The sequence below is a fragment of the Lytechinus variegatus genome, chromosome 1, assembly GCF_018143015.1.
Source record: "Lytechinus variegatus isolate NC3 chromosome 1, Lvar_3.0, whole genome shotgun sequence".
Classification (NCBI taxonomy): Eukaryota; Metazoa; Echinodermata; class Echinoidea; order Temnopleuroida; family Toxopneustidae; genus Lytechinus; species Lytechinus variegatus.
Window position 1 is genome coordinate 34,198,246 of NC_054740.1, and position 144,179 is coordinate 34,342,424.

At 35.3% G+C, this 144,179-nt stretch overlaps 1 protein-coding gene and 1 long non-coding RNA gene across 11 annotated transcripts; one reads left to right on the forward strand and one right to left on the reverse strand.

Moving 5' to 3' along the window:
* Positions 1-10,221: 10,221 nt before the first annotated feature.
* Positions 10,222-113,116, reverse strand: LOC121412155 (neurobeachin-like). Of its 10 annotated transcripts, none has more exons than XM_041605110.1 (40): positions 112,993-113,116; positions 108,465-108,565; positions 81,284-81,379; positions 70,906-71,024; positions 70,095-70,221; positions 67,264-67,383; positions 66,374-66,520; positions 64,965-65,162; positions 64,297-64,442; positions 63,301-63,409; positions 61,910-62,062; positions 61,197-61,365; positions 60,065-60,207; positions 59,445-59,477; positions 55,563-55,660; positions 54,581-54,673; positions 53,711-53,819; positions 52,604-52,685; positions 51,976-52,099; positions 51,260-51,452; positions 49,571-49,835; positions 49,014-49,186; positions 47,282-47,479; positions 46,311-46,411; positions 45,773-45,926; positions 44,981-45,022; positions 43,408-43,591; positions 43,063-43,133; positions 38,354-38,389; positions 32,027-32,134; positions 31,032-31,199; positions 30,483-30,702; positions 29,772-29,962; positions 27,574-27,943; positions 25,253-25,666; positions 24,362-24,597; positions 23,664-23,830; positions 22,518-22,639; positions 20,454-20,600; positions 10,222-10,525 (listed from the first exon to the last, which is right to left on the reverse strand). In XM_041605110.1, exons 1-40 carry the CDS (start codon positions 113,102-113,104, stop codon positions 10,338-10,340), a joined length of 6,027 nt encoding a protein of 2,008 aa, XP_041461044.1. In that variant the 5' UTR covers positions 113,105-113,116; the 3' UTR covers positions 10,222-10,337. The 10 variants fall into 10 exon arrangements, with proteins under 10 accessions (XP_041461044.1, XP_041461005.1, XP_041460998.1 ...); XM_041605071.1 differs by having other exon boundaries at positions 31,032-31,196; positions 42,973-43,133; XM_041605064.1 differs by having other exon boundaries at positions 42,973-43,133.
* A 15,908-nt stretch (positions 113,117-129,024) lies between these two features.
* Positions 129,025-135,778, forward strand: LOC121412224. The gene is made up of 5 exons (XR_005969577.1): positions 129,025-129,335; positions 130,613-130,787; positions 131,425-131,581; positions 133,311-133,436; positions 134,967-135,778. It is a non-coding gene; the product is annotated as an uncharacterized LOC121412224 (long non-coding RNA).
* The last annotated feature ends 8,401 nt before the right edge of the window (positions 135,779-144,179 follow it).

The following is a 144,179-nucleotide window of genomic DNA, read 5'->3' on the forward strand; positions in this document are numbered from 1 at the left end:
CTCGCTCGACGTGGGCAAAAGAGAGAACAAGAAAAAAAAAGTGATGGCTTCCACGCAAACTGCGCAGCATACCAATTACACCAAAGACATATGGTTTCATCAGCCATGTCAACATCCATCTTTGTCAAAAGAGCTTCATCATTTCACCTTTTCATATTTTTCATATTTCTTCCGTCCATGAACTCCTTCTAACAGTCGCAAATATGGATAATTACACGCTTAGTTCACGAATAGGTCATAAACCTTAGATATGATGAGCATCATTTTTCCGTTTTTTGGATTTTCATTGTTTCCATCCTGATAATCACAGAGGTTGATAAACTCTGCATTTCCTCTGGATTGCAGGAATGATTCTTTTTTTCACTTTGCTCATTTCGGAAATTATTAATGGCACTGGAATGCGTGGCTAAGCTATGGTTTTTAGTTTATATATAAAGTCCATAAATACATGTACATGTTTATTTAGCTACCAGTTTAGGAGGAAAAATAACATTCATCTCGACTCTATCTTTAGATTTTAGTAAAACAAGAGAGGGTGCTCTACATACTTGTATCAAATAGTTTCATTTCCATTCCACCTAAATATTGACTAGAATAGTAATGCTGACTTACAGAATAAAATTGGGCAATTATGAATTTTCAATGAATTGACTAATCGATCTATTAAAATAGCTCTGCTGCCTTTGGGCAATTTGACATAAGATGTGATCAAGATAAATAAATTAAAGCAATATCAGTCATATGTTTTATCTTGATGAATTTGTGGATGGCTTGATTGCAGCTTTAGTATGATAGGTGTGAATACTTATGAAATGTTTATATGTTAAGCTGATTAAAAATTCACATGAAAAATCACATTTAGTGTTTGTTTTCAAGAGACTCACAATTATTCAAAATACACCCCATGTTGCTCACCCCCCCCCTAAAAAAAAATGCACTTACTTCTATGGTCCTCTCCCATTCTCTAAAGTTAATAAAATAAGTACCCGCCCCCTCCTCTCTCTCCTTCTGTCACCACGGCACCCCCCCCCCCTCTTACTCTTTCTCTTTCTTTCTCTCTTGCACTCTTATCAATCTTCTCTCAGAGCAAATTCACAGACATATTTCCATACACCTACCTTAGAAGGGATCCAATCTTTGCACAGGCAGGTTGAGGGTGTCTTTGTTTCATCACAGCATACAGGTACCCCAGCCCAATACCCCCACTTACCTGACCCATCCCCATTTTGTGTAATTATTCATCTATAATCATATTTTCTTTTTATCCCATTAATGATAAATGAACATTCATTATTCCCCAAGAGATGATGTTTGAAGAGCTTAGAGATGACAGTTATGTGTAATATGACATTGAAATCTCAACCAAAATCCCAAATAGAAAAAAATGTTTTTAAATCTTATTCTGCATGGGCAATGCATAAAATAAACCTAAAGTTTTGCATTAAACAATCACATCAATATGTGAACATCTCCAGACAATGTATTCCTATGCTCCTTCAGTAAATTAACAATTTTTTATTCAAAATAAATCTTGTTTTATTTTAAAAGGACTGAAGCGCTTTTGTCTCAACATAATCATAAAAGTAAACCAGGACATTTTCAAAATGAAAATATTTCCATGATTTATCTCATTGTTTTTTTTCTTTCCCCTAATCAAACCCTCCCATTGAAATGGGCATGCTTTTATGTTGTGTGATACCGATACTCCCATCAGGGGGAAAAAGTAATTGGTATTCTGAGAAGGACTACTGCTCTTGAAACTAAGCCATGATCCATTTGACTTGCAAATGACACAGAGTGTCAACTTTGGTTTAGCCCCCTAGGGCCACTTGGAAGGCATCTTTTAACTGAAGCAGCTCTCCATCACACCCCCTTCATGTAAACCCATCCCCCCTCATCGCTGGGATGGTGTTTTGATGAAGAGGATGATGATGAGGAGAGGAAATCTTATCAGGATGGCAGGGAGCAGTCATCCCTCATCCTGGAAGGTATGGGATACGGAAAGGGGTGCATTCTTTGCACCTCTGGTAGAGGCGATCGATCTCCTTCACGATCCCCTCCATCTCCGTGTCATCCTTCCTTCTTAAAGTGTGATGCATGCCCTAAAGGATTTGATTGTGTGAATAGCGGTGAGTGTAGCCGGGTTGGAAGGAGAAGTGGGGTTGAACATTTGGATCACATCTTTTAAAAATAACAGGCACATTTTTTTTTATAATTACAGGCACAACTCCAATTTACTCATTGGAAATGGTCAAGTGCGACTATCGGGATCATTCAACCTCTTCTAAAATAAAGTGAAAGGGATAATATCTTAATAACTAATCCTCATAAGATATGTGTGATCTGCCACCAGTTTTGACACTACAGAATCCTTAAGTGGATCAATAACTACTTCAATGGTCGAGAATTCGACCCAACAAAGCGTCCTGTAATATAGAGGGCAAAAAATATAATTACAAAAAACCTTGTGAAAATTCGATACATGTGCTCCACAATTGGAATATCTACAATAGATTTTTTCCCCTTGAATGACTGAAAATGAAAATGGAAAAGGTAACCCCCCCCCTGACAAAAATCGAAGATGAAACTATTTAGCTGTACAGGACATAAACAAAGAAACATCTTTCATAATACATTATTTCATTTACAGTATTCAATTCTTAAGCTCATTCCCTCTTGCAGTTTATCCTATTCAAAGTAAATAAAGCCACACCTTCTACATGGAGATGATTTCCATTATTCAACTCCAAAATACCAGTCCATCTTGTGGGCGATGTTGTAACACCCTTACACCTCCACCAGGGGGATCTTTACTGGTTTCCAGAGGGGAAGAGAACGAGGTGTGAACGATAAGATGATGGAGTAGTGTCTCTCCTGCTTGCCTTTTAATGAGGGTTGTTGCTTTGAGCATCTGACACATCATCAGTGAAAGGGTTCGGCTGCAGTAATGGAAGATCATTCCGTTATCTATCACTTTCATTATCACTGGAATTTAAGAGTCTGTTTTTTTTCTCCCATCCTCATTCTTTCATTACAACCTCTTCCATATTTGATCGAATATGCTCTCTAATACTACTTCTCCTTCTCCCTTTCAATATCTCCACTCTATACAACATAAAATTTTCAAGCTAAACATGCCTTGCTTTTCCCCATCTTTCTCTTTTTTTCACTCACCCACAAGCTCTCCTCCCCTTCTTTCTTTTACCTCCCCTTATTTTTTTTACAATAAATGGAAAGTAGAACCTTGGGTCTGAAAATGCAGATAATTTCTGCAGCATTCAGTGGCTCTTGTTCACAACGTAAGTTCAGGTTCTGAAGTAAGGTCTGTACCAAAAATAAAGCTATTTAGGAGTTTAAAAAAAAACAGCATCAAAATGAGGTCTAATCATATCAAGTAACAAAATTATTAAAAGTGACAAATAATATGGTCTAAACAAGCCTATTAACTCTATGATCGTATTAACTTATGACACTTTCTTGATCCAGTTTGGCTCCAGTTACCACCTCTTAAAAGAACAATCTTTAGAGTGATACACATTGACAAGTTCAAATTGCTAAATAGGTTGACCCTGGCAGAAAGAAAATTGTCATCTTCTTGTCTGATATTGCCAATAAATTTACTTCCAGCATTAATGGAGACACAAAACCTTGCATCTGTCCTAGCTCATTCAAATTATATTGCAATGAGCCAGGAAATCCCAAACTTGTATAGATTGTTGCAGAATTTTATCAGAAATTAAAACTTGGATAAGAGACCTGTATGAGGTGAGGATTATGGATGAAAGAGAGTTGGGTGAACAAGGGTCTAATATGATCAAAGTGTTATTATTGATTACATTTATACATCTTATGAATATTGATCCCAAGAAACATTTCAATCAAAGCAATCAAACAGAATTTCATGTAGCTGAGAAAATAATCCTTGAACAAAATTTTACTCTATTAAAATCTGAACAAGGAAACTTAAACAGGATACAAAAATATTTTGTTTTCAAATCTATGAATGGGAGATTAAGACAGATTATATTGAAGAATGTAAACATGTGAAACAACATTTTAAGTCAAATGCAATATATACAGTGTAAAACCCTAAAAAAATCAAATTTCATTTGAACTTATTTCCTCAAATAGTACAATCCTTATTTCAAATGATAAGAATTTCATATTTTCATATATGCCTATCCAAAAATCCTTCTCTTGCACAAAAATGTCCCCCATATTATCTCCTGCATACCATTTCCATAATACCAAGAGCTGATTGGTCAATAGTTAGCTGTAAAACGGACATCCCTATCATCCCTGAGCGCCATCCCTGTGGGCTGTACTTCCTTAAGGAAAGCCGCATGCAGCTGGTGGCTTCTTCACAGTGAGAATATCCAATACACAGCTGATGGAAAGGACAGATGCAGTAGAAGAGGTGGAGGGCACAGAGAGGGGCAGTGGAAGAGAAAAAAAAGAGAGGCGGAGAACGGGGAAAGACTGGAAAGGGAAATAGAGTGACACAGAGAAAACTAATGGGGTTATCCCCTCCCCCCCTGAAAGATACAATTCAGCAGATTTGGGGGAAAATGGGTTGGAATATATAAATGGAAACACTATAATCATGTGACATGTATGTTAAGTATTAAACATTTATCTATGAATGGGCCATTACAATGGCAATTGTTAAATCTAAATCTTGAAAGTTAAATAAAACTTAACTTCCCATATTGCTTTCCTCACAAACTGGTATTACATCATGTAGATCTATCATGTAGATCTATCGAGTGACCTACACACAGGTTTCATTGTGAGATACCACAAGGTTACATCGAGGTAACTGACATCTTCGAATCTCCTACCCCACCCTGTCTTGAACCTGTTCTTCTGACTGTCCTCACATTGTCAGAAAGCTCACTGACTTTTGCAAATGCTATTACCACCTGTGTTTTCGTCTCATGATCGGTTGGGTTTTAAAAAAAGAACTGACCCTCTCCAAAAATAATAATTTTCTTTCAAAGGCAATATTTGGACATTATCCATTTCTCTTCATCAAAACTTTTAGCAGATGGCTGTCAGTGATAAGCATAAAAGTGAAATAATAAATGGACAACTGAATGCAAGCGGTACTATTAACGTGTTACTAAGAACTGATAGGTTGCAAATCTTAAAAGAAATTGGTGTTTTATACTCCCCCCCTCTTCCTAATCATATGTTGCAGACATATAGTGCTTTTTGAAATATCAAAGGAAAAAATAACTTTATCATGCTTACATAAGAAGATTTGGTTTCAATCTGTAATAAAAGCAATAATTTGAAATATTTTGCTTGTTATTAATATTAATCTAAGAAAGAACATAACTGCACATCAATGGACTGTATTATATGCGAATGTGTCTTCCTTTTCACTATAAGTTGCTTCTTAAAAATATGCTAAATGAAGCTCTCACTACCTTCACTATCCAGCTTTTTTTTCTTCTTCCTTCTCATTCCTTCTCCATCTCTCTAAAATATTGAGGACTTTATCTCTCACTCATTTCTCTCTCTCTGTCTCTGTCCACCTCTTCCTATTTTCTCCACACTCTTTTTGGTTGAATTCACCGCTCGGATCACAGCTGCAATCCCGATCGTTTCTGACAAGATCTCTTCTGCAGGCCCAGGCAAAAATTGAAAAAGTAGTTCAGCAAAATGTCAAATGAACAGCATGACAAGGGCCTGCAATTTATTGTGAATTCTGAGCTCCTCTACCCCCTACCCCCCCCCCCCTCCTGAAAAATCCTGAATATTCTGATTGGTACAGCATTTGAACTTGCAGCAATTGAGGGTGAAGGGAGGTGGTTCTGAATACATTATAGGCATGCCAGGGTGGGGTGGCATGGGGACAGAGACAGAGAGAGAGAGAGACACCCTAAAATTGAAGATAAACGAAGAAAAGGAGAGAGGGGGGGTGGTGGTAACAGCATCAAAGAAAGTCATGAAAATAAATGAAAGGGTGAAAAGTAACGGAATAAAAATGACTTCAAAATTAGAGAGATGGATGGGATGCCAACAGAGAGAGATAAAAATCTTGCATGAAATAATACTGTAATAATAAAAAGGTACAACACAGTTAGGATAAAAAAAAATATATACAAATAGGCAGATAGACATAAGATTACTTAAACGATATGTACTGAAACTGGAATATTAAATATTGAGATGCATGTGGTAATAAACTTTGAAAAAAAAATATTCTTAATAGAAATAAAACAATGATCGACAAGAAAAAGTAGACCAAAGACTACAAAGAAATATGAAAGACATTCTGTCAGACAACACAGGGGGGGGGACAAAACACTCAATTTGGTATTTCATGATTAATAGAATAGCTCTTCATACTCCATATGCTCAACAGCAGTGACAATTTGACTTCTCATTCCACCCACCCTAATGAAATGACAAACGTTCTATCTCTAATCTCCACCTTTCTTCCTTTTCCTGAACTTGAACTAAATAAAAAAAAAGTAACCCATCTCAACTTCATCGCAGTCACTCGTATATGAATGAAATATGGCTAAATTGATTTCATAAATGCAGAGTTGATCTTCCCTCTTCATAGCCTTATAAAATAACCGTCAATGGGCATTTGCCAGAGGAAATTACAACATAATCCCCTTCTCCAATCATCTGTAATTGACAGATTCACATATATTACAAATTTGTTTTATTTGTCAAAAGCATATTTTCTAAATTTTATATGTATCTCAGATTTTGGTCAATGACCCGCATATGATTTTATTGCAGATCTTTTGATCGAGATTCTTTTTTTTTTAGAAATTGTTAGAAAACAATTTTACAATCTTTTTCTACATTCTTCTCCATTCAATTTTCTTACCTATATGTTTAATGATTTTATTTTAGTTCATATTCATCATCTATTACTATATCATTATTGTCATTAATCTTATAACAATCACCAAAAACATTTTCATGATCACCCCGACCATGATCAATATTACCAGCAAATATCATCATTACTATCATTACCATTATTATCATCAATATCAACATCATGGTCATGTCACCATTTATCATAAATATCTTCTTTTTTAAAATATTGGTTAAGTTTTACCATTTAGAAATTAATCCATAATTCCATTGCAAAGACTTTCTGCATGATAAGGAACGTAACCATCTAATTGGTTTTAGTTGGACAGATAGATATGACAGCATCAGCATTGCTTCTGATAATTTTATCAGCTGCTCTATGCCATCAGTTCTCTTTAAAGTTAAAGTTCATTTTATTAGGTCAAGGTTGTCAAGTTATTAAAGACAAGACTAGTGTTACAAGTAAGCATTTTTTAATAAGATAAATGAACAATATGATTTCTTCTTCATAACATTTTAGGAAAAAGTGACACTCTGTTGTCACAAGCTTTAATTAACAATTATACAAATTCAAATATTTCCCTGATCATTAATAATTGTTTCAGAGATAAAAAAAATATATATCCTCAGAACCACCACCTTCCAAATTCCAGCAAACAATGCTAAGTCATGAATATGAAAAAAAAAATGCATTTTTAATACATGTATATTCTTGTTATCTGAAAAGCCTCAACTATTCAAATATATGGGATAATAATTTGTTTCTCCATGAAAAGTGAAAATGTTCTTTCTATATAGTTGTGTTTCCACAAAGACTGCACCCTGCCTTTAAAAGGATAGACAGAGGAGTGTAAGATAGATCAAATCAGCGAGTGTCATTCAAACACTTCACCTTGCAAAGGCTGTTATCTTGTAACTTCAGACTTCATCGCAATTCTCTGAAACTTCAGAGGTCATTCACATTAATAACTTCCTTCGCAATACAAAAAAAGTGAATTAAACAATATAATGAACAATAAAAAGAGAACGGCCTTGTATAAAGTACAAAAATTAAAGACTGTAACCAGAGCATACTAGAAGAATTTAATACCAAATCTGTATTCAACATAGGTGCCAATAAGCGATTACAACAGTGATATAATAGATACCCCACCCCCATAGAAAAAATCCTTTAGGTTAACTCCTCAAATCTATGCAACATTGCTGAGCAATAACTGCACCTAATAAATAAAAAGGACATGTTTCTGATTATACAATCTGTCCTAACTTCAATATTCATGAAAAATAAATCCAGGAATTAGCTCAACCATTAGCTCAAACACTAAAGACAACCATTCTCTAAAAGTTACATGGATCTATAAAAACCTATAGAATAAGATCTGCTTGTGTGAATGGCAACATAAGAGGTCTTCCATGCCTGCAATCAGCAGCAGCAGTAGCAGCTACCACCACCATAGCCTGTGGGTCTCATCTGCTGGAACGCATAGCTAATTATCAGATATATTGATGATGATAGCAAGAGATACTTGGAGGGACACTTAAAGGTGGTAACCTTGATTTCTATTCTTAGATCTACTTCCAAGGAGGTGGTTTCGTACACAGTTCAGGGTGTGTTACTAGTGGTCATAAAACAGATGCATTTGATCCGAAATGAAAGGAAATTGTATCTTTTAATAATCTTTCAATCCACATTTTGTCATCTCAAGGAGCTTCCAGCTCCTTGGTCATCTCATTCTCTTCCTCTCCAACTCCTCTCCTTTCTTGTCTCCTTGCTTAAAGCCTGGCTCTTCATATTCATATACCTCTGTCTATGTCCATCAATCTCTCGCTCTTTCTTTATCTCTGTCTATCTATCTCTCTCTTTCGTTCATTCTATTTTAAATTCTCTGAGTTTCTTTTTATCAATCTTCCTTTCTCTCCATATATTTCTCTCTTACCCTCTCTCTCTCCATAATGGCATATCATTCTTTTTATCTTATCCTCTCCCAGTCCATAACAGCAACAAGAACCATGCATGCCCTACAAATCTCAAATATACACAGCCATATTTCTATTAAACTTTCTTCTACAAAACTCTCTCCCTTTTATCTTTTTGTACTTTCTCATTGACATCCCTGGATGTATCTCCATACAATGTTTGCCAACGTCTACTCCCTTCCCCTTTATCAATTTATCACTGAATATTCCTGCTGTTGTTTTTTTTCTCTGATTCTGCCAACAACAACCAAACAGTAACCCTAAAGTTTTACAACAGTGCACAGACCGGGGTTAATGTGGAGCACAGGGAAATAGAAGGGTCAGGGATCACCAGGCAACTCCACCACCACCACCACTATACTACCAAAAAGGAAACCTTTGTCTACCAGCTGGTAAAATGGATGCAGTCATTTACCCCTGATGGAGCAAGATTTTGAATGTTTGATATCCTTTTAATGATGGTATGAGGGCGTTGCGGATAGTTCCTAAATGTCCCGGTCCCTGTGATCGATGGGATAGTAACCATCAGCTGCCACGAGGAGGATGTCTATGTTCATATGATTGCAAGTAGGAAATTTATCATGCCCCCGTAATCGGAAAACAGACCATTAACTTCTAAAGGTTCAATGTTCAAGTTTATTGTAAGCATCTGGATATTGAAATAAAATGACACAAGGTGTGGGGGTCAGTGTACTTGTGGAGTACGGCATCATACCTGATTGTTGTTCCCAAATTTGGAGATTTGCAAGAGCACATTGTCTGGAAGATGATTCACATACTTTAGTTAAACAAAAGAAAAAATAAACATTCCCTCTGAAAATAAAAAATACAACAACAACTTCCTGCTTCAATCTTTTACCTTTTTTGTGCTTTCATACCTCTCTAAGTTTCAAATTTCAATATTTACTATAATACATTTGAAAATTACGTATCAGTTCAAAATCAATAAGGAAAAGTGTTATCGTTAAACTACCTATCAGCTGCAAGTGATATGCTTTCTACAGGTAAGAAATATGCACAATGATTTTATACTTCACAAATAATCACATACAGACAGACACCAAAACTGATACACACACTGCATCACTGTTTCAAAAACTGTTACAAACATGTATTACACTGCTACCTAAGAAATACTCTACCCTTCTAGATACTGAGTAAATTCGATAGCACAGCCGCATATTTTCAGTGGAGCTGGAATATTTCCTGACATAAAATTGGAATAATATTTTTTTATTTTGAAAGGCTTTTCTCCTTGCAATCACTTATTTCTCCTGCTAAAGAACACTGCCACACTTTTGTAAATTTGTTTTTCTTTTTTATTTTTCCCCATTTCATTTATTCCCTTTCCCCTTCTTTCCTTATATCTTGAAAGTTTTGACTTTCCAATGTAAACATATCCCAGTCATTAAAAATCAAAAGCCTGAGCCATTTTTCTTGTTTTTCTGACGAATATGTTTTTTAATTTGAATACATTTTCTTGTTCAATAGTTTTACATCCACACTTTAAATTGTTATTCAGCACACCAACAAACATGGAGAATGCAATGAATTTTCTTTCCTACCTTTGGGTCAGCCTCCTTGAAGCTTGCATCATCTTCATCCACTTCAAAGTACATCTCAGCTGATGTGATGGACAGTGTTCCCTTGACAACAACGCATGGCGCAATCATCTGAGATGATGTTGTATAAACCACGGGACCTTCAAACAAAAACAGAGTTTGTTTACTAAATTTTATTTAATTTCTGTTTGATTGTCCTATTATGAAACGTTTTTATCCATTCACATATCAAACTGTTTGGTTATTTATTTCTTTTCATTTATTCATTCATTCATTTCTTTATCAAATCATATATTCATTTAGATATCAAGTTATTTAGATGGATGTCTCACTATTGATATTTGATTACTTATTCATTTATTTTTTTTGTTAGTTATTCAGTTTTCATTTTTAGAATCCATCTATTCTTTCCTCCTAATTGATATACAAACTTGTGATACTTTGTTGATCCCATTAATTTATCTGAATATCTAAACAAGACCAAATAGATATTCAGTTAGTCATGTTCCTCTATAGACAGTTTAAAATGTGAGTATGTAATATCCAATGATTACAAAAAAATGTAAATAGTTCTTCTAAAATCATTGATAAGAAATGGCTCCATATAAGAGGCACATTGCACAAATGCCTAGATAAAATGCTATTACACTCTTATTACATAAAGTTATGTCTATGTCATTAATACAATTTAAATGAAAGAGAGAAAAAATAGCCTATAAGATGCAATTAAATGACATTTTATTAGAAAAAAAGGGAAAAGGATCAGAGAAAAAACTACAAAAACTGATTATCTTTATACAATTTCAGAACCTTGAGTTTTGCCTCAATTGAACCAACGTTGAATCAAAGAAATGCATTAAAATGAATATTACTTTCAAATTATACTTGAATAGATTCTACACTGAATTTACACAGAAGTCAAATTTCATTATATTTGATATGAAGAAAATCACAATTCACTGAGGATATAACATATTACTTTTTCTTAAATGCATTAGATATGCATGTATGACGATGCTGTCTGCTTATTTAGATACCATTTCAGCATTTTTCCCCCTTCCAAAGAAACCCCAACACTTTCTTCAGTTTACTTCTTAGGCACCATTTCCCCACTTTTCTGTCCCAATTTCCTTCTAAACTTCCTACACATTGGACATATGCCCTAATTGTCACTTCCTCTGTGCTGAAATAGCCCACAATGACAACAGAACTTGAGATACAAAAAGCTGTAAAAGCATTTTCAATTATTTTGTTACAAACATTTTGTTCAGAAAAAACTAATTTGTATATCTTATAGGCACATACTTTCAAAGACATTTTTTATTATATGATATGGCAGAACCAGGCTCAATTCATTAAAATGCTACGATTTGACTGCCTTTTATCTTTATTTGATTTTTGTGATGCATTTAATCCTATACAGTGAATTTCTTTATTCCACTTTATATTCATTTTGTCATTTCAAAAACAATTTTTGAAGAAACAACAAAGAAGGTATAAGTAAAAAGAAAAAGTTTATAGTACTGTTGTGACTAATTGTCAAGATTAATAATTGTGATTTTTCTGACAACCACAAAAAAATAAAACTCAATTTTAATCAAACTTGTCATGTACACTGCAAAAACTCTGGTGTTGATTTAAGACCAGCCCGGAATCAATATATGTCCACACCAGAGAAGTGTTAAACAACACCAGTATCGTTTTGGTCTAACACCAGATAAGTGTTTATACAACACCAAGTAGTATTAAAACAGCATCGGTTTGATTCCAAACTGGTGTTGTTTCAATACTTCTCTGGTGTGGACATTCCGGGCTGGTGTTTTTGCAATGTACATACATATTCATCTGGACCCTGCAACATAAACATTAAAAGCTTATACCCTTTTCATAAACCTATCCTCCAATTAGCCGCCTAAGAGTAATGCGGATATTCAATAAAAATTGCGTTCCGAAACTCCGAAAATAAGCCGCATAATTTTTACGAGCGCCCGTCCTGAAAAAGGCGGATAATCGTCATGACAACTGGACACGCCCCCTCCGATGCGGTTGTGTTGGAAAATGGTGACCTTGTGACCGCACCATGGCAATTATCCGCATTATTTGGAAATGCGTTCATAAACTCAAAATCTTGTCCCGATGCTGCTATTATGCGGATAATAGCAGCATCAAAATAATGCGGATGACTCTTGTCCTCCTCAAATTTTATGACCAAATTATGCTGCTATTAGCCGCATAATTGGGTTTATGAAAGAGGTATAAGAGTACTATTAGTCTATGGCAGACCATAAGTTACATTCAATTGTATCACGAAATGGTTATGATCTCAGATTTTATCTTATTTTTAAAAATGGACGGCATTTCCCTGTGATTAAAGATAAGACCATCTGAAGAAAATTGAAGATGGGGAGGAAAAAGCCAGTTTTTACTACAGATTCAGAAAAAAAGTAACCCCCCCCAAAAAAAAAAAGTAGGGAATAAATAAACAAATAAATGAATATGAATAAATAAATAAAACAACAAAATAAAAATGAAATAAAATAAAAAGAGGCTAGGTGATTGCAGTAATTTCATCTTTGGAGAAGTAAATTACAAGAATATGCTACTAATCAAGAAGCCATAATATATTCATAGATCTAGTGAAATTAAAGCAGGTCAAGTGCTCTCGTTGATTGGATATTATAAATCCATTTTCTGACAAAATGCCAATTCCCTATCAGCTAGCCAAATCATCACTTGACCTCATGATGGAAATCGGTGATTAAGGATTAACGCCTATTTGCAACTGGGCTTTCCGTGATAAAGATGGGGAGGATAATAGTAGGATCCTCGCACATGCTCCGTAATGTCAAGACAAATTTAAGAAATCAAATTAGGGCCGTAGACATGGATACACAACAAGTTATTCAAAGTCAACCCGATTAACTTGGCGGCAGAATGGGCCATCTTTTGAAGAGCAGAATGCCAAAATTCTTTCTGACGGCGTGACGGATAAAAGCCTTTTCCATGTTCTTCCCTTGCATTTCATCATTTCAGCAACCCCCCAGGGGCAACTCTGTCACAAGCCCAAGTTCATGGGCATCCATTTCAATATCTGTTCAGTCTAATGTCCAGTTCTGACAGCCAAAAGATTATTCATCTGAAACTGATTACTGGTAAATATGTGGTCAAATTATCTGTCTTTGAATAAAGAGATAGGTGTGCAAGATAATCTGATCTTTACTCATGATTCCACTTGAATTTTTGTGTATATCTTTGAAGTGTAAAATATGTAGGCCCTCTTATTTTACCATGCATTACTATTCATCAAGATGAGCTAAAAATTCACATAATCTTAAGCATGTCTTTGGTATGCTACCGTCCACAAACAAGAATCTAAAACAAATCATAAAAATTACTTATTCAGCTATTCAGGTCTTTATGGTATGTACAAGAACAGGGTATTGTAGAAACTGGCAGAGGATTCCAAAAACCACTACCATTCCTCAATTTACACATACAAGATAGATTGGTAAATCAATTTAATAGCATTTGATGTGTTGCTAGATTGTGTAAGTTTTCAGTCTTCACACAGAAGGGCTCAACATGAATTCTTCTATTTTTCGCCTTTTCAAGACAAGTAATAAAAAAATATGAGCTATTGAAAATGGAGACCTTTAAGACCGTATAAAAGTAAACTTGGATTTATTTCAGTAGATTGTGACAAGTTGAAGGGACAACTCTCCCATGTATCCTTTAAGTAATGATATAAAATTTGTAATTTTCTCTTCTAATCATATTTTCTATTGTTATTAGTTATTAGTCACCATCAGGGGAAAAAGGTAGCATTATAATCATTTTCAGTATTGGACCAGATGGATTAAAAGTCCTTACCATACATCATAATGACTTCACTTTTCTGGCCAATTTGACCCCCCCCCCCCCCCCATTATAGTATTTTACAAATATTAACAATTTGCTCATTGATGGTCCATTATGTTAAATCTTTCACCTATTTCCTTCCTGTTTATTCTCTTTTACTTGTAAATCAACTTCCCATTTGGGCTGCAGTCTGTTTTAGGAATAAATCCATAACTGCATGATGATTGGATAATAAACTGTTGCCTGCCATTATAGTACAGCTTTTAAAAAGACAGAAATAATTCAATCTTTAAATTTTATCATTCTTCCCTCCTTTACAATTGTGGATCATTTCCGAATCATTCACAAACAAAATATTGTATCGATTTGTGAGAACAATATCAGTGACCACATTTTTGTTTTGTGTTGAGAAGGGGTGAATGCCAATCTTTTAAAAAAAAAACTCCATCTTTATTCTCAAGAGGGTAATCAAGTTGGAAACATTCCTGGCCAGTCTTCAAATTTGGCAGAAATTGAATGTGATTGTATCTGCCAGCATCTTTAATAGAAGGTGGGATGAGGGGATTAAAGTAATAAGGAAGTATTTGTACGTGTAATGGATACTTCTTCATAGAATATCAAATCAAATACATAGAAAAGTACACTGACCTATGGTATCTTCAAAATTTAAGTGTCATGTTAACTAAAACTATCTTTGCTCAAAGAAAAAAAAAACCTGTCAATTTTTATTTATTCTAAAGATTAAGATATGCACCACTCTTGCAGATTTCATGAAACTGGGATAAAATTTATATCCTATACGTAAGTACAAACATACATATATTTATTTCCTCCAAAATAGGTTAATACATCTGCACGGCCACAAAAACTCTAGTTTACAGAAAAATATTTGACAGTACTAAATTACTGCAAAGTTAATGTACATTTAAAGGGAACTTTTATACTATTAGTCATAAAGGATCTTCCTCATAGAAAGCAATGTAAAAAAATAGAAGTCAATCCTCATTTGTAATTAGTATAATGAAAGGGAAAATCTTAGTGACAAGTTTATTGCATTGTTGAACAAATGTACCTATCCTTATAATAATAATGAAAACAATAGATTTGCAGACCGCAGAAACTCTTCACTTAAGTATATATTCAACTGCCCTATATAAGACTCCTAAAAAGACAGTCCCATATAGGAAGAATCCATTCATCTCCCCAGGCTGCTGAAATCAATTAAGAAATCAAGCTTTTCCAAAAGAAAAAGATAACACTCCAGAATTCACAAAGGTAAATTAATTTGAACCGCAGATTATGTTGATTTCACAATATGATAGCACTTTTATTCATTGGACACTATGAATAAGGTCTTGGAATGTTAAAAATGAATAAAGTCTATTATGAATGTTTCTTTTATAGCCAAAAGCTACAATGTAATCCTTAAAAACATGGTTTCCTGCACTAGTGTGCAAGAAACTTCTGGGTTCTTAACTCTTCCAAGTTGTTTTACCATCAGATATTTCTTTTGAGGATGGCAAATAGCAATTTTATGGGATATAGTTAAGAATAGTGCAGTGTTCTAAGTTTGATTTTAAAACCTTTGTCTAACCAAACAAACTAGCATTAATCTAGCACCCTTTCATTACATTAAAGCACATTCATTATTGGACCTTTCCTTCAGTATATGCGCTAAAAGCACAATTTTACACAAAGTTTGCATAAGCCATGCTTTGAATTTGAACCAACCTTTTTAAATACTGCCTTTCTGCAAAATTTTGCTAAAGACTTCCTACAACTGATTTGTTTATTTCTACATCCTTATCTTATAAAAGGACAGAGCTACTATACACTACACATATGCAAGCAAACTGAAAAACATATAGGGTAACAATAGACAATAAAATATGAACAAACAAATTCATACAGTACCTTGAATAATGAATCAAGGATTTTGAAGAATAAAAAAAACATACAATTCAGTTTTCTTTTCATAGATACATCACGCTATAGTGAATAAAGTGTACAATTAAAAACTGATTAATATATCTATCAAAGTGAAAAATTACAAGCATTTATGTTGTTTGAACACTGTGTGCAAGAATACCTAGCTATAACATTGTGTAGGTACATTACATTCATGTATACAGAGTCATAGCACAAACTGAATGTAAGAACCTATCTAAAGCTTTGGCAAAAGTTCTGTGTTGTGAATTACCAGTACCATACATCAGAATATAGTTCTAAGATTCCGAAGTTAATATGTACATGTAGGGGCCGTTATATTCTGTCTATCAAATGAATCTTTTTTTTAAGTTGTATTCAACCACTAAACAGAATTTATTTTTTCCAAAGAAGACCTTCCCTCCTTCTAACAATAATATGAATAATACATTTATGTATATCAGAAAGCTATGTGCAAAGATTATATCCTGATTTTAGCGTCCTTTGGCAAGGCGTCAATCCACACTTTGCCACTCTCCACCCAGGTGTTAAATGGGTATCCGGTAGGATGCGAAAGCCTGTATGTCGTATGCCTAGCAATTGAGTCTTGGAACTCTTGTTGGAATGCTCCCCAGGGAGAGGAGAAGGTGCATACATTGTATGCGGGCATGCAAGGATCTGATGACCGGGGTAATAATATGTCTGTAAAGCGCTTAGAGATGTCGTTCCGATGTATTAAGCGCTATATAAATGTGGATTATAATTATTATTATTTTGTGCAATGATTTCTATTCACTCTCTTTTTGCCTCTGACGAAGAACGAAAGCTTAGGCCCCTTTTGACTCTCTAATTTACTCCATTGGCTCTCTTTTTTTAGATAAGCAGTTTTCAGCAGCTTCTTTTAGCCACTCTCTTTTTCCTATTCAATAGCAAAAATTAGTTTTTCTTTTCTTTTGCATGTTTTTCCCCTTTAACTGTATGAGTGTGAACTTTGATGTAAAAGTAAATTGCAAGATTTCATTGTACTGCCTATTTTACTTTTCCTTGTGATAGTTGTGATATTTAATACATTTTCTAATTAGCTAGTACTGTTCTACTTTTTTTGCATTCTTGATATCTTCTGGTCTGTTTTACTATGTCTTTTATTCAATAAGCCTAACTGAACTGAATTCAATTCAACTCAATGCCTGAAATGTGGTCTTCAACCAAAATGACTCCAAAATCCCTTTATATTTCAACATTTCAGCTGTTAATTTTACCAATAAATTTAATCTGACAATTCATTCGCACAAAGAAAATACCAGTATATATTCTTAAGATTAACCAAAACTGAATACGATATAGCTTTGAAAGACAATACTTTACATGAGGAAAGAAAACAGTAACAAATTCTTACAAAATTTGTATTCCATTGAAACAGAGATAAATATAGGCTGCAGCCATAATAATAGTTGAATATAATAAGAAAAACAATAAGGAAACTGCAACAACAGCGTTATCCAAATCCCCCTGCAGGACTCTATGAAAATATGATAATCCTTTTCATCCACCCCTTTGCCAACCAGTAAAGAATAATTTCTGAGTCCTAAGCATTACATTTCATACTTTCAATCCAATCATTTTAATTGTAATATATATTCTATAGTTTGGAAAAATCAATTCAGTTGAAAATTAAGAAGAAACTATTTTATTTCTTTTTGATGGGGCGAGGGGGGCTCATCCCACTGAAGTGACAAGATAAAACAAGACATCTCCACTTCCATCTTAACTTAGTTTGTTATCCACTGTCAACATGTATGAAAGTTTGATATTAAGCTCGTAGTGCTCAGTCTTATGTGGTGAGAAGAGTAGAAAGCCAGTTCCTCAGATAGAACACGGTGGGGTTTTTTTAGGTGTGAGTTTTCATTTTGCATTGTTACAATTATTATTTCCCCCATTATTATTTTTATTGACTCTTGTTTATTTTGTATTTACAGACTCTTGGCTTCGAGTCATATGATGCTGTTACACCTTAAGGTCATGTATCTGGCTCTTGAAATATGGGGAAAGAAATATAATGGATACACAAAAGCAGATAGGGTCCTGCAACAAAATGACAACAAAACGACTAAGCCATCATAAAGAAGTGCTCGACAGCCTCATCTTGAAAACAGCACAAGAAAACTAAGAGAAACTTTCCCACATGAAACTGTCAAAATATTCTTACTTATGGTTCATGGTGATAATTTTTTAAAGAGCACAATACTCTGTAAGCTCATAGAATGGAAATGAGAAATAAAACATGTCTGGTGTCACAATTTACATCGCAGAGATAAGAAAGAATAGTCTATGCCAAAGAATCAAGTAAATGAAAACAGTTTCCTGCAAAATTGTGATCTTACAGACCATAAGAGGGCAGGCATAGTTAACAGCAAATCATTTGCCATATCGAAAAGGCAAAGGTCCACAAACGCAAGCAATTATGTTGGATTATATAACACACATAAGGCTCGCAGTATGTAACACCACAGCAGGCTCCTGGGAACAATAGACAAATATAAGAATTCAAAATTCACATGGTAACATTAGATTTCAGAGTACAAATAAAATGGTATATAAAAAGCAAAATCTCCTTTACAGATGAAGTAAAGGAAGGAGAAACTAGTCTCCTACACAGACTCAGAATGAGAGCAGGTTGAGAAAACTGCATACATTTACACTCAGTATATAGCAATATAGTCTCAAGAATAGACTCAAAATGAAAGCAGATACTTAAACTCAAGAATAAATACTCAGACAAGCGTCTTAATCACACTTGGCAAGAAAGTAGATACTAATCTCTAGAACAACTTTAAATTGAAAGAAGACACAAGATATGTATACAATATACTCAGAGAGAAAGATATACATATGCTCTGAAAGAAAGCATAGACAAGTCTCAACAGCAGACTTGAAAATTCAGATAACAATGCTGTACAGACTCAAACTCAGCAAGAAAGAAGAGACAACTACAATCAACAGACTCAAAATCAAAGTGCGTATTGAAGGAGATTCCTTTCCAGCTGTAAACATCATGCTTATAGAGGGCGACAAACAGATGTCAATCCTTGAATTCACCTTCTGCCAATTTGATACTGGCCGAGGGCTTGCTATCATGCATGATGCCCAACAATGGAGGGCGCTCTGCTCGTGATGGTGATGCTGCGAGGTCAAAATGATGGTGTGCGGTAAACAAAAAATAAAGAAAATATATATTGGAAACCAGCAAACTTTCTTGATAATATTCCTAGATGGCACAGGGATTCATGCAGCTAATGCATATAGTTTGCTCAATTTGAATAATGCATTTGACTTTGTATATTTCAGGATTAGAGAAAATTATTTCTTTAAAAACAAAGCATTCTGATATATACATAATATAGATTTGTATGCTATGTATGGGAGTATAAAGAGTGACTTGATATTATTTTTATTGTAAACAATGTCAAATTAAAATGTATCTTGAGCTCCTTGACTTTGAATCCTATGTCATCAATATGAGGAAATATTCTAGCAAATGATGGCTGTCTGTAAATATGGATGGTTGAATTAAAATATCTTGTCAAGGAAAATGATTGATATCTTCATATTGAATACGTAACACCTAGATTATTCAAACACATGATTGATATTAAGAAAACATGTAGTTAATGCATGAGATTGCATGAAGAGGAATCAAAGATATCGGAACAGATGATAGACAAGAACCTAGAACATAAAATGATGATGTTGCTGTCCCAGAAAAGAGAGATTTTGAATAATCAAATGTGGTCTGGTGAATGAGAAATGATGAAAGTGGAATGGATGATAGAGTGAATTGAATACATGATGATGTGAATGGAATGTATGAAAGTGTGAATAGAACATAGTGTGAATGGTGAATGATATGTACAAATGTCTTAACAGGGACGTTTTAGTGTCAATAGAAAGGAAAATATGTGAATGGCGTGAAAGTCAGAGTGAATAGAATGGAAGAGAATGTGAAAGGGGTCATGGTTTTGAGAATGTTTATCAAATAAAAAAGAATCCACATTCAGGATTAAACAGTAAATACAGAAATTAATTAAAAGATGATTACACCATAAATGTGTTGCATGACCATGTGAAAATAATGAATCATACTGCAAAAAGAAATCTGAAACTAAGAGACTTGTGAAAAAAAATGGATAAGAGTTGAAATAGAAACGACAAAAAATGAAATTTAAAAGGAGTATGAGAGAGGAGAAATACTAAGTGTAATGTTAAGGTGGTTCGAACAGGACAAACCTTCAAGTTCATTCTCTAGTTCTGCATCTTCCTGTATACTAGTCTCATCTTCAGTAGTATCCTCAGAACCCTGTGAACCACGTTGTTTAGATGCTATCTGAGCATGGAGAGCTTGTTTGGCCTTCTCTACAACATCTTCAGGTTCTCCTGGAGGATGACAGATTCAAAGTGACATAGACCCCTGTTACATCTGAGAGATTCCCTACCTCGGGCCGGCCCGGGGCCTACCTCGGGTCGGAAAGAAATCAAATGTAAACATCCCAAACCTACCTCGGGCCACCTTTTAGCGAACCTACCCGAGACCACATCCAGAGGTAGTCTCGGGTAGGTATCGGGCCGGCCCCGGTCCACCGATTCGTAGATGTAAACGCACACAAGCTTTCGAACCTATCTCGGTCCGTTCGCCAGCTGTCAAATTACGTCATAGCGCGCGCTATCCCCTCCCCAGCCCCGTCGTTCTTCGAATGTTTTTGCGGCATGCGACATGTGAATTGTGATTGATAAAGTCTTTGATTTGAGTGAAAAGAAGCATTTTAAACGTATCCTTTTCAAGTCGATCATATCTTCAACGACTGCTGGGATCATCAGCATTCTTTCAGAATCTCGGGTAATTTCAATTAGCGGGCGCGAATTATTCGGAGCCTAGATCGAGAGCGCCTGAAAAGTGTCGGCAATCGGATGCCGCTCGAAACAGTACAGATAGGGCGAAAGGGGGCGAAAGGGGAGGGAATGAACACTGTGATGTAAACAGACCACATTTCGGACTCGGTCCGTTTGCGAAAGCTAATCCACCAATAATCCAGTCAAGGTTGCAAGTGGACTCGGTCGGGTCTCGGGTAGGAAACTTTCAGATGTAACAGGGGTCAAAGTGTTACAGACATACATGTACGGAATAGGATCAGCTGGGGTTTACTTAGTGCTTATTTACCCAGAATGCATCATTTTGATTATTTCATCACCTGGCTGACAAAGGAGCATGAACATTTATGGATACATCGACTAAATTCCTGTCGGTTAGGAAGAAAGGCAACGACTCTCTCACACAATTAACATTTTACAAAGCATGCGTTTGATCCAACGCCCTTTTGCCAGCCCCACAGGTATTGAAATCTGCAGTGCATATGCAACCTGACGCCCCTATTTCAGCCAAATGACGATGTAATCATTGAATATAAATCTAACTGAATAAATCGCACATCTGTAAACTTAATTCTTCACAACATTTCATACCACTTATATGATGCCGAGGGTATTTCATGAAGCTGTTCGTAAGTTAAGAGCGACTTTAAGAACGACTGGTGATCCTTTCCTACGTGTCAAATAATCACCCATGAACATTTAATGGTGAATATCATTTACTACAAGAAAGGATCACCAGTCGTTCTTAAAGTCACTCTTATCTCACGAACAGCTTTATGAAACGGCCCCCCAAGGAAAAACAGGATCACAGTTTGCAGTAAAAAAAATATAATTTTCTACTAAAGATTGAATAGATATTGTAATTTTGCAAAATTTAACGATACATATTCATACTTTTATCCAAAGACACACATGTATGTGTATCAAAATAATATAAAGTACATGAGCCTAATCAGAGGACCTTGAACACCACAGAGAACCATCCTGCTTTGGTTTTATCTATAAAAAAAGGAATAATAAATTGAGCTCTCTCTCTATTTCTATCTAGAACAGATTAATAATTACCAATAAGTCAGAATGAATTGGAACCCTATCACATTGAACTTGTTATTGGTAACAAATTATCAAATTCTGGCTACTTGTTCTATTCCAATTGAATCAAATTGAATTAGCCACTTTAGTGACTTATCACTTTTCATTTTTAAAAAGTTTTATGAAACACAGTTCTAGAAAACAGAAGTGTTTGTTTGCAAAATCATTGTTACTGAAACATAGATGATACAGAGAGACACTGAATAGCAAGCGGTAGATAAGAATGTTCAAATCTGTTCTGTATCAAGTATTCTGTACATGCTTGCTGCAAAGTGAGAACATTAGAGAACAATACACGAGTTTTAAAGAAAGATATATCCAAAGAAGTCATACCATGCTCAATGGCCGCTTTCAGCGTTGCTTCTGTGTGTGAGGAGCCGTAAGGATTGCGAACAAGACGACGATGACGCCTGGTATTATCCTCCCACATATCAAGACGGAAATACTCTCTTGGCCTGCCAAAATGGTAGAAACATGATTAATGCAAAAAAAAATATTTTTTGCCTCACTGCATTAATTATTTGTATACTTATCTCTGAGTAACAGTATTTCAAATAGATTGTTTTCCCTTATCTTCATATCAAATGTCTGTTGATACAATCTAATGGCAGTAAAAAGCTATTTTTCAAATTTTAAGGGGAAATCACCAAGTATTAATCACATGCACCTATTGTATGGGTTGCCAAAAATTAGACTAATACCCTTTTTACACAGACTAAAATTTCCTTAACCCCGTACTATAGGTGGGGCTAAATGGCAATTTAGCCCCACCTATAGTACGGGGTTAAGCTTAGCCCACTTTCTTTTTACACAGCATTTTTGCAAAGTGGGCTAACCCCACCTATAGTACGGGATTATTTGGCCCTGCAAAAAAGCAGGGTTATCCCACCAATTGCGGTGCTAAGAGCAATAGTACGGGGTTAAGATCGCATGTGTAAAACGAAAGTGGGCTAAGCTTAACCCCGTACTATAGGTGGGGCTAAATGGCAATTTGGCCCCACCTATAGTACGGGGTTAAGGAAATTGTAGCGTGTGTAAAAAGTGTACGAGTGAAGTACTTGTACTACGAATGATCGACAAAAACCACTAGTCCGGGGTTAGCGAGTTTCGTGTGTGAAAAGCAAGCATTCCTTATCGGGGGTTAGCAATAACAATTTGGCATGTGTGAAAAGGAAAAAAAATAGTACGGGGTTAAGGATAGTACGGGGTTAGCGATAGTCCGGGGTTAAGAAAATCCTGTGTAAAAAGGGTATAAGATTTTTAAAGAAATTACCACAATCATGAGTTTTCTTCGTGTTTCCCAGTGCTGCTCCATACTTGATAACAATAATGTTTGAAATAAAGTTTTAAGAACCACAAATGAAGTGAGATGAATCATAACTGGCAGGTGAGTAGCAACCCACCATTTATCATAGTGTGGTTTGCATCTCCCCAATCTCTTCCAAACCAATAGCAATGAAGATATCATTAGGATCTTACCCTTCAGCCAAGTTTCCCCATGCACCATGTTTGTTGGTGAGTATATTAAGGGTCTTCTGGATGAGTTGGCTGGCCAGGATATGATCCCGCCTCTTAGCGGCAGTGATCAGGTGATCACACATCTTCTCCTCCTCTCTACAGTCCATCGACGTCTGTGCACAAAGTGACTGAAAGAGGAAAAGAAAAAGGGTTCATGATCAATTTAGTTGGGTATTTTAAATGTCTGTTGCAATTGGTGTGCATTTACCTTTCCGCATCAACCGCTTCCGTCCAAATACGTTTTAAGGGAAGATCATATCTGGGAGTGGACAGGCAGAGTGACACTGTGACAATAGCAGAGGAACAAAAGGAATGACAAAAATTTGTCTGTCAGGTCATGCAGTGCACTTACGGTCTACTGAACTATGGGACAGACAGACAGACAGACATACACCTGCAAGGAAAAAAAAAACCCAGGGCCAGCAGTGACATAATGCATGTTTCAACTTCTGGCATCAATCAAAGGCAAGCACAGAAATCACACCATTCCTAATCCAACTGCCGCATTCTTTAAGAGCTTTCATCTTATTCAACATTCACTTTTGAATTCATTTGTAACTTAAGCCTCTTTGCGTTTCTCTGATAGTGGATCCACAGCATGTGCCCTCATTGCCCCTTGTTAGATACACCACTGGCTTTCTACTTGTTCTCATCCTCACCTCAAACTCTGCATGCTTCTGAACATCTTCAGCCCTGTGCCTACTGAGGATAAACTCTGCCTCATTAGCCACACGCAAGAGATGTTCCCTCGTCAGGCCGGAGTAAAGCCTGCCCTCGTTGACCAGCTCGATGAAAGCCAGGCCTGCATGTTTCTGGATAGAGTTCTGCCATTCCTGGGAGCACAGCATCATGACTAGCTCAATGACTGAGTTGGATGACTTCATCGTTATCAGACCTGGAAGAGAAGGGAAGCGGGTAGAACAAATTACTTGGACTCCACACCACATCAAGACTGCCAAAAAACCTAATACTGAAAAGATTTTTAATCAAAGCCAGCTGAATATATGATGATTATTACATGAGCAATATTAGAAAATATATATTCTTCGTGCAGCTTGCAATCCAACTGATGAATGACTTTTTAAATGAACAATCACTAAGTGAATGATTGGTTTACGTTTCGTAAACAGACGAGAGAGATCATGAAATTGATACACCATTGTTGCTGTTTAATCACACTGAGCAAGAACAGGTTAAATTGTGATCTTCAAAGAAGCAAACTCTATGTACTATAGACCTTCATCTATTTTATCTAAAAGTTTGTTTACCAATTTACTACAACCCCTGTAGTACCTATTAACATGCTTAAGTCAGCGATTGTCACCACTTGAGACCGACATACGTAAATCCCATACAGCTGCAATTTGGGGGCACGTTATTTGTTCATGTCATAGCCACCACAGAATTCAAGAGTACAGAAACAACAAACATCATAAAGGGCTTTAGTAGTAATTATATGCAGGAGGTACCTTTGGAACACTACTAACATCCCTCCCCTCCCCTGGCCTTGTAGAGTTAAACTTCTTTCCATTGCTCCATATGAGCCTTACCTTCAATCAGCAGCTCCTGACCATGGCTTCCAAGCAGCGTCTTGGAAAGGAAGGGTGCAAAGTCCAGGAAGATCTCTCGCAGGAGCGGGGCAGCTGTCTCCAAGGCCTTGGTCAACCTCTCCTCAACGGTTCCTTCCGATGCTCCGGCTACCAGCTTCTTCTCTGCTAAAGATGGAGTCATCACTCCTTCTGCCACGCCCGAAAGATCCAAGGGCGGTGGTCTGTAGAGACTAGACTTCTCCTGGACTTCTGCTGGTAGAGGGGTGTTGGTGTAGGGGACGGTAGGGGCGTCACCAGGTGGCACTGGGGCATCCGGATTGGCAGAAATAGTTCCAGGAATAGTTCCTTGGGCACCTGGTGGCTGTTCACCATTCTTGGTTCCCGTCCATGGCCAGGTGTGAATGGGGCGTTTTTCTAGTGTGGTGAGAATGAGACCATTAATACTTACATCTAAACACTGATTTATAATGTACAGCATAATCTGGAGACTTGATACTATGTCATGTGTCTTTTATACATGTATCTTGATAGTTATTGGCCCGAATTCACAAAGGTGGTATTGAAAACCAACGGTTGAATGCATGGTTTTTTTTGTTTTTTTTTTGTCAGTGTGCCAAATTGACGCCTGTTACCATGGTTAGATACGCTATTTTATTCATGAGTCCACTGTTTGAAGAGTGGACTCATGAATAAAATAGCGTGGATAACCATGGCAACAGGCGACAATTTGGTGTACTGTGACAGAAGCGCGCATCAGCATTGGACATTTTTTAATATACGCGGTAAAAATAAGCGTAATTTATACAGGAAATCTGTATAAACCATGGACTCAACCGTGGGTTTTCAAAACCATCTTTGTGAATTCAAGCCATTGTTATTGAGTCTGATATTTCACTCAGTTCAGTTACAGATTCATTGAAAGAGCACAACAAATACAATCATAATGAAAATAAATTAAATAAATCGTCGCACGCACCACGAACCCTCCTCTCTGCGCACTTCGATGCGAAAGTTAGTTTGGCAGAAAACGCATTTAAAGAAAAGCTTTTTTAAACCCAGCAATAATTGCACCTACAAGGAGAGCAAATTATTTACCGGCGTCTTCGTTTGATTGTTCAGATTCCAAAGTTTCATCCCGTATCTTTATATTTTCTTGAAGTTAATTATCTACGCTACAGTGGGCATCGTAACAGAGCGGACAGTTCGTGGTGAAATTGCGAGGTGCGATAGCGCACTGCATCTATTCCACGAACCGTCCTCTCTCTGTTACGATGCCCACTGTGGCGTAAATAATTAACTTCAAGAAAATATAAAGATACGGGATGAAACTTTGGAACCTGAAGTTTTGAAAGAAGACACCGGTAAATAATTTGCTCTCCTTGTAGGTGCATGTATTGCTGGTTTTAAAAAGCTTATCTTTAAATGCGTTTTCTGCAGAAGTAACTTTCGCATCAAAGTGCGAAGAGAGGACAGTTCTTGGTGCGTGCGACGAAATGCCATTCTAAACCTCTGTTGAAAAATGCATCCATCTGGAATTTAGGACTACATATTCAGCAGTCATTGACTCTCCATCCCAATATATTCATATGTTCTACATACAGAGTTTGAGAACATTGATCATATCAGAATTTACTGGAAGAACAAATGATCTTAACAGAAAACTATAAATCTGCATGATTTTTGCTATCATTATTCTTGTAATAAGAGAGATCTGCGTGAAAAAAATAATGATACAATCAAATCAAATGCAGCTAAATGTGTCACACACAAATTGGATACACGGCAAGGTAAGTGTCAACATAACACTAGAAAGATAAATGAACACCAAGGAAAATATTCAGGCTAAAATAATAATAATCATTCGGTTTGTTTTCAAAAATCACTGCAATGTTGTTTTAAAACACATAAATTTGCACATTTACAGAAAAGGACACGCTCAACATGACTAAATACAGATTGCCTTTGAGGGAAGTTTACAAAATGTGTGAATATATATAACAGAGAATTCATGAAATATAAATGCAAAATTTCCATCATTTTTCTTTATTAGACCATATCATTAGGAGACTCAGGTAATGCATTTATTAAAGCCAATACAGGATACAGAAACATTGTAAATGTATGTATGTATGTATATTCTGCCAACATCTCAAACACATTTAAAGTATTATCTAGAAGTGATAACAGGATTAGCTTACACTGCAGTGATAACATAGACTGAACAAACATTTGCATTCTAAGGCACAATTGAATATAATGTCAAAATAAATAAATAAATAAAAAAGGAGCAGGGGTTAGCAATCACACCTGCATGCACTCACCGTCCGACTCACCAACTTTCTCTGACGCCATGACGATCGATGATATCGACGATGTACCCTTCGGTGGAGGCATCGCTCCTTCAGCTCCGCCCTCCTCCGTCGACTCCCCATGTGCATCCACATCCTTTTTAATGGCAGTTGGTGAGGCGATATCCTTGGTGGGCGGAGTAGGAGCTTTGGACTCCTCCTCCTCGTCTCCTTCCAAGGAGCCATTCAAAGAGACTTCCTGCATCTCGTCTCCATCTTTGCCCGACATATCATCAGTGATGGTGGGGATGATGTCGCTGGTGGAGACGGTCTTCTTGTCGTCGATGCCATTCTCGATGGTGTCTTTCAACTTACCATCATCCTCATCATGGATCTCTTTTTCCTGTAAGGTAGACACAGGTTTGTTTTAAACTATTGAAAAGTCTTTATCTCAAAAAGCCCTGTGTGGTAGTGCCAAAAACACATGAAAAGAAAATGGGTCAATGCCTAATAAAAATTTGGTTTAACTAATAATAATAAACACAGCATTTATTATGCGCCATCTATCTAGTAAACTTTTCCGAAGCGCCTAGTGAAGAGGAGCAGCTTGGCGAGACAAGAATCTGACCAATGTCACAGAAGGTCAATAACATGCAGAACGGGAAAATCATCTTATAATGCAAACAAGATCAATTGAATATTTTGATTTTATTTCATTCCATCATTATCATCATCTTTCAGTATTTTTATATCATTCTCAAAATATTTTACATCAAAAATTCAACCATAGACCTTGGTGTCTAAGAGCAACAAGTGGAATGCCTCTGGCCGTCTCACCTGCATCACGCGGTTCAATATAGCAGCAGTGCTGACTTTGAATACTACTCTAACTCGCACAAGATGTTCAGTGATACATGGTTACTCTTATGTCCACTTTTTATGAACTAGACCAATAAACTTACAGAGATATGATGGTTATTCACCAAAAAACCCCAACATGGCCAAAGTTCATTGACCTTACATGACCTTTGACCATGATCATGTGACCTGAAACTCAAACAGGATATTCAGTGATACTTGATTACTCTTATGTACAAGTTTCATGAATCAGATCCATAAACTTTCAAAGTTATGATGGTAATTCAACAGATACACCCAATTTGGCCAAAGTTCATTGACCTTTGACCTTGGTCATGTGACCTGAAACGTGCACAGGATGTTCAGTGATACTTGATTACTCTAATGTCCAAGTTTAATGAACTAGCCCAATAAACTTCCAAAGTTATGATGGTAATTCAACAGATACCCCCGATTCGGCCAAAGTTCATTGACCCTAATGACCTTTGACCTTAATCATGAGACCTGAAACTTGCACAAAATTTTCAGTGATGCTTGATTACTATTATGTCCAAGTTTCATGAATCAGATCCATAAACTTTCAAAGTTATGATGGGAATTCAACAGATATCCTCAATTCGGCCAAAGTTCATTGACCCTAAATGACCTTTGACCTTGGTCATGTGACGTGAAACTCATGCAGGATGTTCAGTGATACTTGATTAACCTTATGTCCAAGTTTCATGAACTAGGTCCATATATTTTCGAAGTTATGATGACATTTCAAAAACTTAACCACAGGTTAAGATTTCGATGTTGATTCCTCCAACATGGTCTAAGTTCATTGACCCTAAATGACCTTTGACCTTGGTCATGTGACATGAAACTCTAATAGGATGTTCAGTAATACTTAATTAACCTTATGGCCAAGTTTCATGAACTAGGTCCATATACTTTCTAAGTTATGATGTCATTTCAAAAACTTAACCTCAGGTTAAGATTTGATGTTGACGCCGCCGCCGCCGTCGCCGCCGCCGTCGGAAAAGCGGCGCCTATAGTCTCACTTTGCTTCGCAGGTGAGACAAAAATTGCAATCTCTTAGACTGTATTTGTATTTGATTTTTTTTATAAATCAACTAACTAAATGGAATTCAATAAAAATAAATATTTTTTCAATTGATGGTTGTCCTTATACTGCCAGCCCTTCTTCATAAAATTTTGAGTAGTCTTAGAGTACTAAGTTAATACTCTTGAACAATATTCATATAGCATCATTTATCCATAAGGTATTTGGGGGTATTTTGCCCCCAATGTGTGAATCTATGACAAATTTGCACTCTGCTGAGCATACATGTATGATACCATTTCCATAGCTTATAACAAAATTAACTGACCTTATCTGTCTTCTCCTCCTCTTGCCCAGCACTGCTATCATCCTGAGACGGAGGATCTTCTCTCATCCTGTTATCCTCCTCCTCTTCCTCTTCCTCCTCTTCTCCTTCATCCTCCCCATCTTCTTGTTCCATCGCTCCCTCTTTCTCTGCTGGTACCCTGGTTGCCTCCTTATTATCCATTGTGGGAGCAACTGGTTGGAAACAAAGCGATATGTAATCATAGAGAGATAGGCAGAGAGAAAAGGTTACATAAAAGGAAAGAGATGGGGAAAGCAGGGATGCCAATTGGAATTGATCATGAAATGTCTGAAAATCATCTAGAATGAGCCATTTTATACAAAAAAAACATAATTTCTATGGCTGAAAATAAGTTTAAGGAGTCTGAATTTATATTCGAGTCTGAAAGTGGCATCCCTGGGAGAAAGTGAGAGAAAAACTATGTACAAAGGATAAGGAAATCATGAGCTTGCAATTGGCTGTGGCAAATTGACCATTCTATCGTAACTCTTAATAAAAGAAGTGCACGAAAAATTATCATTCTTAACAAACTCATGGTGTTTCCTTCGAACCTCAACTGATTTTGATGCTTTCAACCGTATTATCGGTGATGAAGATAACTTCTCAGGAAGAACTGTCTGAATTCCTTGAATAAGAGATTAAAATACATGTAACTTCTGAGGATCAAAAATTATCTTTCAAAGGGCAACATACCATTTTTCTTCAATGGCTCCTCTGCTACTTTATGAGCTCCATCCAGCTCCTGAGAGGCAGCTCCAAGAGGCTCCTTCCTGACTCCATGTGGATCCTGTTGGTTAATGGAGACCTGTGCTCCTGCAGGAGCACTTGTCTGAGCCACGTCTTCCTTTGATCCATTCTTTACTATTTGCTCTTGACTCCTGCCTTGAGCCGTCTGGGTGGCTCTATTGTCCATCTGAAGGAATTAGAAGTTGAAGATTTGTTTTACTAACATGAACTGCACATAAACATTCATTGAAGTTAGCAGTATGAAGAACATTGATGAATTAAACTTTAATTCATTGAATAGTAATGTATTGAATTTCGCAAAACCTAATTGACATATTCTTGTCATATAGACATGCATTACAGAGGTTGGTGCAAACAAGGGCAATACCTTCCATACAGTCTGCATGTCCATAGCATTATAGACCAAGACCTTCAATATCCAACTACACTGCAATCTTCAATCCGGGGAAGAAATGCATCAAAATATGTATGACAATAGGTTTGCGGTCAACTTACTTCTTGTTCGATGTCATGAGCAGAGACCTGAGACTTCTGGATGGAATTCTGTCTGGAGAGGGCTGGGGAGTTGTCTGAGTCTAAGATATCACGGTAACGGGCCACCATCAGGACCGAGATGAAGTAAACGATAGCCAGGGCCAGGAACTGGGCCTGCTTGCTCTCCTCCTGACCAAAATAGGACAATGGATTAATCAGGATCAAACTAAAATGGAGGACTGTATGACCATGTGCATGATGAAATTATTCTGACCATGATATGGCATTCTTTAATGATGAAATTTTTGAATAGTTAATATAATAGGAGCGATAACAAAACATATAGTGTGTTTGTAAGACTATGGTACATAATCCTAATCATCTTATTACTATCAGTGATACCAACACCATCATCATAAGCATTGTCATCATCTCTATCATGATTTACTATAATCATCATAATTACCATAATCAACATCATCATCATCATCACTACCACCACCACCATCACCATCATAATGACCAACATCATCATCATGATCATCACCATCATAATCATCATCATTCCATCAACAACATCATTACCATCATCACTATCACCATACACCACCACCATCACTATCATCATCACCATCACCAACATCATCATCATCATCATCATTCCATCAACACCACCACCAACATCATTACCATCATCATCACAACCACCACCACCATCATCATCGTCATCATCATCATCATCACTATCATCATCATCATTGTCATCATCATCATCACTATCATCATCATCATGATCACTATCATCATCATCATCATTGTCATCATCATCATCATCACTATCATCATCATCATCATTGTCATCGTCATCATCACTATCATCATCATCATTGTCATCATCATCATCACTATCATCATCATCATTGTCATCACTATCATCATCATCATTGTCATCACAACCATTTCAACCATCACCACCAACACCATCATTACAATACCAGAATCCCCATGATGCTTACCACATCTCTGTAGACGACTGCTCTAAGCCTATGGATGTCCATGTCTTGAAGCAGTCTCTCCAGGTCTCGGACAGGAGACATCGGACTTGCAAGATTCTCAACTATGTTCTATGAGGACAAAACAAAAAATGAGAAAAGGAATGTTTCAAACAACTGGTGTCAAAGAGTATTTTATTATTCAAAAAAATATTTCTCTGGACTTGCATTTCGATTGGGTTTGTACGTTTTAGATTTACTTATTTTAGAAACACAGATACTTTTAATCGGATAAAAAATTATTGATATTGCATAAAGACAGAGTAAATAAATGATGTGGTTATTTCTATTACTCTTTGCAATATTTCCTGGGGTTTATTTCAACTTCTTTTTTTCTAACTGACTTAATCATGAAATCAGAGATTTGTGTCATCATAAAAGACAAATGGCTGTATTCTCCATCCAGATTGAAATATATCAAAAGAAATAGCAATTATTTCCTACTCTTTCCTTCTTCATCACACAATTGTGATGTTATGTTTCTTAGCTTAATTAGGATGAAAGTACATCCCTCATCTATGTTTATTTACTCAAATTCTATACATCATGTACCCATATTCACTAAAATTTCACAAAATTTATTTCTCCCCTTTCACACAAAAATATCACCTGAACCCATGCTACGCATGTAATTTTCTTGACAGTGTGAATGACATCAAATTTGCATTTCACAAAACATACAAAATTGTATTAGTAGAAAAAAAGTGAATTTACAAAACTTTTTAAGCATTCAAATAAACCACTTCTTATTTCTCAATAGAGTTAAACAAACAATTTGTTAGTGCAGATCCATGCTGAAAATACCTCTTATTTGATCAGTAATTTGAATAATGTTAAAAGAAAATGGCCATAATTTCAATGCAACATTTTCAAGAATTTCAAAATGGGGAATAAATAAAATAGAAAGTCGATCAAAAATAAAAATAATAATATGCAGGCATTTTACAAATCTAAATCTGAGTATGTTTAATTCCAAACTAATCTCAGTCTAATTTCACGTCCAAATACACAGATTGTGTCCATGAGAATAGAGGGGTCTCTGTCTAATACCTATGGAAAATTAAAAAATGACTACACAATAAAAAAAGTAGGTAACAGGCAATTAATGTACCTCTTTAATCTCAACTTAAAACTAATCATACCAAATGCTGGAATGTTATGCAATAAGATCTAGAATGTCCATATTCCAAAAGAAAAAAAAAACAGTTGTAATTCATGCAAGAAAAAGAACCCATGCCAAAGAATGGGAAAATCCAGACAGACCAGTTTACATGGTATTGCTGTTGCATGCCACTCAGGGAATAAACTCTTATGCATCGTTCACACCTGATTCAACAAAACTGTTTACAACAAAGCTGTGTTTTACAATGCCATAATCAATGTCATAATGATCCCATTTATATGATATTATTCTCTGTATGCTTACTTTTACACAAAAATCATTGTACCGTGACCTTTAAAGACTTTGTTTGGTAGACATTTTTATTCTATCGTACCACATTTTTGATGACTCATATTGCAATCGATTTTGTGCACCAAACGTTGTCAAGTTTTGCTTCTGAACTTTGTTGCTTAGCCTTGCTGTGCCATGTGTGAACGAGCCATGAGCATTTCAAGAGGGTCACTGCAAACGCATTCAACACTCAAATGTATCTGTGATGGTCAGTTTTCACAGAGACATGAAATATTCACAAAAGATGCAAGTTTAAAACAATAAGGCAAGGTCCTACATCTGTAAGTAAGACTCCAGAATTATACTCTAGGTGGTTCAAGAACTATTGTGGATTCGAGGCCTACATGGTATCAAAAATCAATATGACAAGATGCATTATTCTGAAACTTCTCACAAAATATTTAAAACACAGTTGATGATGCTTCAAATATATATTATAAATGTTTAAATATATATTCATGTATATGTATATCTATAAATATATAATTATATATTTACATAAAAATACCCCACAAGTTTAATGAGTACACTCTTAATTCTCATAATGTTCCTTAATTTGAAATGGCAGAAACTATTTGATCAAATACATGGGCACGTAATAAGGAATTGGAATTCATATGAAAAATATGAAGATGCCAAAAAACTTGATGTTAGTAAGAACCCCGGTGGGGTCACTCAATATGACTTGGGGACCGCATGACCGTTACCAAAATCGCGGGAAAAGGGGTCAATTTCATGGAACGTCCGCGGACAGAACACTCCTCGAAGTAGTGAAAATAGGGGTGCTCACCGTCCTCGATCTGATGGAAATAGGGGTCAGGAAAAAGGAGAGAACGATTACGGGAAGTAAAATCCGTCGCCGAGTCACCAGCCGCAGAGGGCGCGCGCATCATGCTCTGTATCTTTATATGGACAACTGTACATTTATTTTTAGAAAGAATTCTACTTTTCTTATTTTTCAAGAAAAATAAAGTTCTTTTGGATTATTGTATCAGTATGACATGGCTCTTGGTCATCTTTAAGGACTAAGCACTCTGACGCCTGTGTTGCAATTTCCTCTAATGAGGAAAGGGTGTAAATGCCCTGTCCTTGAAATACGGTAAATAGGGGTAAATTTGCGAAATGGGCAAAAGTGTCCTTACAATCTTATAATTAGGGGTGTTTCAAGGTACCATTTTACCGCAATTTTGTCCTTGTTTTGCATGAAAATAGGGGGGTAAATTTCACAAAATGTCCTTGAAATTGACTGCAATAGGGGGTCACTTGCATTTGTGGTAACGGTCATACGTGTCCCCCTCTGCGGCTGAGTGACCCCACCGGGGTAAGAACCTAACACCAACTCACAACTAAAGCATATTTGCCAGTTCTGAAAGCCCAGAAATAATATAAAAAAATCATATTTAGATCATAAAATGTTGATATATAAAGTTTCCTTTCAAATTCTTTCACAGGCAGGTCTTTCAATACAGTGGGTGGACTAGGTCATCAAGCTTAATACTGTTCTCAGCAAATCATAGCAGTTTATAAGAGTCTTATCATTGTTCTCCTAGTGTGAATATTGATACAAAGTGCCAATGATAAACATAGACCCGCTTCCACAACTATGGTTACACTGATTTTATCTTTTCTTATGAATATTGGGTCCAAACTTGAGGCAATCCTAAAGCCACTTGGCCTAGTAGTCATTTTGTCTGACAATCAAAATGGTATAAATACCACTTTACTTTCTCCATTTCTCAAATATATTAGGCAAATGGATGATTGTAAAGAAAAAGGGATATAAGAACTCATGAGAAATTCATCATCAGCATTGTCTTGAGAATTTAAAAGAGCAAGCACGCCTGCTGAACATTTATGAGAGTGCAGTAAGAAGAAGCTCAAGTCTTTGACATTTTCAAAAAAAATTATTTGCGAAATTATTTCAGAGATTTTTCAGGAAAAGAATTCAGGACTTATGAGAAAGCATATTGAAGTATCTTCTGACAACTCTATCAAGAATCAACTAAGAATTCTCTTTAACCCTATCTAGGCCGGGGGGGGGGGGGCCTCGGCGGCCCCCCTTAATGATTCGCGGAATATTTTCGCCGCGCAAAATTTTTCTGACCACGCTGTTTGGTGACTTTTTACTTTCAAGTCCAGCGCAAGTTTTGAAACCAATTTTGGAATGCTTGGTATGCGGTTCCCAAATTATGCAACATTTTGTTGTGCATGTCAGACCAAAATTGCTAAAAAACATGATTTCGTGTACAAAGAAAATGCAAATTGTGTTTTCAACCAAAAATCATAAATGTAAGATTATTATCAGTTTTTGATAGTCTACATGGATTTGTTTTATGCTGCTTATGATATCAAAAGAGTTCCCTACATTGTTCATCAAAAAACAATTAAAAAAAAGAAATTGCAAAAAAAATATAACACATACAAGAAATTGATCTGATATCGCAATTTTTGTCACATAAATTTGCTAAGAATACCACAAAGATTTTCTATACCAAAAATTACAACATTTGGAGCTTTATATAGGGAGTTAGAGGAAAAAGTTAGCATAAATTAGCATAATCACTTAATAGTGATTTGCATGAAAAAAAATTCGGAATAATTTTGTAGATATGTCTAAGACAACCTGCGTGCCAATTTTAGGTGCAATCGATGGCCAAGATTTCAAGGGGGGACTGCGAGGCCCCCTCCCCCGGCAATACGATCTCCCAAAATACCCCGGACTAGATAGGGTTAAGCCTTCATTGACAGTATGAATATGAACAATGCTCTGGTATGTGCATGCTTTCATAAATATATTTGAATACATTATTCTCCTTACAGAAGTTTGGCAATTTAAAAATTCAAGGAAAGTGTAAAACAACAGTAGACTATACCATAACACCCCCTATTCAACAGTTTGAAATGCAATCTTTGCCTTTCTGAAAGTATTACACACTTAATCTTAGGCGGCCAATGATATCATTTCATATGAATCTTTGTTGAAGCAGGTGTTGAAGGGTATATATTTACTTTCCTGGGATATCACTTAAATTATTGCACTTTCACAGAGGTGGTCAGCATTTTCATCAAAGCTGATACATACATGTACATGAATGACGAAGTAAAGTTGTTCTAAAGACCAACAGAAATGAATACTACAGTTAGACAATCTTGGAGATTAATTATATAATGGAATGGAACAGAAGATATATCTCCACCTGTACGCACAATCACAATATTTAGTACATTAATCACTATGTCAAATATACAAAACCATATATTGAGACTGATTTGGGTAACATTTATGTGCAACTGTAGTATAAGTACATTGCCATGGTAGTTTATTTCTAATTACATTAACATTTTTAGATTCATAACTGTATTTTTACAGAGTAATTAGACAGCTTTTTATTCATCTTTTTTTAAACTATGAAATATATAAATATAAAACTAAACTCATTTTATTTTATAAAATATGAAGAAAAAAAAACTATTTTGAAGTTGATAGCCACGATAAAACTTAATATTAAGAGAAGCCTTTTGTTCACCATAACTCATTACCTTCTGGAACAAGTTAGTTCCTGTACAAAGCATATCCGCATTATCAAACTAAGCAATAAATGAGTCATGAACAAGAAAAGTAATGACTGAGGGGCAAGATGCAGGTCAGGTGTATAGCAAAAATACAAAACAAAAACAATGCAGTTTTTCTTCACAATTTAGAGGCCCCATCACCTTTTTTTTATAAGAAATGAAGAAAGTGGAATACTTTAAGCTGATAAAAAGTGTCATGCCTTTTAAATAATTTTTTTTTCAATAATCTTGACAGACAAATCTGCCAATTTCCACAGACATACTTGATGCAAAATATAGAGTTACATTTATACAGTGTAATTATAGAAATGAGATGGTGATTGTGAATGGCAGTGATGATCACTTTTTATATATAAAACAGTAAAATGATGAAAGCATGCAAAGTTTATTGGTGCATTGCATCAAAAAATATGCAAATATTGAGTATTGCCCACAGCTTAGGCCAACTCTGAACAACAAATTTACTGCTGTTCAATTTGTTCACACAAAAGGTATCCAAATTAAACATATCAAACCAGATATTTTATTAAAGTCAAAGCATGGTTGCATCAGTGACTTATTTAACCATGAGTAGCCAAATGTAACATATATCTGTGACACAAATAATGTACATTAAACTGGTCGGGGTTTTTATACTCAAACTATCGAAAACCTTCTGCCAATGATTTCAAATGAACCTATTTACCATGGAGAAGTTCAAACCTTGGGCCGGTAAACACATGGATCATATCATACAATAAAGATTTGTCACATTTAGCTATCCATAATTTTGCAACTGATTTGTCCATGTTTTAACTCCATACACCTTTGTAAGTACAAGAATGCTTACAAGCACTCGAGTCTTTCACAATCAAATCAAGATTTAAAGATCATTAATTTTATATATTTAGTCAGGAGACTGCTTTTCCTTCAAAATAATGTTTGAGGGGGTATTAAAAATGGTAAAAAAGGCATCACTTTGAGAGTGTAATCAGTTCAATAAAATAAAAAAAGATTCAAGAGACAAAATATTTAAGAGGGTTCACAGATTTACAAGATAGTACAAGTTATATGCGATCAAACCTGAACAATTATCAAAAACAGGTGATGTGGTGCAGATATGTGGAGGACACATTTTGAAAGTGGTTTGCCAGTTTCCCGAGGGGACATAAGGAAACAAGTAGATGAGAGCGTTCAGGTAGGTGGCACAATGAGAGATACATTTCTGCTTGAGTATATGCAGAGGAGCAGAATAAAAATCTATAAAGATAAATCATGCACTGTACCTTCATATAACCGGGGAGCCTGATATTAGTGGCGGCCTGTTAAATATTAGGTGTGAACAGGACGATATTAACCAATCAGAAATTAGCGTTTAATGACAAAAAAAATGACATTATCTAATCACAATTTATGTTTGGGCTAGCAAGGAAATTAGAGCAGGAAGTATATGAATAGTAGTGACACACAATGAATAAGGGAAAATCTAGAACAAGGGGCTACATTGGGATGGACATGTATGAGTCCGATGGCTTAAAATATCAAATGGTTCTTCTTCAAAGACAAATTAGGAAAATTAAATTTTTCCCAAACTGCAAAGATAAATTTAGAATATTCATTAGTTTCAATGCTCACATATTTTTTGGCTTCAAAATGGACCACTGACTTCATCAAGAAGGTAACAACTTGCGATGATAGGTTGGTTAAAAATAGCACTATCATAAAAGCATTCATGATATTGGATTTACTGTAATATGTAGCATTGACAATTTCCCTATTTTCATCCTCCCCACTACCCTCCTATTCCCCTTTTTCCTTGGAAAGGTGATATTTCAAGCTGCTTCAAATAAACCCCTACATTTTATTATGGATTTTAATTTTAATGGTTTAAAGCCATTAGACCATACACAAATAAGATGGACGTCAACCTAGGTTCTGTGTTAAGGAACAAGGTTATCTTTAAAAAGGAACAACACTGGTTGATGATGAAGGGATTTGGGGTATGGAAGGCTTTGCTATGTCAATTATTCAAGACCAAATTTAGTCTCATAAGGAATCTATGGGCCTTGTAATGACAGCTCTCTATCTATTAAACCAATTTGAAATGGGTTACAAAATGTTTATTTTGAATGCAAATATTAAAAATTTACAATAGGGGGAGACTTTTTAGCATCTGAAAATACATGTTAATAACAAAGTACCATACACTGAAATTAATCTATGAATGTCAATAAAAGAATATACATGTATGACTCATTGTATCCTTGCTGACTCACATTACAAAGTGAAAAAAATATTGTGATGAATATAAGGGGCAATTTTAAATTGCTTGGTCTGGTACAAAATGGAGAATAATGTTTCTATAATACTCCTGCATTTTGTAGTCAACTGAATTTCATTTTTTTGATAATTGTTTCAATGTCAATGAAAAATATCATCATATTATCAACATATGCACCCTACTGTGTGTCCAAGTGAACAGTTTCTCTATGTTCAGATTCAATGTGTTCTTTTAGGGATTCTTTTAAACAAAGGTAATTTTAAGTAATACCCTTAATTAAAAATGGCTGGTGATATGAATGAGTACCTAATGTTCCCTAACTTTTAATCTGGTTCCTGGCCAAATCAAAATGGATAAATTAATCTTATCACATTCCCTGCATGCAGCATGCCATGCAGCCTCCCAAAATGATCTTCTCTCAAAGCTTGCATGTAAGCAGCCCCTCTTGTTTTGCATGCACATCATGCATAGCCATCATCAGTGTAGTAGACCCTGTTCCACAAAACTAAAGTTCCTTGACAATATGTGACCTGTCACCCCAAAACCAACAATAAGTCACCAAAAATGATTTTTTTTTTTTTTCAGTTTTTCATTGAGCTTGAAAATGCACATATCCTAAGCTTAAAAACGATATATATATATATATATATATTTTTTTTAATTCATTAAACAAAATCCCACACAAGTACTTGATTGAATGCATAAAGAAATTCAATGAGAACTTGAAAAAAAACAAGGTTTGAATCTCAGGGATCACTCAAGCATGAGGTAGGTGTGCACACTGTGCAATCTCAAGGAATTTTCCAAGCAGTCTGCCCAAAATGGTTACAAAAGAACTCTTGTAATTTTGTATGTTGTCTTTTTATTCATATTTACAACTTGAAATTTTGATGGTATGAAGACGAACTCCTCTTTTAGATAAGCATATTTTTTTTAATTTTACTTTTAAAGACCAAATTACTATTTTGGCTAGTTACAGAAAAAAATTCCTGGCAACTTATTGTTGTTGTTTTTTTGGTGACTGGTCACATATCATAATCAATTATTCATATCTATGGCTTTGCCGCATGGGGATTTTACAGCATTTTTCTCAATACCTCATTGTAATAGTTTATGAAGAAATTGGAGGATTGGAAGGTAAAAAGGAAAAAAGGAAAAAGTCTCTGGGTAAAAGCTGCTATTAGATTTTAGTTAGGCACCTTGTCAAAAGTCAGAGCCACGTCTTTCCCTAAGTAATCCTGCAAGTTGCATTAATTACCAATTATTATAATTCATAATACAGGCATTAATATTCCCCTCTAAAAATCTTAAAAATAGCCAAGGGTCGCTAAGTCACCACTGAAGTCTGAGGCACCCCGGTTGGGGTAACAAGCTCTTGCATAGGAAAGAAATCAAAAGTAATTTTTCAAAGTGAGTCAGCATGACAGTTTTATCATTTGACTTAAATATGCATTAAAAAACAGCATGATAATGTTCTTGGGCAATGATTTCACGTTTAAAAAAAAAGATTGGAAATTTTTTTTTTTAAATTGGGGATAAAAATCTGGGGAAAAAAAATCTGATTTAAAACAGGATAATATCATGCCTGATAATAGACAAAATAATGGGAAATGCTGAAAAAGCTGCCATGGAAAGACAGATAGCACCTTTATAGCAAGATTCCTGCTATTAGACACAGCACAGACTTTTGACAAGTTGACTAATTACCATGGTAACATTGCTATTTGCTAAACAGCTGAAAATAACCAAACAAATGGTTTTTGTATTTTACTATTGATAAGGAAGTTAATATCAATGGTTAGTTATATGCAACAGGTCTTAAGTACAATTTCTATGATGAATATTACACTATTTTATTCTTTTCAAATCTTCTGTGAAAAAAATAATAGAATTGAATGAATGCTTGTGATAAATTATGATTATTAATTGATTAAATTATGTAATTAAGCCATACATTTCTCTACACTTGAGAGAATCACTCTTTCTGGAATGATCCAGGATTTGTGTGTATTTGTGACATGACAAATTTACTGTGTGGTAATTGAGCCCCAAATTATTCAGAACATTTTGTACAATCTTTCTAATTGCTTCTTTAGGGGGAAAAACTTAAAGAAAATAATAAAGAATAGCATATAATGCAATGGATATATTTCTCATGCACATACATGTATCTCCAAGTGGATACATATGAAATCACAATCAAACATGCTATTAAAATTTGAACTGAAATTTCCTCATGATGGTTATAAGGAACATGTATATGTATCATGGTGTAATGTATGTTATAAATGAAACAAACAATATGGCATTGAAATTCCAATGTCATTTACATGGAATGCTACATCCACTGGTAGAGTACCAACATAAACTTCACAGTAGAAATCAAACTCATGAAAATGGTACATGTATGTAGAAAAAAATAACACGATAGGAAGTTAGGGAAGAGAGAAGTGCCTAGGAATAGACAATGGGGGAAGAAAGGATAGTGAAGACCGGCTGACAGACAAATAGACAGAGAGAAAGAGAGAGGGAGAGAGAGAGAGGTGGATGAGGAAGGATAATGATTTGAGGGGATGACAGAGAGAAAGGGGAGAGGAAAGCAGAAATAAAATAGAAAGATAAGGGGAAGGATGGATGGGGAGGGAGAGAGAGAGACCGGAAGACAGACAGACATATATACATACAGATCGACAGAAAAATCAGGAAGGAGAAAGCATGGAAGATGAGGGAAGAGAGAAAGGGGATGAGATATGTACAAAAAGAAAGATGATATGGTTCAGGGGTAATGTTAAGAATGGTAGAGGGGTAATGATATGAGTGGTAGAGGGGTAATGATATGAATGGTAGAGGGGTAATGATATGAATGGTAGAGGGGTAATGATATGAATGGTAGAGGGGTAATGATATGAATGGTAGAGGGGTAATGATATGAATGGTAGAGGGGTAATGATATGACTGGTAGAGGGGTAATGTTACGAATGGTAGAGGGGTAATGATATGACTGGTAGAGGGGTAATGATATGACTGGTAGAGGGGTAATGATATGACTGGTAGAGGGGTAATGATATGAATGGTAGAGGGGTAATGATATGAGTGGTAGAGGGGTAATGATATGAATGGTAGAGGGGTAATGATATGACTGGTAGAGGGGTAATGATATGACTGGTAGAGGGGTAATGATATGACTGGTAGAGGGGTAATGATATGAATGGTAGAGGGGTAATGATATGAATGGTAGAGGGGTAATGATACGAATGGTAGAGGGGTAATGATATGAATGGTAGAGGGGTAATGATATGAATGGTAGAGGGGTAATGATATGAATGGTAGAGGGGTAATGATATGACTGGTAGAGGGGTAATGATATGAATGGTAGAGGGGTAATGATATGAATGGTAGAGGGGTAATGATATGAGTGGTAGAGGGGTAATGATACGAATGGTAGAGGGGTAATGATATGACTGGTAGAGGGGTAATGATATGACTGGTAGAGGGGTAATGATATGACTGAAAGAGGGGTAATGATATGCCTGATAGAGGGGTAATGATAAGAATGAAATAGGGGTAATGATATGAATGGTAGTGGGGTAATGATATGAATGGATTATGGGTGTAACTCCTCACCCGAGGGGATGGTTGTGTAGCCTGGATGAGTGTATGTATACTGCCTGTAGGCGTGCTAGGCTCAGCCGGAGTAGGCTTGTTGAGACTTACTGTACTGGATGACGGAGAAGGATGCATCCGGAAACGGCACTCCAGAACATTGCGAATTGCACAGAAGCATGCTAGGGATGGAAGATAAACACAGGAGATCCTTAAAAATATCATTTAATATCCATGTACAGTTTGCCATAAATTCACTTGGTTTAACAGCTCAAGGTTCGCAAGACCAAAAAATCCAATTGATTACTAAGATATTACAACTACTGTTTGTTGTTCATGGGTTTTTTTTGGGGGGGATGCAAGTCATTTCACTCGAATATTAATCTATTAAAGATGATCATTTCTGATGAACATCTGCCTTCACTACAGAACCAACACAAAGTAAAAGATTCTTACTGAGTCGCAGACATTGCCTAAGGATTCCTCCTCTAGCAACGCTCTTCTCTGCTTCCAGCTCTCCAAAGTTCTGGTTGCTGGCAAAGACCAGGACATCGACAAGGTTCATGATACGGTTGATGAATGAGATGCCAACATCCAAGGGGAGGTTTTGGGAAGGTTCAACGATGTCAGGATCTTGCTGCTGCTTGAAAACATCAACATGAAAAAGGTTTGAATTATTTCTCTCATTCAATGTAAATGAATCTAAACTTTCATTTTACATCCTGCCTGCCGACCTGCCTTTGGCGGCCCTTGCTTTCCCCAGCCTCCCTCTAATTATTTTTTTTCAATGGGCAATCCCATAAAATATGTACGTCCGACCCCCTATACGTGGGACTTTCATGAAATTCTCTGTTTCTGATTTCTTGTTCTTTTGACAGTCTGTAATGCTCTCAAATGACCATGACTTGGTCAGTATATGAAGTGAAGTAAAACCTGAGAAAAATGGGGGACGGACGTACAAAACGGTTGATTATTTTATGGAATTGCCCCAATGTGTTATCTTTTAGACTTGTATAAGTTCTACTATGCTTGTTTCTACCTTTTGTTTTGAATAAAACTTTTAAGCTGATTATTTCATTTTGTGTATGTTACATTTTTAACAATTATTTCAAACTGACCCTGTGTAATATTAACACTAGCTCCAGCCGAATGTCTACTTTCATCATCTCCATAGTAATACACATGCCTCCACGAAAATGATATAAACCATTCTGCACATGATAACTAAAACATACAGACCTTATCAAAGCCTTATCCAAAAAATAACGGCAGGTCTGAATGTATGAAATGATTATTGAGTATTTGGGGCCTAAAAATATTTATGTACATTACAGATAGTTTGCTTGATCAGGTTCGTGTAAATGCAGCCTAGTGCCATACCAAATGAAACTGTCATGTCAAATTGGTTTTGCAAAAGGGTCACCAATACCAGAATTAAGCAACAGTGTCTCTGTATTTTTCCAATTGAATTTTTACAATATGCAGGCAATTTTTGCAGGTTTCTAATGAAAAATATAAAAAAATGTCTCCTCATTATTAACATGACTTTCCTGCTGAATAAATTATATCAATGAAGCATAATATCATAAAACTCCAATGGCAATTTGAAACTGTATTAAATCATGTCAACATCTAATGCATGTTAGTAATGTTGTTAATGGGTTAGTTGATACTGAAAAATAAATGATTTTCCAATGGAAAACAGAAGTTTACTTGTCAAAATATAATTAAACCAAATTAAAAGATAAAGGTTGTATCAAAAAAATGAAAATGTCTATTTGTTAACGTGCAGTCTCATGCATAGTTATCAAAGAAAGAAAAAATGTACAAATTCTTGTTTCCTTGGAATTTTTCTTCATGATAGATGACAAAAAATCATGAAAAACTTGCTATTCACTGCTTCTCATTACAAATCTTACTGAAAACAGGCAAAAATCAAATTCAAAATAAAATAATAATTAAAAAAAATATCAATATTGGTGAGATTCTGAAATGCTCCAAGGTGCAAAGGTCAAGGGTCAAAGTTTACATAGAATAGTGGTAGCATGATGACATCAGGCTGATCATATAGCTGTACAGAGGAAGGAAAATGGAAGACACATACATGTAGATCACGATGTAAAATATGACTGCTATAATCGATCTAGCTATGCAATGGTCACACATCACACAAATTGTTGACAGAAAGGGATAGATGTGACATTATTAGTAAGAGACAATTAAAGATAAAGTAATACTATACTCCTTGAGAGTATATTCTAAATTCATTAAGGAACACAACAGTGGAATATGGAGGTTGATTATATCTAACACAAACTCCCTGTGTCAAAGGATTACAAAAACAAAGGCTATGCAATGCCTAAATATCATACAAGACTTTTTTTTTCCTTACAAAGAGCAATAATTTCTTGCGTTATGATTGGCAAAAGTTTTGTAATGGAACCTTAATTATGCAAACATATTTTGGTTAACTATTTACTATTGTTCAAAAATATCTTGTCAATTCAAGGTTTAAAAAAATGATGCAACAAAAGCTCATAGTAAAAAGTATCATGAACTTATAACACATTTATCATGTGACAAGAATCTGCACACAATGGTTAAAAAATACAGACATAAAATTGATCAATCGTTCTTATACGCAGCTTATGAGTGACAAAAATATATCGTTCTAGCAAGTACCTTCAAGTGTGAAATTAATGACAATTTTGAAAAAAAAATTCTACTTTTTTATCAATAACAAGTTAATAACTATTGTAAGGTTGTACATCTATAAACCATTGTCAATTTGCATAAGATTGTATCAATTGTAGAGACTTACACTTCTTGATGTTGCAGCCGAGAGGAGAGGTAGGATGCCACCACAGGAATAGATGAGGACATCCATGATTTGAGAGATCATCTGGGTCACATTCTGAACAAAGATAGTATTCTCTCCAGCATTGACGTAGTCTATCACTGTCCTTGTGTTGTGGCTATATAGGAAGATAATACAGATTTTGGTTAATGCGCTGATCTCTACTAAGGTTCAACCCATTTCATCTCCTGATGATTTCCACACAATAATCAACATTTTTGTAAGTCTGACGTCCTTTATTCTCCATTCTCACTGCACCACATGAACTGCCTTTGGCATGACAATTTGAGAGCATTACAACTCTTCATATAAACTAGGAAACAGAGACAGATCATTTCAGAAAGGTCCCACATACAAGGGATCGAGAGTACCTACTTAAGGGAATTGCCATACTGTCAAATTTGTCAAGTAACCAATTGATCCAGTCATTTAAACTTGTGAAAACACCTTATGGATCCATCAATCTTTGAATTTATCCCTTGACTATTTTCTCTATCCTTACCTTCTCCAAACCTGCACATCAGTTTCAATAGCAAACAGTAGATCAGACATCATCCTTTGATGCATATGGGACCACTGGAATTCTGGGATACGATACGGAGCCTGCAAAGAAAAAAAAAGAAAGGAAGAAAAGTTAATGTGTGTTACACAACTATTACATTTTTTAATGGCAATGTATCATAATATAGCCCATTAGTATTATCTGACAAAATATAAACATTTTTAACTGACACAATATAAACAAAATAAATATGTACAAAGAAAAGAGAAAATGAGTTCAAAGCAGATTGTAATATTCAAAGTAAGACTGACCCTAATGTAATGTATTGTAAATTAATTGTTATGTTTCAATCATATTCAATTGTCTATTATAGAATCAAATGCTGGGTCGTATTTCATCAAATAGTCAATGATAATTGTTCTTAAAAAATTGATTACGATTTCCTTATAACCAATTAACTTGACAGGGATTTCCATGTTCTGCGACACTCTCTCTCTCAAAGATTAGCGACTGGTAAACCTTTCAGAGTCACTATGTCAATTCATAAGGCAATTTTAATTTGTTCTCATCAAATCAAATGAAAGGATTCAGAAGCTTGAAATAGTTGTCAATGATAAATCTGTTTTTGAAACACTAAGGTGAGGTACATGTAGTTCGCTTAACTTCTGGCATCGATACTCAGTGTGGTCCAAGTGGGTGTTTCATAAAGCTGTTCGTAAGATAAGAACAACTTTAAGAACGACTGGTGATCCTTTCTTTGGGTAAATGGTTTATTCATTGGCGATGGTTTAGCGCGTAAGAAAGGATCACCAGTCGTTCTTAAAGTCGCTCTTAACTTACGAACAGCTATATGAAACGGACCACAGGACTAAAGAACTTCTAACTAGGTATGTCTCCACCCCTTCCACCACTGGCTAATTTAAGGTAAACGGATAATGGGGTAAGATTATAAGTGAGACTAGAATGATTACCTGATGTGGTCCTGGACTAAAGACCCTCTGGCTGGGTGTGTCTCCACCCCCTCCACCACTGGCTCCAGCCTCCATCTGTCTAACCTCCTCCTCTAGGGGTACCTGGGTGGTATAATCAGCAGCCTGAAGAATCTGTTCGTTGGTTGTGATGTTAGCAAGAGGAAGGATGGCTGGACTGTCCTTCGATACAATGGAAGTCTGATAGTAAAAAAAATTAAAAATCTCTGTTCAAAGCATCAAAGAAACAATCCACTTATTTGTGTAATGCTCTTGGGGAGTGGATTTCTGACATATCATGAACAGGGGTATTCCTGACAAGATGTAGTATCACTGGCATAGCTACTGTAGGTTCCCTATCTTCAAGGGAAAAATTAATGATTTAGATGATTTAAGATTAAGCAGGAGACAAGGGTGCCCACAGAGGTACAGAGAGGATTAACAAGAAAGACAGAACACTATACAGCATGTCCCCGAAAAAATTATCCCTCTGACAGAGGGCCAATTATTTAAAAAATGTGGTAGCTTTCTCAATGAAATGTACAGCAGTAGAAAGCTCATTTCATAACTTCTACAAAAATTTCATTGGTCTTGCTTCAGCGGTTTTGAATATACACTTTGTTACGTAACAGTGGTGCACTTTAGTCCATTCCAAGTTTGCAGCATTGATGTATTTCTGTATTGTCTATGGCACGTTAACCCCCATTTTTACATCCAGGATCTGAGCATGGACACTTCCCTATCCAGACTCTTCAAATCATAAACTTGGGCATGTTCAGAAGGACAAGAAACACAAAATAAAATGAAATTTGTTAAATGACTAACATGATTAATGGGGAATCAGCTAGTGCACCAACTTGAAAGAAATTATGAATGATGGATGAGTAAAATAAGGCAACCAATGAAGGGAAATCCACAAGTTACACTATGCCTAAGGGAACTTTACCAGTAAAAAAAAAAAAGATTTTTTTCATTTAAAAGGGTACATTGAATTAAATTGACCTCAGTAAATTATTAAGCAAAAAAAAAGGTAATGAAACAGGAATGCCATATTCTTTGAATTTAGCATGAAAGAGACATGACCTGTTGTCACCACCATTGTGCATCTCCCATTATCAATTATGAAATAAACTGTCAAACACTGTTGTTGCCCTTCTGAACATGATCAATGTTGTGATTTGATGAGTCTGGTTAGATCAAGAAGATTTCCCTGATCAGATCAGGGAATTCCCTGGTCAGAATGATAATGCTCGAAAGTGCAGAACATACAGCAGTGCTGCATGCATGTAAACATGGAATGGGCTGAAAGCACCATTGTTACATAACAGACTGTGTATTCAAAACCACTGAAGCAAGACCAAAAATATGTTTATAGAAGTTAGAACATGAGGTGAGCTTCCTATATCCCCACTTTTAATTGAGAATAATTTACAAGTTTGGAAGTAATTCAGCCTCGTATCAGAGGGACATTTTTTGGGGACGTGCTGTATAAGAATTATATACAAAGAGGCATAAGAAAAAAAAGATAGCAAATGACAAAGGAAAGTAATAGGAAAATGGATAAGTGAAAAGAGAAAACAGATAGAGAATAAAAACAAGATACAGGGAGAGAGAACATTAACAACAATGACAAAAGCGTAAAGAAGTGTGTGAGAGAGAGAGAGGGAAAGAAATATCAAAGATAATAGAGAGATTCGCGAAACAGGGAAAATAAAGAGAGAGCATAGATCCTTACATCTTCATTGCCATCAGCACTGTTAGATGCATCAGTAGAGACAGCCTCTGCCTTATCTCCTTCTGCTGTTTCCTTTGGCTCCTCCTTCTCCACCATGGAGACAACTCTATCAATCACATCATTCAAGAAGGACCTTACCTCCTGCTGGTGACGTATCCTTTCCAACTCAGCTTCTGTATTTAGAAAGGAGATAAGGTTTAAAAGGTAGATGAACACTCAGAGCAGGTTCTCTATCATCCCAATCTGTTATCTCTAATCTACATTTGCTACTCTCCATAGGGTACACACTATGCTTGAGCATGTTGAGCGCTACTAACGTTGGTTGTCCATATATGACTGGCTAATAACATGTCAGGGCCGAGACTGTCGCATGATGGATTTGAGCATTATAAATGTTCAAGAGGCAAATCTCAATGATTACTATCAAATTTATAACACCATCATCATCATCATCATCGTCATTATTCAAATCATCATAATAATAATCATCATCATAATCATCATTATTATTATTATCATCATTATATCACTAAACAAACAAGAGTAACATACAATACCTGTCACCATCCTTTCCCGGGGTGGGTACGGATTGTTAGGGTCATCCTCCACAACCTCATAGTCCAGCCCATCCCCACCGGTCATCGCTGCAAGAGCGCTGATGGAATGGTCTGGTTGGCCCGACCTGGGTAGTTTGGCACCAGCCGCTACGGCCTCTGAGATGTTGAGCGGTATCCGTCGAGGGCTGCCCCCATCCTCACTCTGCTGGTTCTGGTAGTGGGTGTAGGCCTTCAGGAGGTCATTCTTGTGGTCTTCAAAGGATACCTGGAAAGGCCAATGTCATCAAAATAAAAGTCAATATTGTTTCCTCCGGATTATGATACAAAAACATTTATATTCATAGATTGTCAAGAATGTTGACTATAGGCTTCATATCCCCCACTTTTGGAAAAAAAATGAGACGGCATCAAGTTGATTCTTAGATTTTTCATTATAACCTTGTCACCTTTCCTTTGACCCTTTGAACTGTTTTTACATTCGAATCCTGAAATGACCAAAGACAGGGTGTCAACCCATCCCCCGTATCATGATGAAACATTATGCAAAGCCCGTACATGTACATGCAGTCAATTGTAACGTTTGACCACTCATACTTTTTTTTTATTCTTAGCTTGGAATAAAGGAGGGACAGGGTATGAACCCATACCTTCCATCCCTCCCTCCTCCGAAATTGAGAATGAATTACAAAGAGAAGGCCGAAAGTATCTCTGATCTCTATCATTCCAAAAATTTCAAGAACTTGGGGGGAAAAAGATCTATTGCTCACACAAGCCCCACAATATAGAACGCCAGCTTTCCTAAAGACATCAAAACCTGTATCTCGGTTAAGTTTCTTCAAGACTTCCTTGGAAATTTACTTATTTACTAATTACCTCTGGTGCCATGAGCACCCTTCACAGTGGATTTGGTACTTTATTAGTCACAATGTTATGATTATAATTATTTTTATTATCTCTATAACCTCTGACATCCTTACCTTGGAATGTAAGATAGATAGGGTATCCACCCATACCCTCCATCCTCCCCATTCGTACTTCATAGCATGGTGGAGAAGCATGCGTAGGAGAGAGTACACCATCTCGGATACCTTCTTCTCCTCCTCATTCTTGAGGTATCCCTTTTAATATTAACCCTATAACCTTTGACATCCTTACCTTGGAATGTAAGATAGATAGGGTATCCACCCATACCCTCCATCCTCCCCATTCGTACTTCATAGCATGGTGGAGGAGCATGCGTAGGAGAGAGTACACCATCTCAGATACCTTCTTCTCTTCCTCATTCTTGAGGTATCCCTTTTAATATTAACCCTATAACCTTTGACATCCTTACCTTGGAATGTAAGATAGATAGGGTATCCACCCATACCCTCCATCCTCCCCATTCATACTTCATAGCATGGTGGAGGAGCATGCGTAGGAGAGAGTACACCATCTCAGATACCTTCTTCTCCTCCTCATTCTTGAGGTATCCCTTTTAATATTAACCCTATAACCTTTGACATCCTTACCTTGGAATGTAAGATAGATAGGGTATCCACCCATACCCTCCATCCTCCCCATTCATACTTCATAGCATGGTGGAGGAGCATGCGTAGGAGAGAGTACACCATCTCAGATACCTTCCTCTCTTCCTCATTCTTGAGGTATCCCTTTTAATATTAACCCTATAACCTTTGACATCCTTACCTTGGAATGTAAGATAGATAGGGTATCCACCCATACCCTCCATCCTCCCCATTCATACTTCATAGCATGGTGGAGGAGCATGCGTAGGAGAGAGTACACCATCTCGGATACCTTCTTCTCTTCCTCATTCTTGGGGTAGATATAGGAGAGAGAGATCATCCAGTCCTGCCAGACAGAACACTGCAGAAGGATTCTACAAAAAGAGCAAAGGCAAAAATGACTGGAATTGCTGATACATTGACACTTAAATTTCTAAAAGAAAGATAAATGCTTCAGATATCAAGGATGGCTTTAAGCACTTAAAAACATTGTTGCCAAAGTTAGTTATGACCGACTTCTTGCACATGTATGTACATTTTCCTCTTCTCATCAGCTATCATGCCTGCTAATCATTATTAGAGGTGCCCACAATGCTCAGCAAAATATAGGAACATTCAGATAATACAAGTTACTCAATTAGAGAAGCATCTGTAGATTTCTATATTTCTAAAGTATGTTATATTCATTTAGCAAAGATATATTTATGGAAAGAGTATTTGAAGACATATTCTAAAGAAAACACTGAAACTTTGCTTTACATGAATTAATTTTTTTTTTTCAAATTTTTCTCTGAATGATAAAACTGCAGATTATAATGCATTCTATATCTAAGTGTGTTTCTGTGCCAAGTTCATGTAACTAAGTTAGTTAAGGAGCAAGGCTCTTTGCATACCTACCTGCGGTTTTCTCTACTGTTGTTGAAGAGAAGGATCATATCAGATAGAAATAGTCTTCTTACATCCATAGACTCAGGACTAGGAACAGATTGGCGCAGAAGCCTGGCAATCACATGGAACATCCCTGTAGGCACAAGACATAGCATAGTGGTCAAATAGTATCACAGCATATCAAGAAAGTATAAGATAGAGACGTCAGATATGATAAGCACTAAATAAAAGTGGAATATTATCATTATTAGTAATTCCAAAATGGGGAGAATGGAGTGACAAATGGAGACTTTGCCAATGAAGATAAGGCTGCAATTAGGTTTAAACTACGACAAAGAAATAACCAGTACTGGCTATCCTCTTGTGCAGGCAATGAGAGCTGTTCATTTTAGTTAAAATTTACCGGAAAAATTAATATGTTTCATTAAAAAGATTTTTTCCCCCAAGTATATCGTTGCAAATATTTATGTTGTATAATCCAATTGCGCGTAATATAAATTGAATGCCTACGAGTAAATATAGCAAATATGCTGAATTAGTTTCAAACAATGGTTTATATAATTTTTGCTGGTAATATAAACCAAGTCTCTTCCATGGAAAAAATAACCTTCATATAAAAGAGAAATGTAGAACTTACCTGGGTTCATAACTCTGTATGTCTTGTCTGGTTCTGGATGTCTTGTTGACATCACTTGTAAACTAACTCTCTCTGTCAATAGCTGTTTACAAGAAACACATATTAAAAGTTGGTGCATTCATACAGAAATTTAAAATTAAATCTCATCACTAGTACAATAAATGTAGATCGTAAAATTTTTGTTTTCACAGGAAAAATAATAATTTTAAAGGAATAACAGAAATGAAATAAGGTGAATATCAGCACACAAATCTTGTCTTCAAATTCATTGTCTTTACTTATTTAGAAGTTTGTATTGGCATATGATTTAATACTTGAGAAGGAAAGATGCAACATGTATTTGCTAACAAAATACACAAAATGGACAGCTGAGCATTTAATAATTTCCTTTTTTTTTATTAATAAGCCTCTTCATGGTTGTAAATTGCGCACAAGCAGTAGAAGGTCATTTGAGATAAACCATGAAGGTGGTTTTCAAATTCACTGACATAGGCATTTGTGATTTGATGACTATTCATGCATTCCTTTTAAAATATTCATTTCATCACATCCAAGCTGAAGAGTTACAAAGTCTTCATGATCACTGGTATTTAACAGTAGCCCAAACTATAGTCAAAATGTGCCACAAGCAGACAATAAAACAAACAGATTTAAAAAAACTTTACTCTTGATGTACTATTCTAGTCACCTGCTCTATACAATGCCTTTTATTCATAGAATTTAAAAGCTTTGCTGGGAAAACTTACGCAAGATCTTCATTCGAAAATGTGTTCATCCTAATGAACAATCGCAAAGGTCATTTGAGAAAAGTTGATCATCAGCTAACAGTGAACTGGCTAATTGATTGATAAATTTCTGGGACACCATAGACAAATAAATTAGGCCATTTCATGAAACAAATATTCAGTGATTTACACCGACAATTAATACAAGCTACTGAAATCCTTGCATCTGATTGGTTCAGGACACTGTCAAGATGATCCATGAAGCACTCCTCTAGGGAGCATTTCATTAAACAAATACTAAGTGATTATCCTTCACTATTGTTATAAGCTACTGAAATCATTGCATCTCATTGGCCCAGAACAAACAACCTCCCGAATTTACCTCGAAGAGACAGTTGTACATGGTGAGTGTGAGTGTATTTGATGTGAGTTGCATTCTCTCTCCAAGAAGTGAGTATAGATTATGAGCGTACATCAGGTCCATCTTCCTCCTAAAACATATCACAAATACAATATAGGGTATTTATATTGCGCACATATCCACCTTCTTAGGTGCTCAAGGCGCTCCTATATTACCCGGCTAAGCTAGGCGTTCATAGCGCACACAGCTTTTTAAGGAATTACTTCCTACCGGTACCCATTTACCTCACCTGGGTTGAGTGCAGCACATTGTGGATCAGTTTCTTGCTGAAGGAAATTACGCCATGGCTGGGATTTGAACCCACGACCCTTTGTTTCAAAGTCCGAAGACTAATCCACTGGGCCACAATGCTCCAAATACAAATACATTTCATTCAAAGTAACAAAAATAAATACGACCATACAAGAGCTAAAGGTGTGACTGTTATAACAATCATTAATCCCGACATCCTCCCCACTCATTCTTTCTTTTATCCCATATAAAGCCATGTATGTGTTTGTCATTTTAATATACTGTGTTATGTAATATCATTTTTGTATTATCACAAGAAATGCAAAAAAGAAAGAAAAAAAATACTGGTACATTGATATCAGTAATAACATCTACACCATTTTTTCTATGATTATCTCTTTTTTCTAATTTCAAATTTTTTATTCACCTCCACCCTCTTCCCAGCCAAAACTGAAGCATACAGTGATATGATATTACCAAAAAAACACAAATAATTAATTCCCTCAATAATTGAAGTTGTTTTCTTCAATTTTTAAACTGAAGCATGAGCTATCAATATATCCATTATAATTCAATTTTCTCTCCTAAAGGTGTACTTACTTGTGTGGTAGTCTACTGAGGAAAAGTGAAAGACATTTGAGGGAGAGGGACCGAACTACTTCATCGTTTGAAGCCAACAGCTTGAATACAGTCCTTGAATACAAAAACACATCAAAAAGTATATGAATAAATAAAAGATCAGTATGTATACAGTGTCAAAGACAGGCTTAGTCCTACAACATCGTTGGAGTAAAGTAAAGTAAAGACTATGGCCCGTATTCTGAACTCGGGTTTAAACCCTGGTTTAAAGTTGTGGGTTAACTCATATGACACCTAAATTGTTCATAATTGTCTGGGAATGATAACTGAAATATGTTTGTTCATTATGAAAGCTAAAGGAAACAAAATAGTAACAATAAGAAACATACAACATAAACTTAATTTTTGAATTTTTGGCTTCCCATAACTTTAGTACAGAGATAGACCGTGGTCTAAGTTAAACCTGACTTCAGAATACGGGCCTATGTTTATAATATGATTCATAGCATGATAACATACTACATCTCTCTAAAATATTACTTGATTCATTAATACATGGCATAAAGCCAAAGAGCTGGAATCATTCCACACACAAAAAAAAACTCTTGGCAAATACATTTATATCTTATTACAAAATTGTTATCTTCTTGGAAAAAAAAAGTTCATTGTTCTCATATTCAATATCTTTAACTGATATCATTAACACATCTGTCCTAGATTGTAATAGATTAAAACTTTGTTAGGTTTTGTAAGCGTGTTAGGTTAGGGGTTACCTTTAAAAGGACTATTCAAATACCTTTCTCTTCTTTTATTTCAAGGTAATGTATAAACTGTTATTTGGTTAAATAATTTAATACCATAACAATGAAGTATGACACACTTTATAAGAAAATCAAGCACATTCTGAATGAAAAGAATTAAGAACTTTTCTCATTTGAGTATCTTGCAAAACAAATTCAAGCTTTTTTCAAAGTTTGTGAGAAGAATAACAAGATTGGAATACCTGATGCCATTTTTCCTGTCAAATGCGACTGCCAAGCCGTTGATGTTTTCTGCCATCAGAGAGAGCAATAGCTGAAGAACGTCCTTCAGGTTCAGGTCCTGGATAAATACAGGAAGAGAGAAAAATTGAGTTTCATACCATGACAAATGCAATTTGCAAGGTATTATCTCATCATCAGTGTCAGTCAGTAAATTATAAATAAACTCAAGCAACAGTTTGATTAATGGTTTATAGGGGAAAAGAGGACTGGTGTTGGATCTAACAGACAATATTGGGGTTGAAATTGGGTTAAGTGCAGACTTCAGTTCTGGGTTTAAAAGTTTATATTTATGATTAAGGTTTGATAAACTGGTTTTAGCTAACATGTTTACTTAGGTCCCAGACAAGATTTATGTTATGGAATATAAGTATAATTTTCATTTATATCATAGGTTTATGATTAAATTCATGGAATTAAGGGCATAATGAAGAAGTTTGATATTTTAATTCAGCATAGGATTAGTTTCAGATTAGATGAATGGGCTTAATGTTAAAGGTTAAGAATAATATTTAGGATTGTTCATGGTATGGATTATGGTTGAAACTTGGTTTCAGCTTAGGTATAGTTTTAGGCCCAGGGTAGAAGCTATGTATATGGTCTTGATAAAATCTTGCCATAGTAACTGATGGACACCACCATATCACTGTTCAAAAGAATCCAAATTGCTCACACATAATTAATCTTCCAATGGGTGATTTCAAGTACAGTGTTAAAATCTGGTGTTGGTGTTGTGACAATCTCAGCACCAGCCACAACACCGTTCTTGAAATCAGGCTGGTGTTGGGATTGACCTCGGAAAATATACGTATTTCCAAAAGTTCTTGTTGGAGGTTGGTGTTGAATGTTATCTGCTGAACCCAACACTAAGGCTGGTGTTGACAATCTACATGCAATTTCCCCATTCACCAACACCAACCCCCAGGGATTGGGAAAATCATGATTTCAAGTTTGGTGTTGGTGTTGATGAACTGTAGCTCACGAACAGGAAGCGAACACAATGAAACATCCCCGTAAAATTATCTTTTACAGTTAAGATGAGCGCAAATAATTAGAGTTTTATACATTTTAATGAAAAATCATATTACGCTTTCTGATTCTTGCAGTGGTTTTAACCTTTGCATTCTGTACAAGATTTTATTGCAATTTCTCCCTGATTTCACTTTCGTCGTCAAGAATTTCTTGCATAAAGTTTAGATGATCAGCACTGCAGCGCAGAGGCGTGACGTAATAGGCTATCGATAACGCGATTGGTATCGCTCCTCTGAACCCAGCTCGGTGTTGGAGCTGGGTTCAGCAGCCTTTTCACGCTCTTAACACCAACACCGTTCTTGAAATCACCCATTGTCTAATCCTGAACATGTGCAACCAACAAAATAAGATAAACATATATTTATATCAGCACTGGAGTGAAACATGTTCATGTAGTACATTTTTAATGATCTCATATGTACATGCAAGCCTGTTTCAATGAAAAGGCACAATTTCAAGTGTAGGCATCTTAGTTGCTAGTAAATGAATCAATAATGAATGATGTTAAAAATCAATCGGGAGGGGGGGGGCTTTCAAAGTAAGGTTTTATATACCTATCTGGCATGATCTTCACAAGTAAAGTCATTACAATTATTTTCATATATGAATAACTGAACTCCTATTGTATTACATGTATACTTCTCATTGCGATAACTACATGTGCTTCAAAACTGCAAGAAAGGTATCGTCCCACTGAACAATTTAAACACACTGTATTATGATGGAATACACATCATGTAAGATTTTATATAATTCAATTATATTTAAAGGTTCATGAATCATGATGAGTATGTTATGTATTAACTTGATGGAATCAGTCAAATGGATTGAGCAGTGGGTGGGAATGTGTTGATGAAAACTGATTGATACATTAAGATTGATTTATAAACAAAAAAAAGTTGAAAAAATATATACATGATTCAGTATTATCTTATTGGTTTTTAACTAAGATTTTAGTTTCACTTAAATGTTGCTGCTGTTTGAGCTACATTTTACATTCATTGGTAATATAATTCAGACACTCTTCTTTCAATAAAATGACAAAATATAGCTGGAAATAATTTCATGCAATGTGAATCATTAAATGGGTTGCTTGCTTATAAATTTCATTCCATTCCAGGGTCCCGTATTAAAACACAAAGGTTAACGATTATTGCAGTCAATGGCATCAATCATAGAGAAATGTTCTACGATCATTGCTAAGCTTTGTGTGACGGACCCCTGATTGCATTTCATGAGATGCATTCTGGGTTTCCCCCAATGTTTGCGTATTCTGATTTCCAAGCAGAATTCCAGTCATTCTAAGCTCAACTCCTAGATTTTTTCATTCTTGCTCCAGGCCAGGGATTTAGTTACAATTATCCCAGTTTTCAGAAGAACTACATTGGACACTTGATACATCCGATGTTGAACATGTCTTAGATTGACTCGCTACACGGTGCCCCAGTTTCCCAAAGCACTGACAATTCCAAAACCTGAAAACACTTTCCCAGAAAGATAAGCATTGTCTGCATGGGGTCCATGCACTAATATGCAGTACAGAAATGGATACCCAAAGCGAGTAAAATCAAGGAAAACACAATTTTTTATTTGAAGTAGAAAAACCATAAAAATTGATCATGCCCTTGGAGGGAAGGAACCAGAAGAAAAAGAGACAATGAACCCCAATGAATCATATTGGTTGAATAACTATTGTACTTAAAATCTTCAAATACCAGTAACGTTATACATTTCAGAATAAAAAGAACTTCCAAGTTTTCTATGAATAATGGCAGATGCTATATAACAACATGACCTGATATTGTGGGGGAAAAACAGAATTGGGCAGCAAAATATGTTGAAAATGCAGAAAATCCAAAATAAGTTGTGATTGATTTATAAATGTATAGAAATTTTCAAAAATATGCACATGTATATAGAAATATGCATGCACTCTTTCTGTTAAGTACAGGGTCATTATTTTCAAAAAAATTAATTTCATTGTCAAAGAACAAAATTTAGGGAATTATCTCACACATAATAATGATATCTCCTTAGAAAAAATATTTTGTTAATAATTATTCAAAACCAACAGTAATGTCTCCTTGCTCCAGTCACTAGATACACAAAACCCATTCTTCAGCCAAAAAACAAGAAAAATTACTAACATCAAGCAAAACCGATTGTAGGTGTAACCTAACTCATTCTGCACTTTCATGGTATCAAATTTGATTAAATGTTCTGAAAATGGTTACATGAAACGGCTATGAATTGTCTTTTCTTATGTGTAGAGCAATGTTAAAGATAGCCAACACCACTGAAATAATGGTTCTCAAAAGTTTAATGGCCCAAGGCACACATTAACCTGACTCCAACTGAATTTTATTTCATAGCCCTGCATAAAAAAGCTTTGGGATTGATCATAGTGACGATTTTTCAAAATGATTGCATTGATCATTTTTTGCAATTAATTATACAAATCAATTGCATGATCTATCACTGGGCATAGGTATATTAGATAACAATTTCCTGTAACAAAAAGCTTTGAAAAATATTTGACTAGGCTAGAACACCATTACTACCATCTGAAGTGCAGTAACACTGCTGAAATGTCAGGAAAATATTCAGATGGCTATCTGGTGTTTCTCATTGAAGTTGTATGTAAAAATTATGATTAACGTCAAGAACAGCTCTGGGAAACATAGCCCTAGAATTTTTGCCGAAAAACAAATCAAGCCACAGTCAGGTGATTGATGTGCACTGCGACCGAAAAGGCATGTTATTATATGGCATGCTATGCTGGAAATTATGTTGGCACACATTGTTCAGCTTACCACTGTTTTCTCATCAACCCCCTCAGATCTTGTCTATATTGGAATAAGATTATATAACATTGGAATTGATACCTGTACATTTTATATCAAAACCAAATTAAGAGGGGTACATGCTAAAATTTCGATCAATATTTTTTTTCCATTCATCATAACTGAATTATTGTCATTTATTTGTAAATATTGCAATATATCTAACAATCAAGTACCACTATCATCTCTGTTTTTGTCTTTCTGTTTATTTGATATCTTTAAAACTAAAATAGCCATTCAACATATTGTTAGCTGCCCACATTTTCCCAAAGCAACATTTGAAAAGAAACATCTTCATTATCTTAATCTTAATTATGGATGGCTAGCTATTTCATAATCTGTAACAGGCAATGCATAAGTGCAAACACAGTGCTCGACAGAGGCTGTACTAGTGACATCAAATTGACCAATCAGCAAGCTCCCTTGGTTATAAAGCAACAGTGCATATGGCCTTCAGATGACAAATTATAGCATTTATGGCTTACTATTGTAGCTAATGAATTAAATAAATATCAGACATGACCTCCATATAAGTAGATACTAATTCTACTCAATTGCCATTCTACATAGTAATAAGGTAAAATGCTTACCTCATGCATGGTCATGAGATAGTTGAGAATGATCTGAAGCTCCTCGTCATTAGCCGACTTCTCCTTGAGAATCAGTTGCTTGGTAACACGAAGGATGAGTGCCCTCAAGGTCAAGAGGTCTTCAAGGCTTGGTCGATTTCCTTCTGCAAAAAAATTAAAATAAATAAAATATAATCATTCATCTTTTGTGCAAATAAAATAGATTTCATTTCAGAGGTATAATCATCATTCAGGCAAAGAGAGTTTTCTTTCTTTTAAACTAAGTAACATTCTTTGAAGCCTCCGTCCACTTCAGTTGAATTTTTAATTTGTTGCAATAGATGAGATTTGAATAAAGATGACATTTACAGTCAAAATGAAAAGTAATACAATAGAGTACTTATGCCACATGACTGCATTGTGCAGATTATGTTCAGGGGATTCACAGTCACGACTCTACCAATGGAATTAGCATCTCAAACATGAAATACTGATTCGTCATTTTCTGCTTGAATTGAATTCAAATAAAAACTTTGTGAAATGCTGCCTTGACCAAATTCTAAATGGGTGAAATACACTTCGTGAAACAGGGCTTATGAATTTCATTCCTGTTAGATTGACGATTTCATGTCATGCAAATTAAACTGTATACAAATAGTAACACAGGACGGCACAGCAAATTGTACAGAACGGAAGGATTGAATTAATGAAACAATAAATCATGATTTCATAAGTTGCTAGGAATAGGCAGTCAAATTATTTAACCAAAACTCTGCAAGCCCCCATTTCTACCTGAAATACTCATGGGGGAGATAACAATCCTGTCAATCAATATTGAAGATTATGAAGAATTATACTACATCCCTTATGATTGATCCCTGCTCTCAGAAAAGGGGTTTTCCCTTCAGATTCATTCAGTATTTAAAAGATGGTGTCATTACCCATAAAAGATTCTACAAAATAAACCAATGGATACCCGCTCCCTTTCTTCATACATATAAATATTTGGAAAATATGAATAATCTGCTCTTCTCTATCCATTCATAATGATTTCACACATGTACTGTAGAAAGATTACACCTGTGTGAAAGAGGCAACATTTGTGTGAAAGATGCCTGAACACTACATGCATTCCCTATGGATGTGTTCATACCCAAGCCTTTTGGCACGATTCCACTCCTGTTCTCTGGGTTGACGATCCAGTAGTAGTGCTTGAGAGTGTGCATCAACTGAAGGACCGTGCTAACCCGACGGATATTGGTGTAGATGGACGCCTGACCCACAAACTCATTGGCAAGGAATGTGTACAGGGATATCTGGACCTGAATATAGTCAAAATGAAAAAATATACAACATTTAATACTATGTTATATGTCTTCACAAATGTGATATATAAAAAACTATCATTGTCATTATTTTCATTATCATCATCATTATCGTCATCACCATCACCATTGTCATCATCATTGTCATCATCATTAATACTGTTTATTAGCAAGCTAGTCTTATAACTAATTAAGGGTGTTGTTGAATGTGTTAGTCACAGTAATGAATTATAAAAAAATTACAAATTATTATATAGCAACAATAATTCCATCCAAAGTAGAAAGCCTGAATATGTCTGTCAAGTACCTTTTAGTATACGCAACATCTATGGAAGTCAGTAATCCAAAGTTCTTAATCTGGTTTTGTCTTCTTGAAATGGGGTGGCCGCATTAAAACTACAATCGCGGCAATCATCCTTACTCTTTCCCTCCACCTTGCCCCATTCATTACATCCACATTCCTCAATCCAACCCCCTACTCTCATACATCTATCGGAACATAATAATTATAACCATAATGAATTACAAGATGCGTACAAACCTTGATTGGTGTATGTATCCATAGCGATGGATTGAAGAGGATATGATCGACAAGATGGCGAAGGAGCTGGATACCAGTTGGGAGGTTGTTGAAATGCTTGGCTAGGTCTAGGAACAGCTCTAGGACCGTGCCTGTCATGTGCTCGGGGGAAGCCTGATAGAGAAGAGAGAAATGTTGAATTAATTAATCAATTATTATATACTTATTTGCCATATTATAAACATTTACTATGAAATCAGACCATAAGTTTCGGTCTCTGTTATGTTGGCTGTTCCGCTGAACTCCGTTGGCTTCACTCACCAATTATAGAGACCAAAGTTCTAGCTCGATCTGTACAGGGACTCAATGGCCATACGTTTATTTATTAAATTCGGATAAAACAGAGAAGTGAAGATGCGTGACAGCCGAACTAAGTCACTGTTTTTCCCCCTTTTAAGTTTATTTTCCCCTGTTTTGGTGCATTGCAGGCCAAAACGGAATAATAATTTTTATTGTGGTACAGTTCTTTTTATATATTTTTATGAAATAAAGACAAAAATCGATGAGCCCCGTCGGAAGGATTTTGCATTGTTAACCCCCTAATGGTGGCTGCAGGATAGCGATCCGTCTGTGTACGAGGAGGATTTTTTTTTTTAATGTTAAAATACTCCTTGAAACAGACGGCTGCCAGCTGTCTTCTATGAAATATGAAGGCAATATATTTTACCTAACTAAACAGTTTCTCAATCTAATCTCACAACTTTTGAATAATAATATAAATATCTTCTTTTGCATTTCTTAAGAAGAAAATGAGGTGTGCATGACATTTGTGAGGTTTGAAATTTCTAAAGAATAACCAATATGTGGCTTACAATAAATGATTGGATGTTTGCATGCTTACAAGCATTTAGGCTTTCTTAGCAATCAGGTAAAAAACAATCACTTCCACTTACCAGATCAATAGGGGTCATCTCCTATTGTTTTTTTCTCAGTCTCACTTTTTTTTTTATAAATGACAGTGATTATAAAAGCCTTGAAACAAAATTTCATTACAACATTTTGATGAATGAAGAAACTACATCAGTCTTATAATAGTAAGAATCAAATGATAGTTTAACATGTTTAATAAATTGAATTTCAGGTAATCGTTGGAAAAAGTTTGAAAACATTTTCATGTCCATATCTTTGGAATCTAAATTTGTGGCAAAAAAGGGCCCATTTGAGAACAAGTTGGAATTTAATGCAATTCCAAAAATTATAAAATCAACTTGATTATCAAACAATCAATTTGGATTTCTGTTTGATTTGAGTCGTGTTTAAATGTAACTTTTCCACAATAGGCTCTTAATCAAACTCATATCAATGCCCTTCTGGCTCCAAAGTAATATTGGTTCAGAGGATGGACATACTACCTTCTGCAGTATATAGCCTAGGATGATGAAACCTCTACCATGGACCATCTGCTGTTGAGTTGACATAGAACCCTTTAGTAGATCACACAGTAATCCTAATAGAAGGGGGCTGTAAAGGGAAAATAGAAAAGGAAAATTTGCTTTGTATTAGTACTGTGAAGATTTATAATCAGTCTTATTATAGCTTGTTATTTTTCAAATGGTTCTTTAGTTTTTGCAAGTTTGAGATATTTTTGGATACATGTATGTAATGACCTCTGTCGCCGATGATCTTGATACCCTTCCAAAACTGATCAGATCAACTACATTCCTACATGCATAAATAACCCAAGTTTGGTGATCTGTCAAACGGTTCTCTAGTTATAGCGAGAATGAAAGTGGGACAGAAGTAAAGATAGACACCCAAAAACATAATGCCTCTGGCACCACCCATGCTAGCAGAGGCATAGGAAAAAATATCACTTTTCAAAAGGAACAAGATTTTTTTTATGATGAAATATAATCATGATAATGGGCAATTCCATATGTGTTGTACGGGACATTTCAACAACAATATCTAGTCTCTTAGCTGATTGCTTGAGCATTTGTCAAAAATAAAGCTATAGTAGATAGTCATGTGAAAAACTGATTACCATCAAAAAATGTTTGATTATGGGTGAATTATGGTGAAAATGTTGTGTGTTGAACGGGACTCAGAAATGTCCCGTACGACACGCAACATTTTCACCTCTAATTCACCCATGGACAACATATTTTTGTTGGTCATTTTTTTACATGACTACCCAGTAGTACTTTGTTATTACCAAAAAATACATTGAAGTTTCTTGTTTGTTTGGACAGTAGGTTGAAAAATGTTGTGAAAATTGCTCATTTTTCTAGCACGGGATCACCCAATGATGATATCAAGAATATTGACCAAATTAAGTATACATGGAGCTGGTAGCACAAACTAAAATGTTACTTAGAAATCTTTTAAAATCTGTTCAACAAGCTTACCAAACTGCTGGAGACTCCTCATCATCTTTGGTAGTCAGTTGTTGATGGAGATAATCCAGTTGGGTGAAGATTGGGAAAAGCATGTGTATACCACCGATGGAATGCAACGTACTGTGGATGGAGTGGGTCACAATGGCTCTGACATCCTACAAAAAATTCAATGGGGATTTGAAGTCATTTTCAATTTTGCAATCAAATTTAAAAAAAAGGCAACATTTTTCAACAATTGCCCTAAGTGATAACCCCACCACTATCAATTACAATAACCATCACTCGTCCCCCATCGTCCACATCAATACCATCATAGCAATGAACACCACTTCTGCCTTCCTATATCCATCAACTTACTATGTTCTTATTATTTCCTATAACCCAATTTCATTTCTCCATTCCGGCTCTACTCCATTCCACTCTTTTATTTCTTCATTTTCCTTTATTTCCTCCTCATTTCTTCTCTTTACTGTGGTCACTCTAATACTATGTGTACGTTAGGTTATGAACATGATATATTGCTTAGTTATTTTCACAGATAGACCACAGACTAGCCACGACCCCATAGATACCATCATATGCAATATGACTTTTAAGTGTCTCTTCAACAAAACTGCAGCCAAAGATGCGACAACATATCAACAAATGATTTGAAAAGGACACATGCCTGTACATACCTGAACCATGAGGGCGTGGGGTGAATGGACAAAGAACGACGGGTTACCCTTGGGTGATGACTCTAGACATAGCTGAGATTCTGTAGCAGCGGGGTTGTAGAGGAACACTATGCTGCTGGTGAGCTTGCCATCGTATAAGACCTTCTTGAACTGATCTGGAAGGCTCACATCACTCTCTGACGGGAACTTGAAATGACTCTGTTGGATTGAAACATTGATACAATGGTCATGTTCAGTATCAGTGCATAATTAATTGGGAAAAGAAAGAGTAAAATATAGCAAAATAAAGACATAGATGGGATCCAAATTTAGCCTGGCATTAGAGTTGAAAACCCAGATCTTTATAAAGGTTTTCACCAAATACTATTTATAATAACAACATCAATGATGATTATAATCATGTTTCCAGGACTACAGTCCAACATTAGCAGAAGATGCCACTTCTTTCCTACGCTCAGTATTTTAATCCTGCCAGGTACGAGTATCCCATTTATCTCTGCCTTTGGGCGAGTGGAGAATAATATGGATAAATTTCTTGCTGAAGTGAAGATTGCAATTTTTATAATGTCAAAATCCCATTCATATAATCTTTTTCAGTTTTATGAGCAGCTTTCTGAATCAGTAATCACCAAACACAAGAGGTATGCCATCAAAACTCAATTTATGTCAATAACATTAACCTTTAAAAATGTCAATATCTAAAATTGTCTTTCGAGTATCTTGCTCAGTCAAGAATGATACATTACCGTAATAAAATTATCTCGTATGACTTTCTTGTGCTAAGCTAGAAACAAGATGTTGATTCATAGCTTATCAAGCCATTACTAGAGCTGTGTATACATTATGAAACAATAACTTCATTTTTGAACCCAAGTCAAGTGTACAATCCAAATTTATTCCTTTTATAGTTGTGTACTAACATGATTTTTAATGAAGCTCTCTATTGCATTATTAATCTGGTTGCTATTTGGGATATCAAATCATGCTATCATGAATAAGTTGAGAGTGTTTTAAATATATAAAAAGAGACATATGGTGTTCCAATTTGTTATACATTAAAAACTTCTTCATTTGCCAGACTCAGAATGTCTCTGAATTACCAGCATGAAGCAAAACCAAATCAATGATAATAACAATAATATAAATGTCAATGTATAATATTGTCCTCACTTTTTATACGACCGAAAAAACAAATGTTATTTTTTTATATGACAATAAATTATATTGAATCTTGAATATGCAATTTTTTAATATTTCACATCACATTATGATTTAAGATAATCTTTATTTGTATTATGGTGATCAAATTACTGCTCGGATTATTCCAAATATCAAATAACATAAGTAAAATATATTCTTCTTTTGAACACTACATTTATTATTCCTTTCCTAGGTCAATGTAAAATTACCCTGTAGTTGGGACCTAAGAGGTATATTCCATGGATACACTGTGGTGATATGGCTTCACTGAACAGATACACAGATGACAGCTGGCCACTGAATGTTCTCTCCTTGTCTGCCGTGGGCGCCGACCCTAGGAAACACTTGTCATATGGCTGTCAGAGAAAGGGTGGCATCACATTGTTAGTGATATGATCAAAACTGCTTGTTCTACTCTACAGAATATTGTCTTTTGTTAAATCATCATCTGCTTCTCCCTCCATAAAACAGAAAAAGAGGAATTGTGATCAAACCAGTGCATAACACTTCCAAGGACAGATATTGTGGATATTTAGCATGGCCAACATGTGGTAATGGTGGAATTTGAAAGCAATCCCCTATCCTGCTTTTAAAGGTATATGTAGTTCATCACCATCATCCTGAAAACAATACTGTGTTTATGTCTAAACATGAAAATACAAGCTGAAACTAAGGTCAAGGATGCCAACCTTGTAAACTTAATTGAAATACTTTGAGGGATGAAAAGTAAGTATATGTGTTCAACTTTTCTGCTATCGATGTGTATAATATGATTTTAGAAGAAAACAGACCCAATAATGAATAGCTAAGTGGTTCATGTGTTAGGAAGTTCAAGGCACCATAACACAAGGCTTTGCAATCAATCACTAAATGGCAATAGACAATGAATATCACTGTAGCATTTACATTTTGTTCAACGCACTGACCAAATAACAATCAGAATTGCTCTTTTATATTCACAATCCATTGAAACACCTTTCTGCTACAGGTTTCAGGACGATAGCCTACTTTCCATATAGTCTTATCTGCAAGTTTCACAATGATTACAGGATCTTATAGACTACAGTCTAATAGAGCATTAGTAAAATGATGAACTTACATCACTGGTGCTGACATACCACTGCATCTCACCCGATGATACCAGGGTTCCATTGACATAGCATTTGATTTCACTTGTCCTCCATCTGTTGTACACATGCACCACTGTTACCATGTACCACTGAAATAAGAAATAATATATCAAGATTAAAAGTCCCATCTCATTTCGGTAAGCCATGTATGTTTATATTTCTTTGCTGTCAGGGAATGATGAGCAAGAAAAAAAATCTTGCCAAAATGATTATTCAAAACTTAAGGGCCTGTATTCTGAAGTCAGGTTTAACTTAGATCATGGTCTAACTCTGTGCTAAAATTATGGGAAGCCACAAGTGTCAAAATTTTTATCAAGTTGTATGTTTCCTATGTTTAATGCGCTCTTTCCTGATTCATCGATGGTGAAGACAATCATCTATTTATAACTTCCTAGACAATCATGAATGATTTGAGAGCCAAATGAGATGAAATATGATATCTCTACCGTTAGTGATTTATGTAACAATTGGCTTTCCATATTTAAACCACAACTTTAAGCCTGAGTTTAAGTTAAACCCGACTTCAGCATATGGGCAAGGGTTTTTTTCTCCGTAGGACAAAAAAAAAAGAAAATATTTCAATGCACTTTCTATATTTCTTATTGATCACATGACACCTTACCTATTTTTAGTGACTATTACCAATGAATTCATAAAATTTATTAATAAAAATATTTTTAAACATTTTTGGTTATTGAAAAGCAAGCATTAAAAAATATTGTTCCATATGACATGGATAATAATTACTAACAGGTCTCATCCCATCTTAATGCCATTTCAACTTCAAATAATGTATTAGATTACCAAGACTAATATCCAGTTTATCTTACATCATTTATTCTATCTGCAGAATGGTAAAAATCCAAACAGTAGAAATGCACATAAGACCAACTTGTATTGGTCCCAGTGGCTATAAAAAGGATATTAGGTATATGTATGATCAATGGGATAATTAATTACCATGGGAATAGCTGATCTGACATTTACAATCTACTGTTCAGATCTCATATTACACATTTACACAAAACTTTTAAATTCTATTGTAGTATTACAGCAAGTATTGCATGTCATTCATTATGAGTAGTATGGTTCATTTCATCTTAGTAGGAGAGTAAACACATGAACTTAGGAAAGGAATTAATAAAGACCTCTTGTTACATCTCATCAGACAAACATGTTACTCCAACAAAAGACTTGGAGTTGCCTGCCTGAATGGATCAACTTTTCCCCATTTACACTAGGAAACAATGCTGACTGCTAGTAAGCCTTCATTAATTCAAGTACAGGTTAAAACAAATTCAAATGTCTTGGTAAAAACATGTGTGTGCATTATTTCAATGTAATTTCTCCTTTTATGAAAAGTAATTTCATCTATGACATATCCTGAGATCATTTTAACAATATTTACAAAAAGTTGTCTACTGGATTTGCTTCCTCTATAATTCAATGGTTCATTTTCATTATTCATGCTTTTATCAATTAATTATATGTTCATTTACATGGTATGATGATACATGACCTTTAGTGAGACAATTTCCATTAAGAAAGTCTGAATTAATAAACAAAAATTTATTCTTGTGTGAATGACCTGAAATACTATGTTGAGTCGAGGGAATAGATCTTTTTGACTTTTCACCCTGACTGCACTGCAAGAGGATACGGTGGCCCTCTGGTGCCTATTTTCAGCCCTGGTTGTAACTCCACACTTTAATCAAAATGTATGCTTTTGTGCACGAGCCAATTAGCTGTCTGAGTGGCAGAATGACAAGGGTGGTGATATTTCATCTCAAAGTAGGTGGGCCTGTCTCAAAGTGTGGCATTTTTCTTTCTCTCCTTTGAATATTATTTCCACAAAAATACATTTCACATACTAACAATTTTCTATAAAAATACATTTCACATACTAACAATTTTCTATAAAAATACATTTCACATACTAACAATTTTCTATAAAAATACATTTCACATACTAACAATTTTCTATAAAAATACATTTCACATACTAACAATTTTCCATAAAAATACATTTCACATACTAACAATTTTCCATAAAAATACATTTCACATACTAACACTTTTCCATAAAAATACATTTCACATACTAACAATTTTCCATAAAAATACATTTCACATACTAACAATTTTCTATAAAAATACATTTCACATACTAACAATTTTCTAAAAAAAATACATTTCACATACTAACAATTTTCTATAAAAATACATTTCACATACTAACAATTTTCCATAAAAATACATTTCACATACTAACAATTTTCTATAAAAATACACTTCACATACTAGCACTTTTCCATAAAAATACATTTCACATTCTAACAATTTTCCATAAAAATACATTTCACATACTAATAAGAGCTTGTTCCACATCTGTGGTAATATTGTTCAATATCAATTGACCCATAAAATGACTAATCAAATTACTTTGTGAGTTCAATCAGATAAATTACTTATCTAAATAGAAAAGGGCAGGAACATGGAGGAATTAGAACCAATTTCTTGTACTTATTGTTGCTGATCTTTATTAGCTACAATTGCAATGTCAGAAGAATCCAATTATTAAATGACCTTAAAAAGCACTAGAATAAATCTAATAAGACATGTCACTAATTCAGAGTGCAATCAATCTGTTTTCGAGTAAAGCTGCCTAACCATACTAAAATAGGGATCTAATTATGATGACTGCTCTTTTGTAATCTTGGCTACTGAACTGATAAGGTCATGGAATTAAAAAGAAACCTGAACTTGAGCGGAGGCAGAATAAAATTACAATGTAACTCACCTTTCTTGGTTGGAAGTCATATTTGATGCAGTGCTGAAAGCCTTTACCTTTGACCTTGACAGAGGTCACAACCAGGCATGAACCCATGAAGTGACCAGAGTAACCGACACCTTTGCTTGTTCGAAAGCTAGACCATGAAAAAGAAAATGCCTTTTACAAATTTTTGTGTTTGAATTGAGTTACATTTGCTCATGTTGCAATATAATTTACCATGATGGTAGTGATGGTGGTGGTGATGTTGTTGGTGGTGGTGGTGGTGGTGGTGATGGTGGTGGTGTTGGTATTGGTGGTTATGGTAGTGGTGGTAGTGATGGTGATAGGGGTAAAGATCGTGGTGTTAATAGTGATAGCACTAGTGATGTTTATTGCAGTGGTCATGACAATGGTAGTGGTAGAGGTAGAGAAAGTGGTCATGATAGTGGCAGAGATAATGGTATTAGTGGTCATGACACTAATAATTGTTCTAATTGTGGTGGTCATGGTAGGGGTCGTAGTGGTAGTAGAGAAAGTGGCCATGATGGTGTAGGTGATGGTAGAGAAAGAAGTTATGGTGGAAGTGATATAAGTAGTGGTCATCATGGTTGGAATGATACCACAAAGCACCTCAGATAACATATTAAACCAATCAACAAATCATGTTTGATCCTCAAAGTACATAAAATGACAAATTTCCTTTCCAATAATACCAAATAAATCTAAAATCTCTCATTCTGACTTTCTTCACATTTAATGTCTTTTGTGGCAAAGGGTAACCTATCCCTATGTGATATACACTGCATAAAATATTGCACATTCACATTACATCCCTTACCAGTATAAGTACGGTTTATCCCTCTCTATGTTTGTATTGATCGGTTCCACTCTAAACCAGGTAGAGAACGTGAATCCATTCTGATAGGGCCACCGGGCAATGGGTGGTAGTGCTATAGCCTGTATAGAAAGAAAACATAATGTCAATTAATAAATCACTGTACCACTTTACTCAAATAGTTTTTGCAGTTTTTATGAAAGTTGTGGGTCAAATCTAAGGTACAAGGCTGATCTGGGGACCTATTTGAAAAGGAGTACTGTGTGACTTACATTCAAGCTAAGAGCCAAAGCTATAAAACATTAAATGCTACAATTCTAAGACAAAGATAACCTCAAACCCATCACATGGCAATATTTTATTAGCTGACAACAGAAGCTAATATCTTTCCACCAATTTTTTCAAACAGAACCTAGAAGAAGGTAGATATCGTGGCTTGAAATGATCTCTTGATAATCATGATGATAAAAGAGGATTATTGTTGGCAGTTTGAATAGTTCTACTCATCAGAGTTATTTGGTAGACTTCATCAGAGCCAGAACCAAATACCTGTTAATATACTGATGCACTTCTATCAACTTCTACTGCTAGAGGGAAAAGGGCTTCATAGTCATTTTTATAGTATAAATACACCCTGCTCGAGAAAACTTGAACCTTGTAACTGATGAATGGATATTATTACGGGAAATCTTAATGTCCCCTAGCATGTAATGATAAAAAATGTCAAAAATATATTCTTATTTTATTCATATTCCATACCTTGTCCAAGGAATGTAGGGTATCAATATTCTTTATATTTTTACCCCTTTTTCCTTCTACTCTACTTCTCTTTTCTTCCCCCTCCCCACCAATAATATTCCATTTTCCTTCTTACCCTTCAGTTTTTTTCTCTCTCTCTCTTTCTTTTTCTTTTCTTTTTATTCATTTTCTTCTCCTCTTTCTTTATCTTTCCCTTATTTCTTCTCTATTCCTTTTGATTTTATCTTCTTATAGATACTATTTCCTTGTCATTTTGAGTAAAATACTCTTATTTTCCTCTCCTTTGGTCATATTCTGATTGATGTGCCTTCTTAATTTACAGAAATTGAATTTATTCATACTCCTAGCATTTAATTCTACAAAAAAAATTACCTTATGAACCTCTAAAGCTCAATCATCAATAATATCAGATCGCTTTCTGATTGCACAAACGTTCCATCACCCACATCTTTTGTGATATATACATATAAGGTCAATAACAAACCACCGATTCCATATGGGCATCAGGTGCAGATATAATGATCCTATTTATTCAAACACTAGATTATCACAGCCTCAGAAGAGAGAGCATCAATGTCACATAATACATTTAATGTGCAAGCTGGTGCGAGTATCTGTAAACAGTTACATGTTATAAAGCATTACTGCATAATTTGATCATTCAAAGGAATGATTGTTGAGGATACAAAACTCATGATTAAATGCACAAATGTAATACAATGATACCTTCTCTCTACAAAAATAATTCCTCATTTTAAATTGAAATATATAGGAAAATACATTGGTTTGCACCCCCCCCCCCCCCGAAAAAAAAATCATTATCTTGTGGGCCTATGCTTTTAACAATTTATATCCTCTTTGATATTGATAGAGAATTCCCCCCCCCCCCCCCCCCGGAACTCTAAATCAAATAGAATTCCAATGTATCTAATGGAAATAATCATAATTATTTTTCAAGAAGAGTGACGCTTCATACAAAGATCTTTTTGTTTTTATGTTCCCCTTCAGATATACCCATCTCCCTAGTAGGATTTACATGCCAATGGATGCATGTGCAACAGGGACCTGAGGTGGCTTTGAAGAGAAAATTAGGATGGAAATGGCTACAGGTTTTGATTTCTTACCACTAGCAAAACAAAATCCCCTTTTAGCTTGTAATGAATCTTCGAGTGCAATTCCAATGCTACAGGGATTGATACTACTAGAATGCTTAAAATTTCCATCCATAGTTATATTTGTCAATCGTAAAATACCAATCCGGGGCTAGGGGTGAGAAGTTCATGATTTATACAAGTAAAAAAAAATATCCTTTAACTCCACATTTTAGTGGTCCAAAGGTAGTGGAAAGTGGAAAGGATTATTAGAAGATTTTGACAGAAATGATAAAGGATGTCATCTGTACTGATAAAAGATAAAAGACTGCATACTAATTATTTATTTGGTCAGATTGTATGATAGAAGGATAAAATTCACTTCTAAGACTAAAAAACAAATGTAAAATATCATTCTTTCAGATGAACTATTTTTAAATGCTTTTTAAATAGAATTTGTTTTATGACAAAATTTAATGACTTTTAAAAAAAAAACTACAGTTATCACAAAAACAAATAAAGTTGTTCAACTAGTAAAGGAACTAATTATGTTACAAAGATTCACAAAGGTGAAAAACTGTATTGGCTTTTTAAACTTTAAAGTTCTTAAAATGAGGCACAATCATTATAAAGGTTGTGAAAAGTTGCAGCTGGTATCAAAAAAGCATTGCTCATCTCATCATCATGAAAATAAATGATAAAAACTAAAACAGAGTAGCCCCTTCAGCTTTAGTGTGATCTACGGGCATGTACCATTTCTCTTTCTGCCCCGTTCTAATCACATGGAAAAAGACAGAATGTCCCATCCATATTTCTAAATCTTTGATATGGCACGACTGGGGTTCAAACCCACTACCCTCCATACAAGGCGGGTGCTCGACCACTGAGCCACCATGCCTTGGTTGGATGATAATCATTGAAAAAAAAAGGTGAGAAAATGGAATGGTTACATGATCTCTGGTTAGGCATCACTTACAGGAAATGCCTGAATGCTGACAGTCAGTCACCTTGTATGTACATCCCAAGGCAAGAAGGGGTGGAAGAGGGATGGGGGTGGGGTGGGGGTCTCTTTGATTCCAGTGATGTGGTAATGGAGAAGAATCGATTACACAGATGAAATTTCACCACGGAGGAGGATGTTGGTAAGACGATCACTCACACCATTTTTTCAGGACGTAGGATGGGGAATATACAGAGAGGTGTATTTCACTCCTGTGTGTGATAGTCTAATGATGCTTGTGGAGATATTCTCCTACTAGACTAGAGTTAGTGTACAGTGAATTATTACATAATACACAATACTTTTCTTCCAGCCAAATAATTCTGATATCCCTTAACTGTTTCTTTCAGCATCACCAACATCATTTTGCAGTGTTCACTGTAGGTTGAATTTTCATTATAGAATTCTCATTGTCATCTTTATCATCAGTGTATTTTTATCACCAGCATCATGTTTTTTTTCCTTCCACCTATTACCCCCCCCCCCCTCTCTCTCTCTCTCTCTCTCTCTCTCTCTCTCTCTCTCTCTCTTCATCTTATCCTCATTTTCTTCCCCTTTCAGCTTATTCGTCATCCCTTCCTCTATATTTTCCTCACAGGGTACATACACAAGTGAATGTACAGAATTTGCAACATTTTCACATCTAATCTAGATTTAGTTGAATTCATAGCAATATGAATTGATATCATACTCCAATTAATTCATATCAGATGAAAATATTTATAGGTAGTGGATGTTTTGTGAATGAATGAGATGATCAACAGCGACCCAAACAGACATTGGCTCATTCAATGAGAATAATATAACTCTATTCCATGGTTTTATGCCATGCTGAAGAATTATTGAATATTGAATCCTATTGTAATTAGTTCTTTTCAATGCACATATTGTATAAGTTGAGATATTTAATTCATGTATATGTGAAGTGCATAAAGACTTTGTGTATTATGCACTATAGAAATGTAATCTTATCATTTTTATTATTGTTGTTTCCTTTTTCTTGTGTATAAGCATGCACGCAGTTCACCGTCACATTTTTTTGTCTTGAATGACAATAACTGTATCACCAATTTAAAAAGCTATGAATAACTTACATACACTAATTTTTCATTCTTACTCATCATGACATGTATAACAGGTTATAAAAGCAGACCATTTAATGGGCATATTGATGGGTAAAAAAGTGTTGGAAAGTGTGTACAACAAGAACCATTTCAATGGCCGGTTTCATCAGCAGCTGATTTGGTATGCAAAGTGTCACTTTACATAACGACTCTTACACTATTAATCTACATATATGGCTGTAATCTGTACACACCTAATCTACCACACTCCTTGATTCCACCCACGGGCCTTAATCACTGTTGGAGGAAGTACATAGGATTGATTTCACATGGCTCTAAGGAAGCAATCACAATGACTGGGTCATGAATCTAATGACAAGGGTTTTCGGGGGCAATGGTGTGAATGAGGTAGTCGCTTGCTAATGGATGCTACTAATTGACTGTACTGCTATCTCATTACAGAGCTAAATTTCTTGCTCTCATTGGATAACAGGGGCATGAAAGAGATAAAGCTATCTTTATACCCATTAGGATCTAACAAGTGATATCAGAATGAAAGGAGGGAGTGTTGACTTTTCAGATTAGATTTCACTCCCAAAGGCTAAAACATAATGTTTTACAGTATAAAAACTGGTGCGATGATGCATGCTCATGCATGCATGCCCATGTTCCCTTCAAATCTGTGTTCATTTTAAGTTAGCATTATCAGTCCTTTGTTATATTTTCTCTGTTTTAAGTAGTGTTTTCTTTTACCTTTTAATATTGACATTTAATAAGAAATTGGATTTTTTTTTTTTAAAGGATTGTTTGTATTGCCTGTTTTCCCTTATAACTTATTTGCACCTGCAATGACTAGTTCCTTATTTCTAATGGTTTGTTACATTTTAATTCATCATTTGTGTTTATCCTATTGAACTACATTTTGTGAGATAGGAAAAATAAATCCAAACTGAAACTACATCCATGTTCACTTTTTTAAAATGTGCAAAAGGCAGCAACTGGATCAATCTAGCACCTACAGCATCTACATGTATTAAAGTTAAAAGTATCCTGTACATCACTGAATTTGTATCAATCATATCTGTGTAAGATGTGAACATATCACACTGTCATGGTCACCCAAACATATTTACCTTGAAGAAGGTATAAACAAGTAAAGAGAACCATGTCAACACTTTTTGAGTTTATAGTTACAAATATCAATATTCTATTCAAATCATATGAGAAAAAGTTGTCAAATATGCAAGAACAATAATATATAAGTACTCATATCGTCGCACATACCACGCACCGTCCTCTCTGCACAATTCGATGCGAAAGTTACTTTTGAAGAAAACGCAAATACAGAATACAGTGCTCTATCGCGCCTCGCGATTTCACCACGAACCGTCCGCTCTGTTACGATGCCCACTGTAGCGTAAATAATTCACTTCAAGAAAATATAAAGATACTGGATGAAACTTTGGTACCTGAACTATCGAACAAAGACACTGGTAAATAATTTGCTCTCCTTGTAGGTGCACTTATTGCTGGTTTTTAAAAAGCTTTTCTTTACATGCGTTTTTTGCCAAACTAACTTTCACATAGAAGTGCACAGAGAGGACGGTTTGTGGTGCGTGCGACAATATCTCATACTGCGCAGACTGCACACCTATATTTCACTACTGTTGCTTTTGATAGAACCATAAAACTGATGACTGTCAACAACTTCCTTCAGCAAGGAATTCATCCAAATTGTGTTGCACACAACCCAGGTGAGGTAAATGGGTACCGGCAGGGAGTAATTCCTTGAAAAGCTGTGTGCACCTGAATAGGCAGCCTAGCTTAGCCGGGTAAAAATAATAGCAGGGTCCGCTGGGAGAACAGTTTTCAGAACTGAAGTGGCTACCCTGGGTAAATATACCATTATTATTACTTTTATTATTATTATTATAACTTACGATTTCCATATAAGACATCTATAATAACAAAGCCATTGTCATGCTTGCAGTATGTAGTTAAAACAATGAAGAAACTCAAAATGCCTTGAATGTTTTTCTAAGCCTCTGATGTCAACCAGCTATAATATGATCAATCTGCTATTTTTCATTCATAATTTTAGTGTGTTTTCTCCTCTTACAGTCCTGCAAGAACCACTTGTAAAAGTCTGTTAATCTTGAAAGTCATGCAACAATAAAAACAAAACTGTGATTCCATCTTCCAACGATGTACCTCCCATAGGAATCAAAGCTTTTATCTGACTATTTTTTACTTAAAAAGGGCGAGCGATCTCGAAAGGACTTTGCTTCAACAGCAGGTGAAATACCTGTTCATGCGCAAGTGTTCAGTGATCCCTCAAGGGATGCGTCCATCCTGCGGCGAAATCCTTTTGTGGTCCTCATGCGTTGTCTTCTTGGAATGATAAATATAAAGGTGGACAGAGCTTCGCAATGACTCAAACGAGGCAGCCATCTTATGGTTGGAATTTACTTTATTTAAAGCCACTGTACTGTAAATCATGCTAAAATATACATTATCAGTTGTAGAGACACGACTGAAAGAATTAATTTAGAAATGTCTTGATGGTGTTGCTGATATTTTCACACTATAGAGCCAACAAGTTACCTGTGTTTTGGTGCTATTGCAATTTTCATCAATTTCATGTTACATTTTAGTGACAACAACTGCCAGTGTGATTAATATGATACAATTCATAATGACTATCATAAATCATTTTTATCTTAAAGCACTTTTTTAAAGAAATTTTAATCGGCACTATATAAATATTGAATTATTATGAGCAGTTGCTGTAAAATTGAATTGTAATATCAAACATGAATTTCCTTTTAGTTTAAAACACATAATTGATTTAGTGAAGATGAATTTCTCAGATTTTGTCCAAATAAATTCATAATGTATTCAGCAAGAACAGTCAATCAGCCTTCCTTCATATATTAAGTAAATATCAATTGTAAAATGATCTACTATACCACCAAGAAAATTGGTAATGGAAAATCAAATGGCATGACACATAAAAAGGAACATGATATCATAGCATATGTATTTTCTTTCTCCTAAACCCTGAAGCAATATTTTCCCTCATCTCATAAATTTTCATTGATATGTTTTCTTCTTAATAAACCAAATATAGAATGCACTTAGAGAATGTACTTATAACAAAGAAGATAATTATATACCCATCTTTCCCGAGGCTAAATAACAGCATGTTATAAAATGACGAACCAGAAAAAAAATCATATATCTGTATCTATTTTAATACAAATAATGCAATTTCATTTTTTATAAGGATTGATGGTGAATGAAAATAAACCACCTGTCAATTGAAAAATAGGGGGAAATAGCAAATAATTAAATCTAAAAATAGCTGAATTTATGAAAATCTGAAATTGATTCCTTCATTTGTAGATTCTAGTTCTATCATCTTTTGATAAGGTCTTGTATAAATCTTCAATCCATAACAACTTCAATATCAAGTTGCCACATATTTTATTTCATTTTTACTTGTACTTGCTTTTAAATTCTAATCATCAAAGTTTTTTTTCAGATATGAGTTCTCCAATTTCTTCAATGGTCACTACTACCGATCAGGTTTCTGCTTTGTTTAGGGTTACATAACATAATTTGGGTTTGATTTTTCCTTTGATTAAAATAAAGGAACACTGTCAAATCAACCAAAAACAAAATGGACACGAGTTTCATGACAACTGATAAAAAGACGTTTTCTGAATATTAATGCATTGCATTAAATACATACATTTGACAGTTTACAAAAAGTAGGTACTTATAAAACCTTAATGGGTAATAAATCTCCCATCAGGGGAGAGGGATTGGACACTGGCTGCGTTTATGCGACCTTAACCCAGAATCATGATTTGAATCACGATTTGAATCATGATTCAAAACAGCAACATGAATCACGATCCGACAGAATCGGCGTTTATACGACCATCTTTCTAACGCTGTTTCTCCCTGAATTCGGGCCGATCCAGTGCGCATCACAGTGCGCAGTTTGACCCAGGAAGTATAGGTCCAATTTGTGCCTTTGGAACTTTGAAGACAAGATTGATGAAAACAATGAAATATACAAATGACACTACAGTACAACCCCGATGGTACAATACACAGAATGATAATTCCTAAATGCACGTGTCAACTGGCATATACACTGGCAATACTGCTCCACGAAAATTAACCTGCACGAAACACAGCGCGCGCCTTTGAGTCGAACCCGGAAGAAGCACGACACAATGACGTCATAGAATCATGATTCAAATCACGATATCGTTCATACGACCTTTTTCGTTTGTGATTCTACAGAAACGTCTTTCAAAACGCCCCTTTTTCCATGTTTCATGTTTGTGATTTGAAAGACGTTTATTTCCACTTTTGACAAAAAGCAATCGTGATCCTGCAGAATCGTGATTTGAATCATGATTCTAATCATGATTCTAGGGTTAAAAAGTGTCGAATAAACGCACCCACTGTGAGAAGCAAACCTGGCATGGACAGCAAACAATGCTACTAGGCCTCTTCAAAAATGGAGGTCTCTTACATCACTATCAAAAAGAGACAACACTAACCAAGAGCAAAAGAAGGAAATGAGACACTCTTGAAAGATATCTTTAGAATCCCAGGGGCACCAAATTAACAGTAATGTTGGTCACAGTCTATGCTACCTCCTATAAACGAGTCTAGAAGAGTTGAATTAACCTAATCAACGTATCGGCTTGCTATAAAATGAGTACATTAGGGGTAATACTATCGCCCACCTCGTTACCCTATCTTCCCCTCCTTTGTGCCTTATGCCATTAATGCATGAGGTAGGTTAGCATTTACCAGAGTATTCATGTGAGCTTAGGTTTGCCATGGTGATGGGATTTGCCTCATTTGGATTAATCTATTCCACCTGGCACATAACGCATTGGTATACATTTGTGGTTATACATTAAATTTGAATCATTATTCAGATATGATCAAGAAAGTTATCAGGTACATCAAAAGTTTGGCAAAAAGGATGGTTTATGGTGACTTATACTCACATACATGAAACAACAATCTCTGTGACACTATTTTCCAAATATCACTGAAGCACAAAATCATTTCAATGTTCCCTTTTTAGTTGGTGTGAAACATTAATAAAAAAGAAACAGCTTTTCTTGTTTTAAAAGAAAAAAAGCTGTATTTAATTTTCTTAGTTTCCAAGCTGTACACTCTAAAGATTAATTGGTGGGAATGGGCAAATCCCCTTTAAAAAAGCAGAGGAGTACTGTATTTTTAAGAAGTGTGGTATTAAAACATTCACTCTTTGGCCCTTTCCACCCTTTGCACCTTTTTTGTTTGCAGAGTGTACTGTTTCTCCATCTCTCCCCCCCTTCTATCAAATACCCTGTCTTAACAGACACTTTTCTGACTGCCCTACCCCGATATAAGCAGGGTAAAAGAAATCCCCCTTTCCTGTTAAGATGCTCCCACTAGGAGAAAAGCAGCACTGTGTCTGGAAGAATTTTTCCAAATTTAAGCCTGCTCTGACCAGGGTGGAAGCAAGGTAGAAAAACAACTCTACAACGCCCGGACACATGTTCTGTTAAGACGCGATCAGGGTGCAGTCCATCTGAAAAGCTCTCCCCTCTTCTATTTCTTTCTCCTTTTCTCTCTCTATTCCTCATTTCCTCCATCTCTCTTGCTTGCTCTATCTCTCTCTCTCTCCCTTCTATCACACTTTCTAAAGATTTTCCTATTTTTATTATTAAACTTCAAAGACATGATTAATAACAATAAATGCCCATCATATAAGAATAGTAAACAGAGAAAATGGGCCACAAGGCCTTTTCTTAACAATCAACCTTCCTATTTCCATATTATCACAGACCACAGCTACATCACCGTAGCAACAAATCTGTTTATCAAGAGAAGTTCACCTCACTGAAAAAAAGCGTAATGAATCGACAAAAGGATTTCTAGAATCAGAGAACTTTCATTTTAAGGGATAATTATTCTGTACAGGATGAAAGGGGACATCATAACAAGTCATATTGGTTTACAGAAACTACAGCTCTTCTGCCAAAAAACACATGAATGAATTTTATTTTTATCATCTCGTGTTTCATGAATAGAGTGAAATTTAATATAGCAATAATGAATGCATCCTTTTTCTCTCACCCGCCTACACTTCCATTTGGCCTTCATGACATTTTAATTTTGATATCAACTTTTTCCCCCTCAGATTTGATGAAGCTTTCTATCAGTATGATTCAGAGGAAAAATCGCAATTTGTAAAGATTTTTTTTTTATAATGGTTTCATTATGATTGATTTCATTTTTACACATTTCTTCCCAGTGTCAACCATCTTTCAAAATTATTTTCAGGAATGCACACTGAGGAGAATCAATATATAATTGGAGAGAGGAACAAACAGAAAGGAGAGAGAGAGACAGAGAAAGAGATAATGATAGAAAAGAATACTTACAGCGCCATCTTTGCCAGGAAAGCTAAATGTGACGTCTGGACCATGTCTGCGAGGAATCTGTCTTAGAGCTTGGAGTAGTCGAACAGAATGCTTTGGCTGGAAAATAAAAAGGGAAAAATTGTTATAATTTTTTCTTATAATATATTATTTTTCTACAAACTTTCTTAATTTGCATTATTCAACATTATACAGGACTATGTCTTAAAAAATGAGATCTACTTTTCTTGTAGTGAGCTTTGTTTGTTCAGATTCTGTACATGTGTGTTTCAAGGGTTCAGTCACAAAAAGTTGTCCTTGAATGCAATTATTCAAGAAAATCCAGTACAGCTTACTTTTCAGCGAAAAATAAAGTACAATGAGGGCTGCAAGTTAATTTCAGAAGTGATCAATCCAATTCAACTCCTTTAAAAAAATATATAATCTTGATATCTGAACATGGATTGCAATTCATGGAAAAGCATAATTACTGAGGAGAATATACATACATGTATGTGGCAACGTACAGACCTGCAGATTAACGATTCAATAAAAATAAATGGCCTGGAGCACAGTGAAAGTGCGGATAACGTGAACAAGATCTTTTAGAAATTCATTTCCACAACTGTTATCTTAAAATTCATTAAGATTGCAAAGGTCAGGTGCTCTAGCCAGAGTACATTCTCCACTGCTCTTTAATTATAAACACTCCATGCTCTCTTACTGGAAATAAACTTGACCTACGATGGAGAAAAAATTGTTGTGGAGACATAGAAAGCAGTAAATTTTTCTTATGCAAATTAAAACATCAGCAATTATCAACTCCTGTCTCTTTTAATAATAAAAAAACCTATATTCATTTTTGACTTCTATTCTTCTTCCGTGATTTAACCCATTCCCATTTCAACTTCACCCAAGAAAGTCAAGATGATTTTATTCAAAGCAAAATGAAATGCACTTTCAGCGTTTGCATGTCATTTTTATTTCATCACGAAATTCTTTGCAACATACAGGCATCCAAAGATGCATTTCAAAGCTTGTGTATAGTTTTGGTAAATCCACCAAAATGCACCTATCACTATTCCAATTCATTGCTAGCTAATATGAATGGATATGCCCTATAACAGTTATGATGTGGAGGATATGAAATGAAAATGTGTTTTACAGGATAAATTTTGCGATTTTACATGGAAATTTAACTTGATCGGGTCACCCGATCAAAATAAAATATCTGTGTGTTTTTGTCTTTCAATTAAATCCTATTCCAAATCATGGAATGGGCTGAAACTTTCAAGATATGTTCTTTGTCTGTAACTTTTGGATATCTAATCACTAAATTTATAAGATAAGTGCTTGAATGCCCATTTTTTTAATTTAAAACAAGAATCACCGAGAGAGGGCGCTATATATCCAAGATTTGAATATTTGAAATTTTCTCAGAGAAGTGCAGTTGGAAAAATATCTAACGGTCTCTACGCTTCAGTAAGACTGTCATATTAGATGATATTCGATTATCAATCACATTATTGACCCTTTACCAAAGCTATACACAGGCTTTAAGCTCTAATGATCAAAAGAGATGCACCCCCCAAAAAATCCTCATCATCAAATGATTACTATGCCAGAACACATTGAATCCAGACAGTGAAAAATCACTAAAAAGCCGGAGGCTTCCAGTTTGTGACAATCTCAAACTTTCCACCAAGGTCTAGCACTTTGCACTATCTAAAAGAATCAGCGTCAGCACCTTTGAAAAGCTTGTGCAGAAGTAAACGATTCCGACACAAAATTGGTTACGTGGAGCCCAAGGAAATCTGACTTGTCATCTTGGCTTGTCTACCCCATTGCATTCCATACCCTATAGGGGAGATGCCAAGGTAGATAGATTCTTGTTGATCTTCTCCTATATGAATATCATCAGTATGCATACAGTCATTGATGTACAAATGTACATACAATGTTAGGACAATTGCCTGTCAGAACTTGCAATTATTGAATCTTCTTGAGACAGAAAAAAATATTTTTTTTAAAGGACTTGTTAAATTTCTATTACCAAACTAATTTTTAAAAAGATGAGTAAAAAGAGGAAAATAATAATCTTGTGATTCATGCTTTCACACTTCAATTCAATTTTCAATAACAACAAGTATAAGAAAAACAATGTCAGACACCCCAATAATTACTCTAAAACAGATACTGTATGACATCATGTGAGTTTCTAGCACTTTTGAATCTAAAAAAATAGTTAATTACGTTGCTATCATTTGTGTGAATGTGACTTTTTTTCAGAAAGACTGTCACCTTATTATCATTTCTGGTATGGTTTACATTTGTATACTTTTATCATTCATTTTAATTGTAATACGATACATTTTTGCACCAAAATTAAAAAGTGATTTTACATGTAATTAATACTTAAATTCACATTCAGAACATCCGTTTCCTTCAATAGGAGTGATAGCCTGGGTATAACCATGGCTCATCTTTTCACTCTCAATTACAAGCAAATCACCCGTGTCTATAAAGGCCACCGCACACCTTACGACCCAACCGGTCGCCGACTGGCTTGCGACTGGGTGAGGGGAGATGTGACGTCACAGCTCTTGTCAGCTTGAGCGTTGCAGACCGGTCAGAGACAAGTCGCAAGGAAAATCGGAAGGATTTGACATGTCGAATCCTTATGACTGGATCGCAAGCTCAATCCAACCTCCAGCCTATCAGACAGCAGAGTTGCATAACGCATATTATGATAAACATCGCACATACGCAGTAGTAAGCGCAGTTTCTCAGATGCTATGCCAAAAAGCAAAAAGCGCTTGCGTGAGTTGCAGATCGGATCGCAAGGTGTGCGGTGTGGAGGCTTATGACTGCCTTGCGATTCATCTCCCCTCACTCAGTCGCAAGCCAGTCGGCAACCAGACGAGTCGTAAGGTGTGCGGTGGCCTTAATACACACAGCTGGTTCCTCACAATCATGAAACCCTTGAAAACATCCACATCCATAGCAAGCATGATGAGCATCGGAGGAAACATGAAACATAGTAACCTTATTATGTCAGAGGTGAATTTGACGAGGATGCAATGTTGTTCGTACTGTGCAGTCACACATACAGTCACAATATCAGAACTTTGGTCTTTGGAATAACCCATTGAAAGGGTCAATGTAAAAAGTACCACAATCGAATGTGTTTCACCACACATTAATTCTACTGCTCAGACTTAAGGCGACCGCACACCTTACGATTGATCAACGACTCAATTTTGGAATATACGTAGTAGAATTTGATGCTAATATTGAGACTTGGAATATCTTACTGTGTAATGTTCGAAATCATCTTACAAATACCTATGTTCAAATCTGTGACTATGCTATCATCCTTCTTAGAATAAAAGCAAATTTAAATCTAGTCGTAATGACGTCATAGCAGTCATACGATTGGCGACGATTTGAAACTAATTTGGCCTTTACTCCAAAATAAAGGCTTGCAATCTTTCAAAATGGTTATATTAGTATTCTTTCAATTAATTTAAACCTCAAATAAAATATGTTCCATTCACATTTTCAGAAAATGAGCAAAATGTGATTTGTTCCAAAATCGGATCACAAACAGTCGAAAGGTGTGCGGTAGCCTTTACCAAACCAAACAACCGAGTGGAAGAATCATAAAAAGCAGTATGAATAGGCATGATGGGGACTTCTGCATGAGAAACATCCTTGCATGCATATTATTGTTTTTATTCATTTTGGCAAACTGAAACTAAAACATCCCCCCCCCCCCGCACATTCTTAATTAAAAATCGAATAAAAGTAAATGGTAATTCAATGTTAAATACCAATTACATGATTATGAGGCATACAAGGCCCTGGGAAGCGGTGGGCGCTGTGTGTATAATTCTCCACAGGCAGCACCCCCAGGGAATTCTGGAAGATGTGAAAAAATTGACAAGTGTAACCAAAATGACCTTCTTTTTGTCGTAAACCCCCTATTCTTTTTTTAAACCAATTGTGAATTCAAGTCTTTTCGGAAAGAAGCGGGAGTGTCATCAGTTTGAACAGTGGAAATAATAGAATATCTATACAAATTTTGAAGAGAGAAAAATGGGACATTTTAGGAAATTGGGAAGGGGTACAAGTTTTGAGGAAAATAAATCAAATATGAGATTAAAATAAAGGGGGATCAGGTGTATAGTATTCTTGGAGTTGTAAATTCTCTGATTGCTGATATAAATATTAGCATTTACGAGAGATATACGTCTTCTGAGTGCATGCTTGCGGATTTATCTTTTGATTGTACTATAAATAGGGCCTATTTCATTGATGTAGTAATACAGAATAAGGTATGAGTCAGATACATGTATATTTTTGTGATTGTGTGACTTATAATTCATGAAGGTATAAGTGTGTTGATTGGAACTTAATGAAGGTATAAGAAATGTGAATGTATATTGCATATCCCTTTGAAAGCGCAGAGAAACATCGTCTGCATACAGTGCCCTTAATCTATCAATAAATGCACCCCATTCTTTGTAATAAAATCTCTTAGGAAAATTTGACTAGCAAAAAAATATAAAAATAAAGGCTTTCACAAAGAAATGAAGGTAATTTTGTTCCACGTAAAAATTTGACGAGCAAAAATAAAAAGGCCCCTACTTATGTATGAACAAAATTATTCCCATTTAAAATATTTGCTGTGACTCTCAAAGGGGGGAGCAGACCTGTGTATCAACGACATATTTACATTAACTACTGACTATGACTCTCAAAAGGGGGGCACAGGTCAGATGTCCCCCCCCCCCCTTGGATCCACCACTGCCTGGCCATTATATCTTATGAAATTTAAATTTAGATATATTGTTACAAGCTTCCTTTGAATAGAAAAATAATACGTAGGCCTCCAATATACAAACATGCAGCATTTTGATACATTACTTAGAAGCAAAAGTAATGTGAAAATTTTCTGACTCTTAACAGTCAGCCTATGGACGACATGTGTTGAGCAGGCTTGAAAAGAGTTTAAAAGTTTCATATTATACATTCATATTTTCAATCTAACTTCATATTGGCAAAATGAGAGAAGAGGTAAAATGGAAAGGAAAATAAGGAAGCAGCGGAATAAGAAATGGATGAAAACAATTCATCTCTTTTCTCTTCTTTTTTCTTTGCTTTCCTGTTGTAGCTTTTTCTTATTGCTTTGCTTTTCTCTTGTAATTTCAATCTACATTCATTGTCATATTACTTTATCCAAGAAAATAATTGTTTGATTGAATTTAATTGAATTTAATAACTTCTTTCCTATTTCTCCCTCTTTTTTAAAATCTCTTTGTTATAAACTTCAGTGGCATATTTGCCGACAAGGTTTCTTTTTTTAAATCACTTTTTCATAAACTTCAGTGGCATATTTGCCGACAAGATCTTTCCAAAACAAACATTTATATCAAAAGAAATTTCAAAACCTGAGGTAATTTTAATGACCATAATAATCACTTCATAAAGGCATATAGTTTGATCTCGCCGTCTAACAACCAAGCTGCGATGCATCAACGTAAATTTTTCTCGATTTCCATGAAAATAACATGTCACATGATGCCATTTAGTAAAAACAAAATGTAGCATGATGACCTAATATTAGTTTATACTTATACCTTTCTGAATTATAAAAACAGGCTACATTTTCCGACACTTTCTTTGACAATATTTCATTTGTAGGCTGATCTCCGATTCTCGAGTTCCACGTATACGGCTGATACTGTATTTCAAACTAATCGCCCATTTTAACTGAAAGCGAGGAAAATTAAGCAGAGTAGCCCTACTGAAATAGAGAAAAGTCTAATTTCAGCAGTCATGGATAACAAATTTAATTCGAATGTAACTTCAGGAGAGTTGACATCAATGCATACCAATTGGAACATTGTCACTGCATCATTTCTTATCTTGATAGTTGTCACTGGTCTGGTTGGGAATAGCTTGACGATCATCTCAGTTTTCCTGTCAAATAAACTAAAAACTACAACCAATGTTTTTGTCGTTAACTTGGCAGTCAGTGATGTGGTGACCTGTTTCTTTATTCTTCTCCAAGTGGTGGATCTATTATCACCCAATGAGCCATCACTATCAAAAGTTTATGCAGCCACTGTTGAATTAGCCATCCCAGTTTTAACTTACACTACTATGCTAACATTGGCTACGATCGCATTTGTACGATGTATCAAGATCACTCAAACCTTGACTACCTTCGACAAACTTTTCACAAGGCCCAAAATAGCACTCTACATTTTGGGTTCATGGGCGTTCCCGGTTATATTCAACGTGTCTCTATACTTGACAAGACCCAATGATTTCATTGTTTATGACCCAAAGACTGAGAAATTTTTGTCAAATGAATTTACCATCACCGCAATTTCTTACCAGGTGATCGATGGAATATTGGTAGTCTCCTTGAGTTTGATTATTTTGATTTCCTATATCAAAATAATTCAATATGTTAGAGCTAGCACCCAAAGGATGGCAGCTGCTGCTGCTGGAGATGTAGCACCACCGAATCAACGAGATATAGCAAATGAGAATGAGCCACTACCAATTCAGGCACGAGAGCTAACAAATATGAACAAGGCCCCACCAATTCAGACAGGAGTGCTGGCAAATGAGAATGAGTCCCCACCAGTTCAGGCACCAGAGCTGGCAAATGAGAAGGAGTCCCCACCAGTTCAGGCACAAGAGCTGGCAAATGAGATGGAGTCCCCACCAGTTCAGGCACGAGAGCCGGCAAATGAGAAGGAGTCCCCACCAGTTCAGGCACCAGAGCTGGCAAATGAGGAGTCCCCACCAGTTCAGGCACGAGAGCTGGCAAATGAGAAGGAGTCCCCACCAGTTCAGGCACAAGAGCTGGCAAATGAGGAGTCCCCACCAGTTCAGGCACGAGAGCCGGCAAATGAGAAGGAGTCCCCACCAGTTCAGGCACCAGAGCTGGCAAATGAGAATGAGTCCCCACCAGTTCAGGCACAAGAGCTGGCAAATGAGAATGAGTCCCCACCAGTTCAGGCACAAGAGCTGGCAAATGAGAAGGAGTCCCCACCAGTTCAGGCACAAGAGCTGGCAAATGAGAATGAGTCTCCACCAATCCGCAGAGTAGAGAACCAAGTACCACCCACAAGATCAGTTCGCCCACGTCATCAAATCCCAGTTAACCAATTCAGGGCCCGCGAAGTCAAGGTAACAAAGAATCTGGCCCTGGTTACCATAGTATTTTTGTTCTGTTTCCTTCCCTTTCCCTTCTTGATTAACATTTCAAACCCATTTTATCTTAGTGTTGGATCTTGTGTTCTTTGGAGTAACTCCGCAATGAATCCAATTATCTTCGGCTTCAAACACCCCAATTTCCGAAGGGTGTTCATATGTATCTTAACCGGGTCTTTTAATAAGATCCCATTCCCATCCCGACAATTGCGAGCAATGTTACAAGATCAATGATTGGACCAAACTACATGGCCCTGGGACACGAGAGTGCTGAGGGTGCTGAAGCACCCCCAAAAATTTCTTTTGGGGTGCTGCGTGTATATTCTACATAGGCAGCACTCCATTAATTCTTGAAAATATAATTTTAAAAAGTGGACAAATATAACCAAAATGACCTTCATTTTGTAGTAAAACCCTTTTATTTCAAATTTACATTGATCAGCACCCCCAGTAAAAAAATCTTTCCCAGGGCCCTGCCAGACTACCATGATTTCCAGAAGTACACCAATTGGGAATTTCAAGTTTTTTCGGGAAGGGGCGAGAGAGTCGTCAATTTAAACAGTGTAAATAATACAATATCTATACATATAATATTAAGAGATAAAAAAGGATATTTCAAGAAAACAGAGCAAAAAAAAGTCAGTCGTATCGGGAAGGGGTGCAAATTTTGAAGAAAACAAATCAAATACGAGATTAACATAAAAGGGGATCAGGTGTATATCATTCTTGAAGATGGAATTTTTTGATTGGTGATACAAATATTAGCCTTAACGAGAGATACCAGTGTAATGAGTGCATGCTTGAGGAAATATCTATTTATTGTACTATTAATAGGGCCTATTTCACTGAAGTACAGTAGTAATACAGAATAAGGTTCGAATCAGGTCCATGTACATTTTTTTTATTTTGTGACTGATAGTAGGAATATTAGTATTCATGAAGGTATAAATGTGTATTTTCAGATTTGTCTAACAGTGATTGGAATTTAATGAAGGTATATTCTTGGACTTATGTAGGCTGGTATATATAAGTATTGTAACAAAATGAAAGGTTTATTTAATGTTCAGCAGGGTTTTGGAATGGTGAAGAGCGAAGAATCATTTCTAATCCATGTATATCATTGTATAGTGAAATTCAGTAATTGTTTGTAATCCATTACGTACCAATTTTCTTTAAAGGGAAAGTTCACCCTGAAGAAAACTTTGTTGTAAAAAACTCAGAAAAAATAGTAAAAAATATTGGTGAAGGTTTGAGGAAAATCCGTTAAAGAGTAAGAAAGTTATTAGAGTTCAAAGTTTAGGATTTGTGATGTCATAAACGAGCAGCTGCCCCATGTGTTATGTAATATAAAATGCATGAATTTCAAATTTTGTATGGTTCCTGATGACTTAATTTTGTTTTCCATTCATGATCAGGTGTGAAATGATTGGTCTATTGATATAAAAAAGGTACAGTGAAAACCATTTTCAATTTTCTGAGAAAATGACATTTCATTGATTTTTTACCATTCGCTATGTAGGAATCCTGCTCGCATATGACGTCACAAATCAAATAATTGAAATTCTAATAACTTTTTAATTATTTGATGAATTTTTCTCAAACCTTCGGCAATATTTTTTATTATTTTTTCTGCTATTTTTACAATAAACTTTTTGTCAGGGTGAACTTCCCCTTTAAAAATGCATTTAAGCACTACTTGCTGAGAAATATCGATGTTTACAAATGTATGATTATTTTAGATATGTATCTATAATTATGCTTCACTGTAGGGTATAAATAGAAGTGACAATTACCATTGCTGTTGCTAAAAAGATTTATTTTATGACTTTAACTGTTTTTAAAACAAGCTTAAATTTTACGACCTGACAAGCTCCCTCCTAAATTGTTGTTCATATTCGAGCTCCATGCTCGATTATGAGCGATGCAATGTGCTAGGCAGTAAGAGGTTTCTGCACGAAACTCTGTACAATTTTCTTCGACAGGATGAGCATGAATAGTAGGCCTACAGTTAAAAGAAATTAAGACTTTGCTCTCATGCTTGTCTCTATTTCGCTGAACGGACTTACAAGAGTGCATGGTCAGAAAAGCAGAAGTACAAAAGTGTTGAAGTACTGACTAGAAGTAGTAAGAATAATGAAAGTACCGAGATACGGATAATACAGAAAATACTGACTTTACTGAGATGCGGAAAATACCAAAATTACTGACATACAGAAAATACTTAGATGAGTGAGGAAAGTGAAGATACTAAAATTACGGAGATACTGAATAATGGAAAAAGCAAGATTTACAGGATAGATGAGACTATTGAGTAAGAAGTACCAAGTATGGTCTTCCTACCATTGCAAGAAAATTATGCATGGTTCTTCAACATTGTTGTTCGGTTCCACGAGAAATAATCCAAGTTACGGATACCCCTTTCACAAACTCAATTATGCGGATAATTCCGCATAATTTGGTTGTGCGGATAGGAGCGGGACCAGAGTTATCCGCATTATTCCGATGCTGCAATTATCCGCATAATAGCAGCATCGGGACCAGATTTTGGCTTTGTGAACGCATTTCCAGAGTAATGCGGATAATTGCCATGGTGCGGTCACAAAAAGTCACTCTTTTCCAACACAACCCCATCGGAGGGGGCATGTGCAGTTGCCATGACAATAATCCGCCTTTTTCAGGTCAGGCACTCGTAAAAAAAGTGCAGATTATTTTCGGAGTTTTTCAATGCAATTTTTATTGAATTATCCGCATTACTCTTAGGGCGGATAATTGGAGGATGAGTTTGTGAAAGGGGTATGAGAAAGAGAAAAGAGTCAGAAGTGCAAAAGACAGACTTTACACCAACTGGTTGTATATTGCAGCCAAAACGAACCAGCTCATCAGGAATGAAAGTCATTTTGGTACAGTATTTACAGAAGGTAAATGTATCTGTGAAATGAATGGGTTTTTTTTGTACTTTTCCCATCAGTAATTGGAATTCAAGTATTTACTGAAGTCATAGTTATGAGTGTATATTTTCAGACTTCTTTCATTTGAATCAAGTAGTGTCCTCTGTCTTTCTTAGTCATAAGTTATTTTTGAATACTAATAACTTCATTCTATAGGTAAAGTACATCCTCTTCTTTCCCACTTTATCACTTTCATTTATGCATATCTCCTAGAGGGCACAGAGAAACATCATCTGCATACAGTGCCCCAAATCTTTCAATAAATGCACCTCATTCTTTGTAATAAAATCTCTTTTATTTCCATCACTAAATTAAATCATATCTAGATATGTGTTAGACCTCGTATGCATCCCTTCAAGTATATCTTTAAATTGCATATTGTGCAATTTCCTATATTTTGTCTTTTCTCCCTCCCTCTTCAAATTCTTGGACCAACAAACCCAAAATTTAGATATGTGTTTACAAGCTTCCTTTAAATAGAACAATAATACGTAGGCCTGCAATATGCAAACATGCAGCTTTTGGATACATTATGTGGAAGCAAAAGTAATGTGAAAATTTTCTGAATCTGAACAGTCAGCCTATGGATGACATGTGTTGAGCAGGCTTGAAAAGAGTTTAAAAGTGTCATATCATACATTCATATTTTCAATCTACTTCATATTGGCAAAATGAGAGAAGAGGTAAAATGGAAACAAAATAAGGAAGCAGGGAATAAGAAATGGATGAAAACAATTTTTTTTTCTTCGTCCTTGCTTTCCTCTTGTAGCTTATTTTCCCTTTTTTTTGCTTTGCTTTCCTCTTGTAAATTTAATTTACATTTGTTATATTACTTTATCAAAAGAAAATAAATGTTTAATTGAATTTGATTTAATTGAAGAACTTTTTTCCTATTTCTTCCTCTTTTTAAAAATCTCTTTGTTTTAAACTTCAGAGGCATATTTGCCGACAAGGTCTTTCCAAAACAAACATATCAAAAGAAATTTCAAAACCCGAGGTAATTTTAATGACAATAATTATCGTTTTATTTAATGCATATAGTTTGATCTCGCCGTCTAACAACCAAGTTGCGATGCATCTACAAAAATTTTTCTTGATTTCCATGAAAATAACATGTCACATGATGCCATTTACATGAAGTAAAAACAAAATGTAGCAAAATGACCTAATTTCAGTTATATATAAAAACAGACTACATTTTCTGACACTTTCTTTGACGATATTTCATTTGCAGGGTGATCTCAGATTCTTGAGTTCCACGTATACGCCTGATTGCCCATTTTAACTGAAAGCAAGAAAATTTAAGCAGATTAGCCCTACTGAAATAGAGAAAAGTCTATTTTCAGCAGTCATGGATAGCAACTTTAATTCAAATATAACTTCAGGAGATTTGACATCAATGCATACCAATTGAAACATTGTCACTGCATCATTTCTTATCTTGATAGTTGTTATTGGTCTGGTTGGGAATAGCTTGACGTTCATCTCGGTATTCCTGTCTTTCTTCTCGTTCTTTATTTTCGAACATGTTCTTTTTTTTCTTGTTCCTTTTCTTCATTTTCCAATTTAGCTTTTGGCTTATTCCTCTCTACCTTTATTTCAATCTTTTGTTAGCCGTTTTGTCATATTTTAATTTATTTCCCTGTCTTACTAACCATGCTAATGTATTATTATTTCAGAATTATTTTGTTCTTTCTCTTTTCTTCCTTTTCCCATTTTCTTTCTGTTTTCCTTTTTTAAGTTTTTTCTTAGACTTCTTTTCACTTTTTCCCTTTCCCTTTCCTTTATCCCCTTTCCTATTTTTTCCTCCTTTTCTTTTCTTTTCCTTTCTTTCTTCCTTTTCCCTTTTCCCGTTTTTTTTTTTTTTTTTTTATTTCATTTTCCCAGCTGCACCCCCCTCCCTGCCTGTTGTGCCACTGAATCAGTCTCCAACAATTCAAGCGAGAATACTAGCCATGGCCCTGGTAGGCGGGGTTCCTCAGGGTGCTGAGAATTTCCTTGGGGGTGCTGCATGTATTACTTTCCAGAGGCAGCACCCCCTGGAATTCTGGTAGGTGTTAGAAAATGAAGAGATATAACCAAAGTGACCTACATTTTTATTGAAACCCTTTTTCTTATTGTCAAATTTACGTCACCACCCCCCAGTAAGAGAAAATGTCCCCAGGGCCCTGGCAGCACGGAGAAATAAACCACATTCCCTAATTTGCTGCACACACTGGAGAGTGTAGCCGAAACCATGTTTCCTTCAAGCCTTTTGACTTTTCCTACACGGCAAGAATTCAACCACTCATGCCGGATAAAGTGAATCGCGATGAAATATTGATTGCAATAGAAAGAGACAGTTAATGTAAACACAAGAACACATTCTGAATACATGATTAGAATAGTGGGGAGAGATGGTAAACGTACAGTATGCAGGCCATTGGAACAGATTAAAGCATCTGCTCAGGAATATGTTCTACCACCTGTTATCAAAGAATTGGTATTGTGTGGTAGAACTGTGCCATAACGTCTTCAAACTTGATGAAGAAATAATCAAAGGTAATTTATACCGTGTTTACACAGTGACACGGCTCGGGGGTTCGACACGCGAGCCGTGCTCAACACGGCAATTTTATGCTGTGTAAACGCGATCAGTGTGATCCGCGAGCCGTGTCGAACACGGCTTTTTTGATCCGCCAAAATCGTAGGTTTCAACCCGCGAGCCAAGTCAGACTCGGCAATTTTTTCGTGTGTAAACAGAAAGCCGTGTCGAACTCTCTTGACCAGGTCACTGCGCGCGCTTTCACTTTTGGCATTGTTGTTGTTCGCACGGACAAGATTCGATTCCGGCGGTGAATTTCCTGGGTTTAATTTGCGACGTCATAATTCTTCTTCCGTTCGAGATCCGCGAGCCGTGTTGAACTCACCTTTTTATATGTACGTATAAACGCGATCTCTGATCCCTTCTTCGCAGTGTTCAACCCGGCTCGCGGATTCAACACCCGAGCCGAGTCAATGTGTAAACACGGTATTTGTAGGATCGTTTTATCTCCCATGTGGATCTGGTCAACCAAAAACACTACTCTTGATTGTTAAACATATCATCACAATATCATATATTTTCATAACCTGTTACAAAAATCACTATCTCAGATTTAATCAAAATTCATCATAATTCAAAGCAACTAGTTAGAATTAATTCCATCAATTAAAAGGAAATGAGAATAACCCACAACTCTTGTTTATCCTAAAGTATTCAAGTCTTCTTTGTGGTAGAGACGTTCCCTCAATCAAATTACTAAATCGATGGTTTATTAATAAACTTTCATCATTTTTTTTTCATTTTCTACCACCATCATCAGCTCTCATACAGTTTTCTTATTATTGTCACACCGCAAAAGGAACATAATTACTGTGGGAAGGATTTTTTTTCTATATGGGAATACCTAGGTATAAGAGCCTGTATTGTAAAAAAACAAATGCAGACTGTAGTGTAAGAAAAGTATTGTTTTGCATTTTGTAACCCCATCACTCAATTAACAGTGCTCAGTCTTATTATTCAACTGATAAACTTACATTTGTTTATGTATCATAGCTCTTGAAAACTATACTTTAAAATATAACATATTATATGAAAATATATACCACCGAGCACTGAATGAATTTCAATTGATCAATGTGAAAAATCGAATTCAGCAATAACCATGAAAATAAAGGGGGTTTGATTTGGGAACTTATGCAATTATTCTATATTATTCATCATTTGCCCTCTTTGGTGATATCACTGGTTAAAATCTATGGCATTTGAACTATGACTACTTACACAATCTAAAGCTGTTATTTTTTATGTTTACAACTAACTGATTTATAATAAAAAGGGTTATAAATGTCAAATTGCAGAATTCCATTTGTGATAGCCAAACACCTCAAATTTTGAATCGCACTCGCACATACAGTGTACATTTCCTTCGGTCAATGTAAATCACAAGCAATAATTTCTCTAGTCCAGATACTTGTAAATTTGAGTGATTTAATTAACATCAGCAAGTACTGCATGTTAGTATTTTCAGAGGTTAACATTCATCAAGGCAATTCTTATCGAATAGCACATCCACAAGATTTATAATAAATCCTACATGTACATGTAGCTATACTGTAACCTCTAAGTTTAAATCTAAAACCAAACTGTAGAATACGTAGTTGTGTTCATAAATCCAATGTTATAAATACCATGTCGATCTATAATTTTTAAGTCTTTCAGTCTGTGCAACATTTATAAATATTTTAACAGTAACAAAATTTCTTTCAAAATTCTGCTCTTGAGAGTAAGTGATAATGCTTATGCGAGCAAATGACAAACCTAATTTCAGTTCAAAATAACCACTTTTGGAAATTCTATTTTGTGGCAAAAAGCAGCATCCCTAGATAGAGGTAAAGGCCACACATAACTATATAGGGAAAATGTCCCTTCTTTCAGGCAAGACTTTCGTAAACTAGTTAAATCGTAATGATAAGCAAACAACCTGTTGGGCATTCAATCTTCAAGATAGAAAGCAAATCATATTTCAGCCCTCAAAAACTGCTCAGAAATCAATACAAGAAGGGCAGGGATATAAGCAAAGGACAATCTAGGCTTTCATACGCCCTTAATTCCAAAAACAGGAGTTATATTTTGACAGAGTCCACACCTGTTGCATAAAACTTTTTACCTGAGAAAACTCTGGTAAAAACTGAAAACTAAGGTTAGTCTGATTTCTGCCATTGACTTTAACACAGGGCAAAAACTCAGGTAAAAAATACCCGAGTTTTCTCAGGTAAAAAGTTTTATGCAACAGGCCCCTGGTGTATTCAAACACTATTAAAAAACCAGAGTGACAAATGGCAATGCCAAATCAAATGGTAACATATAAATGAAACTGCAGGAATGAGGACATTCAAGTGATTTTTCATTAATGTTGAATTCTCGTTAGCTCACAACATGCTGCTGTCTACTGTAATGCATGGTTTGAAAATGGAATTTCAAATCATTTTGGAGTGTATAGAAAATACATTTATGTCCAATCAGGAAGTAATTCATTCTAATGCTTTAGTGGAATCACGAATGAGATTTATTTTACATTCAAATGATTTCCAATGATACTCATTATACAAAATCATGTATCAAAGTGCTTTTCTTTTATTAGTATTCATGTTTACCTTTTACCTGCTGCTACCGTTGATAAAATTTGCTCGAAATAATGAAATAACGAATCTCTACGGTGTACATGTAATTTTGCTTGCTTTGAACACATTCATTTGTGTGACGAGATAAATCTTCAAGCTCCATATCTTCATCAAAACATACATGTATATGCAGTGTTTCACTCTATACCAGTGTCACAATGTACCACAGATTATGTTTCGAGAGTAGACAGAAATTCCAACACTATAAAAGCATGCTCGAATGTAATACCCATACTACAAATATAATTATCCAGTCACTGTCGTATTGAAAAATGAAAATGCATGTACATGTAAGACTGAGGTAATATCATATCAGAATCATCATCATCATTACGTTAACATCATCATTATGATAGTACATGTATGTATCACCAGCATTATTATCATTAACAGTAACTGTAATCATACACCAAATATTGAATAAGAAACTATGGCATTTCAATATGGAAAATAAAGATATCCGAAGGATGCTATTACAAGGACACCAGTTTTTGTCTGAATAGCTCACAATGCCTCCAAGTTAATACCATTTATTTCAACCTCATACCCTCCATTGATGCAACCGAAAGAAGATGGTCTAGAATGCCTAACCCCTCCAGGTCGTATCGTCCCATTACGTCTTCTTTCATTCCCTATGATCATCAGGCATCCCCTCCCGGTAGAAGGTGTTTAAGACTTACAAACTGAGCCTTCATAGCCCCAAGATCTATTGACTCAAGTTCCCATTCATCTAATTTAGGCTAACGAGTACTCTCACGAGACACAATTAATTATAGGACAAACAAAGAAAGGAAAAAAACCCAAGGTGTGAGGCATGGCACACAGCTCAATTAATGACAGGTTGCCATAGCCGAGACCCAGCATCATCGTTATAAGGAGCTCAAAGTTTAACAGGTTATTACTTCAGGAATCTAAGCATTTCATAGAATACGTAAGTCAAAAAGTACATAAACATGCTTTTCTGTCCTCATAAGTCATGAAGCAATTAATAAAATTGAAATGATAGAATGGGCTCTCAAAACCTCTGTGGGTGGTATTATTGATCAGAGTTACATCTTAATTCTGATTCATTTATGAATGCCCTCACATTTTCAATAAAAAGAAAGATAATTTTCTAATCCTCCATTTATATCAATGGAAATATCCAGGGTGTATACATATCTGTAGAGAAACTGCTTCCTTGAAGACAGTGAGAAAATTCCCTGATTCTTCTCCACTAAATCAAAAAGGAAAGCCAAGACAATTGCCCCCACAAGCATCCCTCTTCTCTCCTACCCAAGCGTTGATTGAAGAACGATGCCAATTTGCCGATTGGAAAAATAGAATTTTTTTGCGAAAAAAGGTTACATCAATAAACTGGGAGGGCAATTGTTCTCCTGCTTCTTTCCTCCTTTTTCAAGTCATTCCTACTGACACAATCAATGGATATGAGATGTGATTGTGGATAAAAGGCATACAATGACTGGAAAGAGTCCCTCAATAATGCAAGTGCAATAAATTGCTTTGTGTTTCTAATGAACATCAATTTAAAAAAAAAGATTTCTCATGTGTAAAAAGGTAATTAAATCTAGATCATTTCAAGTTTAGACTTTCCTTCTTTTCTTCATTTATTTATGATTTTGAAAATTCCCCCAAAATAATTCATTCTGATTTCTAAAAAAAAACACTAAAACCAGGAAATTTTATCATGATAATGATTTTCTATTTTTGTCAACATTGAGAATACTGGTATGTCATTCTGCAAACATTCATTTTTTTTACATATTATTATAAATAGATTAAATATTTATCACCCTTCTCCTGCCCTAACCCTCACTCTTTCGTTTCCAGACTTCAGGTAGTAAAAGCTCTCAGACATGATCAAAAATTTATGAAATAAGCTCGATCCTTTTAACAGTAACAAACTATGAAACAACAATAATGCGACTAAAAGTCCATAAAAGGGAACCAATCTATAAAAATACAAATCCCATCTCCTCGAAATAATAGCAGAATGGGAAAAAATTCAAATTGAGTAGCAGATATAACCCAAAAAATATCAGCCAAAATGTAACTTTGAGAAAGGACAAATGTGTTACATCAATGGTAGATATGAAAGCACTTTCTGTGTACAGGTACAGGGTATGAATATGTGATAAACTAAGTTTGGTTATTGATCTCATACTAGTTGATCCTTTTCAAGAAACGTACACAATTTGGCAAATTATGCCACTTGGTCCAATTTGGATGTACCCAGTGAGCTAACAATACTGATTTTACTGAGTATTATGCAAAATTTTCCAATTTCACTAAATGATCATCCAGTCCATTATAATGCTATAAATATACTAAAATTACTATTACTTGAGCAATACTTACATGACCAGTAAACAAGTTGAGAATTAAACACATAGATATTTCAGATGACAAGGAACAACATCATTCTAAAAAATATCAACTGGTATTTAATAAAATGTGCAATAGTCTATAAGGTTTATGGGCAAAGTGTCGATAATAATAAATGTTTGTACATGTACTTAAAATGGAATCAGTCAGACCACTTGGGAAGAGACTGTATAAGCAGATAGGGTGGAATTGGAATAATTCACCTTAATCTTCTTATGTTTCCAATGGAAAATTCACCTTAATCTTTTTATGTTTCCAATGGAAAATTGAAATTCACATTAGAGATCAAACAGACAGCATGCTTAAAACATCCTGAAGTTTTTCAATCATGAACCAGACAGAAATTTTATGAACTTACAAAGGCTGAACATGTCCTCACAGAAATATTTCAGTAATTCCAATTACAAATGATCAGTTGAACATGTTTTAAAACAGGGAGATATCAGTAACATATTAATTGAACAGAATCATGTTGGGTTTAACAGAAAGACAAACTGAATTTTAAGATCAATCTATATCCTATATCTTCAATACAAACTTATAATCAATCTCATAGTTGTGACTAATTTAAATCAAGCATAACTTTTTTTTAAACTGAACCTGCGACATAAACATTCATATGAACACGAGCAATTAAAGATCAATTCAATACGCAACTCCCTCACTCAAGCAACAGCATTCAAACCCTTCTCCCCCGATTTCCAGCTCCCACCGGATGACAAACAACAAGTGCGCTGTCCTTTCCCTAACTCAGAAAATGGCACCCTATATTTCTTAAGTGCCTGGATACCGTTTCAGCATTTCCACTCTTGCGTCAACAGAATCACCCTACTCTGAAAACAGCCAATGCTACACAATGCTTAATGCATCACAAACTCTCTCTCTCTCCTATCCACCCTTCCAAAATAATTTGATTTCGCACGCTTCTCAAATTTTGATCATAATTTTCAAACGTAATCAGTGAAGCCAGCTTCCTACACTGAAACTGAGAGTGCTTTGGTATAAACAACATCTCCCAGATATCAACTTAATGCACATCAACATAGTGTACTCGCACATGAGAATTTTGTCAAAACCGATGTCCAAGTAGGCCCCTTTCTTATAAGATTTTGATTCAACCTGGATGGCAGGCACTACAATGTATAACCCCAAAGCCAAAATACCCAGATACAGCATCCGAAGCGTGTTGGAAGTCCTCTTTCTCAACCTTCTATACCTTCTAAAATAATCAGTACCAATGAATAGAGAGGGCGGGAGTGGGCAGAGTTAAATATAGCCCTCATATTAACTCCTGGATGAAAGGTGTTCATGTTCCTGGGCATCGCTACCGACAGCACTTCATGAACCATGCATGAAGTGGCATGCGGCAGCACATACTCCGATGCTCATTAGTAAAGTACATCTTTAGCACGGGCCCCTTCTTCACATACGAAAGGTTATCTTGACCTCAAGATTGCAGTTATAGGAGTGGAGAGATGAGCGCACACCAGCCTTGGGTTTATGCTAGCATGCACAATGACAAGAGGACAGTTTATCCTCGATTATGAACAATGAAAAAGACTGGCTTGGTTAAGCAAAGTTAACTCTCCTGTAATTTTTAGAAAATGGAGTTGTGACAAAATGTTTCATTCAGTTCAAAGGAGACAAAAGGGGATTAAAAAAAAACCTCAACTTCATCTGTAAAATAGTGTAGTAGGGCAAGTGTTGGTCCTGAAAAGGACCACCCAGTCTCGACATTTCGATAAGTGTTCTTGGTGTACCGTGAAACCTACTACACTATTCTTCTTCGCCATGGAAACCTTCAAAAGTTACTTCATCTGTAAAACATGTTTCAATTTACAAATAAAATAATTGGGGGCTTGTTGAAGCATCACACACATATATACAAATTTATTGAAAATCATCACGTTATTATATCATGGGGAGTATTGTCTGCTTGTGGTCCAAACCAATAAGATGTCAAGAGGAATGCATAGAAGTGTACTTTGGTGTTTTTGAAGTGGATGCTCTTGATAGTTATAAGCAAAACAGCCAGACATGATCATAAATTCTCTTCATACATGTATATTGGAAGGTTTGTTGAACATATCAAGTTAACCATAGCATCAGTGACATAGGTTCTGAGTCCAGAAATTGACCAGTAAAGTCATATTTTTATAAACAATTTGTTCTGTAGATAGTGAAATAGAGTTAAAATAATGATAAATTATAAATAAAGATTCAAAATGTGCTAGTATCAATCATTATGAGATAATTATGTGTCTTTTTTTTATTTCATAATAATTCATGCATATTATCAACATAAATTACATACAATGCACACGCTTTTCTTGGAAGTGTTTCGGGAAGTTTAATTCATCACCAAAGTGAAATCTAAATCTATACAACTAGTCTGTAGAAACAGACCCCAGCTGACACTTTGAATTAAACAAGGATTTTGACAAGAATCTAGGATAAGTCCAAACTACTAATGCCATTGTCAAATGTGTCAAAAATGAAATATTGTATAATTCAAACAATAAAATACAAAAGAAATAGTGAGTGAGGGACATCATCAACCGTCTCATTTGCATGTCATTGAGTTGTTCCTATAACTGTTTTATGAAAAATAAGCGAAACTTTAAAATGTCAATATTTTACATCCGATTTCGAGGAAAGTTTTGGTGTTATGCTTTTTGGATTTTTCTCTATTCAAATAAAAAAAATTGGGGTGGACTAGACCTTTAAGCAGTACCTTACCTATAAAGTTCAACATCTTAATTCAACTATGTTAGTTTACAAATCAGACCACTCTGGTTTTGACAAACCGATGATCGTGCCTGCAAACCGGTGGTACTAAGAAAGCAGTATGTGAATAGGGGATATCCGATTGTCACGTACGTTCAGTACCAGGGGGATACCTCTCATCAAGCATTAAATGATGCAGGTGTAATGAGACAGTACCTGTAGATCTTGATTGCATCTTTTTTTCATCCTTCTTCAAGGGCCCCAAGGGACCACGTGTGAACGGATCATTTCCTTTCCAGGTGATACAAGCAAGTCTGGTAGAAATGATAATTTCATAGAGCTTACATGTAGGATAAATAGAAAGATCACAGGATTTCAGTCAGAATGACCATGAAGTTATCAGCTTGGTCTTCCCAAACAATGGGTTTACAGGAACGTTCACCTGTGGGTTCTTTTTACAAACATTGAAGATTGATAATATTCTCAATTCATGAAAGGTACACAAATGGGAGCAACCCACAACTGCAAGCAGTGATTGTCTGGAAGAGAGCAAGAGATTTATTGATTTTCTATGGAACCTGTTGACAAGTGGTTTTCAGCATCCTAGCACAGCTACCATAGCCTTCCTTCAGACAATGGGTAACCAATGTTGTGCTCCTAAAGGCCGGTCTAGGCCTACATGTAAAGGGCAATCATGTTGCCTTGCCTATCCCAAGACATCTAATCCGTAGCCTTGGTGAAGGTCCTTGGATGGTGCCAAGAAAGGGCTGGACAAAATCGTTTGTCAGGTTGTGATCCTTGTGCCGAGCTTTGGCCTTGGCCTTGACTTTCAAGCCTTGAGCACAATCCCGGTGTTGACTAACTTTTCCAAACTTTCAAATGCTGTCAACAAAAAATGAAGTTCTTCAAGAAGTAAATTCTGGGCCTGGAGGAAGTAAGCTGCTTCAGTGCAACGGTTAACAATTTCACACGTTCAACCAATAAAAGAACATATCCTGCACTATTTGACGAACGATGCTATCAAACTAAAAGGAATTGATTTCAATACAAATTGAACATTATCACACCTCACCAGATACAGAATTACATTTTATTTACGAATGCAAGCACTCTAAATGCTCAATCATTCATGGTTGATTAATGTTTAATGTGAATGGGCTGCATACAGCTATACATCAGTATGCTAACAAAGATAATCATGCCATCCTGTTTAAATGATGCTGAACATACATCTTGGCAAGCACACTGGAGAACAGTTCAAACTTTCTAACTGCAACACTTGAGGTGTAATTGAGACCCCAAGTCATGCAACACTGCCAATGCACATCAATCCTTAGCATACAAATGTGGGCTTGCGTATTCATCAATCTTGGCTCTTCCACACAGATATTCTAATCCCAAAGTCCAAATCATACCAAAATTTAAAAATGAAAATCATATTGCTTAAAAGGTTTGTACTTCTGTTTTCCCCTTTAAGTCTTTTGAAGATTTATATGAAAATTTTCATTCAAATGGGATTTTTTCTTTGAAATCCATATAATTTCATCCCTAATAAAAGCATGCGAAATGGTGTACATGTATTACTTGCATTCAATTCCAATTTCTTTATCATCCCTCTTTCTTGTTTCTACACTGTACTTGTACATCTTCCAAGCTCCCTGAATCTCTCTCACTGTTCTTTCATCACATACAATACACACCACTACACCCATGCACATGCATTAATGCAGTGGCAATGCATTCCCCTGAAGTCTTCTGGCAAACTTAAGCTCCATTTCATCAACTGAGAGGTAGAAGGACCTAAATTCCTATCCCTAAACACAGACTTAACAGCCTTTTAACAGTAAACAGACCATCTAGTCCCTTTCAATGTGATCAACAATTGGCATGTAAATGAATTGCCACAAGTAGCTAAAAGCCTTGTGTCCCTATAGGAACACGGCTCTGCATCCAAGACGTGGGTTAATAATGTATTACCTTCCGTACCTCCGTCTTCTTAAAGCTGGAAACAACTCAATTAAAAGTCGTAAAAAAAGAAGGAAAATATCAATCGTATTTAAATTTTATGATTGAGACAGTACCATTACTTCTTCAAAATGTTGATACAGCAAGCAGTCATGAGATAACGATGGTATAAAATTGTAAACGATACCTTCTTTCATCTTGAAAAACATTTTTTTTAATATGACATGTTGCATTTTCTATATGTCTCAGTTCCAAATACTTTCAATGGCACCAACATGCAGAATTTGACATATAAACTAAACTATTCACATAATTCTTAAATCTATAGACAAGTTTTTATCTATCAAAAGATATTATGATTTTCATAGAATTCCTGCGTGTCAACTACACTTATCGATCACAAAAATATGTAAGAAACTGATGAACCAAATCAGGAACGAATTCATCTCTTTAACAATTTGATACCATATGGCATATCTCATTTTACATTTTACCTAGCATTTTATTTTTCAAATTAAGAGGGAGATATGAAATCAATTTCAATCCATGGATTTTCCCTTTAATTCATGTTTTATAGGTTAATCTTCCTATCCTCCACATACCTGTAGAGCATATCTTTACAATATATCTTGTGCACTAAGACTTCCCAATTCCACGTTGACTTTTTGAAAGCACCTTTATCCAATACTTCTATTCATGCGATCGTTTTATTCTGTAAAAAGATAAGATGTTGTATTCTGAGCTGACTCCTACTACAGGTGACTCGGGGCATAATGGATGTGCATATATATTTCTTTTTAATATACGGGGGTACAAATTTTTGGTCAGTAATCTTCTTGCTTGATTTAAAATTATTTTTTGCCACTTTATTCATTTCCTGCTTCTTGAAAAAGAAAATGTGATTCTGTTGCTGCTGTCAATTACAAAATTATTGCTAGGTACTGTAAAATAGTAATAAAGGATCTATCAGTTTCAGATATATCCAACTGAAATTTGCAATCTATCACAGTTAAATCGTTTTTGCACACCCCAATACAGAGAGAATACAGAGTACCAAGGATCGTTTTTCCACAATCCCAATTCCTGACAACCGATTTCTGTTGCTTTCTTTTGTCTGGCGATTCTTAGGTGTAAGCATGATTTGTCTTTGTCACTACTGGACACCCTTTCAGTCCCTAGAAATTATCAATACTCCCACTTTCCCATGAAAAGAGCCAACAACATCCTAAATCATTCCTAGACAGCTTCTCAAAATGAGCAACTTTGCGCATGGAGACGACAACCCACTGACCTCATCTTTGGTAAGTCCTTGTATTCAGACTGAAAAATAGAATACACTTAAAATTTCTTGAATTAGACATTAGAATAATAATTGACAAATCTAGAATTCTGAATGAAAATCCAATATTCGATTCATCATAGTTGCAGTTAATATTAGGTAGAGTGAATAGTTACTTGACCAAGTTATATATTTTGGGTGTAATCTTGACCCCCCCCAAAAAAAAAAAAAGAATCACTCCTAGCAGCCAATATGTGCAGTGCCAACGCGCACATACAGTTGAGGCCAGAAGTTTACATACACCCAGGAAATTCAAAGAAAAGCTGACATTTGTCAAACATCATAGAATTTACTGTATCTTATAAAATATTTGTGTTATCATGACAAATTTGATATCAAATTAATGAGTATGTCATGCCTCTTCATCACATTGCTTTGTCACCAGGAGCTGAAAAATATTTAGGTGAAATTTTTTCCCAAAAAATCTTCATATTTTAGACGAATTAAAAAAAAAACTTGACAAAAACATTTCATATTTGTGCTAGTTACTTCTCAAAACAAACATTTCAGATTACACATTTTTGTTCAGTGGTGACATATCGTCGGCATTCATCCGAACCGTCGTATCAGTCAATTTTGGTCAGAAAATCAATTTTGAGATTTTTGCAGAAAATGAATGTACAAGTCCTAATCTATTCATAAGTGAATTTCTAGGCAGTAATTTATTTTAGTTTCTGAGATATGATGGGATTTTCATGACGATGCCATACAATTTTTTAATTGGAAATGTGTACTGTAGCAGAGTGATACTACGTTTGACTGATCGCGATTTCAGTGCGCGCGGTCAACCAAACTGTCGTATCGGCCATCTGCGCTGCATTGACTTTGCACGTGAAAAGCGATACGACGTTTTGACTGACCATGCGCATTGAAATCGCGGTCAGGGTTGTTGTATTCCCTATGGCGTTTTTGTACAGGGGAAATCTAAACCGCTCAAACCGAAATTACAAGCACGGAGCTCTTTTGCGATATTTTCTATAATCCTTGGTTTTGTGTAAAAGTAAGGATACCATTGTCAAGCAGTTGTCTCAGTCTTTCCAACCATATATTTTTCTAGCAATAAATATGTTGTAAGGCCGGAGAACTAAGTGTGAAAATTACAGTAAACTTTGAAGTCGATTATCTCTGAAATGGGTTTTCAACCGTCGTATGTGGATACGACGGTTCGGATGACCGCCGACGATATCATGATAGAAAATGTAATATAAATCATAGATTTGACATATATTTTTTTAAACGATGTTTGAAAATATAAAAACTAACAATAGAATACCATGGCATTAATATTACTTTTTTTCTTCAAAGAAAATTCCACCTGAAATATACTTTGATCTCAACGGTATTCCAATCATGTGGAAGAGCTCAATATGCTTTTTCATTTGATACCAAATTCTTCATGGTAGTATTTATATTATTGAAGATGTAGTAAATTTAACGATGTTTGGCATGTGAACAAATTTCACTGAATTCCATGGGTGTATGTAAACTTTCGGCCTCAACTGTATCTTATATTCAGAAATTGTGTATGACTAACAAAACAAATCTCCTAAAATGATTTAGCCACTTCTTTTTTCCACTTCAGGTGTTTTTTTAAAGTGTTGTGTTATTCTTGTTGGGGAGGGGTAGTAATGGTGGCTCTTTGAATCCTCTGGAAAATTATTCTTCTTACATCTACATTCTCTAAATTTGTTTAACTTTTGAACAATACTAAGAAGTCTGGAGTGAGAGACTATCCAATGATGGATGAATAGACCAATGGTCTAATTGCCTGCGTTCCATTAGCACTCTCTCTCTACTTGCTCCAAATATCCCCAAAACTACCACTATCAATCTTTAAGGGTGGGTCGCATAAAATCTAAATAAAGTTCCATGTCCCCGTATTTTTTTCCCTTTTCCCCACTAAAATCAATGTGTCTAGTATTTCAGGTACATGTACATTGCATAACATCCCTCTCCCCTAAATTGCTATTTTCTTACTTCCTTTAAAATTGTATAATTGTCTCTCTCTACTATTACTGTATTTTTCTTTCCATTTACATCCCTCATTATCTCTTCACCCACGGGCACCTACAATACAATCCTATCATCCCGTTCTCATTTTCTGTTTCTCTTTTTTTTATCCATCTCTCTCTCACTCTCTCTGAATATTCTCATATTTTTCACACATCAAATGCTTGTTGATTTCTATGTCTTTATCACAGCATTGCATCTCTTCCCACACTCTATTATCTATCTATTTCCTAATATCATATTTTTTAATTATCCAATTTCTTTTTTTTTTCATATAATTATTCCACTCCTTTCTTGGGGCTTTTGTATGTTCAATTCACATCATAGCTCAAAAATTAGTTCGGACACCAAGGTCAAACACCAACATAAACCTAAATCCATCATTCAATTTCAAAAGAGAATAAAAATTTAAGCCTTTTAGAGAGCATGCACCATACACGGTACACTATATTAAGTCGCATATCCTCTGGACACGGACAAAACATGAACTTGTAGAATTTCATCATATGGACCCACTTCTGATTTATCACAACACCATACAGTTTTGATTAAATTTAAAATCACACATATGTGAAATTTGATGTCTGAAAATATCTCATTGCTGCCTTGCGCCAAGTAATAAATGGTGGCATATTCAGTCTTTGATAGAGAACAAATTTCCGAATAGTGAAATCCAAACCTCTTTATCTTGTGCTCGCCAGACAAAGGCTCTACAATATGACATCCTGTTTAGTACGACACAGTTAAAATGAACCAGAAACAGATACCTCGGCTTTCCTGATTAATTTTTGATTATTATTATTTATTAGTTTGCCAGCAGCAATAGGAAATGATCAAAATGTAAGTAAACAATCATCTATTTCAAATTTCAAAATGCCAATGTGGACATTTTACTAAAAAAAAATCATGAAATGTCTGTGTTAAATAGCACAAATGAATACATGTAGCTTTTGATAAAGGTACAAAAACTAAAGACAGAAAATTCGCATTTTAAAAAATTGGTATGCACATGCTCACTCCAATGTATTTTATCCAAATTTTTCTCTTGCTTTCCACCTTGTTTTCAAAAGCTTCCTAATGATACTCTGTGCAAGGGTAAAATCTAAACCATTCTCAAACAGTTAAAAGACAAACCTCCTTTTGAATATGCTTTTTTTTTAATGAAAAAAATTTGTAAAAAGTACTTTATCTCAAAATCCACAACTGTGCAAAGCGCTTTGCATATGAGGTCAATTGTCAATGAAAGACTTCAGAAGCCATCAGCAATATTAGAAATCTGCAATATTCAGGTTGGTTCGCAACTGATGTTGAAAGAATCTCGGCTGGAATAAGGCTGATTATAACAGTCCCTATGGATTGTATACAATATTAGTCAAATTCAATAGAAACTTACCCATTTATTATCCGTTCCTTTGAGACTTCTGAAGATGAGTTTGAGTTCTTTTACTGAGATGCTGTAGCTTGATAATACACCAATGATCTCAATCAGTAAATCTGAGAAATACAATAACAAGAGAGTATATAGTGGAGCTTTCACTGATAAATGTAATCAGAGTATCCTTTGTTAATCTAAAATTGAAATGTAATGTTAATATCCATCATAGATTGGAAGAAAATGACTGGATCACGGTATATAAAAGGGAAATACACCGTGTATTATACACCAAAATAACAAGTTTTTTCTGAAAAGAAAAAAATACAGAAATGCTGGTAGGTAAACACAAATCCCACAAAAACAATACTATCTATTACTAACTATTAATCTTGAAAGGTGACATTGCATGCGTACATGTGCTAATTTCAATTTAGCAGAATATCTCATTTCTCTGTAAATTCAGTCAAGAACTGGGACGGAATTCTGGCATTTGTTCTAAAAATTCATATAACCCAGATGATCTGGGTACCGGCAGGAAGTAATTCCTACAAAATGCTGTGTGCGCCTTAATCAGTTGCCTAGCTTAGCCAGGGTAATAATTAAAGCAGTGCCTTTTTAAAATGCCATGAGCACCGAAAGGTGGACCTGTGTGCTATATAAGTAGCCACCATTATTATTATAATTTATAGAATGCATTTTCTTAAAAGACTGAATCAGACAGGTATTTTAGTCATTCATGTGGTTCTATATTGTATTTTGAGATTCGTTGTCATATTTTAGAGGTATTTTCTTTTGTACCTGTTACTTGTTGTGTGGAATATCTAATTCATATTTTTATCCTATAGATTTTGCCACAGACTGACTTTAATCATGCAAGTGGCTGTATCGTGCTCATAGAATAAAGTTAAGCTCATATTTCTATAAATTATGTTCCAAATGTAAAACTTTTCATTTTGCTTCAAAACTAAACATAACACTAATACTATCAAACTTTGAATGAAAACATCAGCTTTGAAATTCCATACAAAATGTAGGTACAACATTTAAGTCTGTTATTACAAAAGCTCAGATTGCTTTCAAGCCAATAAAGTTCCCAGTTTCTGAAGTGTGATTATTGGCCTGCATGCCCAGTACTTTAAACTACATTATTTTCACAAAGAAAGTATGCATTCAATCATCTTTTGGTCAAACCTTTCTCGCAATCTTAATGTATACAATTATAAATACTTTCCGATTCCACTGGGGAGAACATTTCTTCAAAAATAAAAAGGAAATCACTGCCGATTTATCTTTATTAAAGTTGAACTCATCCATTTTCATTCTCAAGAATTGGTTGTGGGCTACTATACACACAAGTAACATGTAAGAAAAATTATTTAATTCCACAGTCAATTTAATCATAAATTGATAAATATTCAGTTTTCCTAGAATATTTATCAATGACATTTCCATTAATTACATCACTGTACTATGCTAGTTATGAAACAAAGACAACTTTCTGAGGATTCATCTAAGATATTTCTATCTTACTCTCTCAGGACCAGAACATAGTTACTTGGCGATTTATTTTCTGTAATTATTCTACATTCCTACACAAAATTTCCACAAAAATTAGAGACTTCTTTTGTATTTTTTTGAGATGCCATTTTGAAGGGGAGGAATTCAAATAAAGGTATAGCCTAAAAACTATACCATAATTTCTAGAGTGCTATAAAAGAACTAAATGTGAAACAAGAATTCTGTGTGAATCATGAAAGTAACCAGTGGAAACAATTGAATAAATCAATATATCCTTCTAGAATTCCAGTTTCTTGAATGCCCAGTCCATCCGTGGATTTGGGCATGGTGCATCTGATTTGACACCTGCGTCCTAGTTGTGGGAAGGTCAAAACAACGATTTTATTCCAAAGGAAAGCTCAAGTTGTCTGGATTAGGGACCATAATCTGATCATCGTGCCATTTGTTTTATGCCTCAGGGTAACCACTTGTGGGGGTAACAGACTAAAGCTATATACTTTCAGAGATAAAATGATAGAAAGTAGAAATATCATTGAAGCTATGCCGTTACCAAGGCGACACAGTTTCCAACACACCTGGAAAATGAATCTTGCATGTCTTTACCCAAGATGAGCATTTGTGTCAAATTTCAAGAGAAATTCAAAAATTTAGTTTACTTTTTAACTTTTTATGTTTAGTGTGTTCTCTTTTCAAGCTTTAATGTTGCATAAAACTACTTTTTAATACATTTTCACAGAGAGTTATGATAAATTTGAGTGTAAAATATTCTGATTATTAAAGTCTATATCATCTCTGAAAATGTATTTGGCACTTGCTAAATTTGGCTGGTCATAGTTAAACCAAGAATTAAGGTTTAAAATGAGAAGGAGCAACAACAGCAAACAAAATCCCTTAGAACAATATTCAAAGTTGCCAGCAAAAATATGTCCGGCATGCATTTTACTCAATCTTCCTTGCAAATGGGTGGACAAACGACACAAACGACTCTGTACCTACAGGTCATAGAAAAAGAGAAATATGCCTTTGTGATGATAATTACTTTTTCACTGCATCTTGGTCTATTTATATAAGAAGTACAGAGTTCTTACTTTTTTTGGGGGGGGGCTTGCAGAAAGAAATGATGCAACATTTCCTGGAATATGAATCAAATTTACTTGACTGGGAATGTATGGGCACTAATCTCATATACAAATGATTAACAAAAATATTCTAATGACCGCATCTTAAATTTTCTTTTGTTCGGAATCTGGTTTCAATAAAGGTCAATTTTTTATTTTTTTCACTAATTAGAGGTTACTTGATACAACCTCGCCAAATTTCTCAGAGCAATATTACTTGTGTATTGATGTTTTATCATGTAATCAAAGTTTAGTTTGTTTACTGATATAGAAGATGAGATATTGATACAATTGATTGTTCCCAAACATCACTCCTTCGATTTCCTTATGAAATCGGGGGGGGGGGGGGTCTTCGAATGGTGGACATCAAAGGCACCATTACTGCCATACTTTCTCTTGTGCTTCTTTAGAAATGCTGCTTGAATAAATTTGATGCCCGTTGGAACTAAAAAAAACTTCTTTGCTAAACCAATGATTTAGACCAGAGTTAATATTACTCCCAAGTTCAAAATGTGGGACTACGTGTATCATTTAGTGCAGATCTGACAGTCTGACATGTTATGAGTTAATAATCAAAGTGTATGGCGGGCTCAGGTCATCATACACTCAGTTGATGATTGTTAGTGGATGATGATGAGAGTTTCATCAGAGATAAAGCTCATCTTCATCGCATCCCGTGATGACGTTTAATGTGTCTCGTCTTCATCACATTACGCCGACGTGACTAATATCAGCGCGGGGACGACAAACAGGTTAGGTTCATTGCGGAAAATTGAAAAGGATTATGGGGGGTTGAAACAGGGAGGTGTGTTTTCATGGTGGAGATACCGGGTCAGAATGGAGAGGGTATGTGAGATGGGGAGATTTGAGATGAGGTCAGAGAGATGAATCTCATGGGATTTGAGGGAGGATGAGAAGGATACATATACACAGGCATTGATCTCATCTGATAAATGGAAAAGGGAGTTGATTATAACACAGGGGGAAGAGGCAGAAGAATAGAAAGAGACAGCAACAGAAAGGGGACGCAGAAAAACAAACAAAATGAATAGTAAAGAGATAAAGACAAATAATAAAAAAGAGCTAAATAGAGGGTATCAAAGAGGGATTGGAGAGAATGAAAAATAAGAGGATGTGCTTAATGTTGTTATTACATAGCAGGGCTCGGGAAAGAGGTTCTGTTTTTAAAAAATCTCTGAAATGAAACTATTGAAATTACATTCCAGAAAAATTTTATCCTTATTTACTGTTCTTAAGGGAAAGAGGATATTACTACATCTACATGTATATACTTTCAATTGTATACAATTGTATTAAATCTCATTCCTGCTCTTATCTTACATTATGCATTCTTAAATCAAAATTAGTTGTTTTTTAGTCTTTACACCATAGTTTTTTAAAAGCAAATCAGGATTAGGTTGGCCACACTGCTTTTTAACACAAGCAAGCAGTGTTGTTTTAATATACACAGCACAAAGAGGTAACATGTTCATTCACATAATTTATAAAGTTGAGAAAACAAATTTGCATTTACTGAAAACATATTCAATGTCACAATATAACTGGGCCTTTTATCTAGTAAGATCTACATTATTTTCATTTTTGTGAACAATGATGTGTTCCACAAGAATATATAATGCACTGTAGGAATCATCATTGAGCACAGACTATTACAGGGAAACATATTTGGCGCAAATATTCACTACTGAATGACACGCGCCGTATAAGCTAAAACAACAACAACTGTTGATCATTACTGTGACACCAGGCTGTACTAAACTACTATTCAAATCATATTTTATTCTAGATATAATGTATAGATATCTACATGTAAATAGTTTTATATTCAAGGGGTAAAACGCCTAAAGGTTTGTGAGGGTAAGAGGGCAGACAAGTAAGGACGCACTTACCTGCGATCATTTCATCACTGTTGGGTAACCTCTGAACTAGCTTCTCTATGATTGATACCTCAGAGCAAGCCTGAAGGTTGAGGTAACTTTTACGCAAGATTGCAACGAACATGCTCAGGATCTCAGCCTGTGGACAAAATACAATAGGTGTAGAAAATGGGATCATTATTCTTGTTAATAGTATTTTGGTTTCATCTTAATACAGGAGTAAAAAAAAATGGGATTTATCAAATCATTTCTTTTTGTTTTATATCACTTCAATATCTACTTGAAGGCTTGCAAAAGTATCGATAGATGTAATGAAACAGTTCTTAGTTGTTGTTCCATGTAACAAGAGTACTTAGATACTAACAGGACTCATATCTTGCAAACCTTATTCTATCGCAATATTGTCAGGATTTGAAATTCCTTACATCATGTAATCATACATTGCATGATTGTACATCTCATCTCTTCTTGATTTTCGAAAACCTGGTCGCTCTGGTCTTCGCTCTTCTAAGACTTCTTCTCTCGATTTCTCTATTCCAAAAACCAGACGGTCATGGGGAGATCGTGCATTTGCATCAGCAGCTCCCCGTCTATGGAACAATCTTCCAACTAAACTAAAAGACTGTAGATCAGTAGAACATTTCAAGGCCAGTTTAAAAACTTATCTAATGGCCATATTGTAAGTTGTACCAGAAGTGAGTTAAGTTTATTGTAAGCGCCTTGAGCACCCCTAATAGGGTGGATATGTCTGCGCATTATAAATGTCTTATTATATTATTATATGTCCTTTAAGCTCTGCTGGCTGGGCTTCAGTCTGGTTTTACCTGCACATACATGTAGATTGCATCTGTAGAGATTTCTACTTGCATATTCTTTTAGCACTTGAAAAAGACAAGAATAATATGAGCCAGCGACGAACTGGCAGACTGCACAAGTACACAAGAGGTAATTTAGCACATAAAAATCTGGATGAAATATCAAAAAATAAATAAACAGCTAAACATAATGAAAGAAACAAAATATAAAACAAGATTTTCATGCACTGACAAATTCTTAGAGAGAATTCAATGGAAAAGAAGAGACTTTTAATGAATTTGGATATCGTTGCGTTGAAAGACTAAGAGTGTTTCAAACTGCTAAAAATAATATTTTATATCTTATCTACATGTATATAAATGATCAATTCATGATCCATTTCTTGTTAAAATTTTAACATCAAGTTGAAATGCTGTGACAGTTAACATAGCAACAATGCCTCTCAACCAATCAATAACCTAGATTGTCTCTGAGTGACAGCTTGTCATTGATTTGAAGCTTTATGCAACATGGCCAAGAAGTTTTATTATCGCAGTAGTAGTTTAACATCTTCATTAGATCAGCAGTGTAAATTGTAGAATGATGTAAAACCATTAATATTAAGCACTGGACACACAGAAGCTACAGTGAAATCAGTGATATACTATACACAGATGATCCAACTGATTTTTGAATTCTTAAACTCCCATTGGCATAATGCATGGACTACTGTATTCCCATAGCCTTATAGTCAAAGAGAGAGTATTAAAGACTGGGTTGTTTTCGTAAAGCTGTTTGTAAAGTTTAAGAATGTATAAAACAACTCAATTACGGAAAACCATAGAGATTTCTAAGTGATCAAATATTAACTCAGGCAATTCAGCACACTTAATATCATGTGCAAATAGAGTTGAGATATCATCATAATGGTAAAACCAAGTAAATGGAGACTGCAACGTCACTGCAATTTTGCCCACACGTCTTCTGTCTCTAACATTGCACATCTATGAAATTATCCAATTTCCTATTAATAGACTATTAAATTCTATTGGAAAGTTGCACATACAAATGCAGGATATTTGCAATTTAGGGATTATCTTGAACTGTAGAATTTATGTTTTCATTTCATACTCTTAAAAAAAACTTATATACATGTATTAAGGTCACAATGTCAAGAGATATAAAGGAATATTTTTTTTAATGCAAAAATATATCACGTACAAATAGAAATCTTTACAAAATCATTGAATGGTATATCGATTCAATTTCAATACTCTTTACATCCATATACACTGTACACTGAAATCATGACATTAAAAATGAAGGTAAAATAAAATGCTATCAGAAAGATGTGGTCATTCAAATTATTTCATGTGTAAAATGCAAAAATGTTCCATATTATATCGCAGAGTGATCTGATTTCCCATGAAAATTATTAATAAAGGCAAGCATTATGCAATGTGGTGGATTTGCATAATAACCTACAAAGAACACTTTACAAATAAAAAGGGCATTTGGGTTGCCACGATCGCAGCTACAAAGATTTAAGAATGACAAGTTTAAACTGTGAGAGTAAGTTCATCCTTTGTATATTCCAGTATGCACGCTCAATGCTTCAAGCAACTCCATGCATAATGATTAGGGAACATCAACCGTCTGTCTGATATACCTTATCCTGTAATGGCTAATGGGGTTTCCTAAGATTCTGGATGAGACTTAGTAATATGGCAGACAGACTAAATGCTCCGGCTTGAATACAAACATCTACAAATTCCATCTTTTTGCCTCAGCCTCCCTGCCATCAGCCCCTCTGTATAAATCCTTAAGAAGTTGGCATGAAATGCTCTCTTACAGGAAGCAATTATTCACTGAAACATGGACTTTCATGCAGATGTAAGTGATTTTACATTTTATAGCAAACTGAGTTCTGTATAAGCTCTTTTTCCTTTCCCAAGGGAAATCATGAATTTTGTAAAGCAAATCACTGTCTTAATCACTTCCTCCCTTTTCAAAGATGAATAATCTGGAAAACCCCTCATTTTAAATTGTACATTCAAGCTAGAAATGGTGTAATATTCAAAGATATTTCTCTCTGATTTTGACATGTACATATTCAAGGATTTCCCCTTCCTCATATATCATTATACAAACATTCCAAGAACATGCCTTCCTTAAATGGGGATGAGTCATAAAAATAACAGAATTATAAATATTACAACTAGTTTAATAAATCATCTAAAAGTTTCATCCTATAGTTATGCTTTGAGTTCCCCTAGCCCTCTCCACTTTGAGCAGGGATTAAAATTACAATGTGTGTTCATAATAATTAATATGGTTTGCACTGCAATATCTTCATATTTTCTATAAAAAAAACAAAGGCTAGTGTTAAAAGATTTGCAATTCAATCATTTCATAATATTTTGAATGAAATATGCTGGTAGCAATAATCATTACATACATGTACAGTGTAGCACCTTAACAAGAAATATCTATGCCAAATCACCTTTTTAGAAAAAAAATGCATGTGTAAGAATAAACAATGGTAATTGCTATAATGCAGGCTAAGATTTCAGTCAAGGTGCATGTTTGAACAGGCATGTTTAATAAAACAATAAAATGATCATGTGAATTACAAAGGGACTGAAATTTCCCCTTATGCAAGCAAACACAACTCATGAAAGCAGCTCTCTTGGTGACATTATTCAAACTCTGAGGAGTTCACCACCACAATCACCTTTCTTCCGCCTCACAATTATCACGATCCTCACATCCGTCCAAATGTTCTCTCGCTCCACTTCATGTGATGTGCTCGCGTAACCGTTCCTATCATTCAAGGACAAGGAAAGCAGGCAGCTCCAAGGAGACAGAAAAGGAGGGGTGGGGTATCACGTTCCAAAACAAACAGTAAAATTAGAAGCAAGGAGTATGCAAAGATAAGGTACAGAGGTAACTCCAGAACTTGAATTCTATGAAGCCCCTGTCAAAATTTCTATTTTTCTCTTGATATTAAGTTATTTCTTTCTCAAATCTTAATTCTCCATTGACCCTCTTTACATTCATTGTTTAATAAGAAGATGTTATATAATTGATACTTAAATATATGCCTGAAAAACATATTCACTATGTTTGTGAGGCAATTAATGTGCATTCTAGATTGTTCCACATTTCTAAAACTCAAGTAAAAAAAAATGCAAGGTTTTCTGGACTCTGAAGAACATGCATATTCCTATCATCAATTTTTTTTTCTCATTGAAAAATATTGAGTGTCTCAATTACATTTTTCTCCCTTCCATGGTCACACAGAATGAATTGGAGCTCATTGTGAATACAATATTACTGTTTAAAATGCCTAAATGCAATAATTGGCACAGTTGTATTCTCTTCATTCTACAAATTCACGTCCTGATCCCTCTTTAGGCGAGTCTTATTCTGCTAGATGTGGCTGCTTCATGGCATTCGCATCTTCATCAAAAATGGAATTCATTTCAGGGAGACGAATGAAAATAAATGTATGTAATGGGAAACAGGTCAAAGCTGTCAGAAGTGTCTACAAGACTTGCGATTACCTTCTCTCTCTCTCTGTCTCTCCTGTAGAGAGACTAGCCGATATCAGATCATTATTCATATTCATACATTTCTTCGCACAGGAATGTTTTCAGGCGAAGGCTGGGACTTGAGTAAACAGTGGTATGGGATCCGCTCCAGCACAAAATGAACGGAGAGGAGCAGAGCGGGGATGGATGAATGAGAGGGAGAGTGATAAGATGAAGGGAACGAGAGACATGCAAAGAGAGAGCCATGCATACTGAGTGGAAGAAACAGAATTAAGATGAAGATCTTCATATCTCTACATTTCTAATCCTCTTTTCTCTAACTAAATTTATACAGTGAGATAGACAGGTTCAGATAGAAAAACTTGCAGACTGTATCATCAGCAGTTGTGAGAGAAACTGATAAGATATAGAACCAACATGAGATATACCGCCCTTTCACACGGTAAAAAAAATCGCAATTTGAATGATGGTTCCAGTGAAAAACAAGACTAATGACAAATTATTAACACGTGTGAAACTAAACCAGAATCACGAACACTAATCACAATCACAAATTCAAATTCAACCCCGGAGGTGAATTCCATTTAAGTTTCTCTCAAAACACAGTTTTCGAATGAGTGTGTGAAAAGTCTGATGATTCTAAAGACGAATTGCAATCATCATTACATACCATGATGATTCAAGATTCACGTGTGAAAAGGCCCATAGACACAGGGATAGAGAAATAAACAAAGACAAAGAGAGATTAGCACATTAGATAAGATAAGATTTATTGACTCTATCGACCCCCTCTCGGGGTATGAGAGTACAAACATAAAAACATATTTACAAAAGATGTACAAACATAATAAATGTGAACATAATAGTATATAAAAATATTCGGCCTATATTGAATACAGAGTACAGATATGGAAAGCAGTAATGCCTGACGGGAATGTGGAACATTTTAGTAGAGAACAGTTTGGGAGAATGTGAGAGGGGTGAAAAGAGACAGGGAGGTGTATATCAAAGGATAAGAGTATATTTGCATTCTAGTAATGAATTGGTGCAGATCAGACCACCCTATTGGAAAAGATGATTAGAGAGAGCCGCACTTGTTGACAAAGTCAGTTGATATTCTGATGTGATGATCACTTCACTTTCACACGTCTCAATTGGAGGTGCCAAGAGAACCAAAGTTATCTCCAGCATCATTCGGTGGCATGTTTTACATCCTCATTGTTTATTTAATTCAAGGTACCCTAAAGGATTGCCAAAGAAATATTTGATTCTTTTTATATATGGTGACAAAATTAATGCCAATAGTGTTAGTCTATGACATCATTCTTTTATTTATTGTTAACAATATTCATAATTCCTATATCTTGGATATTATCGATCAACTTGTTGCAACCTATTTTTCAAAAAATGCAAGATATAGTGAATGTGCAATTAATTTTCATGAGTGAACACGTAGAGATAAGTTTGACTGAAAGTCACACTTACTTTTCTAGTTGAAGATATATGCATTTAATACTGATACAAATAAAGATTTTGCCAAAGGGGATGGATATCAATGAGTATACAATAATAACTTTACATATTAAATGCCATGAGTGCATTCAAAGCTTATTTAAAGAGACCATTAAAATAAATAGAATAGATCAATATGCATGATGACACAACAATCCGAAAAGGTAGACCAAGATTTCCTCTATTTTTTCAACATGAAAAAGGCAAAATTATGTAGCTAAAATATCCAAATATACAAAATTTATTCTACACTTCCATGAAGGTCACCTGTGAAGATATTTTCAGCTAAAACTATTTCAGTTGGCATTGATCTGCAAGGTTGCAACCCAAATATATTCTATTACTGATATTCAATCACGCAATAGTTGGAGGGTGAGCGTAATTGAATTTTGACAAGTAAAAAGACAGACATCTTCATAGAAAGGAGAGCATTTCAAATTTGTGCAGGAATTTAGAGCAGGGTTACACTGATAGAGAAAAAATATGCAGTAACAGAGCCATCATGGAGAGAGAGAAAAGACATATTTGAGTTTTATTCCTTCTACATGATTGGTTGTGGGTGCTTATGTAAATGTTGGGGGTTCATTGTTGTTGTTTTTTTAATTGCTTCTTGATTTCATGGGTTAAAAAAAAACCCTTATAGAACAGGCAAGAGAGAATGTCCCTGTCTATGCAATTAGGATTTTTTTTAATTAAGTATTTTCTTTTTTTACATTTCCTATCCTTCCAAACTCACTAAACTTACTTGACTATGTTGATATATATTTTTTTTTGGGGGGGGGTATTTATAAGTATGTATATACTTTTATGTTGAAATCCAGCCTAATACGGTGACCAAAAGAAATTCTTGTTCAAATATCCAGAAACTTGTGTACAACCAGAGAAAGCTGGATTAGTTAAGATGTTGTAAAGTGGTTATATTCCTGAGGTTGTTAGCAGAGGGAATGTAAGCAGAAAGAACACTTTCTGCCCCTGTTTTATCCACAAAGTAAATCTACTAAGAAAATATTTTCAGACAAAGATTAATTCAGCCGCATGTCTGCCAGCTTGAACAGGAATCTCATAATCTCAGCCGCAGAGAGTAAATTTGTATGTATGATGGAAAGTATTGGGCAGGAAAGTTGAAGCTGTCAACATTACCATTTCTGCTTCATGCCAGAGCATATAAAGAGCAAACTTCTCAACTTGTCAGCGTTTTGTCACGCCAGTAAAGATCTAACCGACACATCAGTAAAGCCCTTCTCAACCAGTAATGTTATCTAATTGAACCGCAAACAGCATTTTCAGAAAATGCCCTCTCTGTGCTTTTCTCTATCTAACCAGGTATCACTTTGTTATATCATACTCAGCCGTGCCGCAAAGCCAACATGAGGGTGTAATACAGGAGCAACGGCAAGGCATGAAACTATCGGCACGGCTACACAGAAAATCAGATTCAGCAAGTGAGAGCAGAGCCTTAGGTGAACAAAATGGCCGGGCTTTGAGTGACAAGTCGGGGTAATAAAACCCTGCGTTATTCTCCCGGCGGTTGTTTTATTTTTTTCGTACTGCAAGCCAAGATTGGCCTCATATTGCCCGCTCAATTGCTCATACCGAATGCATTATGCTCAAATTGGCAATGCGATCTGATAAGAAGGACACAGTGAATCCGTCTATTTGTCTCAATGTGGAGAGGATGCAGACAGAGTGAAAGCCATGCTTTATCATGCTATTCTTCCTAGGCTTATTGGGTTCACCTCAAATTCAATAACGGGGTGGATACTACCAACACTGCAATACATACTATAGGCTCATATACCACTCCATCTCATCAAGAAAAATCCCTCCGTTTGACAGCATCATTCGGTAGCACTGACAATATCTATTGTCATGCATAGACAAATTTCATGTGATACAATCATTAATTTTATCAATTTTTGTACATATTGATGAACTGAACATGAAACTTTAGCATTTTTCATGCGTGTATTTTCAGTGATTATCAATGTACCTGTATTTGAAAAATTCTAATTACTTACTCAATACTTCCACAACCATAGTCACTATACATGTTTCTTATTTAATGCTGCTGTAAAAACCTTAAAACCCCAGGCCTACTCCACAAGAGCAGGTCACAAACATGTAAAATAAGAATCCCATCAAAAGTTACAGGTAATTACAGCCCCTTTATTTTTTACTTTCAAGTTACAAATGAGATACCTCACAGTCACAAGTAGGCCGAAATGTTTTTTTTCCCCGATAGCACGGATACCCACAAAAAAATCCTAAAATCATCATAATACTATGCTGAAGAGAAAATGAAAAAGGTAGGATTAGGAATTAAGAATGTATACTTATCCCTAATGGATGCCATTATCAGTGTACAAATCAATGGGTGGTATAACCTTTATTTTCTAGCCTACATGTTCTTCCTCTAAGCAGCTTTCTATACAAATCCCTCTTGAACTTGAAGAAAAGATACAAATTGATGTTTCTGCAATCTTATTCTGTAATCTGCAAATCTGACGATATAAAAGGTCAAGGAGATTTTGAAATCCATCTTTCTTACATACTACTAAAGATGATATACAGACACATGTCTATGAGCTTAACATTATGAGAAAAGGGAAGACCTATTCCATAGCATAGACCCTAATACCAAATTCACCCCCCCCCCCCCAAAAAAAAAAAAAAGGGGGGGAATTTGAAACAAAACTATCTTGAATATACTAAAAAAAATAGAATTTGTGAAAAACGGTCATTCAAAAAGCAATGAAAATATAGGTAAAGTTAAAATAAATCAATATCATGATAAAGAAACGGAAAGAAAACAGATTTCCAAACAGATATTTTTCCCTACCCAACAGTATATGAATGCATCATAAAGGCATTCTTGTTCGTACAACTAGTGCCCCAGGCATCTTGTAATGAAATAAGTATTAATCAGAAATTTTCATGTATATTAATGTTCATGTAGCAAAATCAAGAATCCATCAAAAAATCATTTTAAAAATTGTTCATCATCTACAGAAACTTTGTAATGAAAATGTGAAAAGAAAAGTACATAAAGGTAAAACTCAAATGAAAGATATAACCTAAAGAATAGAAAATACCTTACATCGAAGGTTTCCTTACTGGAGGGGAAAATGTTGCATCAGCTGGGGATAGTCTAGAAGCACAGACTCTCATTTGACAATTTCACAATACCTTATCAATTCTTGAGCAAATGTAAATTGCATCAATCTCTATAAGCGATCATTGTAAAAACTACATGTACTCAACTGTAAATGGCCTGTTGATGGTGGTGTATTTAAAGGACAAGTCCACCCCAACAAGAACTTGATTTCAATAAAAAGAGAAAAATTCAACAAGCATAACACTGAAAATTTCATCAAAATCGGATATAAAATAAGAAAGTTATGGCATTTTAAAGTTTCGCTTATTTTCAACAAAATAGTTACATGAACAAGCCAGTTACATCCAAATGAGAGAGTTGATGACATCACTCACTCACTATTTCTTTTGTATTTTATTATATGAAATATTTTCATTTTCTCGTCATTGTCATGTGAAATGAAGTTTCATTCCTCCCTGAACACGTGCAATTCCATTATTTTAACATTTTGTGCTTCAGGCAAGGAGGTCCTAATCATCAAATTCCTAAAAATTGAAATATTGTATAATTCAAACAATAAAAAACAAAAGAAATAGTGAGTGACGTCATCGACTCTCTCATCTGAATGTAGCTGGCTCGTTCATATAACTATTTTGTTGAAAAATAAGCGAAACTTTGAAATGTCATAACTTTCTTATTTTACATCCGATTTTGATGAAATTTTCAGCATTGTGCTTGTCTGATTTTTCTCTACTGGTTCAAATCAACATTTTTCTGAGGTGGACTTGACCTTTAACAGTTTAGCCTTCTTTAATCAATACAGTACCTTTGCTTACTTTAGGACTGACAAAGGTCTGGGGTTGCAAACTAGGAGCGGCTTTAGCTGCATCTCCTCAGTGGGTTAAGTGATCCACAAGTGAATTAACTGCAGGTGTTCCCACATTTATGTTTCCCTTAGTCCCCAACGCCCCTCGTGTGTATTCTATGAATGTCACAAATGTAGGAAATATGGGGGAATTTGAGTATTGTGCATTTCATAATGTCTATAGTTTTCTGGACCAAAGAGCATAAATTTTAAGTTGCATGCTAAAGAATGGGAGAAACATTCTTCTTGCTATCAATTAAATGTACTGTACTTAAAAATATACTTAAAATATATAATAAAAAAGCAATCAATAATAATAACAATAATGCTTATCATAATAATAATACTTCTATCATTTTGGTAGCAGACTAAAGTCCAATGTTCATTTAATTAAAAGTCCCAAATGCAAATCTTTTGATAAAGTGACATGATTTCCACAAGAAAAAGTATATTGATGTCCCAATAACAAGATGAATGATTTCACCAACACTGAAAAAAAATTGTATTTAAACGAAGTTATTCAGTGAAGATTTCATTTTTTTTATTTTCAATTATTCTTTCTTTGTATGTCTATTTACTTAATTACCTATTTTGTGGAACATGTTTATTCACATTTATCAGTTTCTCACTATTTCATCTATACTCATTTATATATTTGTCATTTTTAGCAAGTGCACTTATCAACCTCTGAAAATCTTTTCAACTCATGAAAGCATCTGAGATAAAAGAGCTTAATACTATACTTAGCTTTATTATTCTCAATAAAACTTTATGCAAAAATGGCTTAAGAGTCTGGCTTACAACAAAAATATCTTCCATTTAAAACAGTTTGCCTCATTTCTACATAAAGGCCAAGGAAGATGGCCTCTTCGACATTTCCTCATCAGATATTCATATAGTCAACTCTAATCATCTATTGAGAAATAAATGCAGAAGGATATAACTCCAAGGAAACTGTGACTGCTTAAAGGGAAAGTTCACCCTGACAAAAACTTTATTGTAAAAATAGCAGAAAAAATAATAAAAAATATTGCCGAAGGTTTGAGAAAAATTCATCAAATAATTAAAAAGTTATTAGAATTTCAATTATTTGATTTGTGACGTCATATGCGAGCAGCATTCCTACATAGCGAATGGTAAAAAATCAATAAAATGTCATTTTCTCAGAAAATTGAAAATGGTTTTCACTGTACCTTTTGTATATCAATGGACAAATTATTTCACACCCGATCATGAATAGAAAACAAAATTAAGTCATCAGGAACCATGCAAAATTTGAAATTCATGCATTTTATATTACATAACACATGGGGCAGCTGCTCGTTTATGACGTCACAAATCCAAAACTTTGAACTCTAATAACTTTCTTACTCTTTAACGGATTTTCCTCAAACCTTCACCAATATTTTTTACTATTTTTTCTGCTATTTTTGCAACAAAGTTTTCTTCAGGGTGAACTTCCCCTTTAATGGCCTTTATAGATCTCAGCGTTTGCTGCACACCTGGATGGTGTAATAACACTTCTCAAGGATACCGTTTCACATTGCAGAGTAAAAGCAACAGCCTAATCCATTAAGATATATGGTTACAATCTTCTTTTCCTGTGAATGAAGAATAGCTGAAGTTATCATCAGCCATACCAGAGAGCTGTAATATTTCATATTTTTCATATATTTCTTTTGTCCAATCGCTGATACTAAAATCAGCTAAATATACATTACAAATGTGATTTTCATGATTATGTCTTGGTCATCGAAGCTTGGAGGTGGAGCGTGATGTCATCATTGGCACCAATGATACAAGTTTAATGAATTTGGTACTATTCATTGATGAGTCAATAATTCTTGTTGAACCTTTTCATGTACATGCAAAGCAGAACCAAGAAACTTTTGTCAAGCTGACACAACTATTTACATAATACTTTGAGCAATGTACAGGAGGTCAAACAATAAATTAATTATTCCAAAACGTGGCTCTGTTATGAAATGAATGTAATAAGAAACATATTTTATATTTCATATCATTTTTTTTTACATTCATCACTATTTAGGTGGGTAGACATCTAAAATCAATGAATGTCTTCATCTTTTTAAGGAATACATTATCATTGCTTTGGAGGTACTGCTCTGTAATTGCTGTCTCCATATGAGATTACATCTAATGTAAAGTGAATAATTTGTTAAGATGATTTCCATAAACTACATGTATGAATAAAGTGTCAGTAAAAGACCATTCCATCACTTCATTAAAATAAATTGTAATAGGTTCAAATTCTTTCATCTAGAACTGCATTTGGATATAATATTTGACTTATAGGGATTTGGTACAGGAAAAAAATTATGAATCAGAGTCATATTGAGAAATTCATATGAAGTACACAATTGATGCAACAGTTCTTTTCTAATGTGAACAGGTCTAAGGAGCACATCGTACTAGCAGTTCCGTTTTCATATAGTCAAAATGACAGTTCCATTTAAACCGTTTCAAAGATATAACCTTCATCTTCTACATCCCTTTATCCTTCACTGCGTCATCCTTTATTCAAATAGAATGCACCCTCTCCTATAAAATGGCATACAGGAGGACAGTCTTTTGTCCCCATCCAGAGAGCATTTCCTGAAATAAAAAAGTCAGTGATTTCCATTGACTAATTGTTATAAGCTACTGAAATCCTTGTACCTGATTGGCTAAGATCATATTTGACAGTGGAAACCAATGACAAGATGCTTTATGAAACCCTCCCCTCCTGTGGATGAAGGCAGAAACCACTGAGGTATCAACATCAAACCCACTTGTTTCTTGAATGGAAAGAGGAGGGGATCAAAAGGCAAAAGCTGGGAGATACTGTTTCGAAAAGTATATTGCATCTAGCTTCCCCTGATAGCATTGGATTGACACCAAACCTGGATTATTTGTATTGCGATGAATGTTTGTGAGCACTCTCTCCCCATTCTTACATATTCGTTGTGCCCCTCCCCAGGCCTTCTAAGCCACTGTAGATAACCTCGATTCACAATATATATCCATTAATCATTTTTTCATCAACTCTCTTTCGAAATGAAAAAATTGTCATTCAAATGAAAGTAAAAATTTGTTTTAATAGCATGAAAAATATTTTAATTAGACAATGAATAGGAAATTACATAAGTATGTTGTGCTGAAAAGGTTGTAAAATTCGCTTCTGTTATACAATTCACTCTAATACAATATATATGTAAAAAGATCAACCAGATAGACAAAAAAACTTGTTAAAATTGATAATTGTTTTGGGTTTTTTAGACATCTTTATGATGTCTTCTTTCTTGACAATTTCTCTTTGAGCTAGTATTTCACTGTTAAACCATTGTAGATATCATGACCCTACCAACAAATTGTTGTGGGTTTGACGACACTGCATTCATATCTAACACGGATAAAACTCTGGCAATATTCACAAAGAACATAGGAAAAACCCAAAACACCAAACTTTTACTCAACATTTTTTCAGCTTAAGCATGAAGGTAACACCTTTCATTATTTAACCTTCCCTGCCGACACATGACCCCATCATGACCACAACACATTCACTAGCACACTACTTCATGATTACCATTTTCACACATGGTAAACTGTGCTGTTCATCATTTTGCACCATCAAATTTTCTTCTAGGATAGGAGAAGTGCTGAATTCTTATATTATTTCTCATACTAAAGTGGCTGTACCCCTCACGTATACCCGGTCGGTAATCCCCCGGTCAGTAATCCCCATGTATAAATATCATTACATCTCAAAAAGTTATAAATCATGACAGGTGGTCTTTATCAGGAAACCTTGCATGTTCAGATGTTCTCTTTGCTACAGTGCTCTTTAATAAACCCTAATTGAAACATCATAGCAATTATGGCCATTGTGGTTATAACTACCGGTACCATAAATGTATACTCTATTCATATCTAACACTGATAAAACTACGACAATATTCACATAGAAAGGAAAACCACAAACCCAACCTTTACTTAACAATTATTCAGCTTAACCATGAACATAACACATTCCATTATTAAACCTTCTCTGCCGACTGCCGACATTTATATGACCCCACACTTCAAACAACATCTACAAACATTCACAAACACATGTTCCTCACTATTAGAAAAACATAGCTGCTTTCTGATATGGTATTGGATTTTGATCATGTTGCATGCAGTCGAATTTGTCTCTGAGATTGGAGATACACTGGTATTTGAGTAGGGGAGTACAGGCGTCATAGCAAATCAAGGTTAAATTGACTCTAGGACAACCATCTTGGAAGATTGTGTAACTGTACCCTAAGAGGAAGGTGTTGTTTCATTATTAAATGCATTTCAAATGAGTTTCAAGCAATACTCCTTTCAAATCGACCTTTCTATTGGTTTTGAATTCATCCTCATATATTCACTGCACTTCCATCAAAGTGTGAACAACTTTGTTTCAGTGGGAATACTAAGAGTCACTCTTCAATTCTTGTTTAAGGAATCACTTAAATACAGTGTAAGCCTCAATACAATATGTATTATACACTGTGAAGTATGAAGAAAAGATGAATAAAAAAGTTATTCTTGGTAAAAAGCTTTCAATCTTGTTAAGTATTTACATGTACATTTTAAGAAATTGAAAACACAACAAATAAGAAACTGTAGCTGCCGGAGCCATAAAAAAAACCGAGCCAAAGCTGCCTAAATGAAATTCCAAATTTATTTTCAGTACTAACAACTTCAAGACCAAAAAAATATACCCCTTCTAACATTTCTTCAGCCAATTTCATTTTCTTATTAGAAATCGATAAATGCTTTGAGAACTTTACCAATATATATATATCACAAAAATAATTTTTTTCTTATCAAAATACTGATTTTTCAAGAAAAATAATGATGAAAAAGTTGGAAAAAAAGAAGCAATGTGATGTCTTCTTAAACTTGAGCCAATTTGTAATGAATTGCTTATTGGAAAGTTGTCAATCATGTGAAATCAGATTTCCGTGTTCTTTAGACCACATTGATCAAAAGTCAGAATTCTGTGTTTTGTTTTCGGGTGCAAGACTAACAAGGAGAAAAATCAAATTAGGAATCCCTGATACTTGTTGGAAATAGCGTTCATCTACTGTTCCTGGTGTGATCTAAAAAAATTTCATATAAAAGGACAAAAATAATGGCAAATTTCAAATAGTTGTCAATGAAGCCATGAAGCATTAAATGTAATATCTTAAATGGACAATCGATTTTCCAATTAAAAAAGTTTACTTAACAGTGGCAGTTAAGAAAAAAATCATGAAAATTCAAAACAAAATACAATATCAAAGATTCCAAAATTCAATGTACAATCAGTCCCAATATTTCATAACAACCATTCAAAACATCACTGATTAGTCTGCATTTTTATCATTCCCATACACTCTTTTTAACTAGCTCCCCAAAGCCTGGGTTACACCTGAACCGAAACCATCCGAATACACGTATTGGGATGGTATTCGGATGGATTCAGTAGTATTCTATTCTCCATCTGTGAATGCGAGAAAATTCCAAAGAGATTTGGAAACATTCACTAATTTGGCTTGTTTTGAAATGTTCAATACCAGCCGATTACCCTCCAAACTACATGTACTTCCAAATGCGACCACAATATATTTTTTCAGGCCACATTCATCATGCATTCAGATGACATTCGGTTGAATTAGGGCAGGTATGCGGAGTATTCTGGGCAGATCTGGACCTATTCTTATTATTTGGGGAGTAACGGTCCAACTCATCGCATTTGGCCATACTTGTACCGATTCAGGTCAACATTTGGCTTGATTCATATACCACTTTTTTGTTGGCATTCTGCTTTACTCATGATGGCCAAAATTGATTCGGGTCAATTATTTGTGAATCTGTATTGAATCGGGACCTATTTGGGACCCATTTGTCTCTATTCATGGAGCTTCCCAAATCGGAGACAATAACTTCCAAATCAATTGAATCAGTCCAAATCAGGACGTATTCGCGCAGAATTGGTCCAAATATATTTGGGAGAAATCGGTTCTGGTGCGACCTTGGCTTTTACCCAATGTACATGCTTGCATCATCATGCTCCTAAAAGCTAACTTTTTTTTCCTTTAAACGAAATACAAATTTCATCTTATTTAATTATTTCCTTCTAAATGACCCACAGGTACACAGTAAAAACGCTGTACAAAATATCGCTGTATAAGAGGTGCTGTATAATTTTTTTAACAGCACATGTTTAAGCTTTGATAAATATCGGTATAAAACACGGCGAATTGACCTGTTTAAGGTCCGTAGACAGAAGGCTTGAACAGGGGGTTGTACAAGATACCGGCACATGTAAAGCGCATGCGTACGCGTGCGCAGTGCTATGCTAGTGGTCGGAAGATGGCGTTGAGTATGTTCGACTCGGAGACTGCTGCAGTGCACTGGAAAAATCGTGTTTAATCTCCGTTTTAGAAAATGAAAGATTTGGGGGTGACAAACCTGCTTCAGGAGTGGGACTTCCCACATTTAGTTCCAATCTTTAGAGGTAAATTCAGTGCTTGATTTCGAGTGAATGTTCATGAATAATCTCAAAAGTCAATGCAAAAAATAAATGTTACCGTTGTTGCAGTGGTTTTATTGTGTGTGCATGTACGTGTGTATTTCTATATGATGGTCGCCAAGTCAGAAATATATAGGCCTATGATTTTATTGGAAAAACCTCGGCTCGGCCGGCAGTCATTTTGAGATTGAAAAAAAAAATGGTGCCCCAGTCTGCGCACCCATTCACTTTTGCACGTGATTTGGAGATTTTGATGAGAAAGGCTGCATTTTGAGGCTGTCATAGGGTTATTTTTCCACCTTTGTGATCTGAGTCGGATTTTGCAATAAATATCTGTCTATGCATTAGATGTGTAAAGTTTGCATTGCGTATCTTATAGATTCTACTAGAATTGCGCAGATACGCATGTGCGCAGACTATGGTACCTAGTACCTTGAGCGAAGTTCGTGCAGCAGGATCCACTCGTACTCCACTTAATTACCACTAGGGCCTACACCATGCTCCACTTACACGAACTTCGAGACCATGAACTCGATCTGATATTCTGAGTGACAAAAGGTGGGATTTTATGGGGGTGAAATATGAAATTCATGCAACATCACGATCTTTACACAAAGTTTCACTTCTTTCCATGCTTCTATTAGTATTAGTCTCAAAATTGGTGATTTGAATTATAGCCTACATGAACTGTGATGAAGATCCTCACACATAAATAATTCACTGCCGATGATCGCATGCGGATGCGATATGCGCGAGGTACCGGGTCCGGTACAAGCTCGGACCGGGCCGTCCTCAAGCACATAGCCTACGTGTAATGTAGGCCTAGCTAGATCTATTTCTAGTCAACTTTATTCAATTTTGTACGTCTACATATGTGTATGTTAAACCCCATTAAAATCTAGGTCTATACTATAGGTCCAAACCTAGATCTAAATCCTGGCCTAGCTTGGCCAATAGTCCCTTATTATTGGCCAGCCTAGCGAGGAAAGGCCTACATGCAAATAGCAACAGATCTAAATGTTACATTGTAATTGCAGATGTATGTACAGTTTTTGAATGATCAGAAACTAATTTTGAATCTGAGATACAGGAATTACATTTAGGTTGACTTCATGTAAATTCCCCACTGTGCAGTAGGGAATTTTTTATTGAGAATTTCTACAATTTATCCACTTATTCCATCAGTTCTCTATAGAATAGTCAGATAACTTGTGTAATAATTAATGTTACTATTCTTGATCTTTGATTCATGTTTATCACAGTTAAATGTTGCAGAAGATGAGCACGAAGTCACCTACTGGATGCAATATTACTCATCACCTGACAACATTGTTGTTAATGTGACGAACCTCGGTACTGAGATATGAGTTGACTATAGGAAACCCGCGACCAAGCACAGCAGAAATTCTTGACAAATATCTACAGCTTTTGGGAATGGTAAAATAACTTGATTACTTAGTGCAGTGGATTCGCATTATGAAAAAAAAAATTAATTTAATTGTTCGAAGTTGAACGAAGCATTTTTGGTTATGAATTTCCAAAATTATTCTCTTTCTTGCTTGAGAATATAGTGCAAGATCATAGGATCACTTACTCTGCCTCAGTGTTAAAAATTCAGTTGCATCTTAGTTGTCATAATTCTATGATTAGTGGAAAAGTTGTTCTGAAATCCGATTGGAAAGATTAAGTTACGTCTTCCCATGAATGTCAATCTCTGGCGGGGGGGGGATATTAATTTCCCCACCTAACTCCCCCCCCCCTCATTTTGCAAATACTAAGTATTTTCCTCCAGTGGTTAATTACTCTAATAGTGATCAATATTTTTAAAAATGTGATAAATGGTTAGTTAGAAAGGTCAATGTCAAAGCTCACTAGACTTTACTTGATTTGTGCAGTGTGTGCATGTGACCTAGGGTTTTTGTTACAAACATTGATAAGTTTTATTTTTTATTTAATGAGCAATATTTAGCATGACTTTAATTACAATGTACCGGTAATGTATGAAAACATGGTATTGCTGGTAATTGTATTATGTGTTATACAGCTTATATATAAATACTTATTTCATTTTCAGATTGATCAAGACTTTGATTTAACAATTGATGCAGCTCCTGGTGCCCTTTTCACAATGTGGCCAAAGTTGTCCAGGCAGACTTTGGAATTTGCGGAGAAGATTAATCCAGGGTATAGAAAGATCCTAGGGGCTGGAGTGGACCAGAAAATGACGCAGAGTAAGTTTTAGTCTTATAGTTATACTCAATTCAAACTTACAGTAGCAGTGCAAAGACTTTTACAAAGCTGCATCAATTAGCATTTAAACTGCAAAAGAGGATATTTCCTCTCCAGGTGTGTAAGAATAACAATGCTTACAATTTAAAGTGAAATCAGTGTTCTTATGTACACCGAATCCTGTCCAACATAATTAGTATAGTTAATGGACCTCATCGAAACAAGCAAGTGATGTTCTACAGTAACATACACCAATTCAGAGTAATGATTTCTGAAGAGGAAGTAACACAGACCCTTGTTTTTACTATCGTGTTGCACAAGCCATTAAGAGAGATAATTGACTCTCAACATAATACCAGCTGAACACTGCGCACAGCATTATCAGCATTATTCACCATTATTGCATTATTGTGTGGGGGGGGGGGCACTCAGTATATAATGCATAGTGGGTATGTGCAGCGGAGGGGACCCCCCTTCTTACACTCAAATTTCCGTTCCAAGGCATAGCATTTTTAGCCTATTAAGAAAAAGAACAAAGAAAGCCACTCCAAGGCATATTATTTTCTTCTCGTGAAAAAGGAATCCGCTCCAAAACTTCGCATATTTTCTGTTATGCCGTTCCGATCGATCTGCTACAATGAGTCGTAATTTTGAAAAAGCAGCCGCTGCAATGAACGCTGTCTGACCATTGCCTCTGTGCTAGCGCACCCGCTGCCCATGCTGCCGGTCTAGCTGCATGCACGTATGCCCGTTCCATAGGGATGCATGAAGGCACTCACATGCAGGCGACTCGTTCCAAGGACCCCCGATTTCACAAACATTTGTAGTTCTGAAGCCCGTTCCGAGGACCCTCCTTTTTACAATTAGCCCACTCCAAGGCCCCCGTTTTTGTCTCGCCCGCGGCACACCCCACCAATTTTTGGGTCGAGTGCCCCCCCCCCCCGGATTGTGTAGCAGTAATGCATTGCAGGAATTTCAAATGGGAACACTGACAAAACTTGAATAACTTTGTACTCAAGGCTTTTAATCAAACTTGGAGAGAAGCATGGTTATATGCAAATTTATTTCAATTTTACCAAACATGAGGGTCACCTCATGGGTCAGGCTGATGATGAGCATGGGTCAAAGTTAAGCCTATTAGGGCAAGTTTTGTATTACAGCTCATAACGTTTGATCCATGTACAGTGTATGCCCATTTTTTTTACCAAACTTGGATGGTAGATGTCCCCGGGGGAGTGGGGGGGGGGGGTTGAAGGTCACCTCCAGGTCAAATGTTACAGCAGAGGTTGAAGAACTTTTGGAGCTCATTGTTTGGATTTTGGTTTGTTTGTTTAAATTTCTATCATCACTCATAAATTGTTACCAATCTAAGAGAGATGATGTTCTTCAGAGATTTGAAGGTCACCTCCAGTTCCAAGGTCACAGGCAGGGGTCAACAAGCCTTTTGAATATAAAATGATTTTGTTGTATATTAATGGGTGATACACATTTTGGCTGAAATCACCATGGTGAATCCCTTTATTACCTTCAATCCTTATAATATCTCAATTATATACTTGTACCCATTCCACTTGTAAGATTGAATCTCACTTGCAGGCAAACACATTTAGTTTGAAAATGCTGATATCTCCTCACCTTCATCTTTCCTATTTTCTTTGCTCCCATTCTTATTTTGTTTTCCCTTCCTTCACCGGTCACTTCTTTGCTCAAACCGTATTTTCATTTATACAGGTCAACAATGAAGAAAATTTGGCTTTCAGTACTTCCTGGGATTTTGATCGGCAGAACGAAAGGGGAATGAGGCAAATTAAATGTGCCGTACTTCAAAGTCTTGAATCTTTCATCAATCTCCAATTAGTAAGTATTGATTATCATCTTACTTTTTCAAAGTTTTTATTTATTTATTTATATATTTATTTATTTTTTGGCCAATTTAGGTTAAAGCTCTGATTTTCCTTAACAATATTAGAACGTTACTGTTGGCAATCTTTGAGAGCACTTAGGTTTGACTGTAGCGCATGCTCACTTGACCAAGGCAAGTGAAAATATCAAAGTGCTTAAGTTGCTTACCCAAAAAGGTAAAAAAAAAATTTAATGTGGGCAAGTAAAATTTTGACCCCAACATTGAAATCTGTTCAGGGCAGCTATCTGACTGTATTTGTTCTATCTAATAATCCTGATACTATCTCAATTCTGTAGCGCAAATCATAACAATGGAATAAGTTCACACAATGACTTAGTCAATACCTATTCTGCATGTATGTCATGGTTGTTGGATGTCTATGCAAAACTGCACATCTTGCGAAGACTTGAAATCTCCTTAAATGCAGTTCTCTAAACTCAGAAAAATACCTCCTATGGTTTTACCTCAATAATGTAATGAGATCAACGCTGATTCATGTTATTTATTTTGTGGGGGGGGGAGCAATAGAAGTCCTTCTTAAAGGGATGGTCCGGGCTGAAAATATTTATAGAGTAGAATTCACTGAGCCAACTGCCAAAAATTTCATCAAATTGGATAACAAAGTTATTGAATTTTAAAGTTTAGCAATATTTTGTGAAAATAGTCGTCATGAATATTCAATAAGTGGGCTAATGACGTCACATATCCACTTGTTCTTTTGTATTTTATTGTATGAAAATAGGTTTATTCAATTTTTTTCCTCCAAGAACTAGAAAAATTGGATTGACATTTCATTTAGTGCATTAGATATTGATTGCTGCAACTTATTTCATTATAAAGGAGACATACATTGTATTATTCACACAAGTATGAAATAATGAAAAAATATGGTTTTATGTAATAACATAAGAAAACAGAAATTGGAGATGTGACATCATCAGCCCACCTAATGAATATTCATGACGACTGTTTTCACAAAATATTGCTAAACTTCAATAACTTTATTATTTGTTATCCGATTTTGATGAAATTTTCGGCATTTTGTTCAGTGAATTCTACTCTATGTATTTAAGACATGAATATTTTCAGCTTTTGACCATCCCTTTGAAGATATTGGCTAACAATACCACAATTAAAAAATCTGAGCCGCATGATTTCCCATGCTGAAAATCGTAAGTTGACCAGATTCACTTGCCCATTTCATTATACATGATGGCCCAAAAAGAATAGAACAATTTAGATCTTTAATTTCAGTGATATAGCCAAAGTGTCATTGTATTGGATATTTCTTTTTTTTGGTAGAATGATGTAATTTGATGTTTTGTGAACCCTTGTCATTATGATTTTCGAAATATCATGTATTTCCCACTCCTGTATTACCAACCCTGCTCTTAGTATGTAAGGTATAATACAGATTATCCAACTAGATGTCTGTGTGATTGGTCTTCTACCCCCTTCGATTCTTTGTTTTGCACTTTATTTAGGAAGGAGCATGAACAAAAAGAAGATGAACAGGAATTGACAATGGCGCATTCCATACCTGGGAGTGATTGCACAGTGGCACCCTTGGACCTAATTTCACCCTGACATCAAGTCTGTTTTAAGGAGAACCATGAGAGAAATTAATAAATTAAAGTTTGCCGAATATTAAAGAATAACAGAGTTATGAGGCTTCAAAGTTTTTAAATTTGTGACATGACATGCGAGCAGCTCCCAATATGTCAATCATGTAATATAAATTCCATAAATTGCCATTTTTAATGGTTTTCATGATAATTAAATGGGTTTTTATCAGAAGCTTGTATGAAATAATGTTTCTGATAACATTGAATCCACAGGTAAAATCATTTTCCAATTTCCCTAGAAAAGGCACTTGTATAGAATTGATATCACATAAAATATGGGGAGCTGCTCGCATGTGAAGTCACAAATTTAAAACTTCATAACTCTTATTCTTGGTGGATTTTCACCAACTAACATGCAATGTCAGGATGAACCTTGCCTTTAAACCTTATATTGGCAGCCTTTCATTGACATTTACATACAGTATTTTAGGTTTTGTGAGCAAGTATATGAAAAAGGTGCTAATTAACACCTACTTCCCCTTCTTAACCCTAACCAGGCCGGGGGGGGGGGTTAAAACAACCTTCCCCCAACATTATCTGCGATCATTCCTCCGCGGGAGATTTGTTGACCCTGCCACTCTCAGAGTTTATACTAAGTCTCGCGCATCTTTTGAGACCAAATTTACGATGCCCAGGTACGTTGTCCCGAAATTATGCAACATTTCGTAAGTTCATGTCTGACCAAAAATTGTTCCAAAACGTGATTTCGTCCACAAAGTCAATACAAATTGAGTTTTCTCATCTTATTCATAAAGCTATGATTTTTACTTTAAACAGCAGAAGTCAATTGATTTTAGCATAATTATATGCTTCAAACAGGCTGTGCTATAATATAAATCTGGTGAAAAAAAGGTTGAAAAACAAAGAAATTCCTAAAACAATAAAATACATAAGAAATTGATTTCCAAACTGAAGTTTTTTTCAATTGCGATTGTTAAGAATGCTACAAAGAATATTTTTACCAAAAATTAGCATTCTGGGAGCTTTATGGTATGAAGTGAATTAGAGCAAAAAAATATGATTTACCCATAAATTAATTCATATAAAATAATATCATTATTTGGAAAATTTTACCATACAGCCTTGTAGATTACATCGCACACTACCAGCGTGCAAATTGCTCGCGTGATCGGCAGGGGGGGGGCACTTCCATTCACGAGTGGATACCATGCACGACCATGGGGTCTCGAAAAGCACCCTAAACACGTAATTTCCATATTTGGAACATGCACCCCTTAACAAGTATTGGCGTGTGAAACCCTACCCTTAACAACTATTGGAAACAAAACGATACTCTTGGCAAATATTCCCTGAAATGAACCCCTAAACAAGTACAGGAATGTTTTATTGTTATGGGTCCTTCGGTTGTCTGCTTTACCTTAGTTGGTTTGGTACGACCCCATCTACTCTACGTGCAAATCGGACTCTAAACACGAAGTGTTAGGGCAAAAAGGACATCCTTTATGAAACATTTTTATTGTGTTTTATCGTCCCCGCAAATTTGACCCTAAACACGTGATTTTCCTAGCGAAATAGATACCCTTTTTTCATTATATTTGTGTTTTTTACACCATTATCACGTTACGTACGCAACGTGCCATGTCGTTAAAAAGACATCCTTTTTACCTGTTTTTTAGGTCGCGCATGGTATCCACTCGTCAATGTAAGTGGCTCCCGGGGCACCCCCCCCCCCCACAGAGCAGCCAAAAAAGCCTGGTCTAGTTGGGGTTAAGAGGAGTGCTCGTTTGTTATTCTATTGATCACATGTAAATATTTTTAGGTCAAATGGCATTTTTTATAACGGTTGGCTAATTTAAAGAGTTGTTTGAATAATTTCACCTTTTGGTGCAGAAGAACAGTTCTTGTTATCTTTGTTGTAAGAACTTTAAGTCCAGTACACATCATCTTTCCAGATTTCATGCAAATACAAGAAAGAATCTTCTAAGGCATGTCTGAAACATTTAGATGACAATCTTTATTCCAACTTGTTGTGCCAGGATAAATTTGACTCATTTCGATACTTTCTCAATGCTAGTTATAATGTTCCATCGTTGAATTCATTTAAAGGTCAAGTCCACCTCAGAAAAATGTTGATTTGAATCAATAAAGAAAAATCAGACAAGCACAATGCTGAAAATTTCATCAAAATCAGATGTAAAATAGGAAAATTATGACACTTCAAAGTTTCGCTTATTTTCAACAAAATAGTTATATGAACGAGCCAGTAAAATCCAAATGAGAGAGTCGATGATGTCACTCACTATTTCTTTTTGTTTTTATTGTTTGAATTATACAATATGTCAATTTTTACGAATTTGGCAATTAGGACCTCCTTGCCTGAAGCACAAAATGTTAAAATAATGGAATTCCACGTGTTCAGGGAGGAATGAAACTTCATTTCACATGACAATGATGAGAAAATGAAATATTTCATATAATAAAAAACAAAAGAAATAGTGAGTGATGTCATCAACTCTCATTTGGATGCAACTAGCTCGTTCATATAACTATTTTGTTGAAACTTTAAAATGCCATAACTTTCTTATTTTACATCAGATTTTGTTGAAATTTTCAGTGTTATGCTTTTTGAATTTTTCTCTTTTTATTCAAATCAAGTTTTTGTTGGGGTGGACTTGTCCTTTAAATATTCTGCAACTGAACATTTGCTCAATGCATTAAAACCGAAGGATCTTTTGTACCATAATTGGATACCACCCTCTAATTTTTCATCCATTGCACACTTATTTCACTTTGGCCTGCAGTAATGCTGAGCTTGGGTCTGTAATAGGACATATATTTCATATTTGCTTTGCTCACATAGTATTCAGTGGCTACACCCTAAATAGACTGGGCTATTTCGACGCCTAAGAAGACGGGGAGGGGGGGGGGGCTAATTCAGCCCCCCCTACGATCTCCGCCGTGGATGGCGCGATCGAGACGAAAATTCGCACACGTGTTACCCATGGCATTATCACAAAAATTTTTTGACCGCGTCGCTCACCGACTCTTTACGTTCAAGTCTCGCGCAACTTTTGAGACCAAATTTCCGACCCCCGGATACGCGGTTCCGAAATAACGCATTTCGTAAGTGCTTGCAGACCCAAAATTTAACAAAAATATGAATTTGTGTACAAATCCAATGCAAATAGAGTTTTTAGGCAAATGTATCATTATTTTTCCTTTTACTGATTGAAATTTATTAATTCCATCTTATTTATGGTCCAAATAAGTCCCCGACAATTTCCATTGAAAAACAATAAAAAATTGAGAAATACATAAGAAATTTAGAAAACAATAAAATACATAAAAAAATTAAATGTGATTTTGATTTTTTTTTGTACATTTGATCAGATTCATATAAAGTGTCTGTGTACCCCAAATTTGCATTTTAGGGGCATTATTTAGTTAGTTAAAGCAAAATTTTGATTCTACGCATAAATTAGCATAATTAATTAGCAATGAGCTTGTTCGCAGTTTTGTAGATTATGCGACGGGTAACACTCGTACCAAGTTTTGTTGCGATCGAGATCATAAGAGGGGCTGTATCAGACTATCAGCCCCCCCCCCCCCCCCCCGTCTTAGGCATCGAAATAGGTTGAAATAGATGTAATATTTATGAGTCTTGTTATTTGCAATGTTTCATGAAATTGTAATGACATTTTTGTCTAAAGTTATCATGCCAATATTCAATGTAATTTTCATTAATTTATGTATCAAATAGCTATTTGAAATATGAAAAAATGTGAATTCTTCACTGTTGCAAGTTAGTTATCATAGTACTTCTTAGATATAATGCCTGGATTGAGATTTTCTGCATACTTAAGATCACTACAAGGATCCCCATCTTTTTAGGATAATGTTAATCTTTCGCATTTGTGAAAGCACACAGGTGTCTGATTTTCTTGTAAAAAAGCGGGGGGAATAAAATAAATTACTGTTACTGAAACAAGTAATAAGAAAATTTCTGCTTTTTAAAAATATATATTGATAACAAGAGGGCAGCAAATACGTCAATGATAAGTTATGGACATTTCTTCATATTTTGTACACATTTCAAAATTTTCTACCTTTCCCTGTGCAGGATTGAATCTACTCGTCCGTGTTCCGATATAGTATGTCAGAGTCTTCCACAGTGTTACATAGTGTTTTAAGTGATACCTTGTAAAAAAAAAGTTTTGGGAGTATTGCCTCCTATGTATGTAATGTAAAACATGCATACTTTACTGTGCAGGTGTGAAATGCAAGAATAAATATCTTGAATGAAACTGAAAGCATAAAAGTTTCTCCTTTGCCTTCTTCTTTGCCTCCTTCTTCTTTTATACAACCGTTTTTGAACAGTTTTTTTTATACAACCATAGTTTATACAGGTGCACAAAATTTAATCAGTATTGCATAAAAATCTTTTTACAACCCGCTGTATAAAACCAAGTTTTAAACATAATTTGTATAAAAAATTTATACAACCTGCTGTTTAGATTTTGAACAACCGAGGGTTGTATAATTTTTAAACATTAGTTGTAAGGTTCATATAGTAAACAGCGGTTGTATAAAATTTTATACAGGTTGTATAATTTTGTTTTTTCTGTGTAAAGAACATTTTGGCTTGCATTCCTCCTGGGGCCTTTAGTTTACCTGGACAAAATTGCATTTTAATTGAAGGAAAATCGATTTAAAAGCTTATTTTCTCAGGAATATCAAATAATGTACCTTTCTCAAGAGGGTTGAGTCCATGATTGAATGCTAACTAACTCAAGATGGATCCTTGTCATACATGAACAATCTAACATTTTCAACCATAATGCATTATAAGTTATTGAATGGGTGCATTAAACAGCAGAAATATACAGAAAATGTCATGTAGAAGTGCAAAGGGATATGAAATATAATCTATGGGCACTTCAACGGACTGCTGGCTTGACGTCAATGACTTTTTGCAATACACTATTGGGAATGGAAATCCTCAAATATAAAAAAAATGAAAAAGACTTTTACATGAATAAAACCATTACAAGCATCATTGCATACATGTGCAGTTCAAGTAGCAGGTTTAGAAATGGGCAATATAATTAACTGTAATTGTTATTGCAATAAACTGATAACAGTGACGTACATGACCAGATCATCACTATCAAATAAGGCATAGTCGATAAGTAAAATCCCAAGAAAACTGTGGTGTTTATTAAAATGAGGTTTTTAATCACTTAAAAAGAATTAAAAACTGTGAGATTTAGTGTTGGATACACTGTAGTTTATCTCTAGATCTCTCAGGATGAACACAAATGAGGGACTTCATAGGTCCCTCAGAGAGGACCTTGAGCCTTTGGTCCACCAATTGCTTGCTTACAATGCCTTCGTGGCAATCAGGTAAAAACATCACCACCCCCCCCTCCCACAATAAGGAGGCAACTTGTATGCAGGTATTATGAAATGCACGAATTGCAAGAGAGCCCTGATGAAGTTTTTTTGCATTTGATACAAAGCGTAATTTAGAATAGAACTAGTAAAGAAAAATGAATGAATAAAGAATTTATGTCTTACCCTGTCATGCCCAACATGTCATTCACCTGTCCCATTAAAATCATTTTACTTTAAAGGGAGGTGTAATTGCACAAAACAGAATCAAGATAATTATTTTTCTCTTCCCAAATGTACCTTTTACCTTTCTCTACAATCTTTTTTTTAAGATAAATGAAAGTAGTTGCAGTAAACACTGATTTCACGAGAAAGTCTGTAAAACCAGGCTTAATTGTCATTATATCATCGAGGATCTAGATCTGATACAGTTACATAAACTGAACTTTTTGAAATCTTGAAATCTACGCTGAAAAATATTCACACTGAAGATCACCAACACAGATAAGTGCACGTGGGACAGTGTATTATTATTGCTTTGAATGTCGGCCCAACGTTTGACCCGAATCCTGTGCATATTTGCTAATTTCTCAGCAATTACACAATTTCTTCCAGAATCCTTTGGCACATATTTTTCATTTATACAAACAGACACTTTGGTGGTCATTTTATTGGATTCTGCACGAACTCATTTTGAAATCGTTACCACAACCACAACTGGCATTTATCTTTAATCTCAGAACACAGAATAAATCAATTTAGAAAATGAAATGTGCTAAAGTACTATGACTATCCCATCCAACTTCTAGTCTTTCCAAATCCCCAATTTCCTTTCTTTAAGCTATAATAAATTCATTTTCAATATTTTCACCTTTTTTAAATAAACCATCATGTGGGATTACCATATGTAAACTAGTATTATCAACGGGTTTTTATTGCCGTCGGTGAAATCTCCTTTTCCGCCCCCATGATAGACTTTTAGTTAGCGCACCAATGCCCAGAAAGCGGTTATAGAAATTAATCTCCAGAGAGTGCTTCATCTTTGATAGAAATAACAAATGGTTTCAATCTGACCATCCTAATATGTCTTGGGAACGGAGAGTCTGTATGGAGGATAGTGAGTTTCAGGCGTCAGCATGAAATCATTAGATTATGTTTTTAAATTTATTTTACCTAAAATTTTTCATCATTATTGGAACAAAATGGTCCAAATCCATTTGGGGGTAGGACTTCACAATAAAATCAATTTGACTGTGGGCGTATAGTTTCCCATTTTAAGCCTATGGGGGTAAAATGAATCAGAAATCAAAGGATAGTAACATTTCTTCTATGAAAGTAAATCATGCATTGGGTATAAAATATCAGAATCTCATTATGAGGAATTCAGGTTTATCTTCCATGCTCCAGGAATCAAATACTCATTAAGACTAAAGTTTCAACTGGTTACACTAAATACTAATTAAAACTAATATAATATGTGAATATACATGTAATTTGAATACAGCTATCTGTATCTGTGATGAACTCTGATATAAGGTGCACTTTACAGATAGAGTCTCAAAGACCACATAGTTTTCAGCAAAGTACATTTCATTTTTATCCAGTTTGATCTAATGTGGAAGGAAATTTGCGGAGAAATTGAAATAGCACATATTAAAGGAAGATATGCACTATGGCTGGCAACCATAATGCAAGTCATGTATGAAAAACTACAGAATTCATTTTTTTCATTCAGTCACTACTGAGTTTATGGAAAAGCAAATAATTCAAAGTTTTTCATAACAAATGGAATCACACCAGTACACTTGCATGTCTAAGAGTTTGAAATTCACTATTCAAAACATTTATTTTAAGCTTCAAGAATTTGCAAGGTGTTCGAAGAAATATTTACAATATTTTACCCAGAAAATTAGACCTCTGAATATGTCACATAGCATCTTTAAGTGCAGCTATCAGTCATATCTCAGGGGTCTAAGAAATAACATTCTATTTGAATAAATGTATTTGTTTCTGCTTCAAATACTTTTCAGTTGTGACATTTTATACCATTTCCTCCATTTCCTGAAGACTATTTGGTCAGCATTCATCCATCATGGTGACACTATAGACGTTCATGCACATTTCAAGGATCGGCCAATCCATCTTTTTTGGGGGGGGTTCTCCTCCAGTATAATACTCTTACGATTTCCATTTTTTTTACTAGCATGAGACATTACCCAAGCAGTTGTGTACCTCTTGTACAAGTAAGAAATAAAATAACAAAATACAAAAACATAACAGCTTTGACAATTTGATGTGTTTCACTAAAAACGTTTTTTTTTTACATTTCATATCTAACTCTTTCTGCATTATATGTGTAGTTGTTCAATTTCGGAGCAAATGCTATTTCATGTGAAACCTCAATTAATGTTTAAACAAATCTTTTATAAGATGGTTTGAATCACTCTAATATTCATGTCTGTCTCTTAATTGTCCTAGTTTATTTTTTACTGTTCAAACTCATTTTAATTAATCATACAAACTGAAAAGAAACAAAATGCAATTAAACCCTTCTTTCAGTACTGTGAATGACCTTCACAGCATTGAACATGTTTTGTGTGTGTGTGAGGCAGTGGATATTTTTTCTAACAAAGTGATATTTCATCACATTTTTTTTGTGAGAATGTCATTCAGCCTTAATCTATTTTTGGCTGAATCATGCAGCATTTTTCTCATTACTGTGACACCTGCCAAAGTCAGTAAGGCAATAATGGCTTCCACTCCAACATGGAATAAAAAAATATATGAATGAATCATCGCATCACTCAATAAAAAGTACAGCTTAAAAGCATTCACTTAACACTCAGAAAATAAAAGAAAATGTTAAATTAGTATGTCTACCCTCCTCTTCTCCCTTGTGGAAATAATAGTTGTTTTTTATTCCCTCTTATTCTTTTCTACCATATTATGATAAATGAAGGTGATTCTTATTTTTGTTGATGTGAAAAACTATGAAAATCACTGACACACAAAAAAATATGCTTCATTAATACTAAATCCAAATTGATTGAGATGCAAACAAAGAAAGACCTTACAAACAATAACATGCATGACTCAGGATAAGTTCTCAACATATCTTCTGTTCCATTTTCCATCCATGAGTTTCCTCTTTATACATCTGTAATCCATGTTTCTCAAATTACTTTCTGGTATTTACTCCATGTTTGATTCTTTGTTTTGTTTTCTGCAGAACAAGAAGAATTTACATTATAAAAATTTTGTTGTCTCTTCAATGAAATGCTATACCGGTTTTCACTATTTTCTTAGTATTTTTTCAAATTGATTGGCCTTCTCCAATATTAATCTTTCTTTATCTCTCCCACCCACCCGTTCTTTCTTTCTTTCTTACTCTTTACCTCCCAATTTTTCTATTGAATTCCCCCTTGCTCTCTTGCTCTCTCTCTCTCTCCATCTCTCTTCTTTGTTTCTTTCAATATCCCCCTTCATACTCTCTCTTTCTTTCTTCTCTCACTTCTGTAACATACTTATACCCCAGTGGCATTTCGCCCATACCAAATGTAAATGCATGCAATGGCACTCAGCTTGAAAGAGGCATCCCAAATGCTGTCGATCAATCTTTCAGTCTCTCACCTGCCCTCTCCACCTGCCCTCTTCCATCCTAACTAGCACCTTGAAGTCCACATCCCTCCCCAACCATCCATCCATCTTGTTACCTCTACC

Coding starts and splice junctions, on each gene's coding strand:
- LOC121412155 (XM_041605064.1), bottom strand. CDS start 113,104: ATGTTCGTTGCAATCTTGCGTAAAAGTTACCTCAACCTTCAGGCTTGC. Junction 64,443..64,964: donor CCCACGCCCTCATGGTTCAG/GTATGTACAGGC, acceptor AATTTTTTGTAG/GATGTCAGAGCCATTGTGAC. Junction 38,390..42,972: donor CTACACAACCATCCCCTCGG/GTGAGGAGTTAC, acceptor AATATTTAACAG/GCCGCCACTAATATCAGGCT.